We start from the raw sequence: 143,855 nt of genomic DNA, 5'->3' as shown, positions 1-143,855 counted from the left end.
GTGGTTTTGCCTAGGCTGCCGCGTATGCAGCAGTGTGAAGCCTTGGCAATGAGGAAGGAGCTTCTGCCCAAAGTTTTCAATGCCTGGTGAGGGTGCTGTGCCCTGGCCACCTGCCAGATGTGCCTGTGGCAACCCTCGATCTCGAGGAGGTCACACATCACATCAGTCCTTATGAAATCACAGTAGAAAGGGGAAGTAGAGAAGACAACACGAAGTTCTTTTGAACCTCCAGCATGAGCACACCACCCGCTGCTAGTCCAAGGATGTGCAAGGATTTGCGTGAACACTAAGGATTATGACTTGTATGCTTGTGAAAATATTTGCCACCAAACTTGCATGACTGCCAACATTTTGAAGTCCTTCTTTGCAGGCTGTCTTTACTCCATCCATGCCAACCTTACACAGCCTGTTTGTCACAGCCTGTGGTCAAAATGGGGGTCACTGGCCAGGGTGAGTGAGTCTCTGTTTGCCAGTCTAATGAGAAGTATGGAGCGGTGGCTCCAATCCTGATCTGTCTGAGCTGTGAGCTGTCAGGACAGTCACTGACCTGCTCCGGGAACAGCTCATGCTCCAGCAGAGAAAGGGTACAGTGAGGGAAGTGAGACAGGGAGGGGAAAATACAGTGGAGCAAGACAAAGAGCACTGGAGTATAGGGGAAAATCTCAGAAGGAAGAAGGAGTAAAAGAAAATAGCTTAAGGGAGCCACAGAGAGGAGTCAGAGACAGATCTGGGACATGCGCAAGGCAATTAACCAAATCCATCTTTGGTGCCTTCAACACTTCCGTGTGTTGTGCATCACTGCTGGGCTCCAAGGATGGGGTCAATGTTAGTTTATTGTCCCAGAGGCCATTTTACTTTCTGACTTCCTCTCTTCTCCCTCTTTATTTTTAATAGGCCAAGTATCACTGTTGATTAATGGGGAGAATGGAAGGTGGGCAACCTTTATGTGCTATTAACCTTAATGAGAGCAATAACTAAGTGATAAGTCTATGCACGTTCTGCAGAACTGAGTGCCTGAAAACTGCTTGATATTTCATGTGTGGCAAAGATGAACTCGTGAGCAGCAGTAACATGAAATAGCTCCAACCAGCTGGGTTAGGAATGAATCTGCACACAGCAACATCCTGTGTAGCCTCACTAACCCGAACGCACACTTCAGGTTAGCCTCAATACACACTGGTGGAGGGAGGAAAGGTGAAACAGGGACAGTGATAGTTACTTCAGTAAAAATTGCCCCCGAGTGGTTAAAACCCTTTGCTAAAAAGTGCCACCCATTGCAATTCATATAAACAACCGACTCTGAGGCATATTTTTAGCAACATCCATATGCTACTCCACATTACTGCAAGGACTCCTTGCTTAATGAATGTCAAACGTTCATAGATGTTGCCATCATTTTAGTAATGCTCTAAGTAATTTTATTTCTATTTGTTTGCATGGGTTAACAGATTTTGAAGATCTTCTATAGCATTTGTGGTGAGAATTGTGATGTGTTGTTAGGATGGCAATAAAATCCTGACAAAAACAGACTTTGCGTTATATGTGCACTTCTATGAGCTCTGCTGGGTGTTTTTAGACACATATAAAGGCAGTTCGTGCTTTTGTATTTACCAGCTCTTGATCTCCATCAGAGTAATGAGTTTTCTATCCTATTGAAGACATGATCTAATTTAGACCATTTCCCACTGTAGGCAGCGGGAAAATGTGAATATTCTCGAATTCTATTTGGGAATTTGGCATGGGAAGAATAAGCAACAGTGCAGCTGGAGGTTAGCACTGTTACAGTATGAGCTGCTGTTCAGTGTTTCAGTTGGCTCGTAAACCCTGACCCATCATCCTTGCTTTTACTCATCTGCACGGGGGCTGCCTGGCCCTCCCCATAAGCAATGGGGTGACCCAGATGCCTCCAGGGAAGGGTTTCTATATTTCTCCTCAAGAGCCAGGGTGCATCCTGTGCCTGCATCCCTGACACCACAGTCCAGGTGCCTTTTTTAAGTTGCTGAGCCCCCATTCTCTCACCCAGACTTGTAAGGTCAGTGGCTGAACAGCTGCCCTCTCCCATGTGTGTACTGCTGTCATCTGTCTTCTCTCAAAGGCTGTCTTTCCACGAGGGAATTTTGGATAGATTTCAGGGTCATGCGAGATGATGAGCAGTGTAATCTATGGTAGGTCCTTCTGTTTGATGAGCTTTCTAGAATATGCAATTAAGTAACTTTGTGTAATGTAATACATTAACTAGCTTGTAACACCTTGTTGTCTTTCTTTCCAGTTCATGCCGTAGCACTCAGAAGGCATGATTCGGTGTGCAGGTGGAGGTCAGCTTAAAAACAATGAGAGATCAGAGTAACGGTGAAAATGACACAAAGAAAATCATTCCTATTATAAATTTATGTGTCTGATCCCCTTGAGGGACTGTGTAACACTGCTGACACATCCCTAGGATTTTCTAAGCACAAGTTGTCCTGACCTCTGCCATAAATCTCGAAGCCTCTGTTTCCTTCAGGTTACTTAAATGAGCCAGATAGGCCTTGCTCCGTCAGTGCACGAGCTGCTTTCCTGCGCCATGGCCATCTGTTTCTCAATGATTACGTCTAGCCTGGGTTAATCTGCTTTTTTAGGGTATGTCATGACGCAAAAAACACAGTATGAACCATCTTGTCCAAGATGATTTCTTGGCTACTGTAGCTGATGCCCAGATCCATGGAGTTTGGACTAGCTGCCTGCCAGGAGACCTTGAGAGCTGTGTTTGAAGCTCCTTTGACAGCCTGTGCTGCAGGGACCTGCACTACTTCGTTTCTGAGTTTAGGGAAAAAATGGTTTCTAGGTGCCCAATTTGCTTTTATTTAGGAGCCCCTTTTTACCACACTTTTTACCAGCTGTTGAGAAATCATGATGGGATGGAGATATATGTTGTCACTCCCCTGCTCTGGTGGTTCCCTCTCTGCATGGGGTAAATAGCACAGCTAGCAGCAGTGATTTATCCTCATGCTGTCTTCTGAAATTGTCTTTAAAACCACCCACTTTGCAGGCTCGCTGAGGGGAACTGCAGGGACTGCAGAATCATGCCTTAAATTCAGATAATTTGCTTTCAACGAACTGGAACACACAAACCACAGCCAGTTCTTCTCAGGTCCAAATAGAGTTTGCTTTTGTAAAAACCTCACGTAAGAATATGAGGTTGAATTGGCCAAGCCCCGGGCAGAGCCAAGTCAGCACATGCAGGTAATGGAGTAGGTCCCTATGCACCCAACAAAGAACTTCTGTCTTTGCATCCCAGCTCCAGAGCTCTGGGGTGCATCACACACTTCATAGCCACCAGGTATGTATGGGTAACATAGCTCTGTTTCAGCTTTTATTTGTTTGCTTTGGTTCCAGTCAGTTTTCCTTTAACTAGAGAGAGAAGATAGGACTTGTCACCTGGATCTCTGCAGATCTGTGTGATGGAGTGACCTATAGCTGAACTGCTCAGGCCAGGCTTCTTCCATGGCTCAGTGGGTAGAAACGGCCACTTCTGACTTGTGGTTTGTCAGGTCAGTGTGGATATCTGCTCTGGTAGAGGAAGAATCACACCCCATGGGCTCTACTGCCTGTGAAAGCAGCTTCGGGTCACCAGCTCAGGCGTACATGTTCCCATGGGGCTGGAGGAACCCTACACTGTGGGTATCCATACCTGCCTTGTAAAGATGACTTGTGATCTGAATTCCCACTGGCTGAATTCCCAGATCTGTTTATCATTTCATGGTAAGCTCTTTTCAAATTGCATCTTTCTTTGTTCACGCTGTAAAGGTGCTGGGTTTTGTTTAAATTATCTCCACTCTATCATAAGCTGCTTGGTGAAATATTGAATTCAGATGTTGCAAAGCCTCCCAAGGTTGTCTCCTTAATTGTACCATTAACTTACGATGCTTTGTTTTTCCAGGTATTTTATTTCTGAGAATGCTAAAATAACCCTCTTTTTACAGAAAAAAATCACAAACCAAACAATCCCAACCTTAAAATTTCTTTTTGACATTTGTGTTTTATTTCCATGCAGATCAGTTCTGTGAAGATTCTTAGAATTTACTCCTGTAAGTAAATGGAACAAACCACATCATTTTATTTGCAGTTTGTTATAGCTGATTCTTGCATTTGGGGGTCTAGAAATACCTGCTTCTGGAGGATGGCACAGCTCCTGCAAGAACTGAAATGCCTCAGTAGTACGTCAGCAGTACACCCTGGGCTTCTCAATTGCCCTGGCATTTTGGCTACCTATTGCAGAGGGTGTTGAACGCCCTTTTGCTAACTCCCATGTGCAGGTTTAATAAAACACTTGGGATTACTTCAGAGAAGGCTGAGCAGAATTTGATGTGCAGAGAATTTTCTGAGCATGGAGCAGTTATGCATGATGATCCAACCCATTTGCATCTCTGTAATTTGTGCCCTACACGATGCTGTTTGCTATCAGTGCTGTCTTGTCTGGACACTTTTGCTCTCTATTTAAGGTCATCCTTATCCTACTGTTGCCTTTTAGTCCACTTCCCCTTTGAAAAAGTAGTAAAGTGTATGAGAGAACTTCTAAGAGAGCTTTTGCTACATCTAGTGGCAGAGCCTTTGAAGTGCCTGAAAAAAAGGCAGTTCAGCAAAAAGCCAATCTCTGTTTAAAACTCTCTTTATAATGAAACCTGATGTGCTTCCATATTGCTGTCTGTTTACCTTTGTTATTAATTGAAAAGCTTTCATATTATTGCCTGGGATGTTTTTCCTCAATTCTGGCTGTCATCTGAGACAGTACTGGTCTGGACTAGATGAGAATTTCATTCAGACTGAATTATTACTGAGACAAAAGACAGATTGGGGTGGGGAGAGCAATCCCAGCTGTCTTCCTTCCCAGTGCAGTGCCTGTATCATCCAGAAGTAGGAAGAGTTCACCCAAATTGCAGGAGGTTTTGCCATCAAGGGCAGCGGTGTGTCCCTCAAGAGGGAAATCAGGAAGAACATAAGCATGGCTGCATGCTTACAGTGAGGACGTTTGTTCAGGAGGTAGGTGCCTGGATTCCTGTTGTCTCCTTCCTTTTTGTAAGGCAAAGTGAGGAGCACACAGGTGGGGGACTGCAAGCCACCTCGGACTTGCTGGGGGACTGAAGATATAAGGTCAAATCCCTTGAGGCTGGGAAGTGCATTGGTCCTAGCCAGATGCTTGCAGGAGAGAAGCTGTAATAACGGCAGCTACTTTTTACCAGCATCAGAGTTGTGTCTTCTGAGGGACCATCCAACTTGCTCATAGCCAGCAGAAAAGCTTTGCTAATTCCAGTGGGAACTGGATGCATCCTTGACAGAAAAATACACCCTCCTGATACCCATCTGGATGGGGGCAAGCAGGCTTGGTTTTTTCTGCCCACATAGCAATAAGACCTGTGAACAAGGAAGCTGGGATCGTGATGGAAATATCGACAAAATCATTCAAATCAGAGCTGATTGCAAACCTACTAAAAAGATCAGCACTGATGTTTGAAGAGCTGTTGATCCAGATTTAAGACTCTAGATCAAAATTACATGGCTTTTGGAGTGGTTGTATAAAAAAGTGACATCAAACCTTATTAACCTGCTTTTTTTTGGAGAAGAAATAGTGTCTTACATTGGGCACCAGGTCTTTATAGTGGGAAAGGAGGACCTTAATTTGAATGGCCCGGTTGAGGTTCCAGTGCAGCATCCTCTTTGGGCTTTGCAGGCTGGAGCACCTCACCCTTGTCAGGGGAGACAGAAAGGCCTGGAGGAAGGAGGGATAGTTGTGCAAATGGAGGATAAGGCAGCACTGAACATGGAGTTGGAGGTGGCAACAGTTTTCCCTTTGGGCACCATGGTCTGGGTGTCTTGGTGGTGAATGGTCCCCATACGCGGCAGAGAAGTGGTTGCTCTTTGCTGGAAAGAGGCTCCCTTCATAGCTATGGAAAGAAACAGGCACCTTTAAAGCCCAGCATCCTGCAGAAGGGCAAAAAATAGGTCACTGCCCCTGAAGGCAGCCCTGAGTGACAACTCAGACACTGTCAGTGATTGAAGACCGGCGAGAGGACTTTCACCCCTCTGCGTTGCAGTGAAGGATGCTCCTGTTCTGTGAGCAGTATCCAGCTGCATAAGCAAGTCTAAAGACATGATGGTGAACCTGGCAGCGGATATTGCAGTGTAAGTTTGAAAGGTGTACACAGAATGACAGAAGGAAAACCTAAGACCTCGGAGGACTAGTTTAGCCTGAAGTATCAGAAATAAGCTAAGACAGAAAGAAATATACTGGATGTACAACATTCACACCTTTGGACTTCTACAGTAGCTTATGCAGGGACATTAGAAAATGCTCAGGGAGGATGAGCTGTTCATCAGCTGGGAGATGGTACAGATGAGGAGGCATTTCCATCTCAGGGTGTTACTTCTCTTGTGAAATATCAGGGAAATAAGAAACAATTTCAACTTTAACAGTTCATACTTGAGCTGTTGTTTCAGATAAAAATAATCCTTGATAGAAGGAATATCCATCCCTGTCATTTATCACTGGTGGAAAACCACAGGAGCAGAAAAAGATGTGTAACTTTCTTGAGCTACAGGGTATGATTTGAGTAGATAAGGTTTCTAGTATCACGAATTATTTGTATGTGACAAGCTTGATCTGTTCCCATAATATATGGTGAGAATCACTCCCTGGCTCTCAGAGCTGTTCGATCAGCCCCATGCTGGGCAGCCTTTCTGATGCCTGGAGTTCTCTGTAGTGCAGAGATTGACCAGAGATAACAAGCCCTCAAAATACCCTGAGGAGCGTTTCAATTTATTTTAGAAGCAAGCATAAAGGAGCTCAGTAGCTTTCACGAGGAAAAAAATGGTTGAAAGGAAAACAAACAAAATGGTGGGTTTAAAGCATGCTTTTCCCCCATTTATTTTGAGCCTGCTTCTTTCAGATACATAAAAATTGGCACAGGCTGCATTTTTTAAATGATGGTTTGTGCTTCATTTCTATGCATGAAATGCGAGGAGCAGCCGTGTCTCCTTTGGAAACAGGACCTACTTTTGCTTCCTGAATGTCAGTCACCATTTAAAAAATGTCACTCTATTTCCTGTCTCTCTGCCCTCTGCTATGGCTGATGGCCACAAGTGGAAGAAGACAACTCTTTTCTCTCTCTGATTAGCACAGAAGGTTAAACATGTCTGGCTTACAAAGGCTTCCCAGCTTCTTTCCCGAGTGGCTTTCCCACCTCCTTGCAATTACCACTGTCTGTTCATCACTGCTGGCCAGGCAGGAGCTCCAGCCTGGAGCAGCAGGCACCACTTCTCACCACAGCATGCTCCAAACCTCAAAGCAAGCTTGGACAACCTGGAGGTGAAAACACAGCTGGCGGAGCAGGAAGAAAGGAGAAATGTCAGGGCAAGGATAAACCCTTTCGTTCATTTGCTCCTACGCTCACAAGTAGCACATTCTTGGCTGGCTGGGCACCAGGGCTCTACCTCTAGCCAAGGGATTTACCAGGCATTCAGGGCATGATTATGAAACCCCTTGATTTTGCTCAAAACTTTGTTCACTTGTTTCAGTGGCCATTTGAATATAATTCAGAAGTTCATCAGAAGGGCACAGGCATGAGGAAAGTAGAAATAATAGCAGTTTGTGGAGTGGTGGGAGATAGAGCTTCTCAGGTTTCCTTTCTAAAGAAATTACCAGTAAAAAAATAAGAGAATTGGAAGTTATGCACTTTTCAGTTACATTATGTCCTGTAAAAGGTAAAACACTGCTTGTTTTTAAGGTGCAGAGGAGGGATAATACCTATTCATTGCATCTGTCTTCAGTGCTTTTTGCTAGATGTAAGTTCTTCTGTTATTTAAGACATAATAGAGAATACGAAAATAACCCATTTTTAAATTAAAAAGAAAAAAAAAGTAGTTTTTAAATTCCCTTTGGCCGTTAAGCTGCCTTCAGCCTCTGATATCTAACAGGAATACCTCAGACCCGATATATCCAATCCCCTTCTGGTCCAGCTGTACCACCCTAGGGACAGACTGGCATCTGTTCAGACAGTCTGAATTCCGGCATTTCTTAACTTCCAAGCATTTGAACATTAGAACTCTAGCTGTCATTCCAGCATAAACTTTCTTACATGTAGCATGAGGTATTTTTCATTAATCTGACTCTTCCCCAAAGACATCTGTAAGACTAACCACTATATAGGGTAATAAACCACACACAGGGACTGACTCTGGAAGTCCAGGAGGAGCTGGGCTCAGATCCAGGACAGGCATTTCCCAAGGTCCATGTGTTCTTCACATCCACAAGGCAGAGCACCACTTTGTGTCTCAGCCAGCTGCATTTTTACCTACTGGGTTTGTGCGTAGCAGTGGAGCCACATGGCCCATCTGCCCATCTTCCGGGCAGTGTCATCATCCGGAGACACTGTCCTGGGTGCAGAGTATGAATGAAGATGATTGATAGTTGTAAGGAAATTAGAAGGAACTGGTATCTCTAGGGAACAGGTTAGAAAGAAATCTGTCTCTGCTCCTGTTTAAACTGCATAACCCATATGGTTAATTTGCCTTTTTTAATAAGAAGGAGTTCCTTTCGGAATTAGATTTGCCAATGTTTTCGCCTTCCTAACAGTGTTACTTATCTCAGAGCTCAGGTTATTATTAGCAATTTTATATTCTGCAGTTGGTAGCTTTCCTGACTGTTATTATTATTAGCATTTTTATTTCAAAATCCTTCAATATAGTCTGAGAGGCAGGGAGAGGCATCTGGCATTCCCTTTTACCCCTAGGGGAGGTTCTGGATTGCTCATTCACTGTTTAATTGCTATTTTACGGCTGTATATTTCTAGATGGCTTCTTACAGACCTATTCCCATATCAAGAAGTCATTCTTATAGACAATCCAGACACAGTGATCTGGCACAAGACAGGTCTGCTCGAAGGTTTGTTACTGTGATTAAGAGATGGAGAAATAACACTGGCGTTTATACATATGCAAAACTTTAATAGTTAAATGGGCTTTTCCCAGAGCATTGGCGCTAAGAAAGGCCGGTTTCCCTGAGGAAGCTCCTTCGCTGCCACCTTAGATGCCCTCCAAGCTCCCACATCGAGTGTCCACATTGCAGCTTTCCTCTACATCCTGCCCAGGCAGCAGTGGCAGTGGCAGCAGGCGCTGGGGATGCTGTGTAACTTGGCTGCAGATGCCCAGCTGCAGGATGCTGCCTTGGCTGGTGGACACTGCTCTCCAGAGGGGAAAGGATGAATTACACTGGCATTTGCCTCCCTGCACGCACCAGCGTCTTTCCAGTTCACAGTCACCGACCATCCCCCAGTCTGTGAGATTTAGACCTTTGAGGTCTCTGTATCGCTATCAAGTTTGATTCAAATAAGTTGAAGGTATTGAATGGCTGCATGGAGGTCACAGCCCACTCCATTGTCTGAGCTCTGGGTTCCCTCACCAGCAAAGAGCAAGAAAGAGGCACCAGATTTCCACCCTATGTCTTGGCCAGCTTCCTCACCACGTACCAGAACTGCTTGATCCAGTGACCATCTTTCAGAGGGCTGCAATTCAATAAAGTGACTCCTGGATGAAATGCAGGCATTTCCACCAAGCTCCCTGGAATTCAACCTTTTCTCCAGCCTGATTGCATGCCTGAGAACAAAGAGGAATTTGTCAGCATGAAGGAATGTCTTACAGAGTTAGTGCTCAGATCATAAAAAGGGCCAGTTGGTGGAATAAAGGTCTGCCGTGCCAGTTTGCCACTAATTGTTTCTCAAGGTATCAGTCTGAATCAACATCTAAAGTTTTCAGATGGCATTCCACGTCTTCTAAATCCATCTGTTCTCTGTGCTCCAGGAATTGTTTCTGTGGTTTGAGATTCCATTTTCCCCACAAAAACAGATTTTCTTCCCTCTGGTGTGGGGCCTCTCCCTTCCAAGCTGCCTTTCTGACAGAGAAACAAATATGAGAAGGAATGCTGACGTTTTGTCTTCAATGTCCAGACCACTGACAATGAGCCAAACACTCTCCCCCCATTTCCTGTCACCTTTCAGTTCCTTTACTTTTTACCCCTTCTCCTGGATTGGCCTTTGCTGGCGCCACTGGCTCCAAAGAGTCAATGAGCAATGAAGTTGTGTGGCAGCCCTGAAGCATTTCATCAGGACTGTGAAGCAGTTTCAGGACTGAAATAGCAGCAGCTGCTTCAGATCAGGAGCTGTGTTAGCTGAGGAAGAGGAGGGATTATTTTGTGCCTTCAGAGGAGCTCCAGCAGTTTGATTTTCCAGTCTAAGACTGTTCAGAGCTGATACAGCAACTAAAGCCCACCTTCACAGCAGCTTTATCCATCAACACAGTGTCCAGGCTGTGACCCATAGAAACACTTCTTAGCCTCACAGAAATACCATCAGGGAAAAACTGTGCCTGAGAGATGTATTTGGCATCAGCGAACTGAACTGATTGTGTTGATATATGGAACTTAAGCATTTGTCCAGAAAGTTGGTTGTAGCTTTCTTTGGTGGCTATATATAAACCCCCAAACACGTGATATTGAATGCATGGTTGTCACAGTTTAACTCCAGCCAGCTACTAAGCACCGCTTGCTCACTCCTCCACAGTCGGATGGAGGAGAGAATCAGAAGGGTAAAAGTGAGAAAACTCATGGGTTGAGATAAAGACAGTTTAACAGGTAAAGCAAAAGCCACATATGAAAGCAAAGCAAATCAAGGAATTAATTCACCACTTCCCATTTGGCAGCACCCTCGGGATACTGTGTTCGTCCATCCCCAGGACAGCAGGGCTCTGTCATATGTAATGGTAACTTGGGAAAACAAACATCATCACACCAAACACCCCTCCTTTACCTCTTCCCCAAGTAATTAATCCCTGAATTATCAGCATTGTTTCCAGCACAAATCCAAAACACAGCCCCACGCCAGCTACTATGAAGAAAATTAACTCAGACCCAGCCAAAGCCAGCACACTGGTTAAACATGAATGGTGGGAATGCTGAACGGAGTTATTATTTTTTAAATTACAAAGTGGGAGGCTAAATTATTATTTTTTTAATAACAAGACAAAAAGGTTACTTCATGACACCATGTATATTTTATAAAATGAGAGCAAATGCTAGGAAAAAACCGTAGAGCTTGATATACCAACCACAGTAGTTAAGGAATGCTCAGAAATGAGTTTGCAAGGTACAGGATCTAGAAGGTGTGATGGACCCTGAAAGTGATTTGTTGAACCTTTCCCCTGGGTGATGCTCCTGGGTGCTCTGCCAGCTGCTTCCTGCCAGGTACCTTCAGGCAGACAGGATTTCCTGTCTCAATCTCCTGCCTGGATTGAGCACCAAGAAGGGTCAATCCCTTTGGCCATTATGTAGCTGCCCCTGCATGGCAATCAGTGCTAGAGATGCAGGCTTCTGCATGCCCATGGTGGCACATCCCTTTGTCTCCAAGTGTTTCCAAGGCATTTGTTTGGGACCAGCAGATATGGGGCAGGACTCATAGAGACCCATGCTCTTGGGGCAGGGCGGCTGGAGGGCTGGTGGGCCTCCACATGTCAGCTGAGATCCTGGAGATCGCCTGATCTGTCATAGCAGCTCAGAGGACAGGTCACCTGGAGGTACTTGCCTACATGCTGGACCTCCTGGCTGACTCCCTGTGCTGGGCCTGGCTGGGATGTAGTTAATTTTGCTCCATAGCAGCCTTGTGTGTTTTGCGGTGCTGTGTTTTGGATCTGTGAGTAAACCAATGCTGACAACGCACCAGTGTTTTGGCTGTTGCTGAGCAGCTCTTGCATCACATGGAGCTCTTCTCTTTTTCCCAGTCACCCCACCAGCGAGGAGGCTGAAGGTTGGCAGGAAGCTGGGAGGTGGCACAGGCAGGACAGCTGAGCCAGGCTGACCAAAGGGTGATTTCATGCCATGCAACATAGAGTGCTACAGGAAAAGCCCCAGGAATGGAGGAGGAAGGGTGGACATTCATGGTTATGGCATGTGTCTCTCCAAGTAACCTTTCTGTGTACTGAGGCCCCATTTTCCAGGAGGTGGCAAAACACCTGCTGCTGAAAGGGTAAAGTGAACAAATTCCTCTTCTCACTTTGCTCGAGGGTGCAGTTTTTGTTTCACCTCTTAAACTGCATTTATCTTGATCCATGAGTCTTCTTGCCTTCCTCCTGTCTTCTCCCCATCACGCAGGAGAGGGAACAGTGAGCAGATGTGTAGGTGCTCTGCTGCTGGATGGAATCAACCCTCCACAACCCCACTCCATCCTTGGTAACAATTTCACTTAGAATGGTCAGGAATTGAGTGTCATGAAAGTAATGTGCGTTAATAACAGGCTCCAGCTGAACCCCTTCTTGGCAACATGGCATCAGGAGCCAAATTTGGGAAATAGTTAATCTCTGCTTCATTTTGCCTGAATTAGGAACTTTTCCTTGGCAGATCTCCTTGAGGGAAACAGAACAGAAGACACTGAAGTTGAACTGCTACAGGGTTTTGATGGTCTTTTTTCTTCTTTCCTTTAGAGTTATGTTTTCAGAATAAAAGATTTACTGCTGCCCACCAGAGCTCTTCCCCTCATCTGAACTGGCCATTCCCAGCTGCTCCAGTGCTGCAGGACACAGGGTACTGTCGTGGTTTAAACCCAACCACAAACCTCGTCCACTCACTCCCCTCCCTTCTTCTTGCCCTCCCCCTGCTCCTGGAGGGACGGAGAGGAGAATCGAAAAGAATGCAACTCCCACGGGTTGAGATAAGAACAGTTTAGTAACTAAGGTATAACATAGATCACTACTGCTACCACCAATAATAATAATGCTAAAGGAAATAACAAGAGGAAAGAATACAACACCTCAACACCAGCCGACCAATAACTCGCCCCACTCCCCCCAGCCCAGCACCGACCGATACCTCGTCCAACCCTGCAGACCCACCAGCCCTTCCGGTTCACCCCCGTTACATCCTGGGCATGACGTGCTGTGGTATGGAATACCTCTTTGGTCAGTTTAGGTCAGGTGTCCTGTCTCTGCTTCCTCCCAGCTTCCCCTCCTCCCTGGCAGAGCATGAGGCTCAGAAAGTCCTTGGGCAGACCAAACATTCGAGCAGCAACTGAAAACATCGGCGTTATCAGCACTGTTCCCAGGCCAAAAGATCAAAACACAGCACTGTACTAGCTCCTAAGAAGGAGAAAAATGACTGCTGCTGCTCAACCCAGGACAGGTACTAAGGAAGGCATCTGAGGTGCACATGCTGCAGCAGTGACAAGGTTTCCATCCACCACACCACAGTATGCCTTTGCCCAGGCAGGGGACCAGCCATGCGTGGACCTATATAGTACAAGCACCCTCAGATATTGTGTTCACGTCTAACGTCCACAGCTCAAGAAAATGCTGAGTAATCTGTGTACTCAGAGAAAATGTCACAAGAAGTAAGCGATCACAGCAAGAAAACATAAACAGCTACGGCCTAAAGCTCTGTGGAATGTGTTCGGTAGAAAGCAGAAGATCATCTAACATCTAAACAGACATCTAAAATCTGTCCAATGAATCATAACCCAGAGTGCCTATTTCTTGCCTTTGGCTATAAACAGTATCAGACAAGTCCCTCAGAGGCAGATGCCATATTGCAATCCCCTAAATTCAAATGAGATGTCTGACCAACGGAATGGAGAGCATCACTCACAGGGATCCAGGCAGGTTATCAGCATCTGGAAGACTTTCCTCATAACCTATGCTCACCCTGTGTTTGGTCACATTTTACTGAGCAGCAGTATGGTCTCTTGAGCTCCATTAATCTGGCAGAGAATGGCTTTCTCTCTTCATTTTAACTCATACAATTCATCACGAACTTCATTATCAGAGAAAATATGGAAGCCCAGAAAGAGGCAGAAGAGCTCATCTAAAGACACAGAAAAGTAGAAAGTAGAAGCCAAAGGGGGAAAAGTGGAAAGTACCCAGCCTAAAATCAAATGGGTAAGAAAAAGACATGTCTAGAAAGTTTAATTAATTCTGTCTAGAAAGAGAATAAATGAAAAATGAAACAAAGAGCGGAACTAGCATGAAAGAGAGAGAAGGATGCTGAAAAGGAAGGTGCTGGGGAGAAAGAAGCCCAGTAAATTAACTGAAATGCAGCAATATATGCTGCAGAGGAATCCTTTCAGCAGGCTCCATTAAAGTTTCATAGTGAAAGCTCAGTGGGATTTTCAATATTTAAAAAGTGTTTCTGAAGGCAGCCAAGGGGAGATGCACTGGTGACTCTCGAAGGGCTAATGCACTGAATTTTATTATGTCCTCAAATAGCATGGGACAGTGTCTAACTCTTTGCTTTAAGAGAGCAATCATTTCCTGCTCTGCTCCCACCTCTCATTTAAATATCAGTGTCTGGGGTGTTTTACATCCTCTGCTTTTCTCTCTGGTGATCACAGATGAAGATAAGACTGGTGCAGGAGGGTTGAAGGCAGAAGCTGGGGATCATGGGACTGCTGGAAGGCCACTGGTCCACCAGCCCACAGCGCCGGATTAAGGCCCTCACACCCTGCACAGAGGCAGAAGTGGAAAGACAAGGCCAAGGCAAAGGGTTTCATTTGTGCAGACGGAAATGATGGATGCCACCCTGGTGACTGGTACGTGATGGCTTCAACTGCCATGGCATGGGACATAAAGTCCCCCAGCAGGGATAGTTTGTCCTTCTTGAAGTCCTGTCTGATGAGGGGGAGTGAAAGCCCAAAGGGAAACTAACTCACAAGTGCAAAAGCCCATACAGGCAGGGCATCCCACTCTTGCCAGGTGTGGGTCTGAGAAAGGAGCGTATGTATGCTTTGAAGCTGGGAAGAGGAGCAGCGGCCAGGCAGAAGGCCAGCTCACTGCGCTGAGGAGCATGCCGGCTCCAGAAACAAAGCCAAGCTCCTTGCCCCTGGTTTGGCAGCAGCTATCAAGCTCTTTCCCTCTTGTTCCCAAAGTACCAGTCCAGCAAAATGCCTACTTGAAAGCTGTGAAATAACGTGACTTAGTCTTATGGCACATTCTCCTTTCTTATCTCAACTTTTAAGGGCTCCCAGGGTGCGGCGCGCACCGTCCGCACGCAGCCCCCCGGCACGGTTCAGGACACAGCATGCTTCCAGGGGTCATAACAGCAAAAAGTCCAGGTGAGAAAGGCGCCAGCATTCCCCTGGCCGGGAATTTCCGGAGCCGGCGGGGTGGCCGGAGCAGAGCTCCGGCGGGTGGCAGCATCGTCCCGCGCTCCGGAGCGGCGGAGCTGACGGCAGGAGTTGGCTGCCGGCGTTAGTGCTCCCTTCGCTGTCAAGGGCTGCACTTTATAACACTTGGCGTTTCCTTCGTGCCATCCTCAGCACCAGTAACTTTAAAGTTTTCCAGAAATAGCGTTGTATGTGTCATGGCCCTTGCCTAAACAGTACAAACCTCTCTTACAGCCTCACATCACCGAGTCTGCTGCATTGCAAAGCATTCGGTGCAAGGATCAGAATCCAAAAGCTTTTATGTTGGCATATTATACATATTTTACAATAAAAGCATTCGGCCCAAGGTTAAGACATCTGCATACAACTACCTGAAAGGAGGTTGTAGAGAGCTGGATGTTGGTTTCTTCTCCCAGGTAACAAGTGATAGGACAAGAAGAAATGACTTCAAGCTGCGTCAGGGGAGGTTTAGATCGGATATTAGGAACAATTTTCTCACCAAAAGGATTGTCAGGCATTGGAACAGGCTTTTCAGGGAAGTCATGGAATCACCATCCTAGGAGGTATTTAAAAGACATGTAGATGTGGTGCTCGGGTTTAGTGGTGGTCTTGGCAGCGCTGGCTTAACAGTTGGAAGTGATGATCTTAAAGGTCTTTTCCAACTGAAACAATTCTACGATTCTATGATTTAGGAGCTCGCCTGCACACAAGGTATGTAACACACCTGTCACCAACAGAGACCTTGTCAGTGCAGTCCACTGAGCTCAGCTAGTGATTCAGAGGCCTAGCCTGGGTCTCTGCGGTTGGCAGCATTACACTCCTGACCACAGCACTGCCTTTAAGGCGATCTCAAAGGCTGGGTTTGCATGTAGTGACCTATAGGTGGGCTGCTAAATTTAACAGCTACTTTAACAGCTACTTGAGGACAGGGTTATCTCATCTTTTCACATCCAAGCAGGACAGGGATGTGACATAGCCAATGCCACCAGGCTGGCATCAAATCAAAGGTGGGCACTACCAAGCCATTTTCTCAATATATTTAGGAAACGAATGGTTATTTGGATTCAGTCCCAAACTCCACCTGCTTCCTGCCTCTGGCAGATATTGTTAGTGGCAGATGCCAAGGGAAGGCTAAGGACAGACCTGTGATATATAAGACCTCCGTCGCCCAGCCATTGTATTTCCAGCTCACGGGTTTTCCCTTTGCTTGTCTGTTTATTATGCCCTTTAGCAGATTGCCATGCTCTCCTCCAGCACTCTTTCCCCTCTGAGGCTGTCCTCATGGGGCTGCAGCACATTTGGCTCATGGGCAACACAAGCAAAGGGGTATCTGGGTAATCCCTTGCTACAGAACTCAGCACAGACATGATGAAACCTTGGCCAAAGTCTGATAGCTTCAGTTCCCAAATGACTAATGCTGCTTAAAAGCAGAATCCAAGATAGAATAACACAAAATTATTTGTCTTCTGCCTCAACAGCAGGGCAGGGCTATCTTTTCTCTCTGATAAACTGAATAGTTTTGACCTGGATTATAACCTCTGGTCTGAATTGAGAGATAAGCACCATCGTATCAGCCTTGTGCCAAGGCTCAGAAGCAACTCATGGCAGCAATGATGCAATGTTTCACCAGGCGGGATGGGCCTGATAAGGCTTCAGGACCTCAACTGATGCTCACTCTACTTGGTGTTTGGAGGGGCCCCGGGGCATGGGACAGTATCAACTTTAATGAAGCCACATTGCCAGTGGCAGGAATAAAGCTAATTCCAGATACTCAGAGTTTACAGCCACAACAGTGGATTTAATTATCAATTTACTGAGCTTTAAGTGAGCTGTAAGACTAATCTAAATTTAAACTGCACTACAGGGTCGCAGTCTCTTTACAAGCTTCCTCAGCAGACAACAGTGTCAAATTAGGGCTATATCAATAGATAAAGGGGAAAAAAGTAAAGCCCTTGATGGCCATAGATTTCCGAGCTGATATCTTTATACTCTGCTATAAAAGCCTATCACCCTTCATTTAAAGAAAGTGAAAATTGTTGACATCTCTCTCAAACGCTGATCATTAGGAAGCAACTTGAACTAAATATAATTAGAATCAAATAATGTGCACCTTTTATTGAGGAGTAACAACACTCAATATCTTCTGTTATTTATACTGCCAGGTAATTGTAGAATCACAGAATGATTTGGGTTGGAAAGGACCTTAAGATCATCCAGTTCCAAACCCCCTGCCATGGGCAGGGACACCTCACACTAAAAACCAGGTTGGTCAAAGCCCTGTCCAACCTGGCCTTGAACACTGCCAGGGACGGGGCAGACCCAGCTTACTTGGGCAGCTTGCTCCAGGGCCTGTTCCAGACTCCTTACTTTGGGACAGCCCCTCCAGCTGCTGTGAGACTGGGCCTCTGAGCATCGCTGGTGCCATTGATGCCCAGCGCTGTGGCTGGGGGCTCAGTTCACAGCAGGGTTTGAGAAACGCAGTGCTTTGCTTGGGCACAGATGCTTTCAGGGCAGCGGGGGCTCTACTCGTGCTGCCTGCAGCCAGGGCAGCCTCACCCCTGGGTGCAGCGGTGGCAGACCTTTGTGCACCATAAAGGGGTGGACTTTGACGAAGCCCTACCCTTGGACTTCAGCACCTGTGCCTGCTGACCTGCTTCCCAGGACTTCTGAGGTCATGGTGCTGTGAAAAGAGCCAGGCACAGGGCTCTGCTGGGTGGTCCACTGGGCTTTGGAGGACAGCTCTGAGCAGCACGAGCCCTGCAAGGACACCCAGCCCCTGGGTTGGAAAAGCCCACCTCCTGTCCTGCTGACCTGCCTTGCCTGATGTCCCTTCCCTCCCTGCTCCAGGCAGCTAGAGCTGGGGACTTTCTGCATGAGTGACATCCCTGATGGGCTGCAAAAGGACAGAGCTGCCCACACCATGCCTGGAACCCCTGCACAGTTCTCCTTGTGTTTTGCTCACATAGGTTTCTCTTTCCTGACTGCTTCTTTACTGTACAGGAAACACAGTATGTCGCACATCTAGTTATAGAATCACAGAATCAGACTGGTTTGGGTTGGAAGGGACCTTAAAGATCATCTGGTTCCAACCTCCTGCCTTGGGCAGGGACACCTTCCACTAGACCAGGTTGCTCAAAGTCCCACAGTACAAGCTGTATGTCTACCTGGACAGCCAGCTGAGAGAGTTAGGTTCCTCCAGGAGTTATTAAACCTGGTCCCTGATGCACAGTCTTCAGGAGATTCCTGTCTGTCTCCCCTGCTTGCTCGGAGGGCTCAGATTACCAGTTTAAGGCTAAACACCTACATTTTGCAAGACTGAAGTTAGCCATCTAAGTGCAATGGATCCTCATGGAGAGGAAAGCACTACCTGGAGGCATCAACAACACAGGTCCTAGAAAAAACCTATCTATAGCCCCGTTTATGCATACATTAGTAGGAAAATATAGCTAAGCCTAGGACACAGCATACCCAAACTAAACTATGTGTTTCTTCCCACCATCGCTTTACCCCAGACCACTGCTACCTGTTCTACTTTCCCTATAACTTCCCCACCTTTGTAGGGCTTAGGGACCTGCTCTCAACCACCCTGGCTGCTTATCTACAGGGTTGGCACAGAAAAGGGATGCTGGAACTGACATGGACCTTTGCAGAGGGGCAAGCTTTGCTCACCACCAGTGTTTGAAAGAGCTGAGGTTGGAGGGAGCTCTGTTTTCTTCCTCCCAGTTACACTTCAGCTGGAAAGGTAAGCACAGCCCTGGCTGGAGGAATGGCCTTTGAGTGAACCCAGTGTTCTGCGTCTATTTGCAATGCTGAGAAGTGCTTCTTATCTTTTGGACTTTCAAACCGTGGAGTTTAAAGAAATACGGGAGTGAAATCATAGCTGGTGATTAAAGCACTAAATTTAGGCTTCACTGTAACTTGAACAGCAGATTATGAACTCCAAAATATTTTTTACTTAAACCTTCCCACTATGAACAGTGAGCTAAAATACCCAATTTGTTCCATTGACTTCAGCCTAGTGCAGCATAATTCTCATGCTACATTAGTCTTAGGGGACAGCCTCAGACATTGAATTAACCAAAAGCATACAAGCAGAGTGAATGGCTAACTGATACCCTTTGTTAGGAGAAGCCGCTTGACTTCAGTCAGCATTCAGACTCTTGGGGGTTTGTTGGTTTGGGGTTTAGGGGTTCGTTGGGGATTTTGTTTGGTTTTGGGAGGGATTTTTAGTTGGTTAGTTTTGGGTTTTCCAGAAAGACCCCACAGAATTCCAGTCATGTGGGACCCACCACCCAAGGTGAAGTGCCTGGGTAGAAATGCAGCTTTGAACGGATTCAGTCCTGGGTCGCAGGCAAACATCCTAGGTAAAGCAATGCGGATAAAGCCCTGCTGAGCCAGCTGGCCTTGGGGAAGGCAGACAGCATGGTTATCTGAACGTCACTTATCTGAAGTCTCCTGGTGTTTAAGGTGGGATTATGTTGTCCACCTCACACTGAGAGAGAGGACTCTGTGTGCCCCAGCCAGCCTAATGTGCATGACCCAGTGTCCACAGCTGCATCCCGGGAAGGCAAGCAGCCCTCCTCTGGAGAGCAGAGTGGTTTAGAAATGAAAAGCCAGTACAATTCAGGCTCATATTCAGACATGAAGGGAAGAAGCACACAGGGGAAAGAAAGAGAGAACAATTCTGGGGAGCTGAGGTACAGTGGTGAGGCAGTGTGGCACCCCCAGGCAGTGATATGAGGATTGCATGCCTCCAGAGGTTTCCCAAAGCCTCTGGTGGCTGCTGTGAAACACCAGGACAGGTATTTTGGTCACCTTTATGATGACTTTTAATTATTTATCTCTTAAAATCCTGCTGGCTCCTTGCTCCACCCTGGGAACCTAGGGAAGGATGTGCAAAGCCTTCTGCATGCTGAGCGACTCCAGTTACTACATTGGGATCTCTTATACAGTGTTATTCGGCTACAGGTTCCCCTTACACACTGTTACATCCTCCCCGTGTCCAGCTCAGTCCCAGTCCTCATTTGGAAACCAGAAGTGGAAAAAATTCAACCATCCCTGCCTAAAAATTGAGGAAAAATAAAATATATGTCCCTGATGGCTTGAGCTGGAGCTCCCCATGTTTCCAAAGCAGCAGCGTACCTCCACTTGTAGGCCTCGTGGTCTCTCATGTCCTAACATAGAGTTGAATTGAAAAACCCAAACCCAAACCACCAAAGAACACTGAAGAATTATTCCTAATCCGTTTGCACTTCACAAAGCAAAAATAAAAGAGCTAATAAAACCTTTTCACACAAGCAGCAGTGAAAGAAGCATGTAATATATTTACAATTGAATTTCAGATTACAAAATCACCTCGTGAATGAAATGTGTGTCTGGGTTCTGTGAAAGTCAAGAAGGCAGAAAAGATAATGCCAGTGAGGGAAGAGCAGATTTATACAGTGTCTGCTGGTTGCCTTTCATTTTCTGAACAGCAGGAGGAGATTAATGATATTGTCACAACATTAATGATGCTGTAAAATCATAAGGACAAAGAGAGCCAGGATTTGATAAAAGTGAGATTTACAGCTGCATCAGTCAATTTAATTATCTTTTACTAGGCTTAAACTAAGCAGTAAGACTAATCTCCATTTAACATGTTTTACAGGGTCTGCGGGCGCTTTACAATCCTCCTCCATTCAGAAGTGTCAAATTATGGCAATATTGATAAAAGAGCGGTGTAAACGGTTGTCTAGTCAATCCCCGAACCAGTTAATAACTTTCTTTACTACATTGTAAAAGCCTATTACTCTCAAGTTTTGGAGTGAAATTTGTGGACAGTTATCTGAGTTGATAATGTTTAGAAAACAAGTTTGGAGAAGATAAAGATCCTCGTCCACCTGCCTGTGCTTGCTATAAAAGGCAGTGCTGCCTGCCTTCATACTGGCTCTGCTGCCTGCCTTCCCACCCTGTCAGACCTGCCAGAGCCCAGATAGGGCTGATTTCCCATTGTCTCTGCCTTGGGAATGAGCTCTTAGACCTCACAGAGGAGAAGACTCGAGCAATGTCAGGGTTTGGCATGTATTTTAGCATGGGGAGCTCTGCAGCCCATGATGACAGACCCCATGGTCCATGGGGAGCAATGGTTCACCCCAGTATCCCTTTTCAACCATCTCTGGGGGGGCAGAATGTTGCCTATATTTCCCACAGTAGCAAACAAGCAGGGGGATTAGGTAATTAGAAGCCAAACGATTACCTAAATCAAGATTTCATGATCAACATCATCTGGAGATGAGCTGTGAGCAACATGAAATGTTTCAAACAGGGTGGTTTGCTTCTTTTTAGGTTTTTCAAACCCTCCCTTGGCTAACAGCTGCTGCTTCCCCACATCCTGTTTCTTGATGTTTTAGTACTGGATCTGTTGTATAACGGAGTATTTGTTCTTATTACCTCCTGCAAACCCACGCGTCATGGTTAAATATGTTAATTTTCCATGTGTTGTATTTAAAAGCCAAGTCCCTTGGGTACTTCAGGTCATTAGGCTTGATTTTTGTCTCTCCATCACTTCATGGAGTTACTCATACTTCCACAAAAAGGGCTTAAAGCCCTTTTCTCTTCCCTGGAACAGAAAAGAGCCATGCTGCTTTCTGACAATTACCCAGAAAGTTTACAGCAAGAAATACTAACAGAAGTCAACTCTTCTGACTTCTAGCTATGTTAGAAACACACTGCAGCCCTGACTTATTGCTTCCTTTCTGTGGCTTGCTAACACATCTAATACCCTAAATCACGGCAGGTATGTGTTTCTGACAGCACTGAGTGGCTCTTGTGCCATGCAGCCTTTAGGTCCTAAAAGGACGTTGTGGACAACAGCTCCCAGCCTGAGAGTCAATGCTCCTGGTGCGGGAGGCTCTGGTGGACATGCCTAGGACAGATGTCTTCTTCTGTAGGACAAGTACTACCTCAAGCCCTGGCTTCAGGGACCTTCCTGGGGGTTGGACAGGTAGAAAATCAGACCTGTTAAAATCAGGCACATTGTGCATGACAGGCTTGCCTGACACCTCTGCTGCAGCCTGTGTTCCCAGCTGCTGGAACAACTGGGCTCAGCTGTTGGGATGCTACTGGTAAACAGATCCCAGATCTCCAGCTCCTTGACCACAGAGGGAGTGAGATGGAGCTCAGCAACAGCTGGAGGAAGGCTTTGTGCAGCAAAGCTTTATAAAATTGGGAAGTTGGTAACGCATGGTGGTTTCCATCAACCTGACCCCACCAAGACCAACAACCCCCTCAGAGCTCCTCTCTCCAGGGTCTCTTGGAATATGGGTTTTCAGTGGAAGTGATGGCTTACCTTAAACTGACAATGGTCTCAAACTTTACTGACTATTCCAAGGAATCTCCACTATGCCTAGGGGAGTGGTGTAGAAATAGGTAGGAGTTCTGTCCAAACAATGTCTTTAGGATTGAGCCTCTGCCAATAAGTCCTGCAATGTGCTGGTCCGTGCAGGAAATGAGGAAAAAAGTCAGTTCAGGATTCTTATCCATCCAGCCTTATCGGGGTGGTAAATCTGCTCTTTGATCATTCGTCAACAACAAACAAAGTCGGAGGCAGCGGCCACCACCCTGCTCAGCGATGCAGTCATCAGGGCCTCATAAAACATTTATGAAACCTGTCATAAACTGCCCTGATAAGGAGCAGGACACCGGGTTTCAGGAGTCAGCAGCTTCTTGGGGAAGACCTTCCCTCTAACTCCAAGGGTCCTTTGTTTGAGTAGCAAACACAAGCCACTGATTGCACCCTGCCATAAAAGCTGGGAACAGGGAATTTTTTACTAACCCTGCTGCCTGCTGAATGTGTGTGGCAGGCCTGCACCATTTGCCCTTCCCACTTCCAGTCCTGGGGTAAGGGGAAGAACAGGGGAGGAGGAGAGGAACTGAATAAAATAATGACTGAGGAATAAAGCTGTAACTGAAGAAGGAAAGTTACCTACAAACGGATGGTGGGTCTGCTTCTACAACAGGGAAGAAATGGAAGTCTGAGCTGAAAAACATTTGGTCCTTTTATTTCTAGTCTTGATGAATTTTATGAGATCCTCTGGGTTTGGTCCTTTGGCGAAGCATGGAATGGGAAATACTGAAAACCATCTCCTGTTCCCACCTTCCCCAGTTACTGCAGCTGTGACTCTGGACATGTCACAGTCTCTGCCTCTTCCTTACTTTCTTTATAAGGAAATCAAATTGAGCTGCCTTGCCCACTCTCTGTGCATGTATTTTCTTACACACTGATTTCCAACAGACTATGTCCCTAATAGAAATCGAGGTGCCTCCAGTGCCCACCTTGAAACACCAAGGCCTTAGGAATATGATTATGCTCCAGTGCTGTGCAGTGACTTCTGCTCACTTCAGCAGCTTGGAGCACCTCTCAGAAACAGCGTCCACAATAACACCATGATCTTGAGCCAGAAGTTAAGCAGTGGTACCATGCAGAGGACCATGTTAATCACTTGTTGGGATAATTCTCATTCTTTGGAGCAATTTTGGCCCAGGAGATGCACTGGAAAACAAAACTGCTGTTAGCATCAGGTGTGTATATGTTGCAGCCTTGTTTCTTATAAGTAGTCTAGATCGTGCAAACTATACCACACAATAACAAGATTTATTTACAGCTCCATATTTATTTTGCTGTGTAATCTCCAAGAGATAAGCAGCTATGATCTTCTAATTGGTATTATTCTATTATTTACTAATCAGACTAATTAGAAGTTTGGTGGTGCAATCACATCTTCTCTACCTGTTAGTTCAGCCCTGTTTCAGGTCACTAAAATCACTAATAACAATTGTTCAGTACTAGCAAAAACTTGGTGTAGGAACAATTCCAAAAAACAGAGACAGATACAAAGATACCTTAATTAGGTATGTGTTATCAGTTGCTTATAGTAATAAAGCACTAATTCAATATTTGTATATAACCACAAAACAACTGTAATAAATTTCAGATTCAGTAATAAAACGCTACAATATATCTGGATTAGGTGATAAAATAACAGTTACTTTTAGAGATACATCAAAAATACAAAATGCTTCTTATCCTAAGTATTTCTTTGCATGCCCCCTCTTGCATGAAAGTTCTAGGGGTACTAGAGAGCTGCCTGTGTTTTCCCATCAACAAAGGTGACTGAATGAAATGGCTAAATTCTGTTGGCTAGCCGGTGCCTCAGGCCATTTAGGTGACAGAAGAATCTCTGCTTGCTGCAGTCAGATGCAATTAATCAGTGCAAAGTGTTCGACACTCTCCCACACAACATCCTTGTCTCTAAATTGGAGAGACATCAATTTGATGGATGGACCACTCGGTGCATAAAGAACTGGCTGGATGGCTGCATGCAAAAAGTTGTGGTCAATGGCTCGATGTCCAGCTGGAGACCGGTAACGAGTGGTGTCCCTCAGGGATCGGTGTTGGGACCGGTCTTGTTTAACATCTTCGTCGCTGACATGGACAGTGGGATTGAGTGCGCCCTCAGCAAGTTTGCCGATGACACCAAGCTGTGTGGTCCGGTTGATACGCTGGAGGGAAGGGATGCCATCCAGAGGGACCTTGACACGCTTGTGAGGTGGGCTGATGCCAACGTTATGAAGTTCAACCATGACAAGTGCAAGGTCCTACACCTGGGTCGGAGCAATCCCAGGCACAGCTACAGGTTGGGCAGAGAAGAGATTCAGAACGGCCCTGCGCAGAACATCTTGGGGGTGCTGGTCAATGAGAAAACGAACATGAGCCGGCTGCAGTGTGCTTGCAGCCCAGAAAGCCAACCGTATCCTGGGCTGAATCAAAAGGAGCATGACCAGCAGGTCGAAAGAAGTGATCCTGCCCCTCTACTCTGCTCTCGTGAGACCTCACCTGGAGTATTGTGTGCAGTTCTGGTGTCCTCAACACGGAAAGGACATGGGACTCTTGGAACAAGTCCAGAGGAGGACCACGAGGATGATCAGGGGACTGGAGCACCTCCCGTATGAAGACAGGCTGAGGAAGTTGGGGCTGTTCAGCCTGGAGAAGAGAAGGCTGCGTGGGGACCTAATAGCAGCCTTCCAGTATCTGAAGGGGGCATATAGGGATGCTGGGGAGGGACTCTTCATCAGGGACTGTAGTGACAGGACAAGGGGTAATGGCTTAAAACTTAAACAGGGGAAGTTTAAATTGGATATAAGGAGGAAATTCTTTCCTGTTAGGGTGGTGAGGCACTGGAATGGGCTGCCCAGGGAGGTTGTGAGTCCTCCATCCCTGGTAGTGTTCAAGGCCAGGTTGGACAGAGCCTTGGGCAGCATGGTTTAGTGTGAGGAGTCCCTGCCCATGGCAGGGGGATTGGAACTAGATGATGTTAAGGTCCTTTCCAACCCTAACTATTCTATGATTCTACTAAGTTGATTGATCAACCAGTGACACTTGGTAGCACATCTTAATCGTATAAACTTGCTCTGTCTCTGTCTCAGGTTATCTTATTCTACAGGAAAAAAATAGAAAAGGTCTTTTAAATGCTTGCACATTATCTAACACCACTCAGGGGGATACAGGCAATGCACTTATTCTGTCAGATGGTAGTTTACAGAAACAATCACGGCATTTTGTGCACATTGGTTGGAAGTCAGTGCCCAGCATGCTGCATGGGTGGCCTTCAAGTGAAGCCATCTGCTCTGCAGGTGACCCTATGTGATGAAATTGCAATTCCAGGGCTTGCTCTTAAATTTGAAAGTAGAGTCTGAATCAATTAAGTGACAAGGAGGACGAGAACCTCCCGCTCCAACCACTAGAGAGCTACAGCATGTGGGACCACAACGTCATGTTAAATTATCAGCATGAAAAATCCTGTGTACTTTAGCGATGACACATGCACAAAGAACAAGACGTCTGGAAAACTTGATTTAAATAGGTACAAGTTCTGGACCACACATGCCTGAAGCATATCTTTGGACCACAGGAGGAAGGGGCATGCTGAGGCTGTGGTGTTGCGTTGGAGGCACTGGCCGGAGCTCTGCATCCTGCACCAGGAACAAGAGTCATGCTCCTGAGTCTTCACAGTGATGGCATGAGTGCTTTCTGCGCCATGACCAGGCAGTTTTGGAAAATGAAAGTGCTGTGTGACTAAGCATTTATATAGGCCCTATAAATCAGAGGACTGGAGACTCTGCTATCTGTTCTGCATTTCTTTTTGGCTCTTCCCCCCTCTCTGTGTTCCGGGGAAACTGCTGTCAAAGTTAACCCTTATGCTTTCCTCTGCTCCTTTCACTCTCTTCCAGGCTTTTTCACTTCTGTGCTTCTCTGCACCATCCTGTCAGGCCTTTGTCTCTGGTGTAATTTTTCCTACATTCTGCCTTTATACCCTTCATACTCTGCTTGCCCCTGTCCTATCTGCCTACACTGCATGTAGGCTGCTCAGCATGCCTCATTTAAGTGTTGCCATCAATGGAGGGAGTAGGTAATGTCTGGCAGCCCTAGAGAGCAGTCTGGATTGCCTGTCACCTTGGCCTTAGCCACCATGATGGTCAAAATAACTAAGCTGGGTATATATAGGGGTAATGTGAGTGCATCTCTGCACGTTGTATACTGGGGTGTATACACACACTGCTCCCTTCTTAGGGGCAAAAAACCCATAGACAGCATCCTGTGCTATCCCCTCAACTAATAAAATGTACCAGGGGCATCATTGCCTCCATACAGATCTATATCAAGGGAAGAGCAAACCTGCTTTCCCCATACTTCAGTAATTCAATGCAGCCAAGAGGGACTCTGCACCAAATCCTAGTAAAAGCTAAGGGCAAATGGTTAAGGTACCTGGAGTCAGGTGTGTTGTCCCACCAAGTGTTAGCCCAGGTGGGTCAGGGTTTACAGAGATTCCAGGACTGGTTCATTTAAAAGCAGAATTTGAAGGCATCTGCTAGGGATGTGGAGGTCTTTGTTTAGACCAGCTCAATGAGGACACGGTTCCTGGCTTTCAGAAGACCCCAGAAAGACAACCCTCAGAGAAGTGAATGGCTGTCAAGCGCCCTTGGTGCATGTTAACATTCTCTCATCAAGAAGCTCCATCTTCAAGATCTAAAGAGGGCTCCAGTGACAGCTGAGAGGTTTTATACCCCTTGTGTCCCCACTGAACAAGATACCTTCCCTTAGACACCAGAGAAGCCACATGGCAGAGAGCTGCTGGAAGTGAGCTTTGTTCTCGCATCCATGAAACAACTCTCAGTTTCCCTAAATTGTTCTTTCTTGGACACACTGTGCCTTCATATCTTATTGACTGCAGTAAAACAAGCCTTTACTGAACATGTATATTTTATACTTTGAGGATGACTGCCTGTAATGTAGTTGATAAAATGGAGTGGAACTACAAGTGAATTATGTTCATTATCCCTAATGAGTAAAATCTGCTTACTGCAGACTCCCGAGTAATGCTGAAAAAATAATAGATAAATGCAACTAAAGTGATTCAGTCCCCAAAATTTCACAAGTTTTTGGGAATGCGCACCCAGGCAGCTGGCTGTAACTGATGAAAAGGCTTTTGTCAATAGTGCTTAGTCTTCTTTGTACCAGTTAGTTCCAAGTGATTTCATCCTGCACAGAACTGTTATCTCCGCAGAGCATTGGGATTTGAACTGGTGAGCCAGCAGGGGAGGATCAGAATTGTACTGCTGTTCCACACACACACAAAAATCAATAGAGCCCTTTTCTGGGCTCATGAAAAAGTCACCTCTTTCCATGATTTGAAGAGAAAAGGGTTACAGTAGATAACGTCCTCATTGCAGCACACAGCTTTCTGCGAGGGCTCAGCCTCTTGGAACCAGGCAAGCCCTTTTGGTCAGCTCTGACCCCACAGAAGTGTGAACCTGAGCAGGCTGGATCAGGTACTATGCAACCCCCTGTGCTCTATGGAAGCTGCTACAGGAGTTTGATTAGCTAGAGCAGAAAGCAAGTCCTTCTGGTCTAACTAACGAGCCTGGCAGGAGCTGCTATTGGGATTGCTGTCTGTCACTACAAGCTCATGCTGCCCATAACCCTGTGCCTTATGTAGGTGGCACATGAGGCAGTGGATCAGAAAATCTGGCTGTATGGAGATGCGCCAAAACATGCTGAAACTTTATTGGAGCGATGATGGGAAATAAACATCCCTTCATTTCCTAACACCTTCTTGACAAATGCAAAAGAATAAATCTCCTTGCCTGAGCGGTTTTGTTGCTAGTCAGAGTTGAGGGAACATGCTCTTCAGAAGAGCGTGTTAGAGATTGGTATCTCTGCTTCCATCTCCACATGGAGATGCCTTCTATGTATCATGGCTTGTGCTCTTTGTTGTAACTGCTGCAGTTCATTTTCACGAGATTCAGGTACTGTTAAGTATCTGTTTTCTTTATTTATGTCCTCTTGGGAATGTGTACCAAAAGAAGGAGATTCCCTGAAGGACTGCATGTACTTATTGTAGAGTCACAGGCCCACAGGATGTTTTGGGTTGGAAGGGACCTTTAAAGATTATCTAGTCACAAGCACCTTACCCTACAAGACTACTGGGTTTAAACTCCCAATTTCACTTTACAGAGTATTTATTGTCTCACTTCCATGGGATTTGAAGCAGACATCTACCCTGAGAGGAGGTACAGAAGCCAGCAAGATGCTGGCTAATCAAAAACATTGGCAAAATGGTTCCGATACCTCTTTGTTTGAAATTATTTAGGAAAGCAGGAACAGGACAGTACTGAAATTCTTGAATGAATTCACAATTGAATGAACTTCAACAAGAAGTTCATCTGATCTTGCTGAAGCTTCCAAGAAAGCTTCCAGAGTCATGAAAAAGAAGGAAATAGATGGACTTCAAGAAGAGTAGGAGAAGCCTTTTCTGTACACATGAATCTTCAAGATTTAAGGCTGAGATTTCATGTGTTTGGCACAGTTCACTGAAGGCAGAGGCTGTCTTTGCACCGCCCCGTTTCACCCCACTGCTCTTCAGTACTGAATCAAGGTTCCTGCAGCCACAGTTTCCACGTGATCTCATTACAACCCAAGGAAAATTCACCTGGCTGCTTCCTCCCCACCCTGGTCCCTTGTGCTGCTCGCTCCCCCTTGGCTGTGGAAGCAGGAGCTGCTCTGTTTTCCCAAGAGGCCAAGAAGGACAACCGGGCAGCCCTGCAACGCTCGGTATCGCTGAGCTCTGAACCGTGGCCAGCTGGCTGGCTGTCAGCACGCAATCCAAACACCAGCCAAGGCTGTGCTGGCTGCAATAAACCCTTCAGGACTGCAAAACAGGTCAGAGATCTCAAAGAATACAGCTCTGCTTTGATAATGATTAACAGGATGGTGGCAAAAGTCCCTGAGGCTTTGGCTGGCTCTGTGTGTGTGCATGCACATGTGCATATGCCAATGGGAAAGTTTATCTGTCCCAAGCCCAGAAAACCCTTTGCAGGGCAAAGCCTGTTTCCTGGTAGGCTATTCACTGAACCCAATCTATGGCACGGTGTTCCTGATTTTCTGTGTGTTGTGCAGAGAATTCACTTTGTGATTAAAACCAAGAGCAAAAACAAGCATGGGGGTTCACATTAGCGTTTCGCTGACTTCTGTAATGAGCAAACATGCAAGACCAGACTCCAGTCTCTGCTTCACGGATTTGAATCTGAAATTGGAGACAAACTGGTGTTTTCTTGATTTTGGATACCCTGACTGAGAGTAGAATCTGCAAATTGGACCTGAACTGATAAAATATAATCTTGAGTGTTGTGTTGCATGTCAGTGCATATAATAACACCAAGTGGTGATCTGTTAAATTGTTATTCCCAAAGCCAAATAATATTCCAGTTACTTGTAGATCCCATGCAATTTTTTCCCTTGTTCTTAATTTCTAGTTGTTACATTTTAGAATCATAAGTTCTAGGAATTTTCTCATGTTTTACAAAGCTCACTATCATAACTTTTGAGAAAATGGGTGTTTAAAGCAAATCCAACTATACTATGTGAGATCATTACTCTTGGTATACAAACTCCTGTGGGTCTGTGTGTATCTATGCGCATATAGTGGATCTGTAATGGTATGTAAATGTGTTCTGTTGTTAGATGGACAACAGGTATTAGAAAGAATAACACTCCTTATGAGATCTGAATCATTAGAAGCACCTACTTTCACTCTCCCTGTGCTCCCTTATATTTAAAAAATGGTCCAGAAGATGAAACACTGTGGATGGATGATGCAGACAGAATGGAGACAGAATCCCTTCAGACCCTCTTTGGTTTCCCTCTGGTGAAGGGGTCAGCTTTTGTTCAAGACAAGCTGTCTTCTGAATGATCATAACCAGTTCAACTACTTCTTACAGTTGGAATTGCCCAAGCACGGTCCCAGACAAGCTACACCAGAGACCTGCTGCCAGCCCTGGAGAAGCACAAGGCTCCACTCTGCACTGCTGAGGCACCTGAAGCAGGCAGCAAAGAGGCAACAAGCCCTGCAATGGGCCAAGGAGCTCCGCAAGGATTGCCAAATCAGGTCCCTTGTAATCAATGGCCATTTCCTTCCTTTGTCAGGATCTTGACTGGCAATCTGATGTTTGCATGAGTTTCCTCTATCCCAAGCCAGTGTCAATAGAAAAGCAAATGGATAATAAATAAATGGAGACCACAAAAATCCTGGGTAAAAGCAGATAGCATTCCTTGACCTTCCTACTCATAAAGCTGCATTACTTCCTCCTTTACAATGAAGATTAGCTGTTATATAGTATTTACATTAGTTTATATGGCTACATCCTCAAAGCCTTTATTCAGCTAAGTGAGGCTCTGCCAAAACCGAGGTGTGGGTTTGCAGAGGCAGTGGGAGCTGTGGTCTCCTGTTAGCATGGCCAGTTCAGGCTCCTGCTGTGCTCATGTGCTCATGAGGAAGCCTGGAAGACTGCAATGAAATAAATGCCCAGCTCTTAGACAGTGATTGCTAGGCTGGATGAATTCAGCCCCATGGAAGACCACTACATTTAGCTTAGGCAAAGCAGGGCAGAGGCAGACAGAAAGGCAGCTGAACCCAATTTCAGCATCAGAATATTTTTGTGTCCATTGTTTAAGTCTTCCTTTGTATGCATGTGAAAGAGGAAGGCAACAGCTGAAGAAGCAGTCACTGGAATTAGGACTCCATCTTTGCAAGTGCTTACACCAGTTGACAAAAAGCAACACTTCCAAAACCATCGTTGTAACACTGGAAGGAAAAGCAGGACTTCCAAATGAACACAGTGCAGCCTTTCCATTTGTTCTGCAGTCATCTGTAGCAGAAATGTCAGGAAAATTCTTTATCCTGGAGGAATAAACACCGTAACAGTTCCCCTTTTAAATGAGCATTCTGCTAAGGGAGTTGATTGGGGTATTTTTAGCTCTGCTTACTGGTTTATCTCTGATGAGATAAATAGCTTAATTTGCTTTATGATATTACTTCAGTTAATTAGCTGGTGTTTACATGGACTAAAGTATTCAGAACACTATGAATGTTCATGCTTTTTGTAGAAGTCATTGCACACAACTCAGAGCACCTTTGAAGTGTTTATTATAAAAGATTAAAATGTTCTGGACTCCATTGGTTCCTTTGCTGAGGCTCAGACAGATGTTTCCAGCACTCTTCACCAGCCTCTTAATATCGTCCAAGAATAACATAGGAAAAATGCGGTGCTGCCTCGGACAGGCTCCATCCCATGTTCACCCATCCCATGTCTCTCCTCTGGCAATCCAGGAAGGTCTGAGAAGCTGAAGGCCCTATTGAACTGTTCCTTTCAGTTACTTGCTGATTTCTTCTTTGTGATTAACGTAATTATTGATGATAGCACCTGGCTGTTATGGCCTAAAATAAAAATGGCTTCTGGATTTTCCTGAAAGCAAGGGTTTAAACCTTGCAGTACCTGGTTATGGGGAGCTGTGAGTACAGCTGCTTCCTTCCTTCCATAGCAGTGCTTGTGTTTTCCCTTGCTGCCTGTATTTTACATATTTCAGCCTCTTCATTTGCTTCTTAGCAACACATTTTCAAGGCAACAGTGCCTACACTTTTGTCATTAAGCCTCAATATTCGTTGCATAAAGACACAACCACACAGATTTCAATTTAGCTGATCTCTGTGTCATGGTAAGAGGAGCAGCCGAGGTGGAAGTAACAGCACATCGAGGTGCCAGAAGGGAGCGAGGCTGGTGGCCAAGGACCAGAAACAGTGTCCCTGGCCCCTCTGAGTCCTTCCTGGCACCTGTGATGGTGAACTGTTCCTCTGCCTTACTTGAAGTCAGTCTGCTGGGGCCCTGGGGCAGGGCTTGCCTGGCCAAACGAGGGTCCAGCTCCGAGCCAGGGCCCTTGGGGCAACTCCTGCAGTGCATTGAGAGCAGCAGTCCTACCTGACATACAACTGGGCTCTGCCCAGAGCACTCACATCTGCAACGGGGCAGAAAAACCACTCCCTAAAAAAGCCCTTTTCAAACGCTCTAATGACCTAGAGCTGTAATTCGCACTCTTCCTCCAACTAGCTACATGGCAGGCAATAGAGAACTCTCCTGGCAAGATGGAGATGTGGACTGAAATCTGTTTGTGCAGGGGCTGGACTCACATCTCTGCCATCCTCAAGGTGTGTGCTACCTGGGCAGGCAAAATCAGGGAAGGCATTAGAGGAAAGTGCTCTAATGGCTCTGACTGTGGTTCATTAATACTGATGTCACCAGCACATGGGGTCTGCAAAGCCACCCTGAACAACAGATGCCTCTTCCAGCTCTAGGAGAGAAAGAAGTGCTGTGATCTGTGCATTAAAGTGCCAGGTTCTATATTTGTATGTTTCAGAAACAGCCATTAAAGTCACTCCTCCAAAGACCATGCTAAGAATCTAGGAGGACTCCATGTTAGGATCCAGGCTCTCACGTCGTGCAAACAGTGAAACCAGACTCCACACACCCGGAGACTTTTCCGTTTGTAACCCAGGCCCTGCTGGGAATTTAAGGCAGACGCTTACACATTGCACTCACCTACAGCTGTCAGCACATGCTCTTTGCACACACCTGAACATTGCAGAGTGACTTAGCCCTTTGACACAGGTTGATCTCCACTGCTTGGTTCAAGAGAGCCCTTTGTCACTCTAAGGATGTGTCCAACCCCTCCCATGTTTAAAACGCCTCCCTCTGGGAATTCAGCAGGAATTCCAGTGTTCAATACAGAGAATTTTGTGTTTCTTGTTGGCTCTCTCAGGCTGCGGCAGGATGCTGTGTCCTCGTAGGGATGAGAATTTGCTCACTCTCTGGTCCAGCAGATATTCCTTCCTTCCTTCCACACTCTGGTCTTTGCTGTGGGCTGTCTGCTCTGAATCCACTCTTCCATACACAAGAATGTGTTCTGTGTGCCCCTCAGTGTTGTGGGGTCCATACACCTCCAAATATTTCCCTTGGGCTTAATGAATGGTACACATTGGCCTTACTTAACATTTACACAGCATTATGGACAGGTGACAGGGGATATTGCTTTATTACTAGAAAAATATGGAGAAAGCTGACAAAGGCAATCAAAGGTACAGAAAGGCTTCTGTGCACGGAAAAACACAGGTAAAGATCGTGCCTGAGCCCAAAAACCAGACGGGAAGATATGCTGGTGGGTTATAAATTACAAATGACATGGAGAAGATGAATGAGGAACAACCCGTCAGCCTGTTTTAATGGAAGAGCTCAGGCAACTCACACAAAACCAGCAGGCAGCAATATCAAGGAAAACAAAATGCATTGTATTTTTATACAGCGTAGAATTTGTATGGTTGCACAGTGTTTAAATCTGTGATGCTGCCTTTGAGAATACATTGTGGGTGTAAGGGAAGTGTGCACAGGTTCACGTATGTTTTGGACATCCTCAGGGAGGTGAAATCCACTGAGGTGTCATAAGTGCAGAAGCCCGACAGGCCCCCAAGCTGTAGATTACTGCATGATGAACACATGTTTTTGAGACATCTCATATAGTTCCTTGGTCCTTCTACTTTTCCTTGAGTCACTTCTGTGGTTTTCTCCATCAGAGATGGGCATCAACATAACCTTAACAAGCCCGAACAGCCTCTTTCTCTCTTCAGCCACCACCTGGGGACAGCGTGCTGGGCTGGCTTGGTATAGCCATGCCTGTGTTCTCACTGTCATCCTTGTGCCGTCATTGCAGTGACTGGCAGTGCTCTTCTAAACATTTTGAGAGCTGCTCAGGAGCTGGGTCTGGTAACTCCCATCGTACTCCAGCTGCTGGTTGCACACAGCTAATCACAGATAATCACGCATTTGAACATGGGACCGAGCTACACTCTTGCAGCTACTCCCCTATCGAGGCACTGCTCCTTGCAGCCAGGGATGCTGAGGACTGGGAGGAGAAATGGAGCCCTCTCACCTCCCCTCCTGCCTCCTCACCCCTGGCAAAGGAAAGGTGAATTTCTGACCATGCAATTTCAGCTTTGCCTTTCCATCACCTCTTTCCTCATCCACATTTGGTTTCAAAACAGCCATACACAGCGACAGACATGGCAGAGGCGGCACCCAGAGGCAGGCAGATTTTAGGAGAAGATGATCAGTGGCTGGTGTTGGGCAAGATAAAACTACTCTAGTTCTGCCCAATTAACTCAGCAGCACCAAGCTGAGTGCTGTTTCCTTTCTTTCCCATTTCCCTTGAAAGCTAATACTCTGCAACACCAGCAAAATGTCCACAACCCCATTATTATTTTGCCCTCGCAGCAACGTCTGAGCACAAAGCTCCCAATCACCAAAGCCACTTGACTCTGGCCTCTGGTCCTGGCTCTGCAGTCCCCCAGTTTAATACAAACGATCAGATGTAATCGCTGCAGTGTCCCAGCAGCCCCGGTAGCCCCAGCACAGCTGCCAGGCAAACCATGGCAAAGCAGTCCAGCGAAAAGAGGATGGATGCTCCCCTGGAAAAGGAGAGCTTGTGTGACAGCAGGGACCACAGAGGCTCACTGCCCCATGGAGAACAGGGCAGGAGGGTTGAGAGACATGGGGAGAAGTATGAGAGACGTAGGGAGAAAGATGAGAGACATGGGGAGAAGGAGGTGAGACCTGCTGTGTGCCAAGGGGGTGACCAAAAGTGATGAGGCTGGAGCACAGGTTGCCATGACAACGCAGTTTGGGGAGGCCTCGGCTGCATCTGGTCCCACTGGCGTTAGGTGTTGCCTCAGCTTGAATGCTGAGCACATTGCCTGGACTGCATGGGGCAAGGATGTGCAAAGCTGGGCACAGCCCAGGCCTTGTGTCTGAAGGGTTCAACAGCCCGTTAGCCCGTGACTGTGGCGTGGGACACAGCCCAGGCCATAAAGCAGTTCTTATGCATTCCCTTGGCACCATGTGGACACTCAGGAGCAGACACAGCGATGGAGCTGGGTTTGCTTCATTTAGGATTCAGCTGCTGTTTTCAATACCCAGCAGCACACCCATGATGGCCCACAGAGCCATCAGCATCATTGCCTCGCTGCCTGGTGAGACTCGCCACTTGCAGTTCCTTTAGATCAGTGTGCCGCTTTTGACCCTGGCCGAGGTGGGGTTCCCCAGCAAAGAGGGCAAAGTGATGGTAAGGCGGATTCGGAGCTGCTTCAGGAGCTGCACTCAGCTCTGGGCCAACCACAGCCTGCCTGCCTACAGACCTGCCTTGCGGCTGACTCCAGCATCAAAGGTGATAACTGCTGATTCCAGCTCTGCTTTGGCCTGGAGGGTTCATCAGAGCTCTCACTTGTGCAGGTTCCTTGGTGTCTGAGGAGCCAAGAGCTCAGCTACAGCTGCTTGCTCAGTGAAGTTTCTGGGAAAGGCCCTTGTCCCCATCTGGCTGTGCACTTCGGTGACGTCTGGACAGACAGGATTTTCTTTGAAAGCTCTGTCCCGCTGCCAGGTCAGGCTGAACTCAGCCAATGCTTAGCACTCAGCATGGAGGGACACTGCCAGCTGAACCTCGCTGCGTGCTCAAACCAAGCAAAGCCAAGCAGTTACCAACAATTCACTTCCCGTCTTGGAGGGCGTGTGAAGAGAAGCCTAACATGGGTCTGCTCTCCTTAGGTATCGTTTAGTGGGGTCATTGATAGGACAAGGTCAAATGGTTTTAAACGGAAAGAGGGTAGATTCAGGCTGGATATAAGGAAGAAATTCTTCCCTGTGAGGGTGGTGAAGCCCTGGCACAGGTTGCCCAGAGAAGCTGTGGCTGCCCCATCCCTGGCAGTGTGTAAGGCCAGGTTGGACGGGGCTTGGAGCAACCTGCTCTAGTGGAAGGTGCCCCTGCCCGTGGCAGGGGGTTGGAATTGGATGAGCTTTAAGGTCTTTTCCAACTCAAACCATGCTGTGATCCTCTGGCTCCAGGATCATGTGGATAGCAAAGTAAAGGGCCCAGGTCAGCAAACAAGAAGTGCTCGGGAAGAAAGGACTAGGATGTTGCACGATCCAAAGTGCAGAAATGGACTGAAAGAAGGAAAATTAACTTAATGCAAAATAATATGCAAAGTTTTATGTTCTTGAGGAAGAAAACTGAGAGTGATACAGCAAGAGTCTTCAGGTCATTACACAAGGTATCGTGACAATATTCTCTATCTCTACCAACAGCAGGCCAAAAGTAACCTGGCTCCTGTAAAATACATGGGACACAGGAACATTTCCCAGGCTCTAGATCCTGCTGCCATGTCACAGCTCCTGTTTGTGATGGGATCCAAGTGCACATTCCCTTCATTTCCCAAGATGCTGGTTTTGGAAGGACTGCCAGGCGCATGGGACAGGGATGAAGACGTCACATACTCCAGCAGCTCCTGCGGAGAAGGCACTGGCCTCACTGCAAGCACCCAGCCTGGTGCGCAGCAAGGCTCTGCTGCAGAGCAATCTGCTTTTGAAAGGAGGACTTTATTTCTCAGGGCACTGGTAACTGCAGGGAAATTGTACAATCCCTATGTAGCCCATAATAAGCCAATTGGAGGCCTTTGAAAACCAGGCTAGACAAAATCCTATCGGAAGGTATCCAAGCAGATGAGTTGCAGTGATTAATCTCCTTCAGCCCATTCTATTGGATATGTGATTGAGAAAAAGACGTAATCTTCACACATTTTCTTTTTGACAGAAGAGCGTTTTATTTATCAACACACACACAAAGTATATCCAACCCCACTACTTTCAACTTGCCTTTGACTTCAGGAAATCGTGATCATGCTGGGAACTTCTCTGTTAATTCTGTCACTGCTTGGAAACCAAATACCCCGAGGCCCTAAAAATGCCATCATCAGACAGGCTAAACAGGTAAATAGACATTCATGAACCAGAAAGCTGGCAGGATGCATCGGGTAGAAAAGTCTTTGAGAGTCTCGATAATAAAAGACAATTATAACAACATGTGACCATAGCAACAGTGAAGAGAGATGCAGAATGGAAGAGGTAAATATTCCCTTTAGCAGATGGATGTCTCTCCTGTCTTCCACTGAAATCATGTGCTGAAAGGCTAACATCAAAGATTTGCTCAGAGAATTTTTATCTCTGAACCCTGTGCGCACACACGGCTCCCCTGGGCCTCGGGAAAGCCTTTTCTTCATTTTACAATGTGAATGTTGCTCCATGGGGTTGCAGTTGGATGAGACTGTAGAAAGCAAGCCTGGGAAATCTAAAGCACAGTAACAGCGAAGCCCCCCCCCCCCCACCCCGGGACCCGCTCTCCTTTGGCATCGATGCCGAGTCTCCTGCCATCCTCAAGGAGATCCCTGCCATTCACTCCTTCAAGTACCTGCAGCAGTTTGGCCCCTAAACCTCTGCTTACCACCTCCAAGCTGGTGTTAAAGAGCAAGGTTATGGACACAGGGAGAGGGAATTCTTCAAGAAACAATGCAGCTGCTTGTTTTGCTCTGCACTGCATTTGTTCCTTTTGGAACGACAGAGGGCACAGGAGTTTCTCTTCCTTCTGAGAATGAGCCTGGGTCCACCATGGCCACATAAGGAGAGATAAACTGTCCCACTGGCAGAACGAGGTGCTGCAGGCCTTTGATTTCAGTATTTACTCTTCCCTTTCGATTCCCTGCATGAAGTATTTCCAGGTGACCCTGTGTGGGTCAATAAATCATATATCATCCCTGGTGAAAAAAACCCAGCTATGTCAAAGGCGCCTTTCAGTCTGAGCCTGGCTGCAGTTTATCTCTTACCTTCAACTGGCAGTTTAGAAACATTACGACAATCAGATAACCAGAAATGAATAAGCACTTCGATGGTTCAATATCTCACTCCACAAGTGACAATAAAAAGCTCATAACTTTTCCAATGGCACATTTATATGTGCAGCAGGCAGGGGAGGCAGCATAGCAGGGGCTGCTGGCCCCGGGGAGGTGGCACGCATGGGGGTTACACATCTACTGTTTAAAGGAGAGCCCCCAAATGCAGTCCTCCATAAAGTGCTTGGCTTCAGCCCATACCTCAACAGCCTATTCTTTTGTTCCCTTGGGACCTCATTAGGTTGCAGAAAAAAAGGACTTCCTTGTTGTTGACATTCTGTGGGTATTAAAATAGGGGTGACGTACAGGACAAGGCTCTGATCCACAACCTGTGAGCCCTTCCTCGTGTCCTAGGTTTGTCCCTCCAACTTCCCGTGGGACCTACAGTTTTGTAAAAGGAAATGCGTGGCTGTTTCTAATGGAAGCTGAGGGGGTGAGTTGTGACAGGCTACCGTCACCCCTGGTATGAGCAAGGGAGCAGGAGATCTGCAACAGCTCTGGCAGTGGTGGGTTTAATTTGCCTCTGTGTGCAGATGTGCTGCATACAGACAGCAAGACTGGAAGCAGGGGAGGTGGAATCTCACTGCTCACCAGGAATCATGTGTTGGGATTGCACAGGAAGTGGCTTTGGCCAAATTTCCTACTGGGGGAATTTCATCTACACCTGAGGACCCTTCTGGGTGCTTTATTGTTAATTCCTTGCTATCCCTCCTCTGAGATACTTGTATTGAAGGAAACACTGTGCATGTTCTGTGAGCAAAGACATTGCTCCGCAAGGGTTTTCAAGGCTTCCAACCCTGTCCTGGCTCCAGCTGTAGCAGCTGAACCCAGGACAAACCCTTTCCAGGCTCAAAGGGTAGGAGGAGTTGGTAACTGGTTGAACAGCAATGGTACCAGATTCTGCAGATCCAGATCTCCCCTTGCTAAGCAATGGCACTAGGGTGGACTCAAGGCCAAGCCATGTTTCTCTCCAGGTTGATGGGCAGAGCTGGCAGGCTGAGGTGGTATGACACAAGTGTGTGTGTGTCACACTGGCTGCTGTTACAACACGGGCTCATACTGGTGACATTTGAAGCGTTCTTGGGGCTGTATGTTACTGGGGATTGCAAGCCCCCTTATCTGCGGGAGAATTTACTGGGTGTTACTGGGATAGAGTTAATTTTATTCATAGTAGCTGGTATGGGGCTGCATTTGGACTTGTGGTGGAAACAGTGCTCATAATTCAGAGATGGTTTAGGTACTGCTGAGCAGTGCACACAGGGCCAAGGTGTTTTCTTCTCCTCACATCACCCCTCCAGTGAGTGGGCTGGGGTGCACAAGGAGCTGGGAGGGGACACAGCCAGGACAGATGATCCCAGCTGACCAAAGGGATATCCCAGACTATGTGGTGCCATGCTCAGGAGTAAAACTGGGGCGGGGTGGAGGTCAGCAGTGGTCTAAGGATGCTGGGGGACTGGCTGAGCATCAGTCATTTGGTGGGGTCATCACTTTCCTTTTGCAACACTTGAGGTGTTATTTTGTTTGTTCTTTTCTTCCATGTTGATTGATTGGTTGATTGATTGATTGATTGATTGATATTTAAACCACAACAACCCCAAAGCCTGCCCGGAGGGGTTCACCCGCACTTCGGGGACCGGCACTACAGCCGTGCCCGCTCCCAGCGGCGAGGCGGTGAGGGGCAGCGCAGCAGCCGCCCTGCCCCACCAGGTGGCGCTGTGGCACTGCAGCGCTGTACCTGCCGTGGCGGGACGGGGGCATCCACCCACCTCTTCCCCCGCAGAGGTGCTGTATCTACCTCCTGCATCGCCTCATCTGCAGTTAAAGCAGAGCCTCCACTGTTAAGGAGTGGGTACAGGACTTGGAGGGGACCCCCGCTTTTCTTTCCAGCTGGTTGGTGGGCTGGGATGTGGCTGGGGTCGTTCACCGCTTGAACCAGAGCAGCCGAGGTGCTGTGGAAGGACTGGGGTGTCCGGGACATGATGGTTACAAGCAGTTTAGTGTCTTTGTTGGGGGGCAGGTCTGTGTCATAGCTTGATGTGTCGGAACACACCAGGAAGGAGCATGCTGCAAGTGGAGACCAACGCCATGATGGAACTGACACCCATGTGAGCTGGGCGGCACAGGGCCAGTGATGGTCAGGGGATGTCTGCAGAGGTCTCTGTATCCTTTGGGCTCTCAGCCAGAGTGTTGCAAGGCACCAGCATGGGGCATCCTGAAGCAGGGTGGAGGAATAGAGAGTGAGGAGCTGATGGAGAAAGTGATTTTAGATGATGCTGGAGGGAAGGGAACACATGGGAAGAAGCCAGCCTGTGAGACTGAGCAATGGAGTTGGGGAGGGAGAGGATGAGCTCAAACTTAAACAGGGGAGATTATGTTAGATGTAAGGAAGAAGTTCTTCCCTGTGAGGGTGATGAGGCACTGGCACAGGTTTCCCAGAGAAGCTGTGGCTGCTCCATCCCTGGCAGTGTTCAAAGCCAGGTTGCATGGGGCTTGGGGCAACCTGGTCTAGTGGAAGGTGTCCCTGCCCATGGCAGGGGGTTGGAACCGGCAGAGCAAAGTGCCAGGTGGCTGGTTATGTGTGTAAGGGTTGAGACACTCTTCTGTTACCCTGGGCACAGGTCCCCATGCTGCCACCTAGGCTGCAAAAGGACAAAACGAGACCAACACGACTGCAGCTGGGAGTACCGGAGAGGCCCATTTTTCATTCTCGGAACTTGGAGCCTTTTCCTGGCAATCATGAAACCTTGTTGAAGAGAAGGCCCAGAGATGTTATAATCTGTTTTGCTGCCAGTGCCGAATTATTCTTAGAGCACATTCTTACAGCTTTATTTAGTTAGATTTTATATAGCAAGTAAAACAAAATCACTGCTAATCCATTTTCCAGAAAGCCCTGTGGATAAACAACGTAAGTTCTAATTTTGCAGCTCTCACAAGCATTCATCGTCCTCTTTGAGATGATTCGGGCTTAAGTTTAATCAAAACAAGAACAAAAGCAGTAGGCCCAATAGTTCTCAGTCTGGACTTTCAGTATCAGCCGCACAGTGCTGTTGTTTAAGTTCAGTCTGGTGCAATAACTCCGGCCCACATACAGTAATATCTGTAAAAACGTTGAGTGTTACAAATGCAAGCAACAGGAGACTGAGCAATAAAAAAAATCAATCATACTCTGCCTCTCAGGCTGGAGCTTCCGTGGGGAATCACCTATTAGCATAGAGATTGCCCTTCACATAGTACATGATGTATCCAGGGCTTTGAAAAGCCTGAGAATAAATTGATTTAAACTTGAATAAGCTGAGGCTGATAATCAGAGTTTGAAGAGTGCTGTGAGAAGTGAGAGCCTGGGACAGAGCCTTCCTGGATGAGCAGACCCAAGCTGTCTCCCTTGGTGACCAGAATCGCTTATGGAAAGGATGAGGAGTTTGTCAGCTGTGACAGCAGGGGACATGCTCGAGGCCTCTGCTCCTGGAGCCACTCAGGCGTGCTGATTAAAGCATGGGGTTATTCAAATGAGCAATGAAACAAGTGAGGCACTGGAATGGTTTTCCCAGGGAAGCTCTGAGTGCTCCATCCCTGGCAGTGTTCAAGGCCAGGTTGGACAGAGCCTTGGGTGAGATGGTTTAGTGTGAGGTGTCCCTGCCCACAGCAGGGGGTTGGAACGGGATGATCTTAAGGTCCTTTCCAATCCAAACCATTCTGTGACTCCCACTCACTGAGGAATGGAGCGGGGGTCTCATGGGCGGTGCCATTTCCCAGGTGCTGTCAGTGTTCTCAGCGGTGTCTTCTCCGTCATCACAGAGGGTTTGTAGGGCAGCGGTGTGTACGGCCCCCTCCCTCCTTCCCTCCCTCCTTCCTTCCCTCGCTCTCCAGAGCGTGCACTAACTCCCTTCTGCTGAGCCCCAGACGCCTCACACAAGCTTTCACCAGGGACATGGCAGCTGACTGCATGGCTTTTTGGCTAACAGGCTGCTGCAGAACCCACAGGGGACACCCCTGAGCCAGTGCTTGTGCACCCCAATTGCTAACCCCACGCCATCTCCACCAACAGAGCTGTTGCTGGTTGCCGAGGAATGTGGAGAGTTGCCAGTGCTGGGTCCTGCTCCAGTTTCAAGAAAGGAGTGTGCTGCACTGGTTACAGGCTGTTCTTCATCTGCTTATACCCTCCAAGCTAGCTTGACCCCTTCTGCCCTTGCAGTCTCCAGTCTGGCTGCCTCCTGTTGCCCTCCTCCCCCCAACCCCCCATACCTTTTATCCTTGGATGAACTTATTTCTGCCTGGCATTTGAACAAAGACACTTCCTTCCCCTCCTTGCTTCTCTGTGCCAACAGAAGACGTATTAAAGCAGAGGGTTGAGAGGTTTTCTGGCCTCTTGTCCTTGGCACCCAGGAGCTGAAATAAACTAATTGCTGAGGAAGTCTTGCTCTAGCACTGACCCGTGGATGAAGCAGGGGCCATTGTCCACTAGACATGGCCTTCTTTGTAGAATGGGCAATGCACCAGCGACGTGCCAGGGCAGAGCAGGCTCAGCGCCAGCATGGAACATCCACAGGGATGCTGAACTGGGAGGAGGCTGTGGGAAACACATGAGATCTGAGAAAGCAGAGGGTGATGCATTTCAAAAGCATTGATGGTTTGTGGTGGTGTTTTGAGCCCAGAATGTCACTGTCGTGTCCTGCAATGGACAGAACAGTCATCCACAAAACACTTCCGCCTCACTTAGTTCTCGGAAGCAGCTGAAACACCATGTCCGGTTACCAATAGCAAGCTCAGGGCAGGCCACCCACATTGGAAAACTCAGTTCAAATGGTGCCTGCTTGGCAAAATTGTAAAGCCATCAAAATCACAGTCATGGCGTAAATGAGAGCCTGAGCTACACGTGGAGCAGCTTGAAGTGATAGCTGCAAGTCTGCTGGATAGGCTAATGCCATCATGTTCCCTTCGCCCCTGACATCCTGAGCAATGAGTCAGTAACAGCAGTGATTTCAATGCAAAGATTGAACAACCTTTTATTAAGTCATCAAAAAAGGCCCATTTTCTAAGGCTGAATCACCCGGCATGACTGTCCCTCTGACTAACGAGGTTCTCTTGCCACAGTCCCGGCCACAGCATCCCTGCTCCGCTGATCCTCTATTGCCTTGCTCATTACTGCTTTATCCTTTGCTGGCTTTCATGTGTAACAGCCACTGAAGCGAGGCTGAGGGAGAGATGTGCCTGCATTCAACACCAGACACGGTGTAGTCTGTGGTGGCTCTTATCAGCTCGTTTAGATCCATTTTCTGGATGGGACTGAGAAAGAAATAACAAACAGAAAATAAACCTAGCACAAGCCTATGTCTGGACACTTGTCCAAGCTAAAATGCAGCACTGCCAATGACTTCCCCAAGGAGACAGGGCAGAGTGGCATTGCTCTATCTGCACCAGTGTGGTTTACTTATCTTCCTCCTGCTCATTCAAGAAGAGACATTGCCCCGCTCAGGACAGTCCTTTTAGGCAATGCTGAGCCTTTCCCCACTGTACGGACATTTCTTGCAATTAAGTTTTTATTTGTATCTAAAATCACCAGCTCTAACTCTGTGCTGACTTTTCCTGGATAGGTGTTAGTTCCAGGTGGAACTGGAACAGCTTGAGCCAAAATTGCTCCACTCCATTGTAGACACGGAATAAGGGGAATTTCCGTGGTTTTCAGCACTGGTGGCTTCAGAGAAACTTTTGCATCTCCAAGGCTGCTGGTCAGTGTGACTGGCACGTCCAGAGTGCTTGTGCTGCATTTGAACCCTGCACAGCTTTGGCCAGCTTCTAGACCTCAGTTTGCTCTTGTATTGCAGAGTGACCTCTTTTTTCTCTGAGCCCCGTGGTCAGACACATCCCCCTGCACAGCTTCATCCCCTCACAGTCTCCACCCTGCATGGCTGGATGCAGTGCTGGAGTGCTGGGGAAAACAGTGCTGGCGGGGGAAGTTGGGCAGGGACACGGGGTACAGAGGTGCCTGATGGCTGTGGGATGCTGAGAAGGAATGAGGGGCAGTGGGAGGAACAGGGGCTGCCAGGAGCTGTTGGCATAAGCAGCCCTCAGGGTAATGGCTGCTGGCTTCCCTGGAACCGGAATGTGCTTTTACCCAGGCGTGTTCGGTACATGCTGGTTCTGCATAGCGTATTTCCCCAGATGATCTCTCCAGTTATTTCCTGAGTGTGGTGGGCTGAGTGCCCATTGCTAGGACCAGCTTCTGAAGGGATAAGATGTGCTTTCAACTAATTGCCTGTGTGCTCAGGTTTGCTCTTCATTTCCCAGTTCCTCAAGCAGTGGCCTCATCAGGAGGGCAGAAGTACTTGCTAGAGCTTTCAAGGAAATGATACAGAGAGAGGGCTGACATTATTATTGTCCATAGAGAGCAATCCATTTTAAATAACATCATTAAAGACCCCAATTACTAATTACACTTCATTAGTGGTGGATATGAGTTTTCTGAAGAAGCAGCATATGGAAAGTTATTGCCCATACTGAATCCACAGCATAGATCATTACTATGAATATTGTGTTAGCAGGTGAAATGCATGACTGAAGGGTGTCAGAAGCCACTGAAAGTATGGTCTTTTTTGAAAATAGACAATCTCCTTGTTCCTTTTCTCCACCTTTTCCCCCTGCAGTGGAAACATCAGTAGCAAGGAAGGATACAGGCACTGGGGCTGCCTGAAGTGGCAGTAGATATTAACTGGTGCAAAAGAGATGGCTGGTTAGCAAATGTGCTAAATAAGCCCAGCACCTCATAAATAAATCTCTGCCTTTGTCTCATTTAATAGCATTTTCCACGCAAGTGAGAAGTGTGCATCTTCTGCTGTGCAATCACAGGTGCTCCCATTTATTTGCTGAAGGTCACAGAGCTGCTGAAAGGCTGCATCTCACACCCTTCACAGGAGCTCTCTGTTTACCTGCAGTAAGGCTCCTGTGTGGGTCTGCATTCCCCTGCTGCTTGTGCATCCCTTACCTGCTCCCTATGGGCTGACTTGGTGGGGCAACCAATAGCAGCAGCATGGGCAGAAGAATGGCTCTGGGTCCCAGGACCTGCAAGAGCTTAATGTGGGGTTTTCGCTTCCCTGCAGGGATGAGGGAGGAGATGATGCGGGACAAAGACAGAAGCCCCCTACCAGCAGCCCCTGGAAAGCCGAACTGCTGCCCACTGAAGGACATTCCCCATCCCACCCCCCTCGCATATGTGCCCCACCGTCTCCCCCACACTCCTCCCTCCCTGCTGCCAGCACAGAGATGAATCTGCCTGCACAGCTTTAAGCCAGCTCTGCCATTTCCAAAGCTGCTGAGAAACCACTTCTTACTGAATACATGTGCTTACGAGAGCCAGGAGACACTGGCACAGTTTGAAGTCCACTGGGTTGTGAGTGATGTACTTCACACCTCCAAAGAATGTGGCTCTGGGCTTATTTCTGAACCCAGGAAGCTCAAAGGAGTGTTTTCTACACCATGAGTTGTTGAAACAGCTACACACCCCCACCCCGGTCTTTGCTGATTCTCTTTCATTCTGCTGGTGAAAATCATTGTTTAAAATACAGTTTAAAAAACCCAAAACAGACAAATAGAAGAAAAGCTACCCATGACATCAGCAAAACAGATACTAATAGACAGATATCAAAGGGGTGCTGCCTTCAGCTACACACTTGAAATACTACTGACGTCAATCAGAGGCACATTTTAGCCTCCTATGCTTTGCATTTAGGAAGCTGAAGTGCATTACATATAATTGGTTCCACCTACATACAATTTATGGAGGAGAAAAGCAACAAGATGCAGGTTCTCACCACGACTGTAGGCACAAGGCATATTCCTGACACCCCAGCAGCTTTCCTGCAGAGCAGCCTCGGATGAGCACCCACAGAGCACTGCTGCGAAGGGCTGCCAAGACTCCCAGCCACCACCTCCTGTCCTTCCCCATCTGAACCACAAACAGGGACTGACTTAGGTATGTGCACAGGAGGGACCATGGTCCCATACCACATACAGCAAATAATGAGGGACACAGCTCTTTAGCAGGGCCTGTAGAGACAGGACAAGGGGCAAGGGTTTCAAACTGAAAGAGATTTCAGTATAGACTGGACATAATGAAGGATTTTCTTATGATGACTGGTGAGGCACTGGCACACGTTGCCCAGAGAAGCTGTGGATGCTCCACCTGCCTCCCCTGCCTGACCTTCCTAAAAAGCCTGTGTCCTTGCATTTCAGCACTCCAGTCATAGGAGCCATCTCACTACATCTCCATGATGCCAATAAGATCATAGCCCTGCAGGTGTGCGCACATCTCTGACTCCTCTTGTTCGTTCCCCATGCTATATGTATAGAGGCATTTAAGTTGGCCCCCGGTGAAACTGACTTAGTGGCTGGAGTGGATGGAATTCCTTTGTGTTGCTCTTCAGGTGCTCTCCAGATGATCTATGATCCTCGTCCAAGCTCTGGGCATCTACTGCTGGCACTGGCATCAGACTCATAGGAGTGGGATGGTTTGAGGTTCCTCTCCCCCAGCAGCTTTAGTTTAAGGCCCTTTTCACCAGCTTGGCAAGCCTGACACAGTTTCACTTGTATTGTCTCATTTTGTCTCTTCCCTCTTCCCACTTGCTGTTTTCTGCAAGCAGAAGAGCCCCCAGGGCCTCTCCAGCCTCACAACAGCAAAAGCTTTCCTTGACAGAAGATGCAGGGGTGACTGGAGGTACCCCAGGGAGTACCTGGCCTGAGCTGACAGGTCCTGGTGTTTGCATGTTGTTTCTCCAAGTTAATCAATCCACGATGCCCACCAAAAATAACCACAGAGGCTCGTGACTGAGCCATCAGCTCTCATGGCACCCACGCCAGCAGAGCCAGCTTCTTCTTCCTTTCACACTCCCCTCCGAAGCAGCTGCACAGGGGTGAGCACTCCTCCACCCCTCACACGCTTCAGGGCGGCACAAGAAGAGTAGGAGAACAAAGGGCAACCCTGAATGAGTCACTGACTTGGATGAACCCTTTGCTCTGTAGGGGTCTCATGTAACAGCTGATTTTGGGCTTATGCAGATCTACATAGGAAAGGCTGTGTGTGGTGTACCAGGGGTCTGATTCGTGGTGCGCAGCCAGAGCTCCTGACCTTTGGAAACTCTATCTTTTATCTTTCAATTGTATCTAATGTGCAACTGGCCTATATTAGAGGCCAGCAGGCAAAATAGGGACAAAGGAAGTTACATTTGTGCTCAATCTGACCTTCTAAACCAAAGAGCCCAATGTGAACAGTGTAGTATCTTCACCTCCTACAGACGTGGATTTAAAAGAACAGTTTTCAAAGCCTTCCTGTAGGTCTTGCTGAACCCTTTACTTGGCTGTGCCTTAAAATAATTGTGCTGCTTTAGCTAACCCAGACCGGGTCTGGCTGTGTCTATGGGGAAATTCCAGCTGACCCTCTGTCCTGTCTGCCAGGGAACTTGAACACCCTCATCCACATCAGACTGGCTACTGAGCCATGGGCAGCTGGGGCTCTGCAGAGCCATAGGGAGATAGAATCATAGAATAGTCAGGGTTGGGAAGGACCTCAAGGTCATCCAGTTCCAACCCCCCTGCCATGGGCAGGGACACCTCACACTAAACCATGTCACCCAAGGCTCTGTCCAACCTGGCCTTGAACACTGCCAGGGATGGAGCATTCACAACTTCCTTGGGCAACCCATTCCAGTGCCTCATCACCCTTACAGTAAAGAACTTCCTCCTTATATCTATCTTAATAGATGCCTAAGAGGTGCCTGTCATGAGTTGGCTGCCCAGCACTGAGCTCCTCAGGGCTCCCACAGCTGCAGGCAGTACATCCTGCTCTCCCATGCACACATTCATTGCCACACAGCTATGTCTGGGCGCCTCTCATTCTTCAGTTACAATTCCCATATAACACACCTGGAATAAGGACATTTCATGTGTAGTGGGAATAACTCACAGAAAAGTCTGGCAAGTGACCAAGGCACTTGCAGTGCTGACTTCCAGCATCTGTCCCTTCTTACCACTCTTCCCCCACTGGAGTAAAATACACTGCATGGTGGCATAGACTGAGCAGGCAAAAGACACTTAAGAGTCCTGCCGTCTGAGCATGGGACACCATTACATTGTTACTGGGAGAGCTTCTCCTCTCCTTGGTACTTCCCTGCAGTCACTGACTTCCGAGAAGTATAGAACCATAGAACAGTTAGGGTTGGAAAGGACCTCAAGACCATCTAGTTCCAACCCCCCTGCCATGGACAGGGACACCTCACACTAAACCATCCCACACAAGGCTTCATCCAACTTGGCCTTGAACACCGCCAGGGATGGAGCACTCACAACCTCCCTGGGCAACCCATTCCAGTGTCTCACCACCCTAACAGGAAAGAATTTCCTCCTTATACCCAATCTAAACTTCCCCTGTTGAAGTTTTAACCCGTTACCCCTTGTCCTGTCACTCCAGTCCCTGACGAAGAGTCCATCCCCAGCATCCCTATAGGCCCCCTTCAGATACTGGAAGGCTGCTGTGAGGTCTCCACGCAGCCTTCTCTTCTCCAGAATGTCCCAGAAGAACGAGTTACACTATTCAGATTTAAAGAAGGGGGGGAGGCTCTGGTTTAGTGGTGGACTTGGCACTGCTGTATTAATAGTTGGACTCAGTGACCTCAAGGGTCTTTTCCAATCTAAACAATTCTATCAAGTATAAAAATGAATCCCCAAATAACAGGAAGTTTTAAAATCTAAAAACAAGGCTTTCTGGCTGCCAGGATATTTCCAATGTTTGTGTATTTGTTCTCAGCTGGGATAGAGAGGAAATAAAAGGCAAATATCAAAATCTCCTGCAAGCTACTAACACTTATTTTGCCCAGCAAAACCACCACCGCTACAACCAAAAGGCTGTTAAAGACAGGACCAAGGTCCAACGTCTTCATCCTACCTACAAAGGAGAAAGCGGGTGTGCTTGTCTCAGCTTGAATTAACACCAGGTAATTAGCGCATCCCTCCAGTGATGCTGCAGAGGCACCAGCTGGAGGGATAAATTACAGCTCGGGAGCTGATTCCCAGACAAGCCATGGCAGGCACAGCACAGCCTGGGGCTGGAGCCCAGCCAGGCGAGGAAGTGGCGCTGCTGCCATCGGCTGTGGGGAAATAACAAGTGCAGTTTTCGGTAAGTGTTGATAAAGAAGAGAGCAATATGCTGTCATGTTCCAGCGTAATTGGAACGAGTCCTCTCGGCTTTGCCAGGGACTGTTCTGAGACGTGGAACAGCTTAAAGCGGATGGGGTTTGCCATAACTTTAGGTGATTATAGCCGAGTGTCAGTTTATTTATTCATGAAGGGGGATTCGCCAGGGGAGGAATACCGGGTTTTGAATTATCACTGGAGAGAGAGGTGCTGACAACTGTGCACGGGTTTTTAGTACCTAATTAGCGGCATGCTGGGACCACACCTCCTCTCATTACTCCCCATTACAGCCTCATGCCCCTTTGTGAAGAATTGGTGCAGTGTTTATAAACGCCCTTCCCTGAGAGCTGTTTTCTGAGGTGCTGCCAAGCTGTTCACCTCCTTTGCCAAGGAAAGGGGAGGTGGGGATGATGGGGAGCCGTGCCCGGGAGACACTGCAGCGCTAGGCTAAGGCAAGAGCAGCGGTACCCCATGAGCAACCTACGTTTGGGAAGCGACTGGGAAAACTCCATCCCCAGTGCATCAAACTGGCGCACTGTTCAGATGGCTGTGACTCACCCCCCATCAGGAGCACAGGGTCCATCCTGCATCTGCTCATTACTTGTCAACAGAAACCCAGGAATTCACAGTGCTGGTTGCATGCCTTTTATCAGGCAGAAAGCGGTCCTCTTAACAAGCTTGGTTTGCTACTGCAGGAGAGATGAGACAGGCCTGCTGTTAACCCCAGCAACAGCAAGACAGCTGTATACGACAGAGCTGCTGTAACACACAGTCTGCTTTACCACAGCGTTTCCTCCTTGCCTTACACATCTGCTGGGTTTCGTAGGTGATGCTGTATGGGCAAGCCCTGTGAAGCTGGGCATCATGGCAGGGCAGCCAGTGTGCTGCACCCCATGGGTGTCCCTCTAGGATCCCCACAGTCCTCCACCACTATGGCTTAATTATAGCAGCAGGAACCCCAACGTGCCTGCTATGCAGGGCAGACCATTAAGATGGCAATGCATTACATGGACCTGAGTATGAGGAATCCTGTGGCAGATGGAAATCTCCACCACCACCAAAAGACGAAAAACCAGAGAACTGATTTCATCACAAAATAAAAAATGCAGTTTCCATCACTGTCTTGGGTAATACAAGTGTAAATCTGAGCTCAGCAGTAATGAATGCCTCCTACTTGAGTGTCTAATACCCTCCACAGATAATGATTGCTGTGACTGACCTTCCACAGCATGTAGGGCGCCAGCCCCACTGGACTCATCCTTTATAAACAGGTAATAATAACCTGGTCCTCCCTACAGTTTCAGGGTAACACAGTAACTCACTGGGTGATAGAAATGGATGAGAGCAGTGCAAACTTAAAATTAGAAAATGAGCAGAATTATGATATTATTAGCAGCAGACACAGTCCATCAGGTGATCTTACAGGTGAGTTTCAAGGATAATTTTGCTTAGAAAGGAGATAATGAAGTCATCTTGCCAGTGCTTTTAGTTCACAAATTATTAGATTTTATGCAGAGCACTCCTATTATGCATAAATTGAGATGAAGGGAAAGGTACTGTGACTTTGTTAAGAAAATTAAGACAACATGGTTGTCCAAAACAGAGTGCAGATAACAGTGGGGAGCAGACTGCACACAGGAAGGAACTAAAGAACATAGCATTTGTATAACACAGCAAAAACACTGCACAGGAGAGAGCATTTCCAGGCTGAAAGCGAAATGGTGTGACCCCTCTGGCAGGCAGCATTGCTCAGGCCCTGGCACAGTCACCCCATGTTACATGGACCACCTTGAGCCTGTGAATGGGCAGGTGTGAGAGTGGAGGGTTCAGTGGGAAACTACCTCCTCCAGCCTGGGGACTCGGAATCTCGCTCCAAGGTCACTTGTTTTCTTCAGGAAGTCTGTGAAGACCACTGGCTATCTCATATAGAATCACAGAATCTATCCCCCGTGTGAAGCTGGGAGCAATTACTTCTTGTTGGCTGTTTCCGCGCCCTAGATTTGGTTGGGATAGAGTTAATTTTCTCCCTATTAACTAGTACACAACTTATTTCTTTTCATACCAAGCTGGTCGGAAGCCACCATCCCATCTCTTGCTCTGTAATCTCAAATGCCCTTCAATTTTTTTTCATAGATCCAAAGTTTCCAGTCCCTCTCAATACTGATAATTTATCAGCACAAGAAAAAGCCTCTGCTTCTGTATTTATGTTGTCTTAAAACCCCATGAGTACCCCGTTCCACCAGGAGGGATCTCCTGCCCCAGCACAGTTCACAAGTTATGCTCAATCTGGGCAACAATCTGGCCTCCCCATAAACCTGTCCGATGAGCTGGCAGGCAAACAGCTGATGACTCTTCACGCTGCAAGCTGTTTCACCGCGAACTGGTGAATCACATTACCACGAAACATTTCAGTTTTCATAAATCATTAATCTTTGCCGGAAAATTCCTACCCAGCTGGAGCTCTGAAGACAAACGCACAAATACATCAGGATCCGACCCTCTCCAGAAAGCACCGTACCCCACTAGTGGAGTTTACCCTGGCCCTTGTGGGTTTGGTGAGCTCCATTCGGTTGACTCTAATCAGAGAGAGATGGATGGGGTTTGAGACATTTGAGGTGCACTCCATTAGCGCTCTGAAGAGTGGGAATAGCACAGTGGAGCTGAGCCAGTATCTTACTATAAGCTAGCACAGGCCTCGGAGTGCTGGGTGTTATGTTTATTGTGATGAGTGCTGCTTGGTAGCTGGCACACTGCATGCTCAACAAGCTGGAACTGCTTCAAAGCCCCCTCCCGCAATCCCATTGTTTGACCAAGCAAATTGCTGGATTTCATTTTTGTCATGGAAAGGGAAACATGTTTGAACAAAGCTAGATTCCCTTTTCTCGCAAAGCTGCTGTGGCAGCCCTGCTTTTAAAAGTGTGTATTGCTGACATGAATGCAATTACTTTTCCTCATAACAGCACCCTAAGCAAAAAAAAATCCCTAATACACCACTAGTCATCAGTGAAATTCCTGATGGCAACCAAATACTGAGCACACTTTGTATGTGGTGTTGCCTTGGGAGGACTGGTGTAACAAGTGCTTGAGTTCTATAGCAGCCTGTCCTCCTGCAAGATAGGCAGAGCTGTACCTGGAGCCCAGGTAACGGCATTCCAGCAGGACCACCAGCTCTTTCTAGCCAGCCTTGCTTGGGAGCATCCCAGGGTGAACCTTCAGTTGCCTCTTCATGAGATTGTGCATTTATAGAATCAGAATAGTTAGGGTTGGAAAGGCCCTGAATATCATCTAGTTCCAACGCCCTGCCCTTTGGGTAAGTCTGTTCCATACCCAGTGTTTCAGTTTCACCTTGCTCTTGAGTGACATGGGGCAACACTGATCAGAGTTTGTGTGAAATCAAGTACACATACTGTGTGCTGTGGCCAGGATTCCTCCTTGCTCACCAGTGCTAATCCAGCAACAGGAACACCAGACCAATGTTTTGCTCAGAGCTCTTAGAGAGGAGCACAAGAGGCATCAGGCCAATACTACATCCAGCAACCAAACCATGATTTACAAAAGGAAACACCCAAGCCCTGCCGCCAGCTGGCCATTCTGCAGCTCAGAATTGCGCTTCATTAATCAACATCCTCAGCAATGTTTATTTCAGCACTTAGTGAAAGACGTACACAGGCTCACGGAACTACCCGTATATATTTGTGCAGCTTTGTAATTTAGCTTATTACACGTCACGGAAGGGGGCTTTTCTTTTCAAATAGCATGTATGGTTATCAAAACCCAAACCCGTAAGATCAAGGGGGTAAGGAAACAGAATAAGCACAGTTCTTCAACTATTACTAATTCCATTTTTAAGATTCAGAATTCTATATGTAATACTATATGAACTGGATTGAACTAATCATAACTATGTTTGGCTGCATTCTTCAACTCAGCTTTAGTTTGAAATGAATTCGTTTGAATTTGCAGAGCCATCCCAATTTACTGTGAATGCTTTGTGCAAGCCCCAAATGGCATCTGAAGGAGACTAGATTGAATTCTAGTGAAAGATTTGTGCCAGTAACTGAGTACAGTAAAGATATGAGCAAAGACTGCTTTCAAAAGACTATTTAAAGAACAGACACCTTCTATCTCACACTTAGCATGCAAAAGCTCTGCTGTTGATGTATTTCTGTATGCATAGCATTAATCATCCATAAACACAAATCTGTGTTCACATAGGTGAATATGCTGTTTTACCATGCCACCCCTCGAACATTCCTAATTCTGTAATCATTGCTATTACTAGCTCCAGTGATTTTAAGAAAATTAGAATTTAGAAAAGCAAAAATTTCTTTTTATTATATGGAACTTCAATTTTCATAACCACCCATGAGGTGGATTTGTTACCTTACGTGAAGCTACTGAAAACTTCTATTAATAAGTCAGGCCAACATTGGCAACTCTGTATTAGGCTTCTGCATTACAATGCCCTTCCCAAGGACAGGGAGATTATGTAGCTCCATTTCAAGGGACTGCTACTGTTAACACTGAAAAAATACTCCAAAGACAACTAGAATTTTAAGTCACTTTGAGATGAGGAGCGTCAGGCAGTTGCGTTTCAAAAGTTTTTGTTTTCAAACACAGAGCCTGTTTTCCAGTATGAAAGTAGGAGTCTGGAAGCACCCATATTTAGATACGGCAGGAGAAGCATTTGCCTGTCTGCATTCAGCTCGCGTTTGCACGAGTATGTCAAAATGTTTTTTAATTCCTCTTCACGCTTTAGGAGGAACATTCAAGAACTGACAGATCTGTGGAACCCCCCCTCACATTGGCCATTAGCAAGAGTCAGTGGTTTACACATAATTACCTAGACATCCACAACAGACCCATCTGCCAAATACAGGGAACGCTAATGTGACAGCTTTCCAGTCTCCACATCTTCCTCACTATAATTAAAAAAATCACAGCAACAGTGGGACACCAGCATTGGCACAAGGAGACTTAGAGCTTTAATTCACCAGACTTAATCAGCTATAAGAAGTGTTCCAGTGAATTATTAATCACAAAACATCAAACTAATCTTCTATGAAAAAACATCTCCAGTCTCAAAATTCATGTGGATCTTGCTTACAGAATGGGCAAAATGCCTCATTACTTTTCATTTCACCAGAAAAGGAACGTCATCTGCATTGGATCAGCATCTCCAAGACAGTGCTCTAGGAGAGACGTTGCTTTTTGAGGGTCCATACGCTCTTACGGAGCACTTGAAAGGTTTGTACTCGCAGATATTGAAGACCTCAAACTTTCCGCGCCCCTTGCTTCCACAGGGATCTACGGCATTTGCGCTATACTATCCCTGATCCTTACTGACACAGGCATTTGAAATATCTTATTTCCATTAAATTTAATGATTAACTGGATTTTTATAATCTCCCTGCATGCTGACCCACACAATCTTACCCAGCCCTGAGGGAACTGGACACAAAATGCAGTGCTGCTCTTAGTACTTACGTAAATAGCCATGAGACATCAGGAACTGCTTGCTCTCTGTGCCCTGCCAGCAATGGCAATTGGAGTCAGAGCACAGTTTAATGAGATAATCTTCATGAGCAGATGATAAATGCTCCTCGGAAACCACCAAACCGAGCAAGTTAGAACAAGGATTACTTGAATTTAAAAAACATTGACGACATGTATAAGTCCTAAAAGCTGCTGTACCTGTTGCACACAAGCAGAAGAGCAGGCAGCCAGTTATGTAGCCTTCTACCCAGGCTAACCTCAGATTTTGCAAGGGATGTTTTATAAGATGGGGTTTTTATGTGCACTTCATGTAGGTGGCTGCAACACCAGACTACAGCAGTGTAAGTGGCAGGCAGGCTGGGGTGTTCCTGGAAAGATCTATGAAAGCTCTTTGAATCACACAGGTTTTCCTGAAGGGAAACACGGAAGTGGGACTGGATTGTCCTGGACTCTGGAGAGTGGTGCTCTGCATCCTCATAAACCAAATATTTCTGGTTCTTTTGGGACACATGGCAGCTGTGGTTTCACATCATTCCTTCTCAATCTCCAAATTTAAAAGTTAGTATTTGTTCAGTTAAAGACAAATATGCATGTGCTCTAACTATTATCACAGGTGGGTTCTTTACAGAAGTCTTCCTTTGAATGTACAGCAGTGTCTTCTGACATACATAGATGTGCCTGACATACAGCACCAGCACCAGGAGATGCCATTTCTCGGGCAGACAGGCTCACAGTGTAGGCTGGCAATGTGTATAACTCAGACTGTCCCATCAGCCTGCACAAGCAGCTTTTTCTACTCTATTTTTTCCCCTTCCATTTGAGTAGGTTGGTCATTGTTTAAAAGATTTCAAGGCTCTTGGGCTGTTTTCATCTCACCCTAATCCTTATTATTTGGCTTTCAGTATGCTAATATTTTTTAAAGCTACTAAATTTGTCCAAAAGCAGCTTTTCATTGCTTTATATTAACAATTATCATTAGTCACTGAAGCACGAAATTATCATGCATTGTAGTTTTTAAAATGCCCAAGTAATTTTTGAACCTTTTTTCCCCAAAATATTCATTATCTTGCTAACAACCCCATAATGGAGGAAGACAAAAGACAGTTTAGGAACTACAGTCACTTTTGTCTCCTCCTGTGAATTATCTATTTTTCTATACGCAATATAGAGAAAAAAAGAAGCTATTTGGTGTTGCAGTATATTGATGGAACACACTTCTAGCTCTCAACTTGCAGTCCCTCCCCCTAGCACTCTGCAATTCAGAAAGTTACCAGACTTTTACTGCAAATAGGGTGAGTGAATACTTGGCTTATACATATCAAAATTGTGTCTTCTAAATGGTCTCCCTTTTATCCAGAAAAGGATGAATGAAAAGGAACAGTGGCCAATCTTGGAGCCTTGCACAGGTACAGCATGTATCGCCCTGCTTTCGCAGCTTTTCTCTAGATACTCACTGAAGGTTCTTTGTGGCTGCTCTGTGACGTTTGGAATCTGCTAGAATACACTGGGACTAGCAAATACGGTTGTACCTCCCTCAGTTTGTGCTCCTAAGGAGTTTTAATGTAACCTACTGCTCATCCTGATAGATTGCTCTGCAATATTGCCATGCCCCAACACTGAACTACAACTCAGTAATAATCTCAGGCATATCTTCTATAAAGCAGATGTTCCCTTTCTCAAATAGTTCTAGTTCTGTAACAATCTTACTGAGAAATGCTGAATGCCTTTCAGTGTCTCCTTTCAAAAGAGGAAGAAAGGGGTACCCTAGGCTTGTATTTGTCACAGAATCATAGAATATGATTCTGTAATTCAGTCCCATGGCGCCAAACATTTTGTTTAATATTGAAGAACACTTTCACCAGAGAGGCATGAGGATTAGAAGGCAAAAAGATCCAGATACTTTCAGTGCAAAAATCTCAAGCACTGATCTCATCTCTGAAATACAGCTCAGTAATTTAGTGAACACCGCCAGTTGCTGCGCATCAGCAATCTTGCTTGACTTGAAAGATGTGGAGAGAAGACTGACGTGACATAACATTAAGATAATCAGCTTCTAGAAACACAGATAAATGTGCATGCGTGAAAGTATATAACTCGAGCTGAATGTTGTTAGCACATCTCATGAGAACCGATTAAAGCAGCCATTACAATAAGGCAACATTTAGTGAAATAGAGGTGAAATAACATAATGAGCACACTCGATGCAGTTGATGTATATCAACTTGTGTTACAATGTGAGGACATTCAAATGCTGAACAGTCAATACTTGACAGCAGTGAGATTTCTAGGCATGCATGGGTATGGAATCAATAATGTAGCACGCTAGTAAAATATTTTGAGGGTTTTTTTTTCTAAAATCAGTAACAGAAAATACAAAAATAAATCCTAGTGAGCATCTGAAAATGCTTTGCAAATGGGACCATTAAGAGATTATATTCCATTTGATTCACATATACGCATAAACTGTTTCTGGAGGAGCATTCATTAATACAATCACATCAACCTAACAAATTTGTGTACAGATGGAAATTTCTCATACCAACTTAAATAGCAAATTAAACACACACGCACAGAGGCATGGCCCTGTGATAAGCAACAAAAGCTGAGGACGACAGGATGTTTTGAGCACACCCTAAGTTCTCCAAACACCAGAAATCTGTATTACCAGTAGTATTTTGTCTCTTTGGGAAATGCTGTTTTTACATCGACTGTGTTAGTAAATAATTGTAAAGCCCCTTCTCCCTGTTCTCCAACAGATCCTGCTCTGCATTTTCTCTCCTGGATTACTGAGCCTGCAGAACACAGATCAAGGACAAGGCTGATGATCCTTCTGTAATTAAAGCTCCCTAGTGCTGCCAACACGAGTTCTATACAAAGCACGAGGTAGAAAGTACCTTGCCCTTTTCTGAGCCCTTACAATCTCTTATGCAGGCAGCAATCACAAGCCACTAGAGAGAAAGAAAGAATATAATGTATTTTTACTTTGGGGAAGAAACTGGAAGATATTACTCAGTTTATTTCAAAACTAGTGATGTCTGCAAACAATCCTCCCTATATATTCGACACACTGTTATGTGAGTTTCCCCAAAGGGATTCATCAACCATAACAGCAGGTACTTATGTTTAGCCTAAAAATTAACTCACTAAAATTAAAACTGTAACAGACAGAGAATTTTGCAGACATTTTTTAATGGAGACCGAAGAAAGTTGCCTCACCACTCTGCTGTTAAAACCGGACACAACAGATTCCAGAGAAGTCTGCATTTAAAAGATGAAGCTTGTGTTTGTCAGCATGGTAGTTGACTTGCAGAGTTCATTTATAACAATCAATCAGCAGCAAAGCTGCTGCAAAATGAACAACCCTTGAATATGCATTATGTAGAATATTAATTTCGGTAATAACTGAGTACTTGGAGGCTTGCATGTAAAGAGACTAATGTATTATACATCTCACACTATTCTGCTGTGAGAGGTTAGAGGACTTTGAAGCCTTACAAGACACCATAAACTGCATATTGCATTACTGGGAGGGAGAATAAAGACTGAATTTACAAGACACACAAGATTAACCCAGACAAACGTCAGGAGGGGAAAGTGGACAGTTTACACTGTAAAGCCACTCTTCAAAAGCAACAGACTGTATCCAGATTATTTAAACTTTTAGCAAAAAAGTCATAAAAGTATCTGCAATGGAATACTGCAGCCCACGGATTATCAACATGTACTGAAATCTCACAGATTATTTTACAGATAAAGGTGTCTGAAGAGATGCACGTACTGCTGGTTTAACCTGTGAATATAGGTGCAAATAACTGGTCCCAGGCAACTTACACAAACCACCACCCAACCCTTTTTGGCACCCTCAGGTGTTGATGCATTTTCAAGACCTTCTCCAAGCTCCCACTCTCAGACTCATTCAGCCCAAGATGAATTCTGTCACTGAACAAAGTCAGCAGTTAAACAGAAAAAAAAAAAGATGTCACTTCTTCATGTGCGTAAGTAGACAAAGCTTTGTGTGCAAGAATTCATCCCTGCTCTTTAGTAATCAGTGTTGTGCAGGTAATAGTATGCAAAGGGACTACTATGAATTTTTAACGAACAGGTACAAAGAAAGCAATGAGGAAAACTACAAAGATCTGTTTGTGACATTAACCATACAGTTCAGATCTTTCTGGTAAGGCAATTGGAAATTTCTGTAGAAAAGGTAAGGAAAAAAGCTAAATAAGTTCAGGTAAATGAAGACTGAAGATGTCACGTATCAAAATTTCCTTTAGTTACAAGTATGAGTTTAATAGTAAGACTATACATGATCATCTTACCTAAAGCTGAGAGACCAGATCAAATAGAATCATAGAATAGTTAGGGTTGGAGCACAAGGTAAAGTTCTATTAATTTCAATAACAGAATTATGAAAGCAACTAGAGGCCTCAAATACTTCAGGTTTTAAACTTAACAAATACCACCACAAAAATATAACCAAGCAATACAGACTTTCAACTGTGTGTGATCCAAATAGAGCATATGCAACAGTGCTTGTGGAAATCCCTAGGCAGTGACAAGGGGAACAAGCCAGGATGTCCTGTTTGGCTTCAAAGCTGTTGCTCTAGAAGGATACAGATCTTGTGTGGATCTTATGTTACACCTACCAGTCCTGTGCAGATGTCGATGGGTATGGCAGACAACTTGAAGCAGCATCGAATCCCTATGTGCTAGCATCTGACTGTCACCTAAGGACTAACTTCTTAAAACACAACTAGATTTAACCATTCCTACAAGTATCTGAACACCTAAAAGAAATTATTTCCAGGCAGTAAAAGGATGTGGTTATCACAGCTATGAATATAGCAGGGTATGAACTGTTTGTAAAACTGTACAAACAGTAGCATATATTCCAAGTGAAGAATGACTTGATACCAAATCCTACATGGATGTTGTAACCAGCTGCATCTTCTTCTGATGCTGGACTCCTGTTCTTTGGTCAGTCTTTCTGATACGTTGGTGCTGTGACAAATCTTATTTTTCTCTCCTGCTTTCCTTCCTACAAAGTGGTGAACCCTCAAGTAACTCAGATGCATATTTAACAGCAAGGTACAGATATTTTTGAGCAAATGGAAGAAAGCAGTATTTCAAAATACTCCCTTCTCCACCTCAGAAACCAACAACTTACTTAAAAACTAATTCTAGAGAACTACACCACCAAAACCATGGCTGCCACTGAACTATTTTCTTCACAACACATCTAGTAAGATATATAATGCAGTGTATTTAAACACACTTCTCCTTCCATGGCTCATGGCAGTTAGCTTAATACAGGAAATTCCAGATACTTTTAAGGTTTGAAAACACTGAAAAGCACACAAGGCAGCTGGCTGACCATTCAGGATCCACAAAGGACACAGTACTTACCTTTAGAGAACATACTTTATTTAATAGAAGGTTTTTGCTCCAATATACAAAATAAGGGACTGCAGTCCCAATTAACATTTACATAGTTACACAGCAAATAAATTCCACCATTTACAACAACTGACGACTTTCCCACGCTCCCCCCGTATTACAGCCAAGAAAAAAAAGCCCATAATGTTTCACATACCAATCAGTTGTATTTTTCACTTTTCTGTCTTTTCGGTGTTTTAAGTTACAGCTTCTGATACCAGTTTAATTAAGAACTTAACAATTATTTCAACTGCACTAAAAGAAAAATGAAATATATAATTTGGAATACTATCTCAAAACCCCTATACAAAATAAAAGTCAGTATCTTATAAAAATACACAGCAGGAGTAAAACCAGTGAAACAACAAAAACGTTTTCAATTTTGTTAGGGCATAAACTATTTAGCGACTAATCTCAGCTTTTAACTACACCTAAAAAAAACCCCAAAATCCAAACAGAAAAAAAAAGGAAAAAAAGAAAAAAAACCCCAGATATTCAATTAGCAAAAAGTAATGTGACAGTTCTTTTACAATACTGTACCTTTAGTATGCAAAGGACTTCATCCTTCTAACATGCACCATTATCCAACTGATTCACCCCTTAACCTTTCTGCCACTGAAAGCTGAAAAAAGGACTTCAAATTACTTGAATCCTTTCAGAAAAATCCGATCATATTTTCTGCATCTCGCACAGTATTTGAAGCTGTACTTTACAATGCTGGTAGTTTAATCATGATACACAATTTTCTATAAAAGAATTCCAGCCAAACCAAGTTTTAGAAAGCTTTAGAAACTTTGCATTTTACAAAAGCAATTTGTTACAGTAGGACAGTTGCTAAATAGCCCAATTTATTTAGTGACCCTGTTAAAGATTTGTTCAACTGAGTGAATAGGTGAAGTCATTTCCTGAGCTAAAAGATACAGGTAAGTAAATAGTCAGTTATAGCAGCAGACAAGAGACATTCTTTTTAAAAGTTGCAACAGTATCAATAAAATAACCTTAGAAAATGACAATAATGTAAAAATCACTAGCTGAAGAGGGAGCGACAAGGACTTCTAGACCTGATTGCCATAATCTGGAATGCACATTCCATGACTTTCCAGAAATTACATTCAGCTACTGTCAGGCAACGTCCTGGTGAGTGGAAGAGTGTCAAATCACAGTAGTTCACAGATCAGGTGTTTTGTCAAAATTTAATTCTTAATGCTATTTCATAAACCTCAAGCAAGACAAACTGCCTAGTTTCAGAAATTTGCACTCTAAGGGACTTAAGAATTATTACTTTTAGAGGAATGTGGTATCTTCAGTCTCATGAAATTCCAAACTTACTTCTTCTTACTACTCAGACATCATTTATACTTGAGACCTTGAGTGGCTTTTGAGAGTCACCTATGCCACTAGGAACAGAAAAAGATTCCTTTTTAGGAAAGGGAATAATATTTTTAAAATAGTTTACTTTATCTAAATTATTCTAATTTGTATGAACCATTAACAACTTATTAAAGAACTATAAAGATCAGTATACCACCACTGCACCATCATTTTCTTATGATATGCATTTTTGAAGGCTCCTAATAGTTTGATCACCTTTTTTTCACCCACTAATGGAAAGAGGATATTCTAATTTATTGAAGTACCTCACTTAGGTACCAGTTCCTCCAGAAGGAAATCTCTCTTCTGTGTTACTAATGTTTTGACAGATATCATAAGCATTATTTTTAGAATTTATATTGGCTCTTGCTTAACATTTAATCATTATTAGTTTTAATTCAAATTAATATATAAAATTTCCAATACTTGTTAGAATAAAGGACAATACACAAGATCCTAAGTTACAATAATTCATAAATAAAAATAAACTATTACAAACCAAATCTTTCCCCATACGGAGATTAAAAGCCATAATCTTGACTGATTGTTCCCGGTCATACATTATAAATAACGTAAGCTTCTTCAGAGAAGCAAAACATACTTGCCTCCCTGACACCAGTTTATATCTTCAGTTAAACGACTACCATCAAGAAGGCAATTGTGTTGGGCCCAGATATATCTTCTCACTTACACGTTATCCCCCAAGCCTCATTCTTTTAAACTTAAGCACAGGAATCTAAGTTCACAAAGAGTCCTTTACCTTTTACACACAAAGTCTGTATAAAATACAGATTTCTAATGCTCCTATTGCACCAACCTGGCAGTGCAGTTAGAACCTGATTCAAATTCCACTGAAGTCCATGAAAGGTTCTCCAGTGACCTTAATGGGTTTTGAATTAGGACCACAGAGATAGTATTACCTAACAGAAAGTTCCTGCAAGAGTGGCCGGTATCTCTCTTTTTGCTTATGGGATGCAGTGGAGATGTGTAGTCAGCATGATACCTGAGCAAATAAAATTAAAATGATACAAAGGTCTCAACAGTCCCAAACTCTTTGCTTAGTTGTGTGCAAACTGTGCCACTGCCCCTGGAGCTCTCTGCTTTCCTTTTTCTCAGCACTTCCTCCATTCCAAGATAGAGATGCGAGACACAAAAATCTCTCGTCACTACAGTTTCTCCTCAATCCCGAGACTGATAGAAGAGGATGTAACCGGACTCAGAGTTCTTTGAGATGTCTGATGTCAACCCGTAGAATTCTTCAATAGCTTGTGCATCAATTTTCTGTGTGTAAAAAGCCAAAAATTTAAAGTAAGAATATCTTGCATACCATATACATGACATGAAACTCCACCTAAAACTACTGTCAAAACAAAAATAACCCACATAATTACATAAAGCAATAGAATCCAAATAATTCTTCAAGTTGTTATGCTTTGGTTTCCCATCTGTCATCAACTGCACAGAAGGCAGCAGCTATAGATATTTTTATATATGCACTTTTACGTATTAAGTGAACCTACTGTAAGTGCAATCTTACGTGCACTGCTTGCCCCAATTTCACAATGAAAAGTTTTAAAGACAACAATATCCCATTAAGACTTTTTATCAATATGAAAAATGTTAAGTACAAACTATAATTTCTAACTCTGAGCAGCATGAGCCAATCCAGTGCAAAGGAGAATGAAGAGAAGGCTGAATGACTGCTTGTGATTCTCTTGGCTTAGAAAGCCTCCTATAATCAAAATCTGGGGCAAAAGATGCAAAACTTCAGTTGAGAAGGTGAAAAGAGTATTGTTGGCTTTTCACTGTCATCATTTTCAGCTACAAAAGAAACTGAAAGCATGTTCTCTTGCCACATTTTAAATCAAAGGCAATTAGTCTACTAACAGCCAAAAGACAGGAAGACATTTTTTCCTTCACTTAGGCAGATTTTATTTCAACTCATTTCCATTACTTGGAATAAGATTGTTTTAGATTTAAGAACAAAAAAAATTATTTACTTTCTCTTTAGAAGGGCTAACAGGAAAAAATACATTACTGCCAAGTTACTGCTTTGGTACTGGAAAGATTGTCCCTGATGTTTGTGAAATGATGTGCAATTTACTACAGCTCTTTCTGTTTCCCCAGGAGGAGAGTGAACTTCTGACCCTATCGAGACATTTCACTTTACTGTCTATCTTGCTAAGACACAGGGGCAATCCTTTTACTTTCCCAACATTTCTGTATATTTCCATGTCTGACATTTCCTGCATGAAAAACCATCCATAATGTGGCTTGGAGAGAAGTCCTCAATACTCGACTTGCCCTGCCAATTAACAATGCAAGTCCAATACCTGTCTCACTCATTTTTCTTCTTTTCAATCGCACAGATTTTTGTGCATTTTAAGGAAAATATAAACTATTCATTTTATACATTGGATTAATTCAAATAAAGGCAGAAAAAGAACTTGGACAGCACAATCATACTTCTGTTCATGCATAAGCAGAGACAAGGGGAACAAAAGGACGACAACAGAACAAGCGAAAACCGTGAGATGATATAATACAGGCAAACCAGCAGTTCCTGTTCTGGCTCTGAATAAAGAGTAAAATACAACTGGTGAAACAGAAAGATAACAAAGTCAAAATTGTCGGAGGGAATTCGGCTCTTCCAAGAAATTAGTTAAAAACTGTTTTTTTGTTGTTTTTTTCCGTTTGCTTTTTTTAAATGAGAGTAATTCCTGGAAGCACAGCTAATACCGGCAAAAATACCACCAGAAGCAAAAGGCTCCTGTTTCAGTGATTAACTTGAAAATTTTAGGGTCAAATTTCAAAAATCTGAAGTTTGTACCTATTTTGAGTTTTGTTACACCTTCATCTAAAACAATCCAGGATACCTGATAAAACAGCCAACCACATTGATCCATTCCATTAAATCATAAGCTCCTAGACAATATGAACAAATGGCTTGTTCCAATGAACTGCCCGTGGAAAAGAACTGCAGTAAAAGCTATTTATTTGTATAGAATCATAGAATAGTTAGGGTTGGAAGGGACCTTAAGATCATCTAATTCCAACCCCCCTGCCATGGGCAGGGACACCTCACACTAAATCATACCACCCAAGGCTCTGTTCAACCTGGTCTTGAACACTGCCAGGGATGGAGCACTCACAACTTCCCTGGGCAACCCATTCCAGTGCCTCACCACCCTAACAGGAAAGAATTTCCTCCTTATAACCAATCTAAACTTCCCCTGTTTAAGTTTTAACCCGTTACCCCTTGTCCTGTCACTACAGTCCCTAATGAAGAGTCCCTCCCCAGCATCCCTATAGGCCCCCTTCAGATACTGGAAGGCAGCTATGAGGTTTCCAAGCAGCCTTCTCTTCTCCAGGCTGAACAGCCCCAACTTCCTCAGCCTGTCTTCATACAGGAGGTGCTCCAGTCCCCTGATCATCTTCGTGGCCCTCCTCTGGACTTGTTCCAGCAGTTCCATGTCCTTTTCATGTTGAGGACACCAGAACTGCACACAATACTCCAGGCGAGGTCTCACAAGAGCAGAGTAGAGGGGCAGGATCACCTCCTTCGACCTGCTGGTCACGCTCCTTTTGATGAAGCCCAGGATACGGTTGGCTTTCTGGGCTGTGAGCGCACACTGAAGCCGGCTCATGTTCATTTTCTCATCGAGCAACACCCCCAAGTCCTTCTCTGCAGGGCTGCTCTGAATCTCTTCTCTGCCCAACCTGTAGCTGTGCCTGGGATTGCTCCGACCCAGGTGCAGGACCTTGCACTTGTCATGGTTGAACTTCATAAGGTTGGCATCAGCCCACCTCACAAGCGTGTCAAGGTCCCTCTGGATGGTATCCCTTCCCTCCAGCATATCAACCGGACCACACAGGTTGGTGTCATCGGCAAACTCGCTGAGGGCGCACTCAATCCCTCTGTCCATGTCAGCGACAAAGATGTTGAACAAGACCAGTCCCAACACCGATCCCTGAGGGACACCACTCGTTACCGGTCTCCAGCCGGACACTGAGCCATTGACCACAACTCTTTGTGTGTGGCCGTCCAGCCAGTTCTTTATCCACCAAGTGGTCCATCCATCAAATTGATGTCTCTCCAATTTAGAGAGAAGGATGTCGTGGGGGACAATGTCGAACGCTTTGCACAAGTCCAGGTAGATGACATCAACTGCTCTACCCCTGTCCATCTGTTCCGTAGCCCCATTATAGGAGGCTGCCAAATCAGTCAGACAGGATTTCCCCTTAGTGAAGCCATGCTGGCTGTCACCAAGCACCTCGCTGTTTTTCATGTATCTTTATTTGCCTTGTATCCTGGCCACAGGAATGGCTTATTAAACAAAGGTGAAAGACAGTGGCCATAAACAAGGATGTTTCTTTCAAGCATAAAAACCAAAATGCAATTCAAAGTATTCAAAGTATTGTACAGTCAAATTGCAAGGAGCAGCTCTGCACTCAGCTAGTGCTTGTTTAGACTGGGTTGAACCGTCTCCATTTGCATACCAGTCCTTTTACTTTACTTAACCATGTACATGTTGGGGAGGGAGCGTGTGCACACGCTCTGGTCAGTATGAGAAAAAAAGGCCATGGTTACAAAAAGCTTACCTCAACGATATCATCATCAAAAAGCAACCAGAAATCATGACTCTTCACTATTGCAATATAATGTCCTCTGTTAGGGCCACTGTAGAATAAAATTAGGAAAGAACACAGACAGTAAAACGTAAGTCTGTAGGAATATATTTCATTAATTTTTTTTCTTGGAGAAAAGTGATATTTAGCAGTAATTAAAATGGCTACTGCTACAATTTCTGCTTTTCATTTTTTTCCCCTCCACTTATATCTTCTTCATAAAAAGGTTCTATTTATCTTTACATTTAATGTTGTTTTAAAAGAAGGATTATAATTTCAAATGAGGAATAAACAGCACAGGCATTGAAAATATAAATGAAGAGACAGAGAAATGAAATTAAAAAACAAATCCCAAACTATTGCTGATCTTCAGAAAGAAGCTGCAGAGCTGCTGCTGTTCATCTACAGTCTCTATAAGAAACCTTTTTATTTGACCCACTCTAAGCAAAAACTGAATTCAACTGACAGTTTAGAAGTCCCAAGAATCCTCACAGCAACAAGAAGGGCTCACAATTAAACTGAAACTGTTACAATGCACAGCTCTTCAGTTTATGGCAGACAAGAAATTTCTCCACAATTATGACAGAAAAAAACCCCAACTCAAATGGTGCCCTATTTCTAATCGGGTTTCAAGTAAGGAAATAACACACTTTCTGAAATAGCTGAACCTTACAACTGAAAATGGAGGACTACTTAAAGCGGTTTTGGAACTGCCTGAACTGGCTAACAGCACTCATACAAATTTTATGTCTAGATCAGGCAGGGAAGGTTGCGACCTGTGAGGCACATGTCTGGGTACCAAATTGCATAACTCAATAAAAACAGGGTTTGTATTGTGCCATGGCTCTGAGAATGCAGTTCCAAGACTGCAGATTGAATGAGGGAGACAGAAATGGTCAGAATTGGACAGAATGGTCATATATGGACAGAACAGATTTTCCCTATAATCCAGAACAAGAGCGTACAAGAAAACCATGGCACAAAGGCTTATTTTCCAAAACTGTGCTGGCCAACTTGAGATGTAGTCATCTTAGCTCTACTGTAATCCTAGGTCTATCTAGGGAGGAATGGAGGCGTGAGTGAGAACATTGATGGACTGGAGCAAACCGCCCAAAGAGGCAGTGAATCAGCATTCCTAGCCACAAGACTGAGCACAGTGCAATCTAATATCAAAGTCAGCCCTGTTTTGAGCTTTAAGTAGTTGACTTCACAACATAAATTTTCTGTGATTCTAGATGTTAAACCATCACTTTCATCTTCGGGGCTTGTATCTACTCAGTAAGCAGTTTGTAGAGCAGCCCTTTTTAAGACTCGAAGCCACAAGAACATTTGTTGAACATAGCAAAATCAAATACAACTCTAACAGTCATATTTCAAAAGCAAGGAAACAAAAGTAATCAACAAAATTAGTAATATATGGATATATTTCAGAAAATGTTGCTCAAGCCTTCAAAAGAAAACACCCTAAAAGAAACACTTCGTAAAGGAATCTGTTCCATAATGCCTTCCTTCCTAAGAAACTTTTTCAAAGTTATCTTTTAATGTTAGTAGAGTAATACGATATTGCAAGTTTTGTGGGGGGGTTTAAAAGTAATTCAGTTCATACAAAAATCTGTGATGTGAAATATACTATTATCACTTTTCACAATGAACTATCATGGCAACAAAGCCATATGCCGTCAGGATTGGTACCATCTTCCCACAATGCTTTCTTTCCTAAGAAACTTTTCATTTAAGATGTCTTTAAATGCTATTAGAGTTATGTGGCAGTGGGTGCTTTGTTCTGATTTTTAAACATAGTTACGCTACACAAAAATGCTTGCATAAAATAGAGGTATTACCTTCCACAATGAACTACCACAGCAACAAGGTCATACATTCTGTCAGGATTGGTGGCATCTCCTGAGGTGTTAAACAAACGAAGCTCTAAAGGAAAAACTACTCTATAAGAGAGTTTTGTGTATCGATGCAGCTGATCCATGTATTTAAATCTCTTCAAATGGAGAGCTAGAATCATAGGCAGCTTTTTTACTTTCATCCTGAAAAACAAACCAAAAAAACAACCCAAAAATCCATCAGTATTTCCAGTATCCATCCGAAACATTCAGTTGATATCAACAAACAGGAACCCTGTCTTACTGAAGTCTTAAAATAGTTCTGCAAGCATTAGAAGAAGCTCAACTATTTAGCTGTTTACAACTATGTCCTGTGTTGCTAAATGGGGATTTTCACAATTGAGAATTGCAAATGCATTTAGAACAATAAGCTATAATATATAACAGCCATGATGAACCCATATAGTAATTTAGACATAACAACCATATAGCACAGAATTTCATTTTTAAAAGTACCTACCTACAGCTTTCCTGAGTTCCCAAAGTCATAACCTGGATCCCACTTGGTATACAGCGGAGGTGTTGCAACAAAGTTGTTCCAGAGACCCTGTTCCAGGCCAATTACTCAGTAAACCAGCCAAGTCAAACAAGCTTTTTAAAGTAAGCGTTGTTACGCCACTTTGTTACATGTGTATTACTCCAAGTTTTCATATCAAGCAATTCATTTAGCATCCCCAAGGGATACAAAAAGCACACTGTTATGCATCATACCTCATTCCACCCAAACAAGATAATGCTGTGCTCAAGCACAGTAATTTTGTACAAATATTGCAGCATTATTTTATGCCAGTCAAAGCCAGATTACCTAGTTTTACTGAGAGCACATTGGCCCCTTTCCCTAGTTGGAGGTATTGGGATCTTGCATCAGTGCCTACAAATCCTCCTCAGCCAACCACAGCTGCCTGGCAGCAAACACACTTCCACTTTCTGGGCAATGAATCTGTCCACACTAAGAGAGTGGCCAAGCTGGATTGCTCTGCTTCTCAGCACAGCTGATTACCTTAGATCAACACTGTGATGAATTTCAGCCCTGAAAACCAGCTCAGCAATCTCAACAACACAGCCCAGGTTTCAGACTTGTCTACTGAGACCACATTTTCAGAGTATCAGGAATTATGTCTGTACATTTCTCAAAAGAGAGGGGCCTGGGGACAAAATCCTTGAAAACTCACCTTCCTTCCCCTTTTCTCATTAAACTCAGACTGATACTAACCTGTAGGAAAACCCTGCTAGACTCAAATTTTCTCCATGGCCTGCAAATGGACTAGGAAATGGAAAAAAACAGGAAAAGGGCAGAAAGATGACAGAAGGAACTATTTTTCATAAGGGTTACAATTTATTGTATTACTGAGATATAGACATAATTTCTGCTCTATTTCTTTTTTCAAAATTAAGTCCTCTTCTTGTAATATAACTGTGAGAATAGCTCTCTCTCACTGGTGAAGAGATTCGGTACACCACTTTTGCTAACTGAGTAGACACTACCACAGATAAGCTCCCTGTTATAGGGACCAAAGAAAATGATGACTGTAGTGAAACTGAACTTAAGACCACATGAAGAGCACAAACAATAAAAGCTGTGTTTTGCCAATATGGCAGTGCCTACAGTACAGGTTTACATCAACACAGCTTATCCTGGCCAGGAATCACATTACCTCCCACATGGTAAAAGAGCGCAGGCAACAGAAAAAACAACAGGACAGACCTGGCTTCACAACCCTCTAATACACACCAATTAGTAAGCTTAGGCAATGTGTGAAGGCAGACTTTGCAGACGAGATATGACAAAGCCATGTGCTGAATCTGTGGTTAAACCAAAGAACCAGAATCAGTGGTACAACCAGTAGAGCATGTCAGTGTTTCCACTCCCAACCAAATACCTTCCCAGATAATAAATACCACACAGTACATAAAATCAGAGGTTTTTCAAAGGTTCAAGCAAGACTAAAAGGATTATTAGGCAGACAAGAATTGGTTTTAAATATCATGAATTTCAGGCTTCTACAGAGCTCCTGATGCTTTTCAAGAGCACTGTGAAACAGAAGTTCAGCACAACTAACTGTGCACTTTTAAGAAGGCAGAAACTCAGTTAACAAAAAAAATTACAAGCCTCGTTCTGATTGAATCAGGAAAAAAAGTGCTATCAAACTGATTCTTAGAGCAATTGGAAACTAAGTTATTCTTCAGTGGAGGAAGAGTGAGAAAAACTAAGGGAAAAAGAACATTCTCCCCCTGCCTCATACACAGACACACAAGGAAATAAAGAGTATTTTCAGGAAATGCACAGGTTATTTTTTGTCCTTCTGGAATCCAATGTACCTTTTATGTGCTTCTTGCTTACTGCGACATTCTTCACAGTAGTATTTGTATTCACTGCACAGAGTTTCTGTGTTGCTGAAACCCCTGAATGAAAAGAAAAAAAAAAAAAAGAAAAATGCTACAGATACTATTTTGTTTTCTGAAACACACACAAAAAGATGCATATTATAAACATAATTTTATACTATTAAGTCTACATAAGCTAGAATTGTGAGCTTTTAGCTTTACTTCCTGCTTTTTTGGTTAAAGATAAAAGACAAACTATGAAAATTCAGATTTTTGTGTCTACCTTAAACAATGAGTGATTGAAGTATTCTGCTCCACATCAACTGAAAGGTCTAAAAAGTCTTCATCTTTGCTGCTTATCTGCATGAGAAAAGAACCAATAGATTATAGTTAAACCAAGTCACACGAATTTATCTCTGTTTCTCAGTACCATTTTCTATGGACAGAATGCCTTTCTTACCTTATAACAGCCTTTTAAAAATTGTTATTAGTGGCCTTTCTATTTCAGAGATTTGCTAGATCTGTTTCTGATTTTGTTCAAAAAGAGGGAAGTGTGTATGTGTCTGCGAGGGCATGTAATGCCAGTTGTCATTATGCTGTGACTGCAGCTCAACAATATATATTAATGCCAAGTTCCTTGTACACCTTACCCTTTTCAAAAGAACACAATCATCTTCTATTTAGTGCTTTCACCACTGTTCTTCTCCTATGATTCCCTCCCACTGAGGGCTGTGTATTTGCATGTCACAGTGTCCTTAATAAACAGCACAAATACTTTGAAGCCTCTTCCTGGTTAGATTCGCACTATTAAATGAGCAGCAGATAGCAAATTAGTTAGTAAATGAGAGCCTGGGACTTGGTCTGATGGGGACAGAATAGTACAGAGCCATTTCTTACAAAAAGAAATTCCTAGAAGGAGAGAATATATTCCACCACCAATCCTGAAAAATGGTGATGGATGAAATCCACAGCTGCCCTGAAAACCAACTATGTTATCAAAAGGTTTAGGAAACAGCAGTCTGCAGCCTTAACTTTTGTCTGCTAGTGTTTCCTCTCTAGAGACACCCAATGCCACTTTTGAGAATGTTCTCTCCTTTTTATTACTCCTAGGTACAAAAGTAAAAGCTTTTAGAAAAGATGCCTGGCTGCAGTTTGTTGATTGAACGCAGGAAAGGTTAAACAGCTACAACAGAACTACTGTAAATTGATCTTTAAAACATATGAGGTCTATGTTCCCCTTCAACTCAGAATAAAAAGAGATTTTGGAAGGTTTTCTTCGTATTTCTTATCAAGAGATAACAAACACCCAGTTCCTAAGGACAACATACATGGAAGAAAAAAAAAAGATAGATACAGATAGTCAACTATTTTTGAGAATTAATGCCACACGGCAAATCAAAAACTTCTGAAATTACAAGCTTCTGTTAATATCTGTGAGAGGACTTGGCAAGCATTCCTCCTATTCTTCTGTACCTACTCTTTGCAAGAATAAGTGTACGTGTACAAAAAATGTCACTATGCCAGTATAATTCACATCTACTACATCATTTACTTGCTGAAGTGTAATGTTCATACTTTAAAAGAGATCACATAATGTATATGGAAAACTTCCAATATGTTTTCAGGGTGGGGAAAAAAAAGCCGCCTGCATCTTTGGTGTGGTGCACTGTCTTCAGGGATGTACTATGATTTAGTTGTGTGGAAAATTCTTCAAAATATCCCATTGAAACCACTTTTGGAATTACCAAACTGAAGTTCATAACACTAGGAACTCTGGTGGAAGTCATCTTAGCCTAGGGATTAAGAATGGCTCAGGAAAAAAACACATCGGTTCTAGAAAATACTCTGCTGCAGTCTTCAGCTAGGACAGCTGGAATTAAGGACTCGTGATCAGTGTTATTCAGACATGCAATTAGAGAATTCTTCCTCTCTTGGTCTAATAAAAAAACCAACCCATGAAACAACAAAGATGTCACTGTCTGCTTTATCTCACACAGATGCTGCAAGTGCAGGGAGGAGCTGGAGAAGATGAAAGGGATGAGTTGCACTTGGTTAAAGAGAGATCGGTACTAAAACCAGAAATTCACAAAAGGAACTTTTCCATTCTTAGAGATAATGCATCCTTAGAGAGCCTCCTTCAGATTAGACGGTCCATTGTGCACTTAGGATCATGAAGAACCATTAACAGCTGTATTAAAGAACAGCTAAGTGGACTTTTTCCATCTATGTTGATAATCTAGAAATTGCTAGTCTTAAAAATTAAGAGGTTTTGAACATTAGTATTTGAACAGTACTTTTTTTTTTAACATTAACTCAGACAGCTTTAATTAAACAAAAAAGTCACCCTCCACTCTGACCAGCCTGCCTGTCCCCCCGCTTCTGCAGAGGTTTTGTTTCAAATAAACACCAGTAAGGTTCTTAGACTAAAGTCACCAATGCTATATATATATATATACATATACATATATATATCTTTTAATTATAGAGAGAATGAAGAAAACATGGACATGGTCAGAAGATCCCATCACTTGCAGAATCAAGCCTTGATGTGTTCAAAAAGCCATTTGAGTGCTCCTAACAGGAATATCTGAATAATTGTGAAGTATTTGGGTGCTTCAGTATCCTGGCTAAAGGGGATGGTATGTTCTTCTCACATCAAGGACATAATTGCACTCAAACAGCTCAGCTGTACTCTGACAACCAATGTCACAAAGAACAGAAAACTCAGAAGGCTACAATTCCTGGAATCTGTATCTTTTTCAGTCTGGAATTTCACTAGCAATGTGAATCAGCTTACTGACAAAAAAGGTTTTGCAGCTGTAGGCTCCCATGTGTGCAAAACCAGAAACTATTTTTAAATGAAGCTGAAACAAAAGACATGACTTATCCTGGGTTTATTAAAAAAAAAAAAAAAAAGGAGAAAGAAGTAGGGCATAGTTAACACTTCTATAGTATCTATAGTACTCCCGGAAGAGAGACTACTGAGATTTGCCTTATTGCCTTCTCTCAGTCCGAAGTAGAACTGAGCCAGAACTTTATGCCCTATAGAGTCATTTGAACACAAGAGCAAGACCATCAGCTGTAGAAAAACATTATTGATACATTTGGCGCTTTTGACCCAACACAATTTCCTATTTTTCTCTGTAGGAATATTGCCCACATTTATCTGTTACAGATTTACCCTCAATGTGGTCAATTACATTATTTTTTGTTTTACTGTTATGATTTCCTTAAATCGTGTCAGATAAATCTGTAAAACCAAATAACTTCTGAATCATTTTTATCAATTAGCCACAAAAATTTGTAACATTCACTTCATCATACTACCTCTACCCAGGAAGGGAGAAAGCATCATAACACAAAATCACATTAAAAGCGTGTACAAACAACTTACAGACCATGTGGTAACATTTACTTTAAAGTGTGGCTTGACCCACGACACAAATCTTCGTTAAAGAATCATATCTATGTTCCTTGTATCCACTGTCCATACTTAAACTGAGGATAAATCTTTAATCAGTTAATTTTTTATCACAAGGATGGGCTGAGACAATGTGTCCTGGAAAGCAGCTCTTTTCTACAGTCAGGACAATTCAAATTAGAACAAAATCTTGCCATGGTGATTTTAGGAACACTGAGTAGGTTTGGCCAGTTAGAAGATACTAATTCTCACTTAGAGCAAAGATACATTATGCTTTACGTTTAAGCATGCATTAAATTCCAAATTTAAATAAAATAATATACTAAGGTTATTGTCTTATCATTAAAAAGCACTAATTAATCCACTGTTGCTGTGTAATCTTCCACATGAGCTGCATTCAAGTACTCCTGACATTTAAATTATATTTCTTAACACAGAACGAGTCTAAATGCCAAAAGCTTCCAATAAACATTAAAACAATCATATATGCTCACTATACTTGAAAGTAAGATAGTATTCACAGCAACACTACTTATTTAATGTGTCTAAATCTATTTCTAAGTGTTCATTTTCAGGTCGCTGTGTTTTAATTAGAAACAAGCTGATATACTGAATAGACAGAAGCTGATAAAAGTTTGCAGATTATTAGAAATTGAAATTACTATTATTGGAAAACAAAGGCCCTAATATACTAAAACCTCATGTGTACTACAACACTGGATTTAAAATCCAACTGTCCAAGGAGGCACAGTGGCAAACAGACATGGTGTATCCTGTTTAGCAATAGCTAACAGAAAAATAGAACTGACCCATCTCAGTAAACCTCAAAATTGCGATAGGCCTGGTAACTAATACATTATGCTGGCAAAGAGCATAACAGCATTTAAAAACTGTATTAAGGACTGTACCTAGATCAAAATCCTGACAGCAGTAACTCATGATGCCATAATAAGAAAAGGTTAATGATGTCAGTCATGTTAAGAGACTAAGCTAAACTAATGTTTCAAGAAGAAAAACAAAATCAGTTCAACAACTAAAAGAGAAGCAATTGATAGTTGCCATGAGATAGTTATTAGAGAGGTGAAACCCACCAGGAAAGAAAATATGGTAGCCAGAAATCATCACCCAAATTACGCAAAATACCATGATCTGCTAAGGGCTGCAGTTACATTATATATGACATTAGGAAGCTATTTTCTTTGAAATAAAAGAGAGGTGGGTATTTCTAGAAGATGGAGAAAATTGCATGTGAAACATACAGATTTAATTTGATTAATTCTTCCTTTCCAAGGTCATGCTGAAATACATCCATTACCTAATTAAGCAAAATAGGTATGAAGTCATACAAAATACAGTCATTTAGTTTTTTTATATCTAAGGAATAGATCAGAACAGAATTACTGTGATTTTCAAGTTGTACTGCTTTTTCTCTTTCTCAAGCTGCTAAAATTCGATTGTGATTTTTTTTCTGAAATATATGCTTTTTCTTTTTATAGATCTATTTCCAGAGAAAATTTTGTATAGCTTGCTCAAATGAGTAGTTTATTTCTCAGGGTCTAATATCAGAATTTCTGTGAAAAGACATATAAAAAAGCATTATTTTTCCTGCACATTAAGTTATGTTCTTTGAGAATCTCAGTCCACTGTCTCAGTGCTAAAAGCCAACCACAGATTCTTGATTTCAATGGCTTTAAATTTAAAACTAGAAATTGGTGAATCACAATACTTATTACCACTAAGCATGACACCAGGTCATCATGACATCATTACGAGGATGATCAGGGGACGGGAGCACCTCCCGTATGACGACAGGCTGAGGAAGTTGGGGCTGTTCAGCCTGGAGAAGAGAAGGCTGCGTGGAGACCTCATAGCAGCCTTCCAGTACCTGAAGGGGGCCTATAGGGATGCTGGGGAGGGACTCCTTGTCAGGGACTGTAGTGACAGGACAAGGGGTAATGGGTTAAAACTGAAACAGGGGAAGTTTAGATTGGATATAAGGAGGAAATTCTTTCCTGTTAGGGTGGTGAGACATTGGAATTGGTTGCCCAGGGAGGTTGTGAGTGCTCCATCACTGGCGGTGTTCAAGGCCAGGTTGGATGAAGCCTTGTGTGGGATGGTTTAGTGAGAGGTGTCCCTGTCCATGGCAGGGGGGTTGGAACTAGATGATCTTGAGGTTCTTTCCAACCCTAACTATTCTATGATTCTATGACATTAAATTTGAGAACTCCACATCCCCAAGTAGCAGGCCTCATTGCTCTTAGGGATACGTCAATTTAGCATTCTCTAATCTAAATTCTGAAATTCACAGAATCATAAAATCTTAGCTGGTTTGGGTTGGAAAGGACCTTAAAGATCACCTCATTCCAACCCCCCTGCCATGGGAAGGGACACCTCCTTCTAGACTAGGTTGCTCAAAGCCCAATCCAACCTGGCCTTTAACACCGCCAGAGATGGAGCATCTACAGCCTCTCTGGACAACCTGTTCATGTTTCACCACCCTCATAGTAAAGAATATACCTAATCTAAATCTCCATCTTTCAATTTAAAACTATTCCCCCTTGTCCTGTCACTGTATGCCCTTGTAAAAAGTCCCACTCCAGATTTCTTGGAGGCCCCCTTTAAATATTGAAAAGCTGAAGATGATCTCTTATCTCTGATCTCTGATCATCTTCATGGCCTCCTCTGGACTCGCCCAAGCAGGTCCATGTCCCTCTTGAGCTGGGGCCCCAGAGCTGAAGTCAGTACTGCAGGTGGGGTCTCACAAGAGTAGAGTAGAGTCAATTATGATCACACAGACAAAAATTCAAGTGAGCATTTTCCTAGTATCAGCATAACCCTTTTCCTACAATTCACAAATGAGTTGCTGAAATGTTCTCAGTAACAAAGAAAAATGCAAATGCTCATATGAACATAAGATTTCTAAAGAAAAAAAACTAGTACATTAGTCTGTTGAGATAAATGAATAAGGAAACATGAAGTTCTGAAACAAAGAAGAGTTCATTTTATGAATTACATACAGACTTACAGTTTCACACGTAAGACATCTGGTTTCATTAGTTAATGTTCCCTGAAAGATTTCATGAACCCAGGTTGGGTCTGGCGGGCTGTTATTTTCATTGTCGATGTTGCCATTAGGTAGGCGACCATTTTGTTTCTCTTGTTTTCTTTCCTCTTGCAAGATATCCGCAATTGTATTTAATAGATAGTTTAAGAACTCATGTGCGTCCTGCTGCATGTAGTTATCAAAAAGCTCTACAACATAAAACGACAGAGTTTTTATTTGATTGGCTAGCGCTATACTACAAAAACATTTTTAAGAGAAGTCAAATTTCAAAACCAGTCTTTATTTATATTTATTTCTTGAATCGTTCATGATAATACAACATCAACACAAAATGCATACTTCATAAACTAAGCCAAAAACGCAGGGGATGGGAAGAGGGGAGGGCAAGTCAGCTTACATTCCCAGAAATCTCTCACCTGATGGGAATTAACAGAGGAGTGAGCCATTCTGCAAGCAAACTAGGGCATGATTCAGCTGCTTAAACACAGGTGTACGTACAGTGCCACCTGAAATTTTATAGCTCCTCCCATCCAGCCTCCACATGCCAGTCCATGATGATTTCACTCTCCTACAGGGGCTATGATATCTCTGCCAAGCTTAGGTCAATGTCTTGGATAACACAGGGCATATCAAATGGCATTAGACAATGATACCTTCCATAAATTAACCGAGAACTTATGACAGGAAATGTTTCCTCATCTACATGAAGCTTCAGTGTCTGTAAGAGAGGGATAAGGCTCTCAACAGACAGATATGAGCAGCCTCACCCTCAAAAGCCCTGGCCCTCATGGGGGACTTCAATCACCCCCAATCCCTGCACGAGGGACAACACATCAGGGCATAAGCAATCCAGAACATTCCTGGAGTGAGCTGATGACAACTTCCTCCTTCAAGTGACAGAGGAACCAATGAGGTGCTATGCTGGACCTTGCTCTCACCAACTAGGAGAGGCTGCGGGGAATGTGAAGCTCAAGAGCAGTTTTGGCTGCAGTGACCAAGAAATGGTGGAGTTCAACATCCTTAGGGTGGTGAGAAAGGTGCACAGCAAGATCATTACCCTGGACTTCAGGAGAGCAGACTCTGGCCTCTTCAGGGTCCACTTGGTAGAGTACCACGGGATAAAGCCTTGGAGGGAAGAGGGGCCCAAGAAATCTGGTTAATATTCAAAGATCCCCTCCTCCAAGCTCAGAAGCAATGCATCCCAACAAAGAGGAAGTCCAAAAAACCCAGGAGGCCTGCATGGATGAAAAAGGAGCTCCTGGAGAAATTCCAACACAAACAGGAAACCTACAGAGGCTGGAAGCAAGGACAGGTAGCCTGGGAGGAACACAGAGAAATTGTCTGAGCAGCCAGGGATCAGGTTAGGAAAGCCAAAGCCCTGACAGAAACAAACCTGAGCAGGGACACCAAGGGTAACAAGAGAAGCTTCTACAGGTATGTTGATGATAAAAGGAAGAATGGGGAAAATGTGGGCCCTCTCAGTAAGGAAACAGGAAGCCTGTTACCCAGGATATGGGGAAGACTGAGGTACTTAGTGACTTTCTTGCCTTGGTCTTCACCAGCAATTGCTCCAGCCACACCGCCCGAGTAGCAGAAGGTAAACATAGGGACTGGGAAATTTAAGAACCACTCACAGCAAGTGAGATTCAAGAACATGTAAGGAACCAGAAGGTGAAGCTAATGAGGCACTGGAACAGGTTTTCCAGAGAAGTTGTGAATGCCCCATCCCTGGAAGTGTTCAAGCCTGGATGGGGCTTTGAGCAACCTGGTCTAGTACAAGGTTTCCCTGCCTGTGGCAGCAGGGCTGGAACTAGATGACCCTTAAGGTCCCTTCCAACCCAAACTATGACACGTACTATCACAGGAAGAACATGAAAAATAAATGCTCAAAACATTGCTTTATTTATTTTCACTTTTAGGGCTTTAAGTCTACTGCTCCATCATAAGCACAGTGTCATAAATACTAGCAATGAAAGTAAGAATAAGATGAAAAGTCTAGAGATACTCATACTTTTAAACAAAGCTTTTTAAGTGAGGTAGTACCTGCAGAAGCCAAATTAGCTTAAGGTTCTAGCCACAGAAAACAGGTTTCAAATAAGGACTTCTAGTAATAAATAGATTTGCCTTTCAAGATGCGAAGTACTGCTTCTAGATATTGGTATATGTGACACCTTTATTACCGGTGGACCTGCTAGATAGATAATAATGGACTCACCATGCTTTACGTTTCATGTCCTCACTCTCTCAGCATTTCTAAGCATAATAATTTTAGGATTAATTCAGTGGAAGGGGAATAGTTTCACATACTTGCAATGTATAGCAATGATACAGATTAAAGCATGAAGTTGAACTATTTCTTACAAGTCTTCTCTCCGGCTTATGTTGAAATTGGTACATTGTTTATTGCAGTCCCCTGGGATATCAACCTGAGAAATTTCCTGCTGCTACAAATTCTCACATAAAGAATGGGGCTAAGAAAACCATAAAGGCATTGAACCAGGCTTAGTAATAGTTACTACTTCTTTCTGACCAGGAATTGTTACAAGGAAATTTACTTGCCCATTTAAAAAGCATTTTATATCACTAGCTAATATCATGCAGGTCTTTCAATGTGCAATTACTTCAGCTAATTATAACTTGCAATTTGTTTGCAGTCCAAGAATATACTATGAAACTGGCCTTCGGTGGAGGGATAATCCCCAAGACTGGGAAGATGAATGGAAAAGATACTCAGTGAAGCTGAAATTTTAACATGCATACAGGAACTACCTGGAAGCTTTATTATCAATCACTTGATGGCATCCAGGAGTAAACTTCAAAAAGAAAAAAAAATCCCTATTTAGAACAAAGTAGAGAGAATTTGATGCTAATCTAGATAATCTGGAGAGGTTAAGTAGTGCAACAGGCCAGCCAAGAGTGCAAATCAAGAAGTTTATTTAATTAACTACTACACTACTTTTGAGAGTAAGTTCCACTCTGAATCTATCCAACTGTAAGGTCTTTATTTAATCAAGGCAGAACAAGAGCTACAAGTCTCTTGAAGTAAAACACTTCAGATGTTCTTCACAGCATTGCATCACAGATCTCTCAGGTCTATGTGCCCAGTCAGTAAATCAGACGTAAGTACAACAGAATGAAAGGTACACACTGCCCATTTTTATGATTAAAGAAATTTAAGCAAACGTAACAGTATACCTTCAGCTGACTTCAACCCAGCAGCTGCTTCCAGCCAGCTAAGCTTTAAGGTCATTAATACATGTATGCTGTATTCAGACATTGAAAATAAAAATGCAACAGCAGCACTGTAGTCTGGAATACATTATGTTCTCAGTCATCACCCTGGTATAGCCAGGTAATAACGGAAACAGAACCTACAAGTGGTGTTGCATACCTGATTTGTTAATTATCTCTTCTTTAAAGCTCAAAATTATATACCTTTACAATAATCACATCATAGCATATATGATGTCCATGTAATCACTGTCTGACAATTTAGCCATTTATCTGCAGAAAAGGTGAGAGTATTATCATTAAATGAAAACCAAAAAGCCAACAAGAGCTGAACTTTCTCATCTGATTTCTCCAAGAGTTTCCAGTTGCCTTCTCCCACTTAGAATGATGTAATTAAGCATTAAAAAGAGCAGATTTTAGAAAGAACTTAATGGCTCCTGTGGCTTACTTTCTGCATTCCATTTGAACCATTCTCCATGTTTGTTGTATTTAGTCAACATTTGTTGATATAATGAACTACTTCTGTAAATTCATCAACATGCATGCATATTGCTCAAGTATACTTACCAAAGAAGTGAATGACAGTTTCTATTCGCCATAGGAAAGAGGCTGTACATTATCTGAGAGCCTTTTTTAAACAATATTATTACAACTTATGGTGTGCATTTACTGGAGGGGTTACTTCGAATTAGGAACGTTATCACAATATTATTTCTTGTTTTTACTACAGAGATGGTCATCATAGCATTTAAATACTTTTCTGGCCTGCATATACAGTCTTGCAGAGATTACAACAGTATGAACATGCAGGTGTGTTAAATATGGTATTTTATACAGTTTATTCAAATCCAGTATTTATTTTCTGGAAAGGTTTTATGTTATATTTTTATGTAACAGTGTGCAAATTGAGTACTAGATTACAAGGCTTCATTTATATTGTAACATTGATTTTCTAAAACATTCTGACCAATTAGCCCTGCAGATAAGAAACCAGAAATGTTTAAAATCTCTGGAAATCTCTTGTGGTTTAGGATATCAATTACACTTAAAAAAATAAGACAAAACTAGTTAGTGATTTTAAAATTCATTAATCCTTTGAAAAGTAGCTCAAGCTATGGACTGCATATATTCTAAATGAATTTTAAAAATTGTGCGGTTTTAAGATAGATTCTTGCAGGAAAAAGTCTTACCATCCTTCCCACACACTCAGTTTGGGAGACTGATTCCTGCATCCAAAGAGCGATGTTCTTTTAAACGCAGAGCAAAAGTTGTGCAGTGAATTTTGATTTTAAAAACACAGTTCATAGAGAGGCAAAATTAGCAAGCAATTTCCTAAGCAGCCCCTGACAATACCCTCAGCTCTACATGAAGAGAGACAGACAAGGGTTCTCTCTCTAAACAGCTCCAGGTTACACCCTTATTCTAGGGACACCTCTTTATTATACTGTAGCACTATGAACACTTTCCATGTGTAACAAATATATAGGTATCCCACTATGTCAGCTTCAGAATTAAATCGCAATAGCTATGGTTATTACACAAGAAAAAAGAAGAGAAGTTACCATTTTCTTTTCGTAATCTTGTTATAAATTTCTTGGGAGGTATTACTCCAACTTTCTTCTTCTGGGTTGCAATACTGTGGAACAGATCAGCTAAGCATGTAAGGAGATTCTCTTTTTTTCTTGGTTGACTTTTGTATGCTAAGACTTTGTCTCGAAATGGTCGACAAAAATAAAGTGCCTGAAGAACTGAATTGCAGTAGCAGGTATTCCCAAACTATAAAATGAGAAAGAGATCGATTAGCTTGCATTGTATTACTGTAGAGAAGTAAAATTAAATTCAAAGCATAGGAGAATGCATAAGCAGTGACAAATCTTCCTCAAGTTGTTTCTTCTTGACTTTAAAATAGTAAAGCATATTTCTGTTTTGCAAAGGATTAACAAGTACACTGTACGTAAGTTCAAGAATAACCTAGTACAATTTGAACAATGCTATCTAATTTTGTCTCACTTGTAAATTTAACTTACTAGTAATACTTTGCATTTACTTGGGTCAAAATGTTCAACAAATACCACCAATTTCGCAGCGCCTAAAACTTACCTAGGTAAAAATAACTATCCATCTACTTAAGTCAGCCACAACAGTAAAGTACAGGAACAGCATGACCTTGTACTGTGAAGAAATTCAGCTTTTACTGTGAACAAACTGAAAGCTTCTAAGACACTTCAGAAATCGGATTCTCCATATCTTATTAGTTGTGATCAAAGTCAGAAATAATGCTTTAACTTGTTCCTCAGGTTTCAGTGACACTCATTTTAGGGTGACAGGGCATGTAATGACAGAACAAGGGGGAATGGCTTTAAGCTGAAAGAGGGTAGATTTAATTAGATATTAGGAAGAAGTTCTTTACTCTGAGGGTGGTGAGACACTGGCACAGGTTGCCCAGAGAAGCTGTGGCTGCCCCATCCGTGGCAGTGTTCAAGGCCAGGCTAGATGGGGCTTTGAGCAACGTGGTCCAGTGGAAGGTGTCCCTGACCATGGCAGGGGGTTTGGAACCAGATGATCTTTACAGTCCCTTCCAACCCAAGCCAGTCTATGATTCTATGATATGATTCTACAACAGGATTGGCATTCAGGAGTTTTCTTGAAACGGTGCAACATGGCCTCTTCAGGATTCAAAGCTGCGGCACAATCAGTAGTTTCAAATCAAGACTGAAAGTTACAAAAATGCACAAATTGGACATGCACATTTTGAAGGAGGCAAGCTACTGAACTGCCAGGGGCAAGCAGAGTCAGCAGGAAAAGCATCCATAACCCCCTTTGTACCAGGATGCTCCAGATGTCCCTCTTCCACAGACTCCTTCCACCTAACAGTGACACTGCCTCCAGCTCACCCCAACACTGCGAACGTCCCCACCACCTCTGCGAAGGCATCATGCATTGCCGATGAATACAGCCACTCTCATTTTATGCTGCCCTCCTCCAGTGAAACCTATTATCTAACACTGAAAGCGTGAGAAAAATCTTTAAGGTCCTCAGCAAGTAATCCAACCTTTCAGCTGCAGTCACTCAACCTGCAAATTGAAGCACATACATACCACACACATTCTGTAAAATGTGAAAATACTGTTCATATTCACGTTTTCTGTAAACATAGCAGCATATATGGGTAACAAATTCTAAGGCTATATTGTGATGGGGAGACTGCCACATAGCAGAAAGAGTGCACTGAGAGATATTTTAAGAACAGCTTCTTTCAATAGATAAAAAGAACTGAAAGATTTTACAGCCTAGCAATAACAGGGAAGTAACTGGTTTTTTCTCTCTCCTGAATGAGATAATGACAAACAAGAGCACTATGCAATTTCATCACAAAACTGGGAAGTGTATTGTTTTCTCTTATTTTAAATTACTGAAATATTAAGAACTACTTTCTAAATACCCAAGACACATCCAAAGAATAAGTAAGAAGTGTATACAAATATATATATATATATTTATATTAAGAAGTCTTAAGAGCTCCATATCAAAAAATGAGGAAATTAACACCCATTTTTATTTATTTAAGCTATGGAAAATGCTTATATTAGCTTCTTTGTTCAAATCTGCTCTCAAGGACGTAAATGAACTTGAGAGGAAAACCAGGCTTTTTTCCTTAAAGGAAGCAGATGAAATTACACAGTACCTTATGTCAAAACATTTAATACTGTAAGCTCCCTGTTTATAAGTTTATAATTAGAAATAGCCACAGAGAACTACATTAAAATGTTAAGAAAGTTCTTAAAATTAAATCAAATGGAAAAAGTGTTAAAATTTCTACAGCAAGTGTCAAAAGATGAAAAGGCAGCAAATTAGAAATTCCATAATATTCCCATTTTAAAAAGGAATAGTCTGATGATAAATTGATTAGAATGGTGCACAGGCAGTGAAAGACAACCGTAATACGAGAACTCGGAACAATGAACAAAATTCAGATTAATTTAAGATGAATGTATGCTAATCTACGTGCCTGTAGGTAGGAAATAAAAGCAAGCAGAGAAAGGTCATAAAAGGTTTTCTTCAACCTAATCCAGAAAGACAGTAGGCAATAGAAGATTGTTGTAAAATAAATCAATGAAAAAAATTAATTAGTTCACATTTGGTTTATATCTAAAGCATCGGGCTTCATTGCTTCAAAACTTCAAATACTCTGAAAGAAAAGCTTCCAATCATTAAAAATTGTAACGGTACCTGTACTAAACAAGGGGGGAAAGGCAGGGAGGTTTCTAGGCTAAGCAAACGGGGAATTTGTTACATGGATAAATACCAGTATTACCACCATTATTACTTTACTTCCCATAACTGACTTCAATACAAAAGTAGATCCCATGTTTAGGGAACACCCAAGATTTTGCTCAGTCTCCCCATCCTCCCACTACTCACTGAAATTTGCTTTCTAATTCTGCTTATTCAACACAACACTTTAACCCTCTTAACAGGGCCAACAGACCTCTTCCATCTCCCCTCACAGCCTCAGAAGCACACCACTTGTAAGAAGATTGGCCAGTGCTGCATAACAAAATGCCTGTCAAGTCTGCCTCAGAGTAACGGTGGCAAACTATAAGAAAGGCCATCATTGTAATGTATGGGATACTGAAACTCCTCAACCTCATTCAGGGAAACGTAATTGAGACTATACACAGCAGAATCATTTTAACCCGTGTTTTCAACTGGTTTATTGCTCACCTGTTTCTGTGAGAACCTTCTTAAAATGTGCATATCTAAGAAAAGTACAAAATACACATTCGCTCTTTTTTTCAGTCCATATTACTCTTCTGAGTTCTGAGAAATCAGACTATTTCCTTTCACAAAAATATTGCATTCTGGACATTTCATACACACCCCCCACCTTTTTAAAAAAAAAAAAAAAAAAAAGAAATAAAACAAAGAAAACCCAAAAAAAAAAGCCCAAACCAAAGTCAGTTACAAAACCCAAACCTGTGTGGAAATAAAAAAAGAGACAATCAGGAAAGCTGCAGCAAAAAACACCACACACTCACTAAGGCGTGTGGCCTTATAGTCTTCTGATGCAACATACAACTGCTAAGAACCTTGGTTGTTGAACACCGCAGAGCTATAAAAATGAACAAAAGATCTACAAGAACTCAGATCTGCTGAGAACACTGTTTGAGCAGCACAAGGATTCCTCCCAGCTCTGATGTGTCGACAGATCTGATGACTTTTATCGCTGCAATGGGCCATGCCAGTAAATCATAGAATCATAGATTAGTTAGGGTTGGAAAGGACCTCAAGATCATCTAGTTCCAACCCCCCTGCCATGGGCAGGGACACCTCACACTAAACCATCTCACCCAAGGCTTCATCCAACCTGGCCTTGAACACTGCCAGGGACGGAGCATTCACAACCTCCCTGGGCAACCCATTCCAGTGCCTCACCACCCTAACAGGAAAGAGTTTCTTCCTTATATCCAGTCTAAACTTTCCCTGTTTCTCCAAAATACTCAGCTTTCTCCAAAATACGCAATCCATTGCAAGAGACTGGATAACTGCACTTGCTGCTCTATAATAGAATCATAGAACAGTTAGGGTTGGAAAGGACCTTAAGATCATCTAGTTCCAAGCCCCCTGCCATGGGCAGGGACACCTCACACTAGACCAGGTCACCCAAGACTCCATCCGGCCTAGCCTTAAACACTGCTATGGATAGAGCATTTATCACTTCTTTGGGTAACCTGTTCCAGTGCCTCACCACTCTCGCAGTAAGTCTGGTAAACTGTTGAGGAGCCATCAGACTAGTTCTTAAGAGATTAAAAATGTTCATTATTTCATACTCTTTGGATAAAATAATCCATTTAATTTGTGAAACACATAGATTTTAATAGTTTGCATTACTGCACCACAGGGGGAAAGAATGATATGCAGACTTGGTGCTCCTGATTGTCCATGTGACGGGACATCATACTACAAACATTTTCAGCTCATCATATTTAAAACATTTCCTGCAGATTTAGTGAATGATATTGTTCTTCGAAGTCTAAACTAAATTTTCCATGTTGAACTTTCATTGTCAGAAGCAAAATCCCATCTGGTCTTACATCTCCTTCCCGTAACTGCCCTTTCTTAATTCTTCTCCTACCTCTCTAATTGTTCTTTCAGCACATCCTCTGAATAATCCTCAGATTACACCACAAAGCTGGAGAGGAGATAAGACAGTGCTTCTACCTTCTCTTCTTTACACAACCTCTGAATAAACACCACATTTACCAGTGACAGATCTCTATTTCAGAACTGCCATCTTTATCTAAAATCCTGACCTGCATTCTGGACATCTCAAATGGCTAGCTATTACAGAGGTAGAAGACAGCTACACATTACCTCAGTTTTCCACATAATCTCAGTTTTTTCCATTACTCTGGACAAAGCTAGCACAAACAAAATCAATAAACAAATTAGAAAAATTCAGCCCTAAATGTTAATGAACCTCTAAGAGGTTCACTTCTTGTAACTGCTAAAAAACAATCAGAGAAATCAATGAAGGCAAAAACAGTGATTTCTATCACTTCTCAAACTAATAGTACTTTAAATTTGTTACTTAATTATCTAATGCTTCTTTTAATTATTACCAGCTGTCATTATTTCTGAATGGCTATTCGCCATAGTTTGCTAACGAAAAGGTCACTACCTTTCTTTTTCCTGATAGATTTCAATTCTGAAAGCTTTTTATATATTTATATATATTATTATTTTTATATATTTTTATTTATATTATATTCTATATATATTTCTTTCTGTAAACATACTGTGTTAGTAAACACAATCTGTAGAACAGATCTGAAAACCATCCAAGCAACAATATGACTGAATTTCCTTTGCTAACCACTATAGCCAAAAACAAGGCACCAGGGTGCCACAGATGTAATGGAATCCCATTTTACTATCTGTTACAATTCAAAGACTTCTGGTCTATAAAACTTCATTGTTTGGAGCTAAAATAAGCATATTCTTGTATTACACAGAAAGTTAACAGCACTCTAAGGTATCTTAGGTGCCTGCCTCTTATGTGTATGGCTGAGAGCAACGACTTAAAGACAGATGACCTCTCAAATTTCCTACTCCCTCTGGATTACAGGAAGGCAAAATTGCTTTATGTTCATTATATATTAGGAAGATTGTCCTTTATTGAAACTTTTCTTAAGGGTACAAAGTATGTAAAACTTCAAGATTAGGTGTACAATACAATTTTACTGTTCAGTCTTAAATCCTCTCTAGATTTGGACAAGAAATTAGGAAAAACATATGATCTGTCAACAGAATAACAGAATTGAGAAGATACTAATAATATTGTAACCGATAATAGCAGATAAGGACTGTTTTGATGGAAAGCCTGAGCTCTGCTACAGAGCAAGTATTAACAGTTAACCTACTGTATTTCCTCTTTCCAGAGAAACGATGTGTCAGTTTGAAGGTATTTCAACTTGCATGAGAAAGTTAAAATTAGCAGTAATTTAAGTCATAACATTTAAGATTCATGTAAGTCAGCTCATCCGTTAGAATGTTTACTGACTTCAAAGTGTATACTCAGATTGCACTCTTGAACCATGTCAGTGCTGAGGACCTAGAGGTAGAAACCTATGTTACAGTAGCAGGATGGCATTAGAAGTAATGAGTTTCATTAAGAAAAGCAAGATGATAGCTCTTGTTAAATCAGCTTAGTTGAAATACGTACTTTCTGAAGCCCCCCTAAAGAAAACCATTTAATATTTCATGTCAGAATAACGCAATTTCTAACAAGATACACTTTTCATTGGTAATACCAGAAATTAAAATTTAAATCATTCCTTAAAACGAATGACTGAATCAAAGAATTCTGTATGTTTCTTCTACCACTGCTTTCTTCTTTGGGCTCAGTATTTTTTGTAAATCTTAACACAAAGAGCAGATGTGAACATACCATCAACAGCCTTTCACACATGTTTTTCTGTTATTTATTCACTTAGGTTGGCATACTATGAACAAGCTTTTGTTAAGACTTAGACATTTTAATAGCAAGAAAGAGTAATCTACATTTTACATTAGTAAAATGAATAAAGCATTAAATACACAGTCCCACAAATACAGTAAATATCGAAACGTTTCAATAAGCATGTACATTCAACTACTGTATCTTGCAGTGCTTTAATTCATCATTCAGTCACAGTCTTGTAATTGAACAAATCCACTGGTGGCATTTCAAAGCAATGAAGTTATGGTCTGAAACTTACATTAACCAAACCAAAATAGTGCTCATTGACTGGAAATTGCTCCGGACCAATCTCTTTCTCCAAAGCTGAGGCATTGGCGCCCTAGAAAAACCAAAAGCCGCAAAATATCAGTGTTGCAACTATGTACACAGTGAATTTAACCAGTTGAGAAAAGGCAAGAAGTTTTTTTGGCTAGGATAAATGACCAAAACAAACCAATCCCCAGAAAACAGTCCCCTAAAAAACCTGTTTACTACTATAGACCTTGCTAACACCAAACCAGTATCTTCAGATCTCAGACCATAAGACTTTGGTTTACTAAGCTTACTTGCGCTGAAAGTCTCTCTAGTCAGGAGGGAGAAAACCAGAAATAAATGAGAGACTAAATACTGAAAATGGATGAAACACCTTCGTGTCTCTACCCTGGAGGTGGGAGAGAAAGTGGAGCTTGTGACCCAGCTCAACAATCACACATGGCAAATAAACTGAACTTGTTTAGTTAATGCAAAGACAAGCTCATAATAACATATAACATTATAACACAACATATAACATAATAACACAATAACATTAGGCATGAATGCAGAAAATTCAGTCCATCAAGTTCTCTCTTGATTTGCACTGTCAGGACATTTAGATTGTCCACAAAACCATTTCCCACAGGTCTTAAAGTAGACAGCAAGTCTTCTGTGCTGTAACATAATGTTTCACTACTTATAATAAAGAGCCTAACACTCTTCCACCACAAGAAAACTATTTCGACACAATCCAAAGTACCTCAGAGATACGTGTTTCCAAATATGTTCTGTTTAAAAACATCCCAAGTAAGTTTTATCATTTTCATGTATTTTCATGCAATTATACTGGTTCGATGTTCTGTATTTATTATTTTCAGACAGGAGCTTCTTTAGTAACAACTGCATTAATACAGTATTGCAAAGCAGGTGATCCAAGGCCAAATGGCAAGCTCCTCTTCACACATAATTTTCATACTGTATAGCACATTTCAGAAAAAGTTAAAAAACGCAGCTTGGTCATAGGAAGCAGAGAGACTGGTCTGTTCCACCTACACCGAAAACACAAACTGTTCAACGGGCTTTGTAAAACACCTTGAACTTTGTAAAATTAAAAGACAACATAGCACAGCTACTGTTGGTGTGCATTACAAATGCTGCAGCCTTTGAACAACAAATCTGCTGGGTCTGGTCCTCAAAAAGAGCTCAGAGAAGGTAACTTTGGTTACTCTATAGTTCCAATCAATAACTGTTGACTGAACTGGTGCAATAAACATTGGGTTTCAAAGGAATAAGCGGGTTTTGTTGTTTGGTTGTTTTGGAGGTTTTTTATTTATTTAGAGACAGAAAAACCTCTACCCTGGGAAACAGAGAACTAAAACCCCCTACCTTTTTATGAGCTCTTACATTGACCGGTTTTAGAGAAAAGCAAATATATCCAACTCTAAATCACTTTTGTTGCATACGACACCACTGATATGTATATATATACATACACACTATCAAACTAATGCATAAGCATGAATATTCCAGTATTCCAGTCTAAAGGCAGGCCTAAGTGAAGCTAAAATGGCACACAGTATACAGCAAAGAATTTTAAAACCAGATAGAACTCCTTCCCGACAAGTTCCTTCTTTACACCAAAGATGTAGTAAACAGCCCTGGGCATTACAACAGTAAAATTGAATCAAAATCACAACTGCATTAAAAATTACATGCAGGATTTCACAGGTTAATTACAGACAGGGGGAAGGGTGTAGACTTAAAATTAGGAATGTATCAAAATGTATAAAATAAAAATGAAACTCTCTTTTGTGGTATCTGCCATGATGAGATTGTGGTATTGCAGAACCTAAGAGTGGTTACACAATCTAGCTTAGTAGTTCTGAAACTGGAAACACGTGGTCAAAGGCCCATTTGGAGGTAACAACTTTAACTAGAATAGAGCAAAAAAAGAGTGTAATTCCACACTTGAGACAGTACAGTTCTGCTCCATTCACATCACAGCCCCTGGTGCTGACAGGTCATGGCATGGCATGGTCAGTTGTATCCCCTGCAATTATCCAGTACAATAAAGCCTCTCCTTTATCAGGGACTTGGCTGCCGGGTTTACTACCTTAGAAGCTGTTCTCAGATGGTGATGTTGGTGCTAAGGAGAACAGGTAGAAACCCTCATTTAAAATTAAAGCTCTCCACGACTTCTGAATATTTAGTTTTGCAGCCTTACTGAAATGCACCCATGAGCTCTGGCTAGGTGGGTATTATTTGCAAATAAACTAGGCAAAAAAAGGAACTGTGGAGGCCTTTTTATCTTATTGTTAAAATCTCTGCTTCTTTAAAAATAGAATTCCCTAAAAGCCTGCTTTTGAATGTATTTTTCTCTTTTCGAAGCTAGGGTGGAGTAGCTGCTTTATTCTATCTTTGGAAGGAAGAATATTATGGTATAAACTTTGATGTTTCTGTTTTGTACAGACCTGAGCTCTCTATTTAGTTTTCTAGAACAATACAGACCCTGACTTGGCAACAAGATAGACATGCTGAGATACTCCCATATTGTTATGGTTTTTTGATTCTTCAAAGCTATTTCATTCAAGGCTTGGACTTTCACATGATTTCAAAGCACGGCATTGCCTATGTTTGAATGCAGCTGTTTATGAATGTTTTATTACTACAAACCAGCGCGGATGTTTTACACCAATATAAAAACCCTCAAGCTACTCAGACTTCCCTCTACAGCTCTCTTTTGGTCTGTCATAAAAGATGTTATTCCTCCCTCCAAAGAATCATTCATACAGCGCACAGCATGTTGGTTGCAGAGGGCAAAAACAGAGTATGCAGCAGGGGCTTGAAAGAGTATGCTAAAATGCATGTTCACATCTGACCCATAAAAACCATTTGAAGATTCTAGCTATCCCTCACTGCAAAACATTCTGCATTTATTATTACTGAACACGCTACCAGTCCCAGTTGGCTCTTCCATTCTGTGAATACAGATGCAGAGGGGAAGCACTGTCACACCACCAACTACCGTGGCATCATATCATCTTTTGGACAAGAGGATAGCAGGGGTTTAAAGCAGGAGTGGACTCTACCTTTTTCCATCAGTCAGGATGGACTTACTGGGCTTTGGATCTAGCCTTGGGACATTTCAGCTTGTGATGCATGCTGCAGAACACAGAATTTTTTCCTCTGCCACTTAACTGGGATGTACGAAGATCCCAAAACAAACCTCTCTTTTTGGGGGGCTCACTGAACAACCCATACAATAGGTGCTCAGCTCCCACACAGCAACCTGGCTTTGACATCGTGCAGAGGATAGAAATAACATCATCAGCTTTGGTTAGTACATCCACCTCCAGTTTCTCCTACCCTTCTGAGCAGAAGCACACAAGGCATTACCAGAAGTAGGAAGGAACAGAGGCACAAAGTCCAAAAGAGCTAATATTGTAATAGTACTGGCATTTACTAGGTTTTGCATCAGATTAGTATAAAACTATACATCGCCAAACACTGCCCTGCATTGCACCCCTTCTAGCACAGACATAAAGGCATACAGAACACCTATTTGTCATACTGAATGCAATACAGCTTTACGAAGTGCAAAGTTTATCAGCTAAGGTGTATATAAAAAACACAATATGAAGATTTGCATAACTTTCCTTTGTTACCAAAAATGATCCTGGAAACAATGTTAAAGTATCAATGATTATAAACGAGTGCTCTCACACATAATGCAAGTTAGGTGTGAAGCTGACCTTTACTTTACTGTATACTTTGTCCTGTGCTTAACTTCAAACTGATATGAGATAAATAATGAGTAATCTTAGTTTAACTATGTTCAAATCAGTTGAACATGTACTGCTTATCTCCCCCCACAAAGTCAGAGAAAAAGGCTCTACCAATGAAGAGGTAAGAATCCATGTTTGCTGTTGAAGGCCCTTAATTAAGTTTCTCAGCTTTTATTTTCAAAAGAGATTGGGTTTTCTATAAATAACTGCATGTAACATTAAGCAAATGAGTGTTTTACTTCAGTTTAGTGGAATCAAAGCTCAGAAAACTCAGTGGGAGAGGAAAGTGTAGTATCTTTTAATTAAGTACAGTTGAATTTTCCTGACTTTCAAGTTTTACAGATACTGATTCTCACAAAGCTCTAAACTAAACCCCCAGGTATTGTACATTTAAATGAAAAAAGGGGAAAACTAAAAGTGCAGACATATGATGGGCTTTTTTATTTGTTTAGTTTATCACTTGCTAAAGCAGTAATATCCTTAAATGCCATTTCCGCTTTACTAGTGCCTTTTCTCACTACCATAGAAGTCACACTGTTGCTACATGTCAAACTAGTACCCCTGAGGCACACTAACAACTAACATATGGATAAGCTAACAGAAGCCAATCTGTAAAGCAAATCAGTTGGTGCTTATGATCTGACATACAGGCTGTGGGTTTCAGAGGGGTTTCGCCAGGTTAGTTCGGGGCTGGCTGGTGACTGAACACCCAGCTGCAGCTGAACTACATTGCCTGATTTGGTTTCCTCCACAACCAATCTGGTTTGTGCATGTTAAGGCCACTCCAAGATGCAGGCTGTTTGGGAGAATAGCTCCAGAATTGCACAGACCTTCATCTAAACTAAAACACTAACAAAAACACATCTGGCACTTTTCTAAAAAGAACAAACAAACAAAAAAAAGCCAACCTATATAAAAAACTGTCTAGAAACATGCCAGCCAGCAGGCAAACAATTGCATCATCATCCCACCTAGCTGGCAGCAATTCTCTTACAAAGACTATATTCATAATAAGCCAAATGTGCTTTGAAGATTACACTGGTGTTAGTCTTATTAGGCTGGGCTAGGGGGGTTGATCTATCACTTTCTAGAATAAGTATCAGTTGGTAACTTGGTAGGTCACCTTTGCAGTAGTTAGCTCTAACAGCTTCATCCTCCAGCTTTATTGAGTTGTAAATTTCCTGAGTAAAACAAAAGATTTCACTTTGAAATTTCTTACCTTGAAACTTAGATTTATTGCGAAAATTCTGAAGATACATTTTTCCCTTCACATGTGCACTATGCTAGATCCTTCCCTACAATGCTCTCCACCTCTCTCAAGAAGCAAGGAAAAATAAAGATAAAAGATGACTCGCATAACTAAACCATGTTGCATAGGAATATGTAAGTCCAATTTTTTTTTACATTACCTTATCTACAGGTAAGTGAACAATCACAAAAACTAATGCTACAAAACAGAACTTTTATTCTTCCTATGACAGAATGGCATTAGAACTGAAAGGCAAACTTGGTAACCAGGAATAGCTATGTTTTCCTGAACAAGAATAAAACACTGCAAGCATAAAATTAATCAGTTATACTAAAAAAACTTCAATGTAGAAATGCTCATTTACTACTGCTTTTGCTTTTTTTTTTTTGCCATGTATTAGGAAAGTCTTCCTTGTCTGTGCCACTGGTGAAGGGATCCAGGATTTCACAGCCTACACTAATACACTGTGACTGATAGAATCTGTTAAAAAAGAAATACATATTTCCACTCTTCCAGTTATAACAGAGTATGTGAATTCATACTTTTCCATGTATTTATATGAATTGTGATTAAGCGCAAACGGAACAGCTACATTATATCAGTTTATATATGTTGTTTCAACTGCAGCCAAAATGGAAATGTATTTCTTTTGATACTGTTTCTAGCCCAGGAAGCAGAAATTAAATATGCTGAGTGGGATTCAATAATCCTCATTGTTCACTTATTTGCAAAAGAACATGTGTTAGTTATACACAACTTGTTAATTTAACTATGAAATATTTGGACAGTTTCAGTTCATATTTTTAAAGTACTTGAGAAAATAACACTATTTGTAATTAATTAAGACATAGTCCTATGTATTCTAATCTTGTGCAGCTAAGACAAAAGGGGTTTTATTGAGTACAAAACACAAACATCTCTGCCTGGCAAGGAAAATGCTATCATAGCACAAAATCGCCTTCTCTTCACATTTGGTGTATCTACCAAACCCATCTTTTTGAGCCCCACCGAACATACACAACACATTTTCCTTCACAGCAACTATGCATAGTCATACTTCCTTCTGTTTTGAATACTGAAGTCAAAGATAAATTACTCTAACCTATGAAGCTGACACAGCGAGAATTAGGGCTCTGGGTTTGGCTCTTCCATGGAATGGATATTCCAAACATGAAAAGATGCAGTGATCCTTCTACAATTCAGTACTACCCCCAACACAGAATAAAATCATATTCCTAAAAACTAAAATACTGGCAATAAGGTAAGTCATATTTATACTGTATAATTCCAGAAAATTCCTGGGTTGATGCTGTTTATCATATTAGGTGCCTTTGCTTCAATTTCCTCCAATCAGATGGCTTTTTGATAGCATCAGAGCAACACATCTCATAACAACACTCATTAAGTGGGGTCCCAAAAGATCAAAACTATCACCTTCAAAGACTTTTAGTTAAAGGTTGAATTATACTAGCAGAGAAGACAGGAGTCTGTGAGATGTATTTAAAGAAGATCTGATCTTAGAAATCTTCTACTGCCTAAAAAGCACAGTTAGTTATAAGCATTATATTAATCTTTTGGAAAAATCAGACTTAACTAATCACCCAAAATGCAGAGGAGGATAGGGAACAACACATTTGCTCAACTGCTTTTGTTGATAAACTGCACACTGTGATGCGTCTCACATGCTTTCTTAACCCACATAATTCCTGTTTCATAAAAACAAGTACGTTGCTTTTATAATTTCCCATTTCTGTGGAATTATAAAAAGAATTTGAGTTGATGAAAAATAGCAAAAAATCTTTTCTGGTTCTGGTCTACTTATGTTAATACACCATTCTGGTTCTACACCACAAAAAGATCTAGTCCGGGTTTTTTTACCCTGAACTGAAAAATCAGATATACTCAACAAATTATTTGTTAAAAGCATTTAACTTTAGCAAATTTCCTAAACTAGAAAAACAGAAGCTACCCCCCATGCAGGGCCCTTATACACCTCTTTCCTTCAACAAATTTGAAAGAGAAAAGTATGCAATATCAATTAAAAGGCAAACATCCTTTTATCACATTTTATAGAGTCATTCCTAGAAGTTTAAATGCAAATTAGCTGTTTCAGTAGTTAAAAAAAATAGATACAAAGAGTACTAAATAACCAGTCTAGATATTCAAGCTCTGTATTCCCTACAACACAGCTAAAACTTCTGTCGGCAAGACCAGAGCCCAAGTCTGTATTTCTTTGTTTCTTTGTGCTTAGAACTTGCAAGATGAGTATATGTATACAAGCAGGTAAAAAAGAAAAGGGAACATTTATATAATTGATATTTTGCAATATAAGTAATATGCCAACTAAATAATTATCTGTGCTGGTATAAATATTGCTTTACAGCTATACAACTTCAGGAGTTTTTCTCTGTGTCTCATACTTGACATTTGCTTTATATTAATTTAGAGTCAAAATCAGTTTCATGTAAGTTTAAAACAAATTTGTCTAAATTAATTAGTATACTAAGCAGTGTCACAGACACGGTATTTTAAAGAGCAAATATATGGACTCATCTTTTATTACCATACTGTAGCATGTTACATCTAGAAAAATAATGACAACTTGAATCTTAGGGTCATATTTATCATGAAAGATTCTCCTGATGAGAACTCCCAACAGATGAGTGAACCCCCCTACTGTGGTTTAAGCTGTTACCCAGCTGTCCAACAAATACTTCTCCAAAATGTAATGTGCTTGCAACAGAATCACCACATCAGAACACGTGCCTGAACACTCCAGTCTGTGTCTCAAGGCGGATTCAGGTCATGATGCCAGAGTGAAATGCAGTGGCTGAGACACAGCACATGTTCCTTCTTGCCAACCCTGCTACATGAGCAAGTCAGACAGCTGGATGAAGGAATACCATAACACTGCTATCTTCTCTGTGTCACTTTAGTCCTCTCCTCCTCTGCTTTCTTTTCTATCACCAATTCATTTTGAAGGTATGTTTCCCCACAACTTTTCTTTCTTTGCTGTAATGTTCAATTCTCACTTCTTCCAGCACAAGTCTTCTGTACACTTTCCTGTTGAATCTATTAACCTTATCATCAATTAATGTTTAAGTACTGTAATTTGTGCTTCAGAAGAGATGGTGCAATTAGAGGGAACAGCAGTGAGTACATCATAGCCATTTCTGGGTGACTGCAGACTCTGGCAAACATCAATTTACATTAAGCACAGATTTCACAATCAGGTTTGAAAAGCCTATTGTAAACACATAATTCCTTAAGCAGTAATGAAGCCCATGCATGTTTACCTATCTCACAGTTAGTTATTAAATTTTCCTACAGTTCAATGTTTTTATACAGCCTCTCTGCTATGACATCCAAGGTAGGTGCACTGCAGCCTTCTCTCAACTGGGCACTTCCAGGGTCTATTTCCTCTAAGCTGCTTTCCTCCCCCTCTACCCCTCCCAACATGCTTGTTTGAACTTGAGTACCTCCAAGACCTCTAAATCCTCATCAAATGTGACTGAAACAGTAAAAGCATACCGGTGACAGTACCCTTAGATAGGAGACAGGCAGGAAAAGGACCACAGACAGCCATTCAGAGTGACTCCACAAGTCCCACTCCTTTCAAAAACAAAAATTTGGCTTATAAGATATGCACAAACTTCTCATGCAGAGCACACTGTTACATCATACAGTCTAGCTAAAAACTATGTATGTCATGTCAATGTTGGGGGGCTGAGTGAATCACTGAAGACATTCAGTGGTGCTAGTCTTGTAAATAAGATGCTGAACTGTCAGACAGAGAAGGGAACATGTAGACAAATACCTGAAACATGAAGAAAAGATTTTCATGTCTAATGCTACAGCTTCTAGATTAGCATAATTTCTAAATTTCATTAAACTTTTTCAGGCTGTGATAACATAAGCAACCAGTTTCTAGAACACTGAAAAACAAGTACTACTCCCACTACAACTTCCTTCTGCATGTCTGAGACAGACATCCTTGCAGCTTTTTGTAGCTTTTAAGCTACAAAATTACCTTTTTTAAGCTACAAAATTACCTTTTGTAATTTCTATCTCCTCTTTGCTTCAGCCACTGTAAGATTTAATACTTTTCAGCTGCTAGCAATTTTTTGTTAGATTCTAGATAACAGAAGCAAAAGTCAGAAGTATTAGATTCAATCTCTGTTTTACGGTGAGCATAGCCTGGGTCTCGTCTTCACGGCAGTTAGCATGGGTTACTTTACCACTTCTCAGCCATGCATAAAAACCCCCTATAATTCAGTCAGGTAAGACTTTGGCTGCAGTTTAATGCATGGATGAGGGTAAAAGACCAATTCCTACTTTTACTGCAAAGACATTAAAAAAAAAAAAGGCCCCACACTGTTAACCTTATCCACTAGCAACAAGAACACTGGCTAAACCACTCGAGGGCAAAGGAATTTTCCAGTGCTTTTCCACAATCTCCAGCCTTGTAATTGAGACTACAGCACAAGAAACCATGTGAGCGGTCATGTAGAGCAAAGGAAGCTCAAAGGGAATACAGCACTAGGAGACAGTATGACAGGAAGAGCTCTGCCATCACTGGTATGAACGCTGAAGTACAGATCAATGAATTAATGAAGCATAGAAAAGAACCAACCCTTTGTAGGCAGGATGTGCTCTCGTAAGATCATCTCAAAAGGCACTGTGGCTAACAAACTAAAATTACTGGATATCACTCTTCACTATACCCACACAACCCGCCAATACCGTAAAATGTCATTTATTACTTTCTAATATTCAGATCTTGAACAAGAATAAGATGCATAAAATACAAGTGAGTCAGCAGAAGTGAAATTTGAATTTGGGTACAAAAATGGAAGTTGTGAAACACAGGACTGCAATGGAAGAGCTTCTTCAGCACAGTTCCAGACTGCTCTGTTACAGATTGCAAGTGTACGTGTGTGTTAGGTTTGTGTAGGCACAAACCGTCTCTGACAAAAATTGCCTATTACTGGTTTTGTACTAAGCAAACACAAGAGGAGAAGCAACAGCCTGAAAGTTCTTGTAAGAGACATGGGGAAGTGCATGACAAACTTGTAAGAATTTTTAAGAAGTTGGCAGTTTATCAAACAGTGTGTTGACACAAAGAAGAACTGCCAGGAAAAAGAACAGTATTACTCAGCAATTATATTCCTTTTTGGGTTTGCAAAACATATGCTTAAACATGAGTATATGACTCTTGTTAAAATTAAATAGATTTGCCTGACCATAACCACACTGGTCTAAACAACTCCACAGTAAATGCCAAGTGCTTCTCCACACTGTCTTTATGGAAAGATTTTTAAGCACAATCTTACACTATCTATTAAGTGTGAAAGAACTTTCAAAGCAGGTATCCTATACCAGCTGTCCCACTTCACAGTACTATTCAAGATCATGCATCAGAAATGCACAGGAAAAATCTTATGCCTGGAATTTATCCACCTCAGTGCACATGATTATGATTGGACAGATAATGCCCAATTGCCATCAGAATTTCAGCTTCATGGATACAGACACTTTAGTTAATCAGAAGATTTTTAGCTGAAACAAATCGGTTCGGGACTGACCTAAACGGCAGTGACATAATGTAATTTCTAATAAACAAACATACAGAATAATCTTAAACTAGCTGCTTGGCCAGTCCCCAGATACAACTTCTGTGCTGTCCAGAAGCAGAAAAGTAGGCCTCTTCTTTCAGTGGGCCTAATCAAGGGCCAGCACTGGATTTATACTGACACAATGGCTAGTGGTCAGCTGCAAGTGAAAATATGTTAGCTAGAATGGCAGTAAAACAAGGTGGTGCCAGCTCAAGGGTCAACCACACTGATGCCTCAACAGTATAACCTAAAATCTAACTACTTCAGAGAATGAAAACTCCTAAAGTCTATGTCCCGCAACATTTAGCCACATAAAGGTGCTGGTACACAGCTCATGAATGCAAGAAGTCAGGCTTGCCAAGTCCAGACAAAAGGATGTGATCTCCATGTCACAGAAAACTACTGCTCCAGCAGACCAACATCCCACCTGAGCAGTCTCACTGCACGGACTTACAGATGTTCATTCAAAGTTCACATGAGCCACCTCTGAAACTGCTGTTTAAAGCCTCTTTGCAGCAAGATTTATGAAAACCATAAATCAGTTTCCAGTAATATAAAACGTGAGCATTCCCCACTGTTTGACGTTACAAGACATTATAATCCCAATTCAGCAAATTAAAAAACTAGATGACAGAGTGCATCTAGTTTTTCCCCTCAAGCATCTCTTCCCCTCCCTCACAGAAACAGATTTGAGAACAAGAACTTCCATTTGGCCATGGGATAGGTAGAAAACAGCACAAATGCAAGATCCTCAGCTACGAACCATCGATATATCTCTTCCATAACGAGTAGTAGTAACTTTCATTGACTAAGGGCTATTTCCTTCCTTAAATTCAGCATTCCTCCACCAGTGAATCCACCCCTCTTTCAAAAACCCCGAGAGAGCCTCATCACACCTGCTTATAGCTCTAATTTCAAGCGAAAGTGTAATGAAAGCGCGATCAGCGGAGGAGCGCTCCTATCAGGACGTGGATCGAAGCGAACAAGTCCAATTACAGCTGAGCGCACGGCTGAGCAGATCATGCGGGGTGCGAGCACTTTTCCGGGTAACCCGAGCACACCCGCCCGCTCGCAGGCACTGCTCCCCCGCAGGAGCGAGGTACGCGGGGAGAAGGGGCAGTTGCCGAGCGCTCAGGGACAAGGAGGCACCCTACGCTAGGAACAGCACACCTGCAACAAGCCACCCGAACTCCAGGCAATGCCCCAAGCTCTCCCGGCTCTCGGCACGCTCCGGGGAAGAGCTGCGCTCAGTAACCCCGCACTCCTCCCTGTCCCGTTCCCAGACAGGATTCCCCCCGGCCCCCAGCCCAACCCGATCCCATCAGCGTCTACACCAAGGCTGAGCCTCCCAAAGCCGATTAACCCCGCTCCGCTTCCCATCCCCACCCACGGCCACAGCCGCCTCCCCGCTGCTCCGTCCCAGCGCTCTGCTCCGCTCCGCTCCGCACCACCCACCCGCCCACCGGGGCGCTGCGCAAACCCAGCCTCCACACGGCCCTTTCCACCCCCGAGCAGCCGGGAGCGGGCTGCCCCGGCCCCTCGCTCGCTCCCTCACCATGGTACAGATGGAGGCGATTTTGGAGACTGTCATTAGGATTTCCATCCGCCCAGCGCCATCTTCCGCCCAATCACAGCGCCGAGCCGCGCGGAGCCGGGCTGCGCCGGGCGGGAGGAGGAGGGGAAGCGAGGGGAAGGGAAAGCGAAGGCAGAGCCACGGGGGGCGGGCAGCGCCCGCCACCGGGCGCGCTGCCCCAACGGCCCCAACGGCCCCAACGTCCGGGCGCGCGGGTACCGTCCGGCGCCGCTGAGGCTCGCTCCCCTCCGCCCCGCCCCGCCCCGCCTCAAGCCGCGCCCGAGCCCCGCCGGGCTGCCGGCCGCCCCCCGCCCGCCCCTCCAGCCGCGGAACCGCCCCGGGGCTGGCCACGCCCCCTAGGCGGCTCCCGCGGCCCCGAGCGCGCCCCAACAGGCATGCGCGGAGCCGAGGGGGCGGGGCGGGGGCGGGGCGCCGGCTGCTTCGGGCGGGTCGTCGCGCCCCAACATGGCAGGGGGAGGCGGTCTGGTTGGCCCCCGCCATCAGTCCTTCCTTTCCCTTTCCCTTTCCCTTTCCCTTTCCCTTTCCCTTTCCCTTTCCCTTCTTTCCCTTCTTTCCCTTCTTTCCCTTCTTTCCCTTCTTTCCCTTCTTTCCCTTCTTTCCCTTCTTTCCCTTCTTTCCCTTCTTTCCCTTCTTTCCCTTCTTTCCCTTCTTTCCCTTCTTCTTTCCCTTCTTTCCCTTCTTTCCCTTCTTTCCCTTCTTCTTTCTTTCCCCTTCCCTTTCCTTCTTACTAACTTCTGTGGCATACAGCTGAGATCTAACGGGCGGGCGCTGGGTGAGGGCACTGGAAGAGGGAGGGCACGGGGCCTGGTCTTGGTGGGTGCTAGTCAATGCAAGTGCTGAGCTGCTTCCAGGGAAAGAGTTCCCCTGTGGCCTGGAGGGGTGAGGAGAGTCAACAGGCTTAATTCGCAACTGAAGAATAAGGCAAATTCAGAAGTAGAAAACTTTTACCTACTGATAATGGCAAGCTCACCTCAGACTTCATGCATCTGAAGAGCAGTTGTCTTATCAGAGCCCTGGGGTCCCTCCCAGCAAAAGGGGCACGTGAAGAGGCACGCAGCACGTGTGAATTCTTCTTTTTCTCAGTTCCTCTCCAGATGACCAGCTGTTTGGTTTCTGTGGTCTGGGATTTGCATGCCCCAGTCTCAGACATCTTGGATAATAAAGCTGATCTGTAGAGTTGTTATTTGTATCAGTCACTGGAAGTGTCTGTTTGGGAAGGAGGTGAATCATGCCTGTTTGTCTGTGCAGACTAATAGAAATCTGGGTGAGTTGTTCTAGATGTTCCTACCTGCATTTAAAAAAGCATAAAGCTGGCTAAGATACATTTCCCTGGCCTCTTTTCATATATGGGATGCATTTAGCAGATGAAAATGTATTATTAGTAAGAATAATGTTAACGCACATAAGGCCTTGGATCATAAATGCACCCTTTCACTGTAAAAAAGATAATGTATGTAATGTCAAATCATGATACTTTCCATCATATTCAGAAGTAAACAGTTTTTAGCAACTAAACTAATGGAAATAGTAAATGTTACTTCAGCTGAAACATAAAGAACATGACTTCAGGAGTCTTATAACTGAATTGTATTGCAACCTGAAGTATCCTTAAGCAGTTCCTTTACATAATATCTGTGGTCTAGAAGTGTGTATTTCAAAAGTATAGTATTTCAGAAAACGAATGCCTCTTGGATGACTACATTCAGAAGCTGTTGCCACAGAAACCATGGGGGAGGACAGCATCAGGGAAATGAGAATAGAAACAAAAGAACTGGATTGGACACTTTATGTGCAAAAAAAGCAAGAATGGGTATTTGGCCAGCTAAAAGTGTCAAACCTTCAGATATCCAACAGTGAATCTACTGAAATACAATGCTGCCAAATATGTCTGCAGCACCATTCCTTACAGTATTAAGTAAACATGCCACTCCTGTATGATCCAGAGTGGACAAAGGTGTCAGAAAATGACACCAGGAAAATAAGACAGCATGTTGTCTTCCCAAAGCAAAAACACAAAAAGCAATTGCACTACAGCAGAAGCTTACACTGTTATCTGGGAGATAATTCAGTTTGGAACCAATTACATGGCATGAAGTGGAACTGCGCAGGCCATAGACAACAGCAGGAAAGTCGGAGATTGCCTTCAAGTTTCTTCCTGCCCACAGATTAGAGAAGGAAGGCAAAATATACTTGGTGTGAAGTGCTCTTTCTGTCTGTAGTTCCAAGAGAAAAATCAGGTATTGTGGGGTATCAGACACATTTCAAAGATAGTGGGGGATGTAGGGCTATGCTGGCCTCTATCTGCCAGGTGTGGGTTAATCATGGCTGGAGACTAAGCAGAGCAGCTGGAAGATGCTAAATTAGTAACATAGAGTGAGGCTGACTTTTTTCTGCAGTGCCACATAAACTGAGGTGCTGTGTTAGCAGCAAACCGAACTATCACCGCATAGAACAAGGGAAACCGCAGAATCACTTCCTATACTATTGACCGTAAAACCAAGGTAAAATATCAGCAAACGAGTAAGAGAATTGGAAATTATCACTTAATCGTCATCATTAAGACCCTCATGGTGGTTGGAATGATTCACAATTACTTAATTGTGAATGCCAGGTATTTGACGAGCTAAGGAAAAACTAGGTGGGTAGGCCAGGATTGTGCATGTGTTTGTGTATGCTTGAGGAGACAGAGCTTTGAAAACAGTGACTGCAATGCATATAGATCAGCATGGTAACTAACCCTCTCTGAGAAAACCTATCAGTGAGATCTTGTGTCACTGGGGAGAGACAAGATCCACCTGACAAAATGCAACAAGAGCATCTTTGCCTGCTGGCCAGCCAACCTGGTGAGAACTTTAACTAGGAGCAAGGAAGTCTCTTGATCAGGTTTTGAGTGATTTTCAGCCTGCCTGACATCTGCTACAACACAGCACATTGGAATGCAAGCAGTCAAGGAGATTTTGGAAAACACCATGGGTAACTTCTTGATAGTGGCTGAGCCAACAGGGGTGATTCGCAGCTAGATCTGTTCTTCACCAACAAGGAAGAACTGGGGGATGTAATCTATGGCTTGGCTATCAGAGCCTGGCCTGAAGTGAGTGAGGAATGGAGTTCATGATCCTGTGGGGGCAGAAGGAGAGCAGCAGAATACAGAACTTGGTTTTAGGGGAACAGACCAGTTTATTCAGGAAACTGGTAGGTGGTACCCACTGAACAGCAGCTCCAAAGGGTATAGTTGCTCAGGAAAGCTGTCAGGAGAGCGCAAGCATCTTAATACAGAGAAAAAGAAATAGATGTATTAGTATTTTCAGCAATGAGAAAGCAAAACTCATGTACTGTGAAGAGAGAGTGGTTAAATAGGAAATTAATTGCAAGCTGGGGTTATCAAAAGATCTGCATTGTTTAGTAAATTAATCCCATTCAGATACAGTGTATTTTAATATAGGCATCAGTAGAGTTACTTAAAAATAGAATGAGCAAGTCATGTCTGCAGAGATGGGGGTGACAGCAAAAATTGATTTCCAGTCTAGTGCTACAATATGAGAAAATAATGGAATCCTTGACTATGTAACCACCGATGTTGCAAGTAGAAAGAGACATTATTTTCCTTCTACATGTGGCATTGGGGAGATTCTTGTGGTAATACTGCACTAGCCTCTAGTGCCCTTGTAGTCAAAAGAGTGCAGAGAAGTTATATGAGGCTAGAGAAGATTCTTTGCATGGGAAGACTTAAAGTGCACAATCTGTTTGGCTTTTCAAAAAGACGACTAGAAGGTGGCTACAGTGATTTCTAATCTTTCACAGTAAGAGGCATAACAAGAAAAATACCTATAAACTGAAATCAGACAAATTCAAATTAGAAATTCTGCACAACTTTTCACAGTGGAAGACATTAATGGCTGGAATATGCCTCCATGAGAAATGGACCAACCTATACCTCCTGAGGACTTTGGTTAAAGAATAGATGCTTTTCTCTCAGAGGTATGTTAGTTGAACAGACAGAATTAATTCCCTGCCCTGAAAGTCTCTTAGAGTTGTGTAGTTGTTATTACACAGTATTTTAATTACCATAACACCTAGAAACACAAATCAAGAGTCCAAAGCACTTCTCCGTAGTCACTACATAAGACTTCAGCAGAAAACCCTACTCTATCTTCTGAAGAACTTACACTCCAAATGTATAGAGGTATTAATAGACACAGAGGAGCAAAAAGGAAAACACAGTAAGTGTAAGCTGCTGCTGCTCACCCTGTGCCTCTCCTTGTTTCATAATCTTATGGTTTGGCAGGCGCCCAGTTTACTCTAGGGTGTGTGGGTAGGCTGGCTTTAGAAATTGAAGAGTAGGCATGGTACAGGTGTGTTTGTGCCTGTATCATCTATCTGTGGTACAGATGGTTTTGCTGAGTCTGGAGCATGTCAGGTTTTTATTAATGTTGCTTGACAAGAGAATGGGTCCTGTGAATCTACCCCTCCACTAACCAGTCAAACCACCCACTGGTTGGACTATTACTGCAGGATCTGAATGCAGACATATCACATCTGGTTGGATTAGTATACAGCATGACTGCAAGATCATAGGACCACAGGGTAATTCAAGTTGGACAGGACCTCTGGATGTCTCTAGTCCAACCTTCTGCTCATAGCAGAGTCAGGTCTGAGGTCAGAACAAGTTGCTTTGTGTATATATACCTTTTTACTTGTTCTGGAAAATCTTAAATTTGCATCTAGACATAAAATATCAGGGGATGGAGGAGTGGGGGGTTGGGGAAGGAAAGGAGGGGTGTTGGTTCTTGCAAGAAAACTATCTGAATTCCCCATCTATTTTTATTGACACATAACCCAGTGAAGGTCATCCACCATTCTCACAATAGATTAACCAGCCTAGCTATGGATATGCACTTTACTTTGTGGGCAGCAGGTGTTGCAGGATTTGAGCTATACGGTAATATATAGTGAGACATAAAGGAAATTTTCCTGAACTTGTATTTCATAATTCCAAGGAAACCTGAACCTGCATCAGACTATACAGAACTGGAATCTTAACACATTTATGGGGAACAGAAGAGACAAACAGAAAATATAGTTGGAAATTCATGTTATATCAAACTATCTGTACTGATTCACAGATCGTTAAACATCTGTATTAGTAGATTAATCTCTGTGAATTATGCCGAGGATACATTTTCAGAAGAGTCATGCATGCTGTCTGGGTGCTCTGACAGGGGGGTGATGGTGGACTAACTGGATATGGGAGGATCTGAGCAAGTAGTTAAATGGGTTGTACCCTTTATCCATGGGTTCAAAAGAAAAAATTCAGTCTTAATTGTAATCATAAGCAAGACATCAGTAAATTATCATCAAACTATAAAACTTAAAATTACCACACTGTAATTGTACAATAGTTGAATTCAACTGTACAATAGTTGAATATTATTTCATTCCCTAGCACATTTCATCAGTAAATCTGACACTCGGAGGTGTGAGAAATAATCATTATTAGACCAAATCTGTAAACAGAATAAATTGGGTGAGAGTTCTCTGACAGGGTAGAATTTACACGTAATGACTTTTCCCTTAAACTAATTTCAGAAGACCAAAGCTTTCTTCAGCAAGGGTGTTGAGTTTTGTTGGTTTGTGCCTTTTTTTTTTTTTTTAAGCAGAGGGTAGTATTTGTTTCTTGCAGAGTTCACACACAGGGATATTCTGATACTTTCATTTTCATAGCTCAGCTGATACTAGGCATCTTGCCATACATATATAGCTAGCAAACAACGAACCTGTTATTACACAAAGGATTACCAGCATCTGAAAAGTTAAAAGAGAAAATACAAAATTTAATGCTACTAAACTGAACACAAATTTCTACCAACACCACTTAATATATACATCAGCTGAGATGTCCAATGAGACTGTAAAGAATAAGAATTGTGTTGAATTAGGGATTGTGTTAAATAAGAATTGTGTTGAAAATAACAGTAGAATTCTAAACAGTTATCCCTGTGTGAGTCTCTAGACTCCTACAAGCAGGTGGAATTCTAACTTAAAATAAAGTTACAGTTCTTAGGAAAAGAATCCATTTATAAAAAGGTAATAACTCTTTTGAAAGATATCATTTTTTACTACAAAAGAAATGCATATAGTTTGGGTCTCAGTTATCTCAATATTAAAGGACATGAGCTAGGTATGAGAATAGTAACTGGGTGCTTTTTGACATTGTTCTGAACAGAATCTTTTGGAGAAATAGGGCCACAGGTACATTTAGAAATAAGGGGTTTTTAATATTGAAATAAATACTTTCAATAGTAGAAACTTTTCTTTAAAAATTAATGGCTTTGATCCTTGACACAGGCACAAGCAAAACCATCAGCTCAGTAACTCCGGTTTCTCCTTAGTATGAAAAACTCAGGAGTCAGTGACAGTGCTCTAACACTGACTTGGAAAATCCATTACTAGAGGTGAGAAGTGCAAGGCACTCAGCCTCTGTGTTCTTTACCAGAATACCATTAAAGCTTCCCACTGCAGTCAGCAAGACAGTATTTTTGTGATCTACGCAGCAGCTCTCCAGAAGTAAAATTAGCTGTCATGTAATAACAACACTGACGCACAATATGACAACAGGCAGCCTCCAGGTGAAAAGCCTTTGTATCATTACAGTCTCCCCAACTAATCAGTTTCCTACAGTACCAAGATATAAAGGAAGCTGAGGAGGAATATTTAAAACAGCAGGCACATAGCTACACAGTGGAAAAAATTATCAATAAGGGGTAGAAAAAACACTGGAAACAGCTTTGTGGAGATAACACAATTGCTAAAGAGCATTTACTGTTAATAGCCTCTGCTTTTCATGACACTAACGGGTGGTTAATTATTTTTGTTTTAATTGAAACATATGTCACAGCCATATTTTGTGCTTCCGCTGATCTAAAGCTATTGTTCAAGTGCATGTTGCAATCAGTTCTCAAACAATGCTCACTCTATCAGCAATACAGAAGTATAATGCTTTTGATTTCTTCTCTTGGAAGATTTATACCCTGAAAAATGCCTCTGTACTTGCAGATGGTCAGTTAAATACTCCCATCTGGTTATACTTCTTTTTCTCTGGTTATACTTAGTTTTTTCTTAAAAAAAAAAAAAAAAAACAAAAAAAAAAACCACACACATGGAAAACCAAAAAGACCCAACAAAACCCAAACCAGACAACAAACAACAGGTTACTGCATGAGCAGCAGTAGTAACAAAGCTCAGTTACATACAGATTTGTGCCTGTGTCTCTATACTGCATTACCTCTTTGTCCCATGTGGCCTCATTTCCTCCTTACATGTCCCCTACAATTTCATTTCCTCTTCTTCCCCTGCGACACATCTTATTGCCATTTGCCCTGTGTTTGTTTTTCCCTGTTTTGCCCCCTCATCTACACAACCCCCCTTCCTCAGACAAGCTGCGGTTGCCTTGGAGCAGCACATAAGCTAATTAGCTCACATTTTGCATTATTTTGCATATTCCATGAAGGACTCCACAGCATTTCACAAATATTAATGAATTGATAACTGAAAATAACCCAGGTCCATAAATAAGTGCTATTATTCCTATTAAATATATGGGAAGGTTGGTTTAGTTTACCCTTGGTTGGTCATAGCTTGGTCAAGTTTATCCTTTGTTCTCCATTTTGCTTCTCCTTGACTGACCATTAATTTGTTCTTTTGTGGCTGTAGTGATTGTTCAGAGCAGCTGTTGTTGCCTCACTGACAGCAGTTGTCAGAGCATAGCCAACTCTCTCTCATTGCAAACCTTGTGACATTTGATAGTTCCCTTGCAACCACAGCTCCAGGGTTCAGGTGATGAGGATTACTTTAAAAATTTACCTTTTGCTTATTATAATAAGTTTATGGCTCAATAAGCTAGAAAACTGAAAAACATGATGGCAGGACTGAAAATGTTCAAAACAGTGTGAAAATAAAAGCACGTTTGTTTTTTCATTTTGTTTTCTTAATACAACTGTTTTAAAGCATCTGTACCTCAGGTTCATCATTTAAGATACTCGTATGTGTAAGACTGCAGGAGCTACAGACTTTCCCATTTTGGAAAGCTGGCTGGCCTGCAAAAAGCACATTACTCAGTGAAGGCTGGCATTTTCTGACCACAAACTCAAACTCTGCTAAAGCACTGAGGAAAGAATATATAATTTGACTTATAATCACATGTGAAGTGCTTTGGTGCAGGAAACAGTGTGCTTTTTCCTCTTGTGGTTTCTGTATTTGATTCTTCTTTTCTTTCACAAAGAGGCCATGGAGGCAGGATAGGATTTTCTTTTAGCATCCAGAAGATCTGCGGAACTTGAGTAAGACAATAATGTTTACTGAAAGGTTGTTACAATCTGCTCAATACTTGAGTTTGCAATAACTCTGGTTACTTCATGCATTATTAAAAAGATCATTTTGTAGCACTATTAAAATCATAAACATTCTACTTTGTCTTTATGTATTCATACAGAAAAACAAATTCAATTTGGCATAGTTTGGAGATAAATTTCAATTTGCGCTTACTGGAATTCAGCTAACACTAAGTAGAAAACAAGGACTTTGAAATAAAACTAGCAATATTTTATATAGCCCTTTCCTTTCAGCAAGGTTCTTTGCCATTTCATAAGCAATTAAAAACAATTATGTTAATGGCTCTGATTAGAATAAGAAATGCAAATGGCTACCTCAGATGCCTATACAGTAGTACAAAGCCATGGAATGTTTTATAGAGTAGAGAATGATTCTACCCACATTTTTACTTTGTGTTGTTGCATCCCTCAGGCATGCTGCCTTTTTAAACTACAGCACCTGATGCTGAGAAGTCGGAATCATCATAGACTCAAGACCACCTCTGGTGCCTATGGGGGTCTTTAAGCCAATCCCCTGCTCAAAGTAGGTTCAGCTAGATCAGGTTGCCATGTTGAGCTTTAAATAGCTCCAAGGATGTGAATTCCACATTCTCTCTGAGCAACCCAACTGAAGTTTTGACCACTTCTACGTTAGAAACATTTTTATTATTTTGAGTCAGAAATTTACCATGTTCTAACTTCTGTCCATTGCTTCTTGTCCTTCTACTGTGCACCCAAGAGGTGTGTGTCTCCGTCTTCTCCTCACCCTCCCATGAAACAGTTGGAGAGAGAAGATTTCCTTCTCTGCCAGTTGAGCAAATCCAGCTCTTCCAGCTTCTTGTATGTCCCTGTGCTTCAGTCCTGTGACCACATCAGTGGCTCTCAACTGGGCTTGCTTCAGTATATTAATGTCTTCTATGTCCCGAGGAGCCCAGATCAGGATTTATACTCCGGGTATAGTCTCACAAGTACCAAATGGAGAAGAAGAATCCCTTGCCCTGCTGGCTAACCTCTTGCTAATGCAGTTCTGGATGTAGCTGACTTTGCAGCAAGGGTGTATTGCTATCATCCACCAGCACCCTCAGGTGCTTTTCAGCAAAGCCCTTTCCTGTACAGCCAGCCCTCAGCCTGTCCTGTTGTGTGGAGTTATTTCAACCCAAGTGCAGGACTTTGTGCTTGCCTGTACCAAACTTCAAGGTTGCTGCAGCCCATTTCTCCAGCCTGTCCCAGTCCCTCTCAGTAGCAGCCCTGCCCTCCAAGGATTTGACCACTCCCAACAATTAGGTGTCATCTGCAAACTCACCTGAGAATTAGCACCAAAAAAAAAGTTTTGTAATACAGTTTCAGTGAGATTTCATCAGTTCAAACTCAGTGTGCTATTACAATAAATTGTTCTTATATACGATACTTTAGATCAGGTATCACATTTCAGCAGCAAAGTTTATATTGGGATCTACTTAAAGCTGAATCACTTTGCCCTCCGAAGTTAAGCCTGTCTTGAAAGACTAATTGGCACAGGTTAAGCTTCTGTTAAAATTATACTTTATAGTGAATAAAATAGTCATATGCTAGAAATCAGATGAGGAAAGGGTCAACTAAATATGGCCCTTGCCAGCCTGCAGCTTTTCTTACAGTGTATTTATTTTGGTTTGGCCAATCTATTTTAAAGTGATTAAAGGCCAATTCTGTCCTGTTTATTCCTTATAGACAAAAGATCTTCGAAGACACTTCAAGTTTTACCTGAGCAAAATCATCAATGTGTGAGAACTGACCTTGTGCCAACAAAATCACTGAGGCCTGCCATTCCTGAGTGTTTAAGATGAAAACGTTGTCTCCTAGTTCCCGGCTGGCAGGTTAAGGACAAGCACTGAAACATCTACAGCCAGCAAAAACAAACAAAACAAACAAAATATCAACCCCAGGATCTTTATGTTTTGTGGACTGTGATAATTTCAGTAATAACAGGAAGCATCTCAAAAATAATGGGTGCACATTAAGTAAGCTAACTGGGACTAATGTGTACAAATCTGGTCACTGATACTCAAGAGAGATGTGTGGGAATGAGAGCAAATGCACAGAGCATGCCATGTGTCTGGAGGCTCCAAGAGCCTGGATTATTTAGTTTAGTACAATGAAGGTGTAAAGGGGTACTCTTCTGTATAAACAATCACAGAAAAAGGGCAAGCATTGTTGTTCTTCCAGCTAAAAGTATATGTAAGATCAGACATGAACAAATAAAGAGAAAATAGCAGTACATTCCTAATCATTAAGCCAGGTGTTTCTTCAAATATAGTGAACAGCTCCCAAGAGGGCCAGCAAAGAGCTTAATGGGGATTGTGAAAAACCAGATTTTTAAAAACATAGTTTAATGCTAATTCTATATTTGTATTCAATATGTTATCAAAAGAAAAGCTCCACAAAAATCCCCATCTTATGCAGATTTACTTCTCGCAGCAGCTCAGTTCTGCCATGAAAAAGGAGCAAAAGGTATGTGTAATTACCAGCTGTGTCAGCCAACGTGGCTAATCGCATGCAGTGAAAACAGCTAAGTAAACAGCGAGCTGATGCTGACAATGTGAGGAGTTGCTTGTACCTAGCTTGATGGGTTGGACTCAGGGGAGGTTACACAGGGACAGGTGACCTCAAAACAGTGGTACCACGAGGAATCTGAGAAAATGATGCATTGAGGAAACCAGCTTCCTGAGAAGCCACTCCATTAGTAAGGTAGGAAAGGGACGTTAACTGCTTTTAGAATGAAGTTTGATAAATTGATTGTATTATTTGGTACCCATGAGAAGCTGGTCAGTTACACAACAGAGTACTTGGAAGATCCTGATGACTTCTGCATGGTCAGTAATTCCGTATTCACTGATGTACATATACAAGTAGAATGCCATGTTACTCAAATAAGCAGCTGCATGACAGAACTTGTTCATATATCAGATTTTCTGTGGCAGTCAAGACAATGATGGAAAAAAAGGCCATTTATTTGGCTTCAGTATCAATCTACCTGCATCTAGTAACATTTTGAATTAATATATATGTAACCTCGGTGTACCAAAAATTTTCCCCCACGTATGACATGGTGGGCCCCATCACAATTCTTGGTCTATGCAGTTTTTGCCTTTGTATTTCTCTCAAAGACGTGCTGTGTCTTCGAGAAAGGAATTTCCCATTCCTCTCTCCATGGAATGCCTCAGCAGCAATGCAGCTCAGTACAGCCACTTGTAGAGGCACCTCTGCAATTCCATAGCAGACCCATTGAAGGAGTCTGTCTGTACATCCATTTTTGGATGGAATTGCTGCCTAAACTCAACTCTTATTCATTTTAATTCCCATGAAACTAGGCTCAGGCTTATATTTACAGAGCGGGTTTTGTGGGTAAGGACTGGGCAACCAGAAATAAAATTTTGTTAGAGAGAGAATCATCAGGGAGCTAAAGAGTTCATGAAAGGGAGCAGAAGCATGACTTTGAGATGCCACATAACTCAATTCCTTTGGAAAGAGCAAAGAGAAGAACAAAAGGGTCAGCTCAAGAGGTGACATAGATGACTTTGGTCAGTAACTTTCTGATCAAAAGTGCTTATATGGATGGGGTAGCCAATTAACTTCACAATCTTGATTTTCAATTTAGACTCCTCATTTTGCAGTGTTACCACAAGAGGAACTGCAGATTTCAATCCTCTTTATTTAACACCTATTCTCAGTTATTTCTGTTAAAATTTTGCTCCAGTCCTAATTAGCTATCTTTTTTCATGTAATGAATGCATCATGTGAAACACGGGAGATCTACACCCTACTGAAGGGGAATATTTTTCCTTTTTCACCTCAGAGCCCTTTACAAACTCTCATTAATTTAAATTCCTTCCACACCCCTGCTGAATAACCTAACACAAATGGAATGTCACACTCCAGATCTCTCTGTGTATCACTTGGTCCTCTGAGTGTAGGAGCGAGCCAGATCCCACTGTGCATTAAAATTTCAGTGAAGGATTCCTGACAACCCCATGTGCAGAATCATCATAGCACGTTTATTCTTTGGAGAGAGCTGTTGGCCAGATGCTGCAGAGAAGTGTCAGAAAAAAAATGGGGCTCTCCCAGAGAAGATACCAGAATCCTGACTGGGAGCCTGGGGACAGGAAATGTTTGGGGTTTATTTATTTTTTTGGCATGGTACTTTCCACTCTGAAAAACAAAGTGATGTTTATCTAGCCCCCACTCCTCTGACTTCTAATGAGCCCTCCCTTTCAAGCTCCTTTCCCCAGCAACTTTGAATTGGCTCTCACTGAAGCTGCTTTCCCTGTCTTGCTCTACCTCCAAGCCAGAGAGAGTGGGAGGAAAACACAGTCTACCATGGTGTAGTAGATTTCCAGAGCACATTAATGGGTGGAGCACCTACCTGGGACCTTCATGGAGGTTTAGATCTTCATGTTAAGATGGGCGTTGCCACTCGCATTCACCCCAGTCTTGAGGATGTGTTTCTGAAACAGAACCAGATGTGGTATTTTCTCTACAGCCTAAGAGAAACTGGAATCTTACAACTGCAGTTTGATGAAGGAAGAGCAGTTTAGCCAGGGTTTCTGAGGGAATGAGGCAGGGCAGTAAGGGGAGCACCTTAAGTCTGGAATGTAGAGCTGCAGGTCTCCCCCATGTCTGCTTGGCTGCTAGCTCCAGTTTCCAGCCAAGAACTCACCCCACAACTTGTGCAGCTTTATCAGTTGGAGACAGCCTTTATTAAGAAATCCTTTTGTGAGCAACATACAAAGGCTCTGCAGCCTTTAAGTGCTCAGGAGGCCACAGTTTGGGGAAAGCGTGTATGAAATGTTGGTAGATAGAACAGACTGATGGACTTCTCGTTCAGACCCAGACAGCTTGCCCAGAGCCAACAAACATTGAAACGTGATTGTTTCTTCGAAATGTGGAGCTGAACAAGGATCCCAGAAAGTTCTAATCAAGGTCAATTTTATGAATAAAAACATTACTAAAATGTTTAATATGCCATCATGCAATTATTCAGGAAAAAAAAATGTAGCAAATCCTGAATGTCTTCCTTAGCCCCAAGTAAAGGAGAGTTCAGTTAAGTTCACAGTTACTGCTCCCTTACAAATTGCACTTATATGCTCTATATGTGGACAGGAGTTTTAACATGTGAAGTTTCTTGCCCTCTCCTTCGTGCTCCATGTGGAGATATGCCCTCTATGTCAGCCCTTGGCAAAAGTAAGGTGTTCAGCTCACTGAAAATGCCTATCTCCCTTTATTCAATAATGCCTTTTAGGATTTGGCTTCCTGTCTTTACTTTGCTTGATATCGTCCCCGACATCTCTCTATCTGTTGCCAATATGCTTCCCTGCTTAAGAGCTGTTCAGGCTCATAACTATCTTCATGCTTGGAGAAGTTTCATGGTTCCTAGGCTGAATGCATATTAAATGATACAGATTTTCAATGTGTAGATATATCAGGTGCTGCAAATTCTAGAATTTTCATGGTACAGAGCTGGAATACAGACATGTTTTTCTAAATATAATACTTTACTCCAAGAGGTCTCATGTGGAGACAAGGCCTCTGTCTGTCGTAACATGCCCTGCCTGCTAGCTTTGCAGGCAGAACCTGATAGTGTATTTAGTCCTCCATATCCATTCTTGCAATCCATAAACATTAAACTAGCTTTAAAATTATGATAGAAAGGGCTTAAGTTTTGCAAGACAACATTAGAATAACTGTGAAGTTAGTCAGAAGATCCAGTATGTTTTTATATGCAGCTTTAAGTAACCATCCCTCCCCTAAATTAAATAAGTGCTGCTTTCACTCAAAACAGAAATTCCTGTAGCAGGGTAACTTCTTGCCGAGACAAGTTTTGAACTGTCCCTGCGTGTTTAGCTCAGGGGAAGGAGGCCCCCTCTTTTGACTCACTCCCTGCAATCAGCTTCCCATGATGATCCTGTCTGCTCGAATATTGACGATGCACAAACACAGTGAGTCACGCCGGCAGCTCTGGAAGCGGCTCACCAGCCCGCTCCGTCTTCAGGCATCACACAGCTGATGCAACCTGTGGCTGTATAAAGGCTCTTTGTTGAGAATCCATGCCTAATTTATCTTTGTGGAACATCTGCCACACCAATTGGAGATGATGGCATTATAGTAATAAGAAAACCCATAATAATAAGAAACCCTAAACCTGAGCAGCCTTTTGGCTTCTGCTGTTGGCTTGCTTCTCCTACCATGCTTTCCTGTCCAGGACTACGTGGTCTCCAGTGAGGCAGCTGTAACAGACACACAGAAGCAAAAGGCTCCCACAGACCTACAGGCAGCTTTGGGTTGAACACTGCCAGCGATGGGGCATCCACAACTCCTCTGGACAGCCTGTGTCAGTGTCTCATCACCCTCACACTAGAGAACTTTTTCCTTACACCTAATCTAAGTCTACATTCTTTCAGTTTGAAACTATTCCTCCTTGTCCTATCACTACCTGCCCTTGTAAAAAGTCCCTCTCCAGCTTTCTCTCAGCCCCATTAGGCGTTGGAGGCTGTTCCAAGGTCTCCCCAGAGCCTCCAGGATGAACAAGCCAAAATTTCTCAGCCTGTCAGCACAGGAGAGGTGCTCCAGCCCTCTGATCATTTTCATGGCCTCCTAAGGACTCTTTAATGTGGGCTTCTTTAATGTTGTGGGCTTAGTATAGTTAACATGACCAAATGTAATTCCTTATGTACAGCAGGCCAGCCACCCCAACACAGCACTCGCTCCTTGGGATCCCTGACAGACAACGCTTCCCTGCCAGCCCGCTGCCAGCCTCCCTTAGCCCCGTCTCACGGCCGTGACAAAACCGGTATCTGTCCCTGCTCCAGCGAACGGGTCAAACCTCAGCCTGACAGACCCGTCTTTGTCCATCACGGTCTGTGCCCCACAGCTACCTGCAGCGGCTTCACGGCAGACAGGCAGGCAGACAGGCAGACAGGCAGGCGGGCGGGCGGGCGGGCAAGCAAGCAAGCAGGCGCGCAGGCAGGCGCCTCCCCGGAGTTTCTCTCAGGCGCGGCTCGGGCAGCCCCGCCAAGGCCCCGTTGTTAAGTGCGGCCGCGGCGCCGCCTCTTTCCTTTCGTCCCGGGACGCCATTTTGTAGGACGCACGGTGAGGTTCGCTGAGCCCTGCTTGCTGGCCTCAGGTGCCTCCGCGGCTCCGGGAGGGCGGCCGGGCCCCTTCCCGCTGCGCTGGTGGTGGGGCTGAGTGGCCGCTGGCTCTGACTGGGGCGGCGAGGTCTTGCTGTGGTAGGAGCCTGAGGGAGTGAGGGGGCCGCGGCCTGCGGGGCGTGGGTCGGGGCGCCGGGCCGGGAGGCTGCTGAGGGATGGAGGAGCCGCTGGGGCCAGCGGCAGTGCAGGTGTGGGGCTCCCCCGGGCCGGTGGCACACATGGCGGCGGGCCCGATCATCCCGGCCTTGCGTAGCCTGGGGGGCTGTGTCAGCCTCCCGAGGTAGGCCCCGACATGGGGAGCAGCGGGGCTTAGCTTTCGCTGACGGGCCTGGGGGTTGGCGTCTGTTCTGCGTAAGCATGTGCGCGCCTTGTACCAGGTGACATAGCGGCCCGTAAATCACAGAATCTTAGACTGGTTTGGGTTGAAAAAGACCTTAAAATCAGTTCATTCCAAGGCCCTTGCCACGGGCAGGAATCATGCCTTGTGTATGCTGTGTGAGGAGAGGCTGAGGCAACAAGGTATAGTCCACCAGGAACAGAGGTGCCTTTGGGGGCACTTGATGGCCCTGTGAGCAAGGTAGGAACATATGGCAGGAGCCGTATGTGTCACAGGCATGGTGGTTGGCAGGGCCATAAGGCAGAAGCATGAGACAAATAGCTTGAGGTAAAACGAGAAGCTCACACTGGGTGCAAGGGGGAAGTTTTAAATCATGAGAAAGGCCTCCAGCCAGGCTGCCCAGAGGGGAAGCTGTGCAGTAGTCTTTCCATCCTTGAAGAGTTCCAAGACCTGACTGGACAAAGACCTGCACAGCCTGGCCTGGTCATAGTAGATCTTGTTTTAAGGAGCAGGTTGAGCTAGGTAGCCTGTTATCATCCATTCTAACCTGAGTTACCCTGTGGTCCTTTTTTAAAAATACTGCTTTCTGTAGATTTCTAAGCTAATGGCACTGCTTGAATAGACCCAGCAATTTGGAAGTGGTGTCATTCTGAATTAGCTTGAAGTCTTGATTTTTCTGAAGTGTCTGGAAATGCTGTCAGTCAGATTTTTAGTCAACTCCTGGTTCTGAATAATTTGCATTTTTTACAGTAATAAGCCAAAATGACGAACACAAAGGGGAAGAGGAGGGGGACACGTTACATGTTCTCAAGGCCATTTCGCAAACATGGTGAGTATACCTTTCAGTAAGAACACTGCCTGTTGGATGTTAACAGTGCCTAGGTAGCATTCGTAAAACAGTGGCTTATGCCAAAGGATTTCTGACAATTTGGGCTCAAAACTGCTGCATGATACACAAGTAAACTGTCAGCTTTTGCAGCATATACATTGGATTCTGATTGCTTGACAGTAACAACACTGATTCTGTCAGTGCTTGAGAATTAATTTGAAGGTGAAGAAAATATTTCAAGAGTTACAGAATGTAGTTTTTTGTTTCTTAGCAATGTGCACTGAGAACAGCTGTGTTCACAACAAAGTGGTAGATAACTTAATGCCTTTCCAGCTTCTGCACTGAGGGTGAGAGTAAAGCTGTATTTTTTTCCTGAGTTAGTAGGATTTTTATTTTTTTCTTAATTAAAAGTGTGTGAAGAGGTAATTACTGCTTTTAAAAAATGGTTTGATTTCTCAGTGTTTTTGAAATTGAATTTATATTTGAAATACTGTTTCCCACCCAGTTTTGTGTGTGTGTGAAATTGGGGGCTTCATAAGTTTCCAAATCTGTGTCTTTTAACAGGAGTTGTCCCGCTGGCTACCTATATGCGCATCTACAAGAAGGGTGATATAGTTGATATCAAGGTACTTTCTATAATGCTGTGTAGTTAAAAGCTAAAGTAGTGTCATTCTTCTCAGTCGCCAGTTTCTTGAGGTGATCTTTCTTGTTGTTGTTACTTGGGTCATATACAAGTACTTGCTACTCACTTTTGAAGCGGTACTGGGACAACAGTGCTACTGAACCAGAAGTAACACTTCAGTGTCACAGTGATTTATGTAGAGTTTTATTTTTATATACATGTGTGTGTGTGCATATACATACATAAATATTTGGCTGTGCTTTGTTACTCCCATGTGCAGCTGAAAACCATGAGTGAAGGGTGCCATCTAATACTGGGATTGCTGTACAGTGCCTACTACTGCTACTTTGAAAGGAACCCCCTCCACCCCATCATTTTAGTAGATTTTCTGTTCTGCCTGACTTGTACTTTCTACTCAGAAGAGCCGTTATGGTGGTGTAGCTGATAGTTACATCTTGTGACCTTGTGTCACTGTAGGACTATACTTAAAATAAGAATGTACAGGGATTGTCATTGCAAAGCCATATTAAAACTAGAAACTAAGAAATAAATGTAAGGATACATCATATATATTAATACAGGAGAAAAGTGAAGAAGCATTTTCTATCACTTTGTATTTTCTATAAGTTGTCCTTTAAAATCCGCTGTACTTTCAAAATAAAGTTGTAGTGAATCTGAAAGTCTTTCACCAAGGATACCTGCTTTGTTGAATCCTTTAATTTCATTTGAAATGCAGAGTTTTAGCCATCATACAGGAGATGGTGTGTAATTTGCTTGCTTTTTGTTTGACTTTCTGAGAACTGCACTGTTTAAGATTAATACTTCTTGATACACTGGAGCTTGATGATGATTGTCTCATGTGATTGCTTGCTGAAAGCAAAGTGATCAGTCATTTCACCGACACTGAAAGCAACCAGAAGTGTCACAGCAAAGTTTGGTAGTCTTCAGATACAAATGCATGGCTATAAAATCTAATGTACAGATAAAATGTGAGTATTTTTAAATGAATCTCAAGTAATTTGAAATCTGTACTTTAAATAACTTCTGAAAGAAAAGTCATTGGTGCTTTTTGGGTTTTTTTTCCCCCCTTCCCCAAGTTAAAGTTTACACTTTATTCTTGTTTTACCTCTTAACAGGGTATGGGTACTGTTCAAAAAGGTATGCCCCACAAGTGTTACCATGGCAAGACTGGAAGGGTATATAATGTTACTCAGCATGCTGTGGGCATTATTGTTAACAAGCAGGTCAAGTAAGTACTGAAATTCCACTTCCTGAAACTTAGTGTTTATGAAAGTTGATCTGTAATTGCACCCTCCTTTCACTTTGCCAGTTAGACAGCTATTGTCTTGATTGGTCATTCAAGGTGGGTAAAGTGTATATCCTTTTTATAACCCAAGCAAATGATGCTTATTTGACTTGGATCCTGTCAGAGGAAACAGTTTTTATTGAGCAGCACACAAAGTGACATTACCTAACGGGGCTTTTCAGCCAAATCTCACATTGGTACTGAAGCTCTTTTAAGTATTAGCTTGTAGCTCTGTTCACTAGATTTTTGAACAGCTTGGACAGAAAAGGGCAACTGGTGTTTTTTTCCAGGAACTGGAGTACAATACTAACACAGTTCTTTGTGTGCTACAAGGTTGAAATTTACATGTTCTCCACAATCTTAATCCAAAATTGTCAGCACATTATCATATATTAATAAGCTCTCAGTTACCAAAGTTATATATGGTTTGCATCTGCAGCAATGTATTTTGAGTGATTGCTCTTTAAAGAAAAATTATCTGTGATTTTGCTTATGGAGTTACTCCTCTAAGGCCCATAAAACTAGCTTTGAAGTGGCCTTTTTTTCAAGTGCAGTAAATTAAAACTGATTTCCTTTCTTAGGGGTAAGATTCTTGCCAAGAGAATCAATGTGCGCATTGAGCATATTAAACATTCCAAGAGCAGAGACAGCTTTCTGCAGCGTGTGAAGGAGAATGAAAGGAAGAAAAAGGAAGCAAAAGAAAAAGGCATTTGGGTTCAACTGAAACGCCAGGTAATATTTTTGTTGTAGTTGGCACATGGTTGATTCAGTTCACAGAAAGCCCCCTCAAACAGGTAAAACCATACCAGTTGAGTAAAATGTTGTGTTCGTCCAACATATCAATGCTACACTTTTTCTGAGCTCTTTTTGTGTCTTTTGAAGACAAACCCTCCCCAAAAAAACACCTATTCTGAAAACCCCATGTCTGTGGCAGATTGTGTGGAAGTGTTTGTTGCTCCCACCCTCACTTCCTGCAAAAGGACTGTGAACCCAAGTTACTTTTGGTGGTTTTTCTTTCAGAGTAGAGTGGCAGCATTCAGTGTGTCTGCCTCTGAGCTGTCCGATATGTTTGGTACCTGAACAGACCTGTGGTGTTCCTGGGTGGAGATGTCAGCCTTGGCTGCGAACAAAGGGTCAGGTGCTTCCTGTTCTGCTGACCTGCAGCAGAAGCTTTGGCTGATTTCTAGGAGTAGTGTTGACTTTGATTTAGTTGACTTTAGCTACAGCAATTTTTGTTGTAACCCTGAAGAAAACAGTAAATAGCGTGACTTCAGAGAGTGAGATAACAGTTGTTGCTTGTGGAACTGCAGGGTACATTAACACTTTGTGTTAGTTTAGATTAATAAATTGCAGGAGGTAAAGTGTAGGGATTTTACATTCAGCAAAGTCACACACAGTTCCTAGCAGATAAATTTTTTTCTGCTGTTCTTTGAATCAAAGTGCAAAGAAACTGTTAACGGTAAAATTGCTGTAATGTCAATAAAATAAGGTGCTCAGTGGTTGTCAAAATTAATTTTCTGTAAGGTTGCTTTTGAGTTTTAGTGTCATGAGTTTGTTTTTTTTTCTTTGTTTACAGCCTGCTCCACCAAGAGAAGCACACTTCGTGAGAACTAATGGCAAGGACCCGGAGCTGCTGGAGCCAATTCCCTATGAATTCATGGCATAAGGCACTTTTAAAAGAAGTAAATTAAAGATCTGGTTTTGGACAAGTGTATGTGATTGTGGCTAATTTCTTCAGGGCTGGTTGTTAGGTTTTTTTAACAGGTGCTTTAGAAACCTTTTGTTTTACTGAAGTTTGTTTATTCAACTTGCCTTACTTTGTGCTTGGTCATTTACATCATCCACAGCTTTTGCTTATCAGTTTAGTCATTCATAGACACCATAAATCCTGGGAACACTGAAACTTGCTAAAGCTTAGTGATGATCGTGAGGCGATATGAGAGAATGTGGAATATTTCACCAGTAAACTAAGGACATGTGCAAAGAGTTGTACAGGAAGTTTATTTTCTTTTTTTTTTTTGTGAAAAAGGTATATATATGTTATCCCTTTTTTTTGGGAAAAGGGATAACAAGCTTCAGATTCCATTGGTAGAAGCTTTTGGTTAAGGGGCCTCAAATTAATACCAAAGAATTGTGGAAACAGTTTTTGAAAGCAGCCTCTTAAGAAATGGCTGCAAGCAGATTTTGGTGTTTTGCCGCTGGAACCTGTGAAGAAAGGGGTTTTAGAACACCCCAGGCCAATAAGCATTCTTATGAAATAATAGTGGTTTAGAAATAAGGCTTTAATTCCAAAACTGCCAGCCTTTGTGATTTGATTTTTACCATTTTAATTGGCTCTCATGGCTGAACACTGTATTTTGTATGTTTATTTCATGTCTGTTGAATCTAAACTTTTCCCTGAATGTTCGAACTCGTTCCTGTCATCCCACTGATCTGTTGCTACTTCCTTCACAAAACCCAGCGTTTAAGTGGAAGAAGTCTTCAGCTGACTACTAACCAACCAGTGCTATTTTTGTGAGCGTTGTTTGAAACTGTGAGGAGTGCTAAAGAAAGTGCTGAGGGTGATCTGCTTGGTTAGCTTTGAAAGTGCATAAACTCAAGCTTAGCTGTGTTGCGGGTATTGATAAGTAATATTTTACCTTTTTAAATGTGGTGTAAGGCATTGCTTAGCTGCCAGTAATGTCTGCCTGTAGAGCAGCATTAGAGAAACTAGTGACCTCAAGCCATTTGCAGGTATTGACTGTTAAAAATTGTTGAATAGGTAGTTGCAGGACAGCTAAAAAGTTTGGGAAAGAATGAGGTTTGCTTTTGCCCTTAATTCTGAGGTGCCTTAAGCATAAGTGTCAAACTGTACAGGTTTATAGATAAAGGATGAATGGCTGCTTGCTCTTACCTACCATTTCATTGTGAGTGTTCCCGTTCTCACGGAATGCAGCTTTTGGACATTGAATTCATTGTATGGCTTGGCCTGGTATTTAAGGGTGACAGGCTTTAGGTACTGAATGCTCAAAGTCCCAGTGAGCAGATGCTATGTTTGAAGTTTCTCCAAGCTTCCATTTCAGAAGATAGAACAGGCTGTATTGTTGGAATGACTTTGGAAATGCCTTGAAGAAGATGGAACAAAGCTTCTCCTTTAGCAGACTGATGGGTGATGCTGATAGTGTCTTTTGACACCATACGTATTGGACATAGAGTGCACCACCATCTCCTGAAGGAAGGCTGATGAATCTTAACTTCTGTTGTCACAGTTTATGCACTTAGCTTTTATGACCAGGCAGGGTTTTGTTGAAGCAGCTACATCTGTATGCTGAGCCTTAGACCTTCATCATCTTTGGCTTGCCAGTTTCCACAGCAATTTAAAATCCCTATTTGGCTCACAAGATAAGCATCGTTTTGTATTAGGAAAGGAGGAATTAAGTGGGAGGCTTCATTGGGTACAATCTTCAGTGATGGTGTTTTTACATTTTCTTCACATGGTTGTCTAAGTTATTTGGTTCCGTGTTTGGTTTGTACTTAACTGTCAGGATTGCAGTGAATTAGCTGTAACATCATGATGGGATGGTTACCAGTAACTGTAAGTGGTAGGGAGTAATAAACTTCTGAATTTATTTTCAACAATTTGGAATAGTAAGACTAGGCAGCATGCTGGGATCTCATTTAAGAGCTGTGCTTCTGGAGAAGCTGTGCATTACAACAGTTCTCAATCCATTTACTGTCAGTGTTTTTAGAGTCACTATGCCGACAGTAGATACTCATAAATGTGTTTGGAAGTTGTGTGTGGGCTGGTAGCAAAAGGAGGGAATGCTTTCCTTGGTCAGGATTCCCAGAAATGACTGAAAATGAAGCTGGTTTGTACAGGAAGAGGGTGGCCTTTTGAGCAGGGGTGAGTGTTTGAAAGCAGGACAAGATAGCTACAGCTTAATCTATCTTGGGTTTATAGATGCTGCCTGTTAGTTGTCCTTGGTGCAGTGGTAGTTTTCCTGGGTAGTCTAAAGTTTGCAGCAGCACAACGCAGGTATTTATCAGTCTTAGTACCTGCTATTGAAGTTTGCTTCCCATGTGTTTAGCACAGTTGTGACAAAAGGTGTAGATCTGTGAAAAGTTGTGGAAGTCCTGTCAGGACACTCTCAGTCATGAAACTAGTGTCTAAATTGAAAAGTGTTTTTCTTGGTAGAATAGTTTTAAGTATGTGCAGAACTTGCAGAAGATTTGGGAGGGGAGTGAGTGATTTTGGCAGTTCAGCCTCTGCCCCCTTGGGTGAAGGAAGCATGTTTTCTTAGGGTGTTTGGGGTTGCAGGTTTATCTCCCCTTTTGGCTTGCTCTGGAAGGGGTTATACACACTTAAACCCATTGGCTGTAACTGGTTGTCTACACCCCTGTTCTCAGGCTGTGCCTGGAAAGCAAAATCTTGCAGTGAGCCTGCCAGCTACAGAGAGGGTGTTTTCACACTGTGACAGTTGAATTTTGTTTCATTCCATGATACTTCGAATTGTGGAGAGCTGTTGTGGAATATGCAAAGCTGCAGGTTTCGCATGTAACTGGACACACCTTGAACTGCTAGGATTCAGGAATCAATTCAAGTCAGTTTTGCTGAAGTTCAGTATTAATGTTGCCTGTCTTCCAGTCCTCTTCTGGTACAGAGGCTTCATTATCCCAGAGCTGGTGCACAGCTTGTCCCTATACAACATGTGAAAGGATAAAGCGCTTATAGATTAGCACAAGCTGTTATGCTTCAGTGTAGTGCTTTGTCTCTGTTCCTCGGAGCTCAGTTACAAGGTGGGGGCTGAGCTTTCGGCTCCTAACCAGGTTTTACTGCCTTGGACTTTGCAGCTGGTTCCCTGCCGAAGACCCTGCCAAATATCTCCTGTTGTCTCTCTGAGAAGAAGCAAGGAAGCCTTCTGAGCTGTCAGCTTCATCTGTTTTAGGCTGTCACTGACACCAAGACCTGAGGCTCCCTGAGGGCTGTACAGGCAGTTAGTGCTAATGCTGTGCTTGGCCAGGGAGGACAGTGAAAGGTCAGAAAGGACTGGGGAGGAGGAACCATGCCTGTGCAGAGGGGTTGCAGGCTGAGGACCCCAGGAGGAAGCAGTTGAAGTGTGTATACCTGAGCAGGGTGGGGGATGTTCAAACACCTTCAGCCCCATTCCTTGAGGGAGAAGGCAGGTAAGCAGCTGTAAGAGGATATACAAACAACTGCTTTTGTAATCTTCTGCTGTGTGTATCAGGGGAAACAGTCTTGAGGACAGCTAATCTGAGCCCCAGTTGCTTCAGCCTACTGAGCTGCTTCTGCTGCACCAGAGTTAGGTGGTGATGGAGAAACAGCCCGTTGATCCCTGGAAATCGCTTCATTTGCTGGGTGTCCTGCCTGTGTTTCCGTGCTGTCATCTCTGTGCTTGACTATCACTGTTTGCCCTTTGGGGATGCTCTCAGCAGCAGGCGAGGCAGCATGCCCAGAAGCGGGGAGTTCCTTGAGTTTTGTGGTTGGTGATTGCTTAATACTGCTACATTCACAACTCAGCACCTGGGAATCAGCTGCCTGGGACAGACTCATTTTGGTGGCATTCTTCCAAGGGCAAGTTAAATGTGCTCCAACAGCTCCTTGTAAAGAAATGTATAAAAACAGTCTGTGTTAACACGGTGAGCAAGGCCAAAGCAAAATACCATGGCAGTGGGAGCAGATGACAACAGCACCAACCTCTGGAAGCCAAACGCTTTTAGGGATAAAAGAGAAATCTTGTTTACAAAAATAAAGGCTTGTTGGCATGATGGGGAAGTAGAAATTCTAGAGGCAATCAGTTTTTCAGGTTAAAAGTGGCCTTGATGTTATCTGCAAGGAGCAGCTCCTCCCCATCCTTGTCCTCATGGCATCAAGGATTCTTCTCTCAGGACCATCTTCACTGGTAGAGCAGAGCTGGCAGCATTCCTTGTTGTGAATTTTCGTGTCACTAGAGGGACTGAAGTGAGGATGTCTGAAGAAACACACAGCAGGTCAGTACCTGGACTCTCATGGTTGTAGGGAGAAAGTAAGAGGGAGGACAAGAGGAAAGTGAGGAAAACCGTGACTTGTCACTGCATGAATCTTCAAGAGCTGTGCTGAAGGGGAGGGGAAGGTGACCATGTACAGCCTCAGTACAAAGCTCTGCTGAGGTTCAGCTTGGCTGCTTGTGGATATCCAGGACCAGTGCTGCCCTGAGCATCAGCCCTGCAGCTACCACGGTGGCTCCATCCCTGTGTGGTTACAAGCTGTGAAGCCACAGACCCATCTGGCTCCTTTCCAGTGCCAGTCTGCTACCCTCCGTGTTGTTTCCTGCTGGCTTGTGTTACATATCTGCCTGATAAAGCAGCCCCTGAATGGATTATTTTGTAAACACTTAACACACTTGCAAAGCAGGAGCTGTTCTGTGGGAGCCAGGGCAACAGTTTGTAGAGATGAAAGCATCCATGCTGCTGCTGGCAGGTTTGAGGCTCGTGGGGGAGCCACCTCTCTTCTCTGAAACTTTATTCCACCTTAAAAACCTGAAGAGCCTAATCCAGACCTCGAGGCCCTGTGGACCACTCTGGTTTCAGGACTGGCTGTTGCTTGATCCAGAGTCTGGGATTTCAACACTGGCTCTGGAGGGATGTGTCCAGGTGTGGGAAACAGAATAATCCGGAGTGTAAGAATAAACCACTTCCTCTCAATCCTGACTCACATCCCCGCTGCAGGGAGGGTGCGGGAAGCCGCAGCCTGTTGCAGTGGTGGAGGTGCACCCTCCCCAACACGCGAGACTGGTGCTGCCTCCCACCTGCCCCGGAGGAGGGCGGGGTGCTGGGGTGCCGGCCCCGACCCGGGCCGCAGGTCGCACGGCCGGACCGGGCTGTCCCCGCTCTGGGGGACGGGGCTGTGGGGAGCGGTGCCATAGGGTGGGCAGCGAGCGGGGCCACAGCTGGGGAGGGCTGCGGGGGGTGGGAGGTGCGGCGGGGGGCGGTACCGCCGAGGGGCGGCCCCGCGCACGGCGCTGCCGCCGGAGCCTTTAAGAGCCGGCGGCGGCCGCCCGCGCTGGGCGCTGCCTGAGCCGGCAGGGACCGAGCGGAACCGGACCGAGCGGAGCCGCCGGGCCGCCCCTCCCATGCGCCTGCCGAGTATGTCCCAGCCCTTCCTACTGGCGCCCATCGCCGAGTGCGCGCCGGGGCTGCCCGGCCCCCAGGTCCGCCTGGCAGTACTGGGTGCCCGCGGCGTCGGCAAGAGCGGTGAGTGCCGGGGCTGCGGTCCGTGCCCCTCTCCCTTGCCGTGCGCGCCCATCCGTCCCGCCTAACGCGGCCGCTCTGTGTTTCAGCGATGATCGTGCGGTTCCTGACGAAGCGCTTCATCGGGGACTACGAGCCCAACACAGGTGAGGCGGCGGCGGCGGGCGGCCGGTGCGGGGTCCCGCTGCCGCGGGTGGTGCCTGACGCTCTGTGTCCCCCAGGCAGCCTCTACTCCCGGCTCGTCCGCCTAGAGGGTGACCACGTTGCCGTGCAGATCCAGGACACGCCGGGGTGCATCCAGGTACCAGCCGCTTTTCTCTGCCACCTGAAGGCTCAGCTTTTGAGCCCGTTTCCTCCAAGGCCAGGCTTGGTCTCCTAAGACAAAGCTCAGGCTTCCCTTTAGACCTCTTTAACGGTGCCACCTATGCTACAGGCTTTATGCTTTCACTGCCTGATGCCAAAGTTGTGCTGTCTGTTGTACTGCAGGTGCAGGAGGACTGTGTGGAGGTGCTGGACGCCCTGTCCTGGTGCGTGAAATGGGCAGAGGGCTTCCTCCTGGTCTACTCCATCACAGACTACAGCAGCTACCAGGTAGTTCGGCCCCTCTACCAGCACATACGCAGGGTCCACCCGGACGCCAGGACCCCGATCATTATCGTGGGGAACAAAGCTGACCTCCTCCACGCCCGGCAAGTGCAGGCGAAGGAGGGACTACAGCTGGCGAATGAACTGGGCAGCCTGTTCTTGGAGATCTCCACGAGTGACGACTCCCAGGGCGTCTGCGATGTGTTCCAGTACCTGTGCAAGGAGCTCAGCAAACTGCAGCATGCCGGCAGCACGGACAGGAGGCGGGCATCCATCATCCCTCGGCCCAAGTCTCCCAACATGCAAGATCTAAAGAGACGTTTCAAACAGGCTTTATCTTCCAAAGTCAAATAAACCCCTGTGGTGAGATCCTGTGTGATCCAATAGACCTTATTTTTGTAAACTAGTTAATAAAAATCTTTATTTTTGTACTAACACCAGTGGTATGGAAGTAAGTATGTCAAAGCTTGCGATTTCGTTGCCATTCTCTCTTGTTTGACTGGTTGGGGTTTTTTTTACAGTAAGAGAAAAAGATGCATAGCAACTAAATAGAGGTAGTTGGAGAAGGGGATTTTTGCCAGGAGGGTTTGATTCCATTTCTGTTTTGGGCTGGGGTTTGCTGTTTGACACTGCTCAAATAACTTTTGGGGGGCCTCAGTTTCCTCTTTCCAAAATGGGGGTGATAATGATGTAACACTCAGCTGCCTTTATAGAATGTTTGAAAGCCTTTGATGGAAAGCTTGATATGGAGAAAGGAAAAAAAAAAAGCTCTATTAAACATGGAAACAAAACTGCCTGTAAGAGTTCTGATTATCGTGGGATCACTTTCTTCCCTCAAAACTGCTGTTTTGCCTGCACCTGTAACTGCCTGAATGATAATAAGCTGCTGGGAATGAGCTCCGATTTCTGATGTGCTTTGGAGTAATCAATGCCACAGAATTAATCTCTTGAGCCCTCAGTATTTAACAGGAGGGTTGAGTTCCTCCTACAGATTACCATGGGACAAAGTGCTGAGCAATCCGCAGCAGAGGAGGGTGTGGGATGGCTGTTGCGTTCTCTGGAGATGTGTGGTAGGAAGGACAGATGCGTAGGCTCCCTTAACAGAAAATAGCAGAAAATAGCTACTTTTAAAAGGAATCACATCTCTGTGTTCCCCAGATCAATTTTGTAGCCATTAGAAACAGGTCAGATGTTTTACTCTCATTGTACGGAAGCTCTAACCCATACTAGAATGATTTTTATTAACTGTTTGCTGAGTGTTTGAGCATGGCATGTGGGGTTTCCACTTCAAATCTGCCTCTGAAGTATGTGCACAGTGTTGGTAAGAAAATAAAGCTGTGCTTCGCGCTGGGTAGAAGGTATGGAAGTGGAGTAATCTGTACTGGAGGAACCTCGCTGTTCCCATTCAAGACAACTCCAGTAAGGTTTTACTTTGCTCTTAAACTATGAGATTAAAAAAAGATCATTTTCTTTCCTTTTGCTGGGAAAGGCAGGTAGCTGCTGTGTAAGTCCCTGTGCTGCAGGGATGCTGCTGTGCCTTGCAGTTAGAGAGGTGTTTCTGATCCCTGGGGCTTGAAGCTTTCCGGAACAGCTCCATTCTTGATCTGCAGATGAAAGTCTCCCTGGTGGTGATAACTGAGGGAAGAGTGACCAAGCAAATTAAGCATGATGCTCTATGAGGAAGCATCAGAGGCAAGTGTTAGTATTGGGTAGGGGTGTGGGATGCTTGCAGGACTGTTCCCCATCCAGGGCCACGTGCACAACATCAGTCGGGCACATGAGATAGCTGTGTACCTCCTTTATGAAAGCCTTGCGCTGCCCTACCAAAGGGAATGGGAAGCTGAATGGAGGCAGTTCCAGACCTGCAGGAACCAAAACTGGGACCAAAACTTTTATTCATGGAAGTGCCCAAACATGGTGATGTCTGGGACAAAACAAATGACTGCTTAAAACACATTTTAAATAACTCTTTGCTGTGAGAGATGCTCTGCCAGGCCCAGGATTCTGGGCAGGGAGAGAGCATTGGTGGGAATGAGCATGAACTTGAATTCACCACACTGGTCATAAATTCACAGGGAAATCTGAACGGGAGCTGAAAAATCAGAATTGGGGTATTTATGCAGCATTTCACTGTCCTGAAATCGTGGATAACAAGAGAAATTGCTGCTGTGATAGGGTTTTGGTTGTTTTTTAAACGGTAGCCTTTGTCTTTGGAAATAATAAATCTCAATTCCTTACTCATGTATTCAGTACAGAGTTTCACCAAGCAAGTTGCTAAAGGTATCTAGGTCATACATGGACACAAAATACGCTAAAAGGACAGGTAATGTACACTGGACCTGTCTGCGTCTTCCCATGGTCGTTAAAAGCCAGGTGAAAGATGGGATTAGGCACCAATCTCTGGCAAAGCAGGAGCTCGGGGCCCTGCTGTGGTAGAGGGGAAGAGGTTGAGCAGGAGCAAGAGTGTAAATGCAGTCATTTGCCCCATCTCTGCTATGGGGAGAACCTAAAGAGATGTCCCCTGTTATGTAGGCACTCACATTTAGGTGGAGGTACAAATCTTTCTGTTCCCTCCCCACACTTCCCATGCTGATGGGCTGGTTTGGCTACATGTGGGAGCAGAATGAGGCCTCTTGGGGATGTAATGAGGAATCTTGCTGTCTAAAGGATGCCCATGGCAGGGAGGGAAGGAGGGTTGCTCTGACCTGCTTCCAGTCTAAGGCAGCAGCTGAGCTGGGTCATTCTGGATAACACTTTGGGTACAGGTACATAAATCTAAGCCATCTGTCAGAATTTGACCCAGTAGCACAGACTTACCTTACCCAGAAGTTTTCAGCCCATAAAACCCTGAGCTGATGGGCAAAGAACAGGAGGAGCCTGCTGGCTCCCAGCTCATTTTGCCCAAGCACCTTCTTCAGTCCTGGGTGAGCAGACAAACAGAAGCACACCAAGGTAGGAAGGGAAAAGCATCTCTCCAGTGCTAGCAGACAAGCTCCAAAGCCTTGTTTCTCTTGGGCCATGGCCACTCATACCCTCCCTATTGTTTCTTTGCCACCATCACTCTCTAAGTCCTCCACCCAGAGGCAAGGGTGGCTTCAGGAAGATAAGTAGGGCACTGCCTGGGTTTTCTCCTTGATCAGAGGAAAATATGTGTCTGCCTCCTTCCTCCCACCACCTCTGCTGTGAAACAGAATGGCAGCAATTTCCCCTGACAAGGTGGGTGAGTGGGTTCTCAGAAGCAAGGATGTGTGCGGCATCACACACTATTGTGGCTGCTCCTACATCAGCATCTCCCCCTGTTGGGCTATTTTGTCTAGCTATCTCTGCTGAGATCATCCAGTAGTGCTTTAAGACTTCATGAATTTTAAAGTAGCAGCTGCCATCAACTTGTTCTGCTCTTCAGTTCAGGAGCAGCAGATCCCTTGACAGAGATAGGGATGTTTTCTTCAAAAGGCATCTCAGATGCCTTGCTTTCTGCCCTGGACCTAGGCTGCTTCCTTGCTGCCTCTTGGCCTGGACTTGGCTATCATGTGTTGGTCACATGTGTTGGTCAGTGATGCAGGTCCATGCTGTATTTGTGTGGTTTGTTTGGATGAAGGACCTTGGATAAGACAGACCATGGACAAGAAGCACTGCATTCACACCATGGGCAAGAGCTTGGTTCCAGCTTCAGATAGGGAGCAAAAGTGGTGGAGGCTTGGATGGACAGACAACTAGAAACAAATCTGCATCTCATGCCTGGACCTTCTATAAAACAGTTTTAGTCTTGGCAGACTTGAACAGCTTTTGTTGAAGCTGCTGTGTATTTAGGAAGGTCTGGATAGGCTCAGAATAATTCCTTTGGGGAAAGCTGACCTTCTGCAGCAGCTGTTGCACTTGGTGCATGACCACTGGACATTCACACTGGTAAGACAGCAGGACCCCTTCAGTTGCTCCTGAAGTCAGGATGCAAAGCCAGTCATCCTTCTGGAAATAGTATCTCCAGGGATGATGCTGTCTCTGCATCACATGCAATCCTCCAAAGAGCTGCCTTCCTGAGAAACCTTCAGAGTGATGCCCCTGAAAACCTTATTGTGGGTTAGAGAGTGGCTCACCAAAGAGTATCTCAGCTTGGATGCTGGGCAATTAGTGACAATTCAGACATTCAGCAAAACCCCACTGATTCTCAGACTTGCTCTTCCACCACCCCCCTCTTCCCACCTGTCTGAAAAGAAGGAGAAAGCAATGCCTTTTTATTGGAAATGCTTCTGAGATAGTTGGTTTATGAAGTTTTCCTACTACATTCATTGCTGATTCTCCTGACTGAAAGAAGCATAAATATGTATTGTGACTTATTATGCCTGATTATGTATACTGTGGAATATAACCAGTTATATTGCTACCTTCCCACACTACCAAAAGAAAAATTAGGGTATAGAAAATGAGCATCCATTTCACTGGCCTGTGATACTTGATTTACAACTGAAAAGCTGTGTAGTAAAGTTTGCATAAGGATTATAGAGCTCCATAGATGTTGAGGCTGCCATTTTCAACAATGCACTTGGTTGTTGCTATCCGTGTTTTCCTTTCTTGCCTGAAAATAACCACGCACAGGAGAAATCCTCACTCCGAGGCCCTCGTGATATGAACTGCTGTGTATAGGGGGCTGTGTTTGCCCCACGGCTCGTCCTTCGGGCTTCGCTGGATCAGTGCTTGGGCAAAGGCATCTGCCCATGTGCCCGGGCTCATGGGTCGCGGTTCAGCAGACTGTATTTTGCTCTTGATCTGTGCACAACATGGCTATTAAAACGTATCTGTCCAGGAAATTGCGCAAGTGTATTTGTCAACCTGTGTTACTGGGAAGCAGTAATTAATTCTTAAAGCTGGGATATTTTTCTTCTAAGGTATTTGGCTCTGTCCCCATCACTACAAACATCCTCTCCTCAGGTTTCAAAAGGGCCTTGTAAACATTTCATAGTAATTCCCCCCCCCCCCCCCCCGCCCTCAGGACCGTAAGCCAATATCAGCAAATGTTGTTTCTGGGAGCAGCTCTGGGAAGAGGGGACTGAACCCCCCCCGGCTGGGGCAGCGAGGTGAATCACATACTCAGGTCCTGCAGCTGATGCTTCCTTCTGTCCTGCAAGCAAACCCCAGCGCAGGCAGAGTGATGCGCCTGTTGTCTGGGGCTCACAGCCTGACCCTCCCAGGACCCTTTAAGAACACAACGATCCTCAGCAAGCCAACCTCCCACTGCTGCAGTTTCTTTTGATACTAAGAAATCCAAAGGCCTCTTTAACCCTTGGAGACAGAACTGGCAGAACCCCAAGGAGTGCAGACATCATGGAGAAACCACAGTGACAGCAGCACGGTGTTGACAGCCCCTTAAGATGTGGAGCAGCTAAAGAGGTGTTACCTACCTGCAATGCAGCAGCAGCTAATAAATATGGATGCCATTAGGCTGATTTGGGTGAAAATGAATGGGTTGCACTGAGCTGCTGGGTAGGAAAAGGCCTGGCTGTCACCCACCATGCCCAGCGCCAGGGAGGGGGCAGCTGCCCCCAGGGGTTAGCCCTGGATCCTGCCCTCAGCACAACTGAGACATCTCATCAGCCCCTGAGCAAAGCGTCCTCTACGGTGCTTGAGGGGCAGGAGGCACATCAACCATTTTGCTCCTCTGCAGGGAAGAACCACCCCGCACGAAGCCCCCATCTCAGGCAGCCCCCCCGGTCTGTGCACCCCAGCAACGAGGGGACAAGCCCATGGCCCAGATTTACAGTATTCTGTCATTCATCACCATCCTCAAGCAGCCAAATCTCCTCTACGTGCCCCTAAGGTGAGCTGGGAAAAAGCTGACCCAGGCTTTCGACACGAAGTAACCCCTCCATCAGTACAGGCAGGGGGGACATTTGAGGATTTTATATCAGAACTATGGGGTTTTTTACTTTTCTTTCACCCCTTCATGTCTCAAGACAGCATATAGAGAGCTTTGTTTGGGTTTATTGCATTCCTCAGGGTGTCCAGTATCCCATTTGAGTGGCAATGTCCCTGCAAATTAAGGGTGCTTAAAACACAGCATTGGTCACGAGGGAATTTTCCATCTGTCCAAGTGCTGCCTGTTAAAAGACCTCCTAATGGACCATTTTGTGGCTGTTGCACAACAAGGCTTTGTCTGTTATTTACAATGTGCAGATGGGCTACATCACCTGCTCTGTAATAGGGGCTCCCCATCCCCTGGCCACCTACAGTGCGGAAAGAAGCCTTATCGTGTTAAGGAGACCCTCAAGAAAGCACTGGTGCTTCTGGAGTGAGCACAGGCAGGTGGGTTTGATTCCATTTCCCCTTCAACATCAAGTGATTTGCTATTAAAAAGGTATATAAAATGTCATATCTGGAGGTTTATGTAGTTTTCAGGCACACAGCAAATGGATGCAGATGGAGCGTGATTTCTGGATTCCCTTTAGTGTTTAAATAAGAAGATATAAATGTAAAAGGTAGTCTGAGTCTCACATGCCTATCTCATGCCAATCATCTTGGCATAGAAGAGAACCTACCTAGAATGAAGGGCTATTGATAGGAGCAAGTGTTCTGTGCTAATTCAGGCTCATACCTTGATGATCAAATATGCATCTGATTGTTGAGGTGACTGCCAATTTTAGCTCTGGTTTTGAATAATGGAATAGTGTTATTAGTCTGATGTAAAACTGTCCATATTTGTTATGCAAAATTGCCCTCTCAGTAGTGAAACAGCCTACTTTGATTCTGCCTAGCTAGTAAAGCACAGTGCATGATAAATATGCATGCAATTAGTCTAATTTGAGTGAACAAAGAGGTAGTGCCTAATATAGCTGAAATTCCAAGAACTGGTGCATCAGGTGCAATGAATTGTTTTTCCTGGCTTTTGGTTGTTTTAGGGATTTCTGAGGAAGCTTGCTTAGAAGATATTATAGTCCATTTCTCTGTGTTAATGAGATGTTCACATACAAAGCCGATAAAATATAAGCGAGATCTGAAGCAGAACTGAGTTGTTTGCATGTGGTAAATGAGGTCTCTTACTGCCTGCTAATCGTCCCTAGATCATCCAGGTCTATAAGAAATAGCATTCAGTCCTGGGTATCTTCTGGGCCTTCTGGAATATTCAGACAGCCTAATGACAATTTTTTTACCTTTTTTTTCTTTTTTTTTTTCTTTTTTTTGTTTCCTGCAGTTCAAAATAACCAAAATTGTTTGAGAGCTGAGTCTAAGCCCACAAAAGTGGTGTTTTTATAAGAAACCTCTCCTAAGACACTACCTTGCCAGACTACCCAAACCCATGTCCCTCAGCATCTCCTTGCAGATCTTGCTCCCTAGGCCATGGACCATCTTGACAGCACTCCAATAGACTTCCTCCAGTTTCTCAATGATCTCTTGAAATGGGGGTCCCAACATGGGACCACACTTCTGGGGCAATCTTACCAGCAGTGGGTAGAAAGGGAATAGTAACTACCCTCTCCCTGCCAGTCACATTGCTCCTAACACATCCCCAGTATGTGGTTTGCCTGATTTGCGTTGAATTCTCATTGAAGCCCAGGTCCTTTCCTGCATGGCTCTTTTGTAGGCAGTAGGATGCCATCCTGCACCAAAGCACAGGGTTTGCACTGCTCCTGTTGAACTCTGGGGGGTTTCTACTGACACAGGTCCCAAGTTTCTCAAGGTCCCTCTGGACTGAAGCTCTGCCAGCTCTGCCAAACGGAGATGGATGTCATTGCTTCTAACCTATTACCCTCCACAAATGTGCTGAAAGTGCCCTCTGCGCCATCAGCCTGGTGACTGGTGAAAATGCTGAACAATATCAGCTCCATGTCATCCCCTGTGGTCCTCTGTTCATGACTGGCTGCCAGATGGACCATCATAACATTGATTACTGTTCTTTGACCTAATGGTCAGCTAATTTTCTGTCCATATAACTCATACTCAGTTCATACAGCTCATGTTTTGCATGAAAATGTTGAAGGAGACTTCGAGTTGTCTGAGCTGTCCTCAGTCACTGTGAGTTTCCTATGACGGACCGCAGCCATAGTCACATCAACACTCTCATGTGCTCACCTGGATCTGAATACTGACAGCTTCTCTAGGTAGACCTTCATTTGTTGCTCCTCCCATTGGTTGTTCACCTGCTTCCCAAATCATGCTGGACATGTGAGGGTGCAGGAGTAAGCTTTTCCAATGAAAACCTATGCAAAAAAGGCATTAAATGTTTTGGTCTTTTGCTTATCATCTGTCAGCGGGTTGTCCCCCCCATTAATTGATGGACCCACAATTTCTCCATGTTTCCTTTTGCTGTTAACATAGTGTAGCATCCTTCATGTTTCTCTTTGTCCCCGGTCAAAACTAAGCTCCAGCTGGGTTTCATCCTTTCTGATTTCATCCCAGAGTGAATCAACAATGCTTGCATGCTCCATGTGCTTGCTTGCCCAGCTTTCCAGTTGTGGTTATCTCTCATTTAGCATGCCAGTTGAGAAGATACTTGCTTAGACAAACTCCTGATCTTTCTGCACAAGGGGCTGGTTTGCTCCTGAGCTGCCATTTTCAGATCCCCTGGGCCAGAGTTACTCTTCTCTGGAATCCCAGGCCTTCGGTTGGTCTCAGGTTAGCAGGTCACAAACATTCCTCCCTGGTATCCCACCTCCAGCCTGCACTCCCCATCTGTTTGCACTTTGCGCCCATGACACTGACTCAGATCTCATATAATTTCTGGGAACCACAGGCTTAGTGCTGGGGAGCCCTCCTGCCCTCAGGCATTTCCACAGGTCAGCTCCCTCTCTGCGGGGCTTGTCTTCTCCATGCCAGCTCTAGAGAATACAGCAAATAATGGATTTAAGCTGCAGCACAGGGATTCAGGCCAGAAATTTGGAAATCATTTCTAAGGGTCTGGACAGTTAGTTCTGGAAAAGGAGCACAGCGACCCCACAAAACCTCACCCTTCAGGTTTTGTAAGAACAGTCTAGGTGTATATATAGAAAAGAAGAAAGAAGAGGGCAGTGGGGTTATGCCAGCATAAATTTGGTATAATTGTCATAATTTCCACTGTCAATAGAATCATAGAATCATGGAACGGATTGGGTTGGAAAGGACCTTAAGATCATCTAGTTCCAAGCCCCCTACCCTGGGGAGGGACACCTCACACTAGACCATGTACAGTGACAGTGACTCCTCTTTTCTCTCCCCATGTTGAAAAGCAACAGAGCTGTGGTCGGTGCTCCTGTGGGCAGGACACTTTCTCCATCTCCAGTTCAGCAGTGTACCATGGAAACTCTGAGCCACCTCAGCAGTCACTATGAGATGTGGGACGTGGGGCTCTGTGCTTGCTGGAGAGGAAGGCCCTGGGGCACAGGGTGCAGCTCAACTCCCCAGGGCAGGCTCCAAGGGCTGCTATCCCCGTGAGGGGAGGAGCTGCCCCACCAGCACTGAGCACCCTCCTCTTCCCCAAAAGCTTCAGACAAGCCTGGGCTGAAGATCTTCGCTTTAATGTGTTCTAACCCCATTCACCCTTCCCCAGCCCTCCTGCAGGTCAGGGAAACCCAGCAGGAGCCACAGTTAAGGACACTCACAGCCATCCCAAGTTGCAAATCAGTATCTCTGCCCCCATTAGCTAAGGCCAGGTAAAAGCAAACCCAACCCCAAATCTCCGCATTTCCTAATGAAACCAATCTATTCCTTGGTGAGCTTGTGCAATCTGCAGGATCACAGCTCTTCAAAAGTGGTTTATAAAAATATTAACCCATTGGTGTTCACTATTTTGGTTTAGTTCCCTATGAACACTCAGGATTTGCTGCAAAATTGACAGCAAGGTGAGATCTAGTTTGAGGATTGTACTTTGCGCACTGGTGAAAGCGAGGGAAATGATAACGTTTCTTTTGTGGGGCAAGCATTGTTTGTATAGCAGCATATGCTCAAGCAAGGAAATCATGGACCCTACAACACAACTGCTGTAATAGTTTATAGCATTTAAATAAACTTGAAATGTGGAAACTTCAGGCGCTTGTCAATACCAACTTTTGTCCTAGGGAGACTTTGGAACAGCACACTCCTCTATGAAAGATTTCCCAAAGGAGATGGAAATTCGGAAGACTTATGTTTCTTATATATCTTATATTTCTTATGTATCTTATATTTCCTTTCTGCTCCTCGCCGTAAATTCTGTATGATCTCTCCACAAGCAGAGACTGAGAGAAGATTTGTTACTGATGAGCACTGACAGTGCTTCTCCTGCCTGAATAAAGACACATTTGCATAGCCATTGCTGCTGTTCCCCAGAAAACGCAGCTTTCCTCACCAGGAATGAAAGGCAAGCCAGACGTCTTTTATTATTCATTTTTCTAAGTTATTTCTAATGTTATATACTTCTGCATTCACAGCACAAGTCCCATGGTGTGACTTTTACTTAAAACCCTCTGCTCCTGGAGATGAATCTCTCGTGTCATTCCAGGCAGATTCCTAGCTTTCACACATTACAAGTGAAGGGCTATGATCTAATGCAACCCAAAGGCTCAGAAAATGAGAGGGCATCCTGAGCTCCAAAGCTTATTTTTCAAATTGCATGATTTGTAAGTCCACCTACTGATGCGGACGCGGAAGGAGGGAGGAGGGAGGACAGCTTGCAGGGATTTTTCTCCGTTCTCCAGCTTTTCTGTATGTCCAGGAAATGGCCATGCAAACCATGGGAGTGACCTGGGGAAAGCAGTGCAGAAGTCATTGCCTCATGGGAACCTGGGAGCTCTTGAGAGGAATGGGGCTGGCTGAGCGTTGGGAAAGGAAGCTCTGGTGACCGCACATCATCTCCTTGCTGTCCTGCTGCCCTTTTCTTCCTGCTGGATTGTTGAACCATGGATTCATTGTCATGTTCAGAGAAAACATTGCTCACCAGGGTGCTAGGGCAGCTTTGTTTAATCTTCTCAGGTGTCCTGGGTTCAGCAGTAGCAGTCGTTTGGGGCTTGGGCTAAGGTTCTTGTCTCACTGTACGTCATGGCAATGACTTGTAATACGGGTGGGCTCCGGCAGCAGGGTGGGATGGCCGTGGACTTGTACCCGGCCGTCCCGCTGCTCTTCACCGCCCTGGCCCTTGTCCTCGCCTCCGTCTCCGTGAGGCTGCGGGGAGCCGAGGGGGAGCGGCCCCGGGAGCCGGCGGCGGCCGAAGCGGCCCGGGAGAGCGGCCCCGGGGACCAGGCGGCGGCGGGAGCGGGGCCGGAGGCCGGGAAGGAGGCGGCTGCTGAGCAGCGGGAGGAGGCGGCCGAGGAGCCGAGCCCCGAGGAGGAGCCGAGCCCCGCGGAGGAGCCGAGCCCCGCGGCCGAGCCCAGCCCCGCAGTGGCCGGGAGCGTCCCCCGGCAGCCGCCCGCCGAGCCCCCGGAGGATGCAGGAGCCCAGGCAGCGTTTCCCAGCAGGGCAGAGGAGGAAGAGCTGCACCCAGGGAAAGAGAAGCCGGTGGTGGGAGAGCCGGCAGGCACAGCAGCTGCACCAGCCCCAGGGGCAAGCACAGCAGCGTCATTGGAGAGTTCTGAAGGGTTTGAATGGCCTGTGGGTACCCTTGGGACCTGCCTGCTGATTGTGATGGGGATCAGCATGTTGGCACACACACAGAGTGTGTTCTACCCACGGCCATTTTGTCTGATCTCAAAAGTTAAGCAGAGTCGGGTTTGGGTCTTGTCTGGGGTTAGACGACAATATGGGAGGACCAAGAGATCTTCCCCAAGGCTGGACAGTCGTGACTGGCAGGGTGTGTGGGACAGTATGAGCCAGTATCTAGTCCACTGGGCCCCTCCAGTGCTTTGGAAGCGTCGGAGGTGGAAGGCAGCTGTGTGGAGACCTCAGCAACAAGCTGCAGAAACTGCTGAAGGGGACAGTGAATTATTTTAAGCCTGGTGGGCCCATGACACTTCAAGTCATCAGGGCAGAGATGCAACATAGAGATGGACTCATGATCGAGGGGTGGACTTAGCAATGGACACTATTGACCAGGCTACTCACAAGTGTAAACACTACACACAGTCTCTCCTGCTCTGAGAGACTGTTACAAGAGATGGAGCCTGACACCATGGACCAGATGGACTCAGTAACTTTATAAGGACTGGTCCATGCACTAAGAGTGCACTGAGATAAGAGTGATGGTATATTGAAAATGTAAGATTTGAGCATGATGTGAATGGTATGGAATAAGAAGTGGATACTGTCCTGGGTTCAGCAGTAGCAGTTATTTTTCTCCTTCTTAGTAGCTGGTGCAGCACTGTGTTTTGACTTTTGGCCTGAGAACAGTGCTGATAACGCCGATGTTTTTAGTTACTGCTCAAATGTTTGGTCTGACCAAGGACTTTCTGAGCTCTGCTCTGCCAGGGAGGAGGGGAAGCTGAGAGGAAGCAGGGACAGGACACCTGACCCAAACTGACCAAAGAGGTATTCCATACCACAGCACGGCATGCCCAGGATGTAACAGAGAGCTACCCGGAAGGGCTGGGGACTGCAGGGTAGGACGAGGTATCGGTCGGCGCTCGGCTGGGGGGAGTGCGGCGAGTAATTGGTCGGCTGGTGTTGAGGTGTTGTATTCTTTCCCCTTGTTATTTCCTTTATCATTATTATTATTGGTGGTAGCAGTAGTGATTTGTGTTATACCTTAGTTACTAAACTGTGCTTATCTCAACCCATGGGAGTTGCATTCTTTTCGACTCTCCTCTCCTTCCCCCCGAGAGTAGAGGGAGCGAAAGAAGGCAGGGGAGTGAGTGGACGAGCTGTGTGGTTGGTTTAAACCATGACATCGGGGCTGCGCTCGGGCGCTTGAGCGAGTTGTTACTGGCAACAGCTCTAATTTGAACCAGGCCCTTGCTGCTATCAGTTGATACCGGGCAGAGCGTCGTGCTCTGCTGGGACAGCCTAGCTGAGAAAGGAAACCTGCAGGAGGCAGAAACCTTGTGGACACAAGCCTTTGCTGGGGCTGCTGCCTCCTGTTTGTGCCAGGAGGGTGGGCTGCACCCCTCTAGCCCAGGCAGGGATAGGAGCCTTCTCCTTCCATCCAGCTGTGAGCTGTTGGGGTGCTTGCTGCATATGTTGGTGTGTTTGGGGGTTTATTTTGTCTGGAGAAGGACATGAACAGAGGAGCTGATGGGTCAGCAAGTAATTGGGTTTGTCTCTGCTGCAGTGTCCTAAAACTGTGTGATGAATGGTCCAGCCAGGTGGGAAAGAGGTGCTGCCATCCTCTGCTATCACACCTCCTGCTCTCTTTCTAAGGGAAGAAGTCTCAAGGGCAAGGCCTCCAGGAGCCTTCTGGAAGGGAGAATTGTTTGCACATATCCACGGGGATATCCTCCACGTCTGCTCCGTTGGGCCACCGAGGCTTGGAAAGCACCAGGTTTACTCAGACCCTTGCGCTCTGCCCCTGCACAGCTCCAGTACAGTCTCAGAGTGCTGCCTGACATCTATTTTTCCCTTCAGAAGCTTCAGTTGTGTCAAGACAGCTTCCAACACCAGGTTTCCAACTCCTGTGTGCTTGAACCCTCCTCCAGAGCCACCTCCCATGTGCAGCTGCTGCCTGGTTTTGGCAGGGCTGGTCTTAAATGCCTGTGGGGCAGACTTGCCTCATTCTGTCAGTAGGACATGGTAGCCCGTGCTCCTGGGCTGCTCCAGTTTGCCCTCCGGGAATTTACACTGGTCAGATGAGGAGAGAGTGCAATTTGGCAGTTTAATTTCCCACAGGCTGCTCTGAAGACCCCAGTCAAGTCACAGCTGGCTTGTGGCTTTTGAGAAAGGTGCTCGGAGATTTCTGCAGTGTGGCTGCTGATGCTGGGGGAGACAGTGACACAGACCGGGAAGTGCTGCCATGGGCTACTCCGCCATCGCTTCCTTGAGGGGGTAAACACCATATATCCTCCAACCTCACTTCCTAGCTCATCTGCCACCGTAACCTACCTGCAAGGACGTTATGTTTGATGATGGCATTAGGAGAAACTTCTCCAGTTCTCTGCTGCGCGCCACTGGCTGGGCTGCTGCCAAGAGCAAGTGGTGATGATGGCACCAGTGACCACAGATGTAGTGGGGTGTGTGTTGGTCCCCAGCGCTCTCCACCTCATGCACTGTGTCCTTACACAAGCATTGGGTAAGATGTTTGGCACAAACATTTTCTGCTTGCAGCCATGAAGCAGAGTCTTGATGAGTTCATTTGCCACGCAGCTGCAGATAAACAGAGCATTTTCTGTCCTTTATTTCCCAAACCAGGGCTACTTGCTGTTTCCCACCTACCAGACCCAAGTGTACCCCACACCAACACTGCGCTCAGTGCCAGGGAAGCCAAGGGTGCTTGTGGCACTGAGGTGTGATCAGCGCTGGTATGGCTGTGCCATACACCTTGCCTGGTTGTTAATGTAGGTAATGACACAAGGCATGTGCCAATACACCCACAGGCTGCAGGAGAATCTGGCTTCTTTCCTTCCTCCTCGTAAGATATGCAAGCAACTGGTTGAACTGGACTGTCAAACCTGCTTCAGTCTACTTGTTTGCAAAGCAAAACCTCCCAAACCTCCACACAACCCACGGGAAGAATAATTGAGAGGAATGGGTCAAGGGGTCCTAAAAGGGTACTTTTCAAAGCTTTTACCTTCAACATGTTGAAGGTAACATCAACATCAGAGACTTTGATGCTCCTAAGTGGAGGTTTTACCTTCCCAACATACAGCAGCTTTGGTATTTGAGCTGCTAAAATCAGAGCTAAGTACTTTACAAAATGGTAGTGAATTGCTTCTGTTGCTTGATTGTTCAGCTTCCCTGCCTGCTTCGTGAGTAGCCAGACCATAAGCTGTGATGTCAAACCTTCCTGGGTGCAATGCCTTTAATCCCTAAGACACCTGCTATGCTTAGCAGAGAGAAGGCTGGAAGAATTGGGGTTGTTCAGCTTGGAGAAGGGAAGACTCCAGCAAGACCTTTTTGCATCCTTTCAGTACTTTAAAGGGGTCTATAAGAAAGATGGGGAGAGACATTTTAGCAGGGCCTTTTGCGATAGGATGAGGGTGATGGTTTTAAACTAAAAGAAGGGAGATTCAGGATGGATGTGAGGAAAACATTTTTTACAATGAGGATGTTGAAGCCCTGGCACAGGTTGCCCAGAGAGGTGACAGAAGCCACAACCCTGGCGACATACAAGGCCAGACTGGATGTGGTTCTGGGCAACCCGATCTAGCTGAAGATGTCCCTGCTCATTGCAGGGGGGTTGCACCTTTGAAAGTCCTTTCCAGCCCAAACTATTCTATGATTCTGTATTCTGATGGTGTGGCATCATTCCTGAAAATCTTCTCCATAGTAAGAGCAGAATTACATCTTAGAGCATGAAATCTCACCACTTCTCAAAATGGTTTGAGAGGTAAGGCATTAGTTTACTGACTGTGGTATCTGACCTTTAGAAAGCACAGAAGGTTGTACTGGAGGCAGGAGCCACTGTGAAGACCTAAGTGCCAGAACGAAGGTTTTATTACAAATATATCCCCACTTCTTCTGTAAACATTTATTTTTGTAGAGACATAGCTTTCAGTTTGCTTTTAATGTGCTTTCTCATTTTTTACTCCTTTCAGATTACTCCCACATACAGTCTGATAGCTATGCTGTGTCTTACTGCAGTCACTGGCTGACTGCATCATGAGCATCTCTGTTGTGTTCACAGCCATGTGCAGAAGTGAACTGAAAAGTCAGGGGTTGATACAAAGAGAATGTCAGAGGACGGGTACATAGGTCATTTCTTTTTCTTTTTTTCTTCAATGAAAACTGCCTTTATTTTTCAGGCAGTTTCCTTCTATGTGAGTACAAATAAAAACAATTTCACTGATTACGTTTAAGAACTAGACCCAAGAAAAATAACCTGTAAGTATAAACCTGTTTTTATGCTGCTGCTCATTTCACAAAAGCTTGATGAGTCGGGTGCTCTTTCTGGCAACCTGAGGGGGAGAGGGATTACGTATCCCACACCAAGATGGTAGAAAAATGCTTAAAATGTTTAGCTTGGGGTTTTTTTTGAGAACAACTTAATCTCCATCGATTTTTCTGGAGATCAAAGCTGAATATACGTAACTAGAAAGAATAGCCCCAGGGAGAGTAGGAAAAAAAGGCATGACACTTTAAGTTGATTTAGCCATTATATTCTACTGGACGAACAGAATATAGCAAGAGGAGACATTATGCATCTTTGTTCCCAAAGGTGGCCTTGATATTTGCAAGTACTCACACACAATTACAGCTGTAAGTACAGTAGCAAGTGATAGAACTTTGCCCCTCCCTCTTTAACTTTAAACCATAAATGACACACAGTGCTTCTTAGTCATCCGAAGGATGGCACAGAGGTGGGTAAAGCATCACTATGTTCCTTCTTATAGGAGACGTAGTAAAACAATGGAGAGAAAAAAGCCTAAGCAGATACAAAGAAGAAGGAGGCTTTTACATGTATGAGAGATGCTTCTCTGGGTCCTACCAGCTGCTTGCAGCTGAACTTTCTAGAATCCTCTAACTCCCACT

The 143,855-nt window shown here is 43.8% G+C and overlaps 3 protein-coding genes, 1 long non-coding RNA gene and 2 other non-coding genes across 11 annotated transcripts; 4 read left to right on the top strand and 2 right to left on the bottom strand.

Moving 5' to 3' along the window:
* Nucleotides 1-60,438: 60,438 nt before the first annotated feature.
* USP12 (ubiquitin specific peptidase 12) lies at nt 60,439-101,143 on the bottom strand. Its single transcript, XM_065678485.1, has 9 exons — nt 100,870-101,143; nt 88,670-88,750; nt 81,971-82,184; nt 77,139-77,365; nt 70,976-71,052; nt 70,687-70,770; nt 68,314-68,511; nt 66,446-66,524; nt 60,439-63,124 (listed from the first exon to the last, which is right to left on the bottom strand). The coding sequence occupies exons 1-9, from the start codon at nt 100,915-100,917 to the stop codon at nt 63,023-63,025; spliced, it is 1,110 nt and encodes a 369-aa protein (XP_065534557.1). The 5' UTR covers nt 100,918-101,143; the 3' UTR covers nt 60,439-63,022.
* A 6,894-nt stretch (nt 101,144-108,037) lies between these two features.
* LOC136013919 (uncharacterized) lies at nt 108,038-116,222 on the bottom strand. Of its 4 annotated transcripts, none has more exons than XR_010612450.1 (4): nt 116,183-116,222; nt 113,674-113,755; nt 111,047-111,150; nt 108,038-109,239 (listed from the first exon to the last, which is right to left on the bottom strand). It is a non-coding gene; the product is annotated as an uncharacterized LOC136013919 (long non-coding RNA). The 4 variants fall into 4 exon arrangements; XR_010612449.1 differs by having other exon boundaries at nt 116,131-116,216; XR_010612451.1 differs by having other exon boundaries at nt 116,146-116,201.
* Nucleotides 116,223-116,289: 67 nt separating this feature from the next.
* On the top strand, nt 116,290-121,258 carry RPL21 (ribosomal protein L21). 2 transcript variants are annotated; one of them, XM_065678483.1, is made up of 6 exons: nt 116,290-116,396; nt 117,543-117,621; nt 118,186-118,247; nt 119,380-119,492; nt 120,131-120,281; nt 121,126-121,258. In XM_065678483.1, exons 2-6 carry the CDS (start codon nt 117,555-117,557, stop codon nt 121,213-121,215), a joined length of 483 nt encoding a protein of 160 aa, XP_065534555.1. In that variant the 5' UTR covers nt 116,290-116,396; nt 117,543-117,554; the 3' UTR covers nt 121,216-121,258. The 2 variants fall into 2 exon arrangements, with proteins under 2 accessions (XP_065534555.1, XP_065534556.1); XM_065678484.1 differs by lacking the exon at nt 116,290-116,396 and adding an exon at nt 116,437-116,533.
* LOC136014195 (small nucleolar RNA SNORD102) lies at nt 119,081-119,155 on the top strand. Its single transcript, XR_010612540.1, has one exon. It is a non-coding gene; the product is annotated as a small nucleolar RNA SNORD102 (small nucleolar RNA).
* LOC136014208 (small nucleolar RNA SNORA27) lies at nt 119,552-119,684 on the top strand. The gene has a single exon (XR_010612552.1). It is a non-coding gene; the product is annotated as a small nucleolar RNA SNORA27 (small nucleolar RNA).
* Nucleotides 121,259-126,562: 5,304 nt separating the features above from the next.
* On the top strand, nt 126,563-127,798 carry RASL11A (RAS like family 11 member A). Of its 2 annotated transcripts, XM_065675856.1 has the most exons (4): nt 126,566-126,779; nt 126,866-126,922; nt 126,998-127,077; nt 127,263-127,798. In XM_065675856.1, the coding sequence occupies exons 1-4, from the start codon at nt 126,659-126,661 to the stop codon at nt 127,713-127,715; spliced, it is 711 nt and encodes a 236-aa protein (XP_065531928.1). In that variant the 5' UTR covers nt 126,566-126,658; the 3' UTR covers nt 127,716-127,798. The 2 variants fall into 2 exon arrangements, with proteins under 2 accessions (XP_065531929.1, XP_065531928.1); XM_065675857.1 differs by lacking the exon at nt 126,866-126,922 and having other exon boundaries at nt 126,563-126,779.
* The last annotated feature ends 16,057 nt before the right edge of the window (nt 127,799-143,855 follow it).

The sequence above is a fragment of the Lathamus discolor genome, chromosome 4, assembly GCF_037157495.1.
Source record: "Lathamus discolor isolate bLatDis1 chromosome 4, bLatDis1.hap1, whole genome shotgun sequence".
NCBI lineage: Eukaryota > Metazoa > Chordata > Aves > Psittaciformes > Psittacidae > Lathamus > Lathamus discolor.
This window is presented reverse-complemented; position numbering and strand designations above follow the sequence as displayed.

What these genes read in the sequence shown, in the direction of transcription:
- USP12 (XM_065678485.1), bottom strand. Translation starts at nt 100,917, where the DNA reads ATGGAAATCCTAATGACAGTCTCCAAAATCGCCTCCATCTGTACCATG. An exon ending in ACTATTTTGGTTTGGTTAAT is followed by an intron (nt 82,185 to 88,669) that starts GTAAGTTTCAGA and finishes CTCATTTTATAG; the next exon opens with TTTGGGAATACCTGCTACTG. An exon ending in GTGGTAGTTCATTGTGGAAG is followed by an intron (nt 66,525 to 68,313) that starts GTAATACCTCTA and finishes TTTATTCTACAG; the next exon opens with TGGCCCTAACAGAGGACATT.
- RPL21 (XM_065678483.1), top strand. Translation starts at nt 117,555, where the DNA reads ATGACGAACACAAAGGGGAAGAGGAGGGGGACACGTTACATGTTCTCA. An exon ending in ATTGTTAACAAGCAGGTCAA is followed by an intron (nt 119,493 to 120,130) that starts GTAAGTACTGAA and finishes TTCCTTTCTTAG; the next exon opens with GGGTAAGATTCTTGCCAAGA. An exon ending in GGGTTCAACTGAAACGCCAG is followed by an intron (nt 120,282 to 121,125) that starts GTAATATTTTTG and finishes CTTTGTTTACAG; the next exon opens with CCTGCTCCACCAAGAGAAGC.
- RASL11A (XM_065675856.1), top strand. Translation starts at nt 126,659, where the DNA reads ATGCGCCTGCCGAGTATGTCCCAGCCCTTCCTACTGGCGCCCATCGCC. An exon ending in CCGCGGCGTCGGCAAGAGCG is followed by an intron (nt 126,780 to 126,865) that starts GTGAGTGCCGGG and finishes TCTGTGTTTCAG; the next exon opens with CGATGATCGTGCGGTTCCTG. An exon ending in GGACTACGAGCCCAACACAG is followed by an intron (nt 126,923 to 126,997) that starts GTGAGGCGGCGG and finishes TGTGTCCCCCAG; the next exon opens with GCAGCCTCTACTCCCGGCTC.